The sequence below is a fragment of the Rhipicephalus microplus genome, chromosome 6, assembly GCF_043290135.1.
Source record: "Rhipicephalus microplus isolate Deutch F79 chromosome 6, USDA_Rmic, whole genome shotgun sequence".
NCBI lineage: Eukaryota > Metazoa > Arthropoda > Arachnida > Ixodida > Ixodidae > Rhipicephalus > Rhipicephalus microplus.
The window spans coordinates 146,346,498-146,455,691 of record NC_134705.1 but is presented as its reverse complement, the minus strand read 5'-3'; the positions used below and the strand labels follow the sequence as shown (position 1 = coordinate 146,455,691).

General features: G+C 45.4%; 1 protein-coding gene across 1 annotated transcript; it reads left to right on the top strand.

The window, feature by feature from the left end:
* Nucleotides 1-65,342: 65,342 nt before the first annotated feature.
* LOC142764984 (chymotrypsin-C-like) lies at nt 65,343-108,913 on the top strand. The gene is made up of 8 exons (XM_075865528.1): nt 65,343-65,549; nt 84,133-84,160; nt 84,253-84,326; nt 88,944-89,047; nt 95,605-95,728; nt 99,817-99,934; nt 100,652-100,800; nt 108,460-108,913. The coding sequence occupies exons 1-8, from the start codon at nt 65,475-65,477 to the stop codon at nt 108,643-108,645; spliced, it is 858 nt and encodes a 285-aa protein (XP_075721643.1). The 5' UTR covers nt 65,343-65,474; the 3' UTR covers nt 108,646-108,913.
* Nucleotides 108,914-109,194: the final 281 nt, after the last annotated feature.

The window sequence follows — 109,194 nt, the reverse complement described above, 5'->3', positions numbered from 1 at the left end:
TCTGCACTTGCAAGGAATTTTGTGCCATTTTTTTATGCAGTGGCTGACGACGATGAGGAATTATGGCTGAAGTGTGTGTTTGCCACAGTTAATAGGAAAACAAGAACAAGCTTTTGTAAAGGATTGTAGCATTGGACAGTCCACTTGTTACGCTATTCGCAATGTGCGACGACTGGCTGTTTTATCGCTGTTTTAAAACGCTTTATAAGTCGTATTAACGCGATTGCTTTCCCGACATCAAGCCTGCCTATGGCAAGTTTGCCAACAAGTAACAAGCACCGGCATAGCTCAATGGTAGAATACTGGGCTGGCACCCAGCAGGCCCAGGTTCGAGCGTACCTGTGTCATTGGTGCTAGACTGTTTTCTAATTTCGTGCGATGTGGTTATGTACAACAGCGGTGACAGTGACAGCGGACAACTGCACGTGACCCGAGTTATGATCTCATAACAGCTTCAGCTGTAAGACGATACAGCTATTGCGGCTGTGATCTGTCCCCCTCGCTCGTTGCAGCGGCCATCTGTGACCATTACCAGTAAAAATGCTGCCTTCAGCTCTGCATTATGTACGTCATTGAACAACACTAAACAATGAAACTGAGCAACGTTGTACACACATTGGAGTGTGTGCAACACTGTTGTACAACACTAAACGAGGTTCAAAACCAAGAAGCCTGGTGTCTTTCTGTTTCAGAGTGGGGTGCGCCGATAACGCAGTAGCCAGTGGGCCAGGCGCCTTTCTTGTATTCTATGCACGTTTTGGCGTTAGGTGTTTCATAACAAAGGAGTTTTCAAAATATGACATTTCTGGGCAAAGTGCAGGCGTGCTGTACTAAATCATTGCATAAAATTACTGTCACGAAAAGAAAAAAAAACGAACGTCTTTAAGAAAGGCTGGTCTCATGCACCTATTTCTTTCTCTTTGTTTCTGGCTTAGAGCACTCGCAACAGATAGGTCTGAAATATATCCTCGTAGTCACAATCATGTCGAACATTCTTTGCACAACCCATTACGTATACGAGTTGCGTGTGAAACGACCACGTGAAAGTTGGTCAAAATATCATCTTTAGGCGAACGCTATGTTATATAAAAAAACCTTTCCTTTCTACGTAAGGTTTTCATGAGTATAGTTCCCGAATGATAGAAGAACACGCTATGTGGCCTAACAATCTCGGGAACACAGCCTAACAATCTCGGGAACACAGCATCATCGATTACTTTTTGTTGTACGCAATGCATTCTACATGGCCAACTAATTCGCCGTTACATAAGTACGAGGATTGACTGAATCGATCGCAACTTTGTAAATGATACTAAGCTCAATATAAGTGCCATAGAAACAAGGCTCTACACGCTGACATGAACACCACCGTCTTCAGCTCTCTCAGGCAGGAACGAAGCGCGGTGCATACGTCCTGTAAATTACTAGCAGTCTAACATGTGGTAAGGTGTCATGGGACGATGCGAGTAAATACAAAATTACGTTTCAACAAGGTCCAGATTACCACTCCGTATGCAAAGTGATCGTGTTGGATGTCTCTGCTACGGCGAGGCGAGCTTATGTTTGGTTGGTTGTCACTGTTATCCATAAATAAGTAAAAAAATAACAAAACATCTTTAAGTAGGAGATGGAGAGAGAAGAAGCAACTAATTATATGTCTCGAAGCGGGTTATTTGATGAAGGTTTAGTGTTCTTTTTTTTTAATTTCAAAAGCTTCTGAAATTTGAGCTGCAGGGAATTCGTTACAACGCGTCATCACACAGAAACTTGGAGAAAGCCATCATTCAGTTAGTGAACAGTATTTTTTTTCTAAATAGAGAAATGAGAACAGGAGCCGGAACATGCAGAGATGTGATAGAAGCCTTCTTCGTGCGACTGCCTTGTATCATGTTGATCTCCTTCACAGGGTTGTTGCGGCATTTCGTGAGAGAATCACGAGGATGTCGAAACACCGGCCACGATATAGCGAGAGTGACGAAACAATGCACCAAGCCAAGACGACGAAGCAGACTTTGTTGTCCCCATCGAGCAAAAAAAAAAAGACTTCCAAGTTCAGTAAGGCCGCCTGCTCCTTGGTAGTGGCTCGATTGTTGTGGTACGCCCGGGTGACCCGCTTTGTCGGCTGCCTATTCGTGAGCAACTTGAGCAGCAAGACGCTCAAGAACGCCGTCGCCACTTGGAAGAGTCCGTACACCGCGTACACGGCGCTTTGGTTTTCCATATTTATGGGAGACCAGGCCATTGCATTGAAGTTTAGGTCAATTGACATTGGCAAGACGTTTCCCCGGTACCTGACGTTGCTCAGTTGCTGTGGCTTCGGTGTGCGTCAACTACTTGTCCTTTTGCCTCGGTTTCGAAAGCTTGCTCGAGTTCATGAGGGGCGCGACGGCGTTCGAGATGTCCACCACCTTTTCGTCCACGGTTAAAACAAGGCGCGACCGTGGTCTACGCCTGTTTGACGCCATCGTCCGGGCCATGCTCTTCACGCCTTTCGTCAGCACGTTCACCATCGCCGTCGCATCGGGTTTGAGAAAGCTCCCGCCGACGTCCTCTTTTTGGCAAGGTGTGGTTGGAACAGCGGTTCTTTGCAGCGAAATGGCCTTCCTCTTGTGCGACTCTACGTTACACGTCATCACGATGAGTAGCACGTAAGTTCTGCTTCGATACCTAGAGCCCGACCCTCTGACGCTTGAAGCCACGTCGAACCAGATGTCGGTTACTCACTACGCCCAGCTCAACTCGGCTTCGATGATCGCCGCGGTTCGCGCGAACGTGGGCAAGATCAAGGCCCTCAAGGCGAACCTGGACAAGATTTGTGGTTCGGCAATCACGGTGGCCTCTTCCAGTATGTTAGCATTACTGTGCTTCAGTGTGTGCAGATCTTTTACTCTGGACGTGACTGAATTAGAGCCTTGGTTGCCCATCATGTACACGCTCTACCCTGGCCTCTGCTTGGTCGAAATGGCTTTCGTGAGCGAAGACCTTTCGAAACAAGTAATATAGGCCGGTATCATAGTGATGTGTCATTTCATCCGCGTTTGTACTAGTTCATATAATAAGCTTGAGAGTGGTTGTAAGGTTGTAAAAACAGGAAAGTGAAAAGAAAAGCCTGACGTGGCTTTCGTGAGCGAACACCTCTTGGAACAAATAATATTGGTGGGTAACATAGCAATGCATCATGCCATGCGCGTTTGTATTAGGTAATGTAATAAAAATCGGAGTGGCCATAAGGAAATGAAAATGGAAGAGAAAGGCGTGACGGTGTAACCGTCGCTGTCATGGAGGTCACTTCAACGCTGTCCCGCGCATGGTGGGGGAGTGACAGAAAAAGAAACAGGAATGCAAGAGAGGAGAGAGAAAATGCCCTCAACGCTGCTCTGAATGCGCGGGGGCACTTGCTGCGTCACAAGGAAAGCCACCAATCAAGCCGGCAGGGAGATGGGAATGTAAACACCTGTAATAAGGTTTAGTGCACTGAACTGCGGGCATGATAAGGACTCACTCGCTGGATTTCGTGCCGACCGGTTGTGCCCCAGAGATCTCCGACGACAGCACAACTCTGGCCGACTGGCTCACTCTCCACCGTCTCCTGACGCCGTGAAGCTCTCGCTGAGTGGTGCCCCGTCCTCGGACTCCTGCGACCATGTCCATCTTTTCTATATTCTCCTTGTTTCTGTATGTGGGTCTCTCTGTCCCTGCTTTATTCCTATTCCTTTTAATCCCTCTTTACCCCCATCCCTCGTGAACCACTGTTGAGGTGTCGCACCATGATGCAGACAGTTACGGAGCTCACTTTTATTTTATTTTCTCTCTTTTAAGAATCACTTACTTACGGGCATGATAAGCGTTAAAGACATCCCAGACATATGCGCCTACCTTCGGCATCATTGTGATTAGGAAATCTATGTTCTTCAGTGCTCTCAAAATAGCGCCCAACAACGCATAGCCACCGGAAGCACGTAGGTGTTCGCCACCATGATTTCCCAAAGAAAAAAATATCCGAGGCCAATATTATTTATTGTAAAGAGCTAACTAACCCTGCAGTGGTATTGCCTACACTAATAGCACCATTGTTGGACATAGTCTATAGTTAAACGTTTTGTCATGCACAGTACGTCTTCCCACAACACATTGTTAGCTACGCTGAGCACACATTTTTTGAATTGCGCTTGTTCTGCTGACTTGTTAAAAGCATCAAAATGTGAATAACTAAACAAAGAGATAAATATGCCAACACGAATTCAAGTACTGCTCTATGACAACTGGAGCGATGTTGGGAAAACGAGTGATCCGGAATATTGCGCGCGGGAACGGGGCAGTGGTTGCGAAGTTAAAATACTTGACATCAAAGACACTCTTTTCTGTCTTTCGTTCTCTCTTCCCTGCTATTTCATCACACCGCAAGACGTGAAATCAACTAACCGAGCAACTTGCCCTTTTGAGGACTATTGTCACGTGCTTGCTCAAGGAAGACGATGGCAGTTGTGCATCTGCCACGAAGGACTAGAAGTGGACGAAAAAGAAGAACTCGCTTGCGCGTTCTAAATAAAAAGATCAACCTGCGTCTGGTGTCTCAATCTCTGCGGCAAGACCTCTGTTTTGACGTCGTGACACTGGTGGAGGTGCTGGAGCCTACAACCGGATGCAGGACAGTCTTGCTCGGACCCGTTCACCTAGCCCAGAGACCAAGCCCCTCGTCACGACTCCGGTGCACCGATTCAGTTGGCGCCTACTAGGCCTAAGTCCGGAATCCGAACTTGTTCCGCCTCTAACCAGCATGGCAGCTCCTACCACATCCACGGCTAGCCTTTCATCGCAAACCACTCTTCCCTCCCAGGTGACTCTTGAACATCCTCGCGTTCCTGAAGTTTTCCATGGGGGAGAGTACGAGGATGTCGAGGACTGGCTCGAACAGTTCAAACGGGTCGCTGTATCTAACCACTGGAACAAACAGCACAAACTTGGCCATGCATATTTCGCACTAGAAGATAGTGCTCGCACGTGGTACGAGAACCACGAGGCTACTTTCCAATCTTGGGAAGATTTCCGTCGAAAGCTCCTCGCCACATTTTCGAACACGGACCGATGGGATCGCGCACAGCAACTGATTGAGGCTCGCGTTCAAAAACTTAACGAAACAGCCGCCATGTACGCAGAGGGTGTGATCCGTCTGTTTCGACGAGCTGACCCTGACATGCCCGAGGCGAAGAAGGTGCGTCACCTTATGCAGGCTGTCAAAGAACCAGTGTTTGCGGGCCTCGTACTAAATGCACCTACAACACTAGATGAATTCATAAGAGAGGTGACTGTCATCGAGCGCGCACTGCGACAACGATACCGACACTTTGACCGCCTGCCGAACTACACGGCAGTAAGTGCTGCAGCTGAGAACACTACCATATGTGAAAGTTCCCTGCGACAAATGATTAGGGAAATACTGCGTGAGGAACTTCAGGCTTTCTTCGTCCCTCCTAACCAACCGCCCGTCGCATCTGTTGCCGAAATCGTCTGCCAGGAGTTGAGGCAAGCCATTACACCACCCGCGCCAAATCCTGAACCACATCCAGGGAGCTACGCTGATGCGGTCCGTCGTCCTCCACCGTCATTTGTGGCGACACCCTTCCAGCCACGACCCACTGCCGTACCTTAGTGGCAACGGGATTCCATGAGACGACCACCAGTCGCCGAACTGACTTGTGGCGCCTGGCCGACCGTCGACCAATTTGCTTCCGGTGCGGAGAACCAGGTCACATTGCCCGCTATTGCCGTCATAGCGATTCCGGGTTTGGGAGTTTTTCTCGTCCCGCTTCTTTCCGCTCTGAAGACCGTCGTGCCCACGATGCCGATCAACTGTCGACTGGCCAAACAACCGCACCGCGTCGCTGGCGATCTCCATCTCCTGCGCGTCACCGTGACTTCCCTCAGAGCTACGCTGACGTCACCAGATGCCGTTCGCCTAGCCCGCGCCGGGAAAACTAACTGTTGCGACCTCCGGTGGCAAGGTTGCCAATCGTCGATACACAGCAAAGTTCCCCCTATCATCGCAAGAACATATGACGACAACCACGATAAATACGACGACGAATACTAATGCCGGTGAAGTTGTACGTGCTGATCTTGGCGTTTTCATTGACGGACATCACGCTACAGCACTGGTCGACACTGGCGCCGACTTCTCAATCATGCGACAAGAACTCGCCGACCGCCTTAGAAAGGTCAAGACACCATGGACAGGGCCGCATATAAGGAGTGCTTGTGGTCAGCTGATGACTTCCGCGGGTAAATGCACCACTCGACTTCGCATTGGGGATTCTAGCTTCGTGGCCATTTTCGTCCTGTTGCCAGACTGCTGTAAAGAGCTAATTTTGGGCATGAATTTTCTTCGAGATCATGGCGCTGTTATTAACATCCTTCAATGTATGATGACGTTTTGCACACATCCGTATGTCGACGACAGCAGCGACGAACTACGCGGCCGTTTGCGAATAGCCGGCAATGCGACGCTCCCCCCGAGATCCTGCTACCTTGCGTGTGTGTCCAGTGGGTGGCCTTCCTATAAAGATGTGATAGTGGAGCGCATAGTCGCTCTTTTGCTCACGAAAGGCATATCCATCGCGAGAGGCATCCTAACGCTTACTGGTGGACAGGCAGAAGTGCTCCTCACAAACTTCAGCAACGAGCACCGTCAAATCCAGAAGGGTACCACAATTGCCTACTTGGACGATATAGACCAAGCCGGGGATTGCTGTTCTTTGCAACCAGACGACGCGACAGTCCCTGCCTCGACAACTGTGTCGGTGTACATCTGCTCCACGCTACCGCCCTCGGATAGGAAGCGCCTGCTTGGACTTATACACCAATTTGAAGACTGCTTTTCACGTACGTCAAAGGTCCAGCGGACACCATTGGCCAAGCACCGCATTATTACTGAAGACAACACGCGACCAATTCGGCAGAACCCCTACCGTGTGGCCCCGAAAGAACGCGAGGAGATTGAGAAGCAAGTGCAGAAGATGCTCGTGGATGACGTCATGCAACCTTCGAAAAGTCCTTTGGCGTCCCCCGTGATTTTGGTCAAGGAAAAAGACGGCATCTTGCGTTTCTGTATTGACTATCGCAAGTTGAACCAAGTCACGAAGAAAGACGTCTATTCACTGTCTCGCATAGACGATTCACTCGATCGGCTGCGTCATGCGCGCTATTTCTCTTCAATGAACCTCCGAAGCGGCTACTGGCAGATAGAAGTCGACGAGAAAGGTCGTGAAAAAACGGCCTTTTTGACGCCTGATGGTCTTTACGAATTTAAGGTGCTTCCTTTTGGGTTGTACTCGGCGCCAGCCACTTTTCAGCGTCTCATGGACACCGTACTATTGGGCCTGAAGTGGCAAACATGCTGGGTCTATCTGGACGATGCTGTTGTATTCTCAGCATCATTCGAGGAACATCTCAGCCGTTTATTCACCGTACTCCAAGCCATACACTCGGCCGGCCTAACTTTAAAACCAGAAATATGTCATTTTGGTTTCAACAAACTCAGCTTCCTAGGCCACGTCGTCAGTCAGGAGGGTGTTCGACCTGACCCGGCCAAAATAGACACCTTAGCGCAATTTCCTGCACCCCGTGACAAAAAGGCTCTGAGACGCTTCTTAGGGTTGTGCGCCTATTACCGGCGATTTATCGAGGACTTTTCGTCTATTGTGGCACCATTTACACAACTCACACGTGAGGACGTCTCCTTCTTTTGGGGTGAACAGGAGCAAATGGGATTCAATTACCTAGGACAACGCCTGCAAACACCTCCAGTCCTGGCGCACTTCGACCAGGACGCCCCTACAGTACTTCACACTGACGCCAGCAATGTAGGTATAGGTGCCGTTCTGGTGCAGTGGCAAGACAGCTGTGAAAGAGTAATAGCCTACGCCAGCAGAACTCTCTCTCGCACGGAGGAGAACTACTCGACCGCCGAGAAGGAGTGTCTCGCCGTGGTGTGGGCAGTGATCAAATATCGTCCGAATTTGTACGGCCGCTCCTACAAGGTTGTTAGCGACCATCACTCTTTGTGCTGGCTCACCAACCTTAAAGATCCATCTGGTCGTTTGGCGCGCTGGAGCCTAAGGCTTCAAGAGTTTGACATGACTGTCGTCTATAAATATGAGAAGAGGCACACCGACGCCGACTATCTCTCACGGTCGCCAGTGGAAACTGTCGCTCCTGATGACGAAAACATCGACGCGGCATTCTTGGGAGTTGTCAACACAGCCACTATTGCACGAGAGCAGCGCAGTGACCCTGAGCTGTTACCACTCATTGAATATTTAGAAGGACGACGCAAACACGTGTCGCGGTTATTTGCTAGAGGACTGCCATCTTTTTGCTTACGAAATGATGTTCTCTATAAGAAAAACTTCTCACCAACCGGTAACCCGCACTTGCTCGTCGTGCCTGCCTCTCTTCGAAAAAAAATTATGGAAGCGTGCCATGATAAAGCAACTTCTGGTCATCTAGGCTACACCCGAACATTGTGCCGACTACGATGCAAGTACTACTGGCCAAAGTTAACCGCTGTTGTTAATCATCACGTGCGAACTTGCACCGACTTCCAAAGACGCAAAGCAAGCCAGCTGATCTTTTATATCCAGTCGAAGCACCAGAAAAGCCGTTCACTCAGATTGGAATGGATTTCCTGAGTCCCTTTCCAACTTCCACAACAGGGAACAGATGGATTATTGTGGTCACTGATTACCTGTCCCGTTATGCTGAGACTAAAGCTATGCAGTGCGGCACAGCAGCAGAAGCCGCTCAGTTCTTCACCGAAAACATCGTCCTTTGGCATGGTGCTCCGACAACAGTGATCACAGACAGAGGACCTGCCTTCACCGCAGAGCTTTTGGAGTCGGTTCTCAGACTAAGCGGTACAGCTCACCGGAGAACAACTGCATACCATCCGCCGACAAACGGACTGACGGAGTGCCTCAATAGGACCCTCACAGACATGATCAGCATGTACGTTTACACGGAACATAAAAACTGGGATCAGATATTGCCGTACGTGACCTTTGCTTATAACGCCGCTCGATAAGAAACCACTGGAATGTCACCGTTCAGTCTGATCTATGGTCGCGAAGTCACGACAACATTGGACGCCATGTTGCCGCATGAGTGTGACGACATTCATGTAGACGCCGAAGAATTCACTCGCATGCCGAAGAAGCCAGACAGCTCGCGCGCGTACGCATCTGTCATCAACAGCATCAAGATGCACAACGCTACGACACCCGACACCAGTTTATTAGCTACACACCAGCCGACATGAACGTCGACGTGGACTGTCTGAGAAACTGCTAAGACGGTACTTTGGTCCATACAGCGTCACGCGACGCTTGAACGACGTGAACTACGAAGTTGTTTCCCACACTGATTGTAGTTCTAAGCGCCAAAAGCATTTGACCGAAGTCGTGCACGTCGTGCGTATGAAACCGTATTTATCAAGGTAATGAGCTCCCGGTTGCCGTTTTCGTACGACCACTTCATACGCCTGGTAGAGCACCCAAGTTGCGCATCAGAACGATGCTTGCTTGCTTGCTTGTTCCTTTCTTTTGTGGCTCTCACCTACTAGGAGGGATCGGCCAAGAAGCCGGTGGTTAATGCAAGTCAATACCTTTAGGTTTTCGAGACTAGGGGAATATGATTACTGTGTTTTGACTGTGAAATTATTTTGGCGCAATGTAAAAAAAAGGAAAAAAAGGGGGGAGAAAAATAATAAAATTTGTTGAATCTCTGAGGTTTAATCGTTATATGAAATTCTCCTGAAAGTTGAATCATTGCAGTGTATCAGCTAAATAATAAGTGGTATTGTGATTAGTGAAATTCGAGAGCTGATCGCTGACTCAGCAAAATAATCTTCTTGTTTTATATATGAATTCGCAGAGAGCCCCGCAAATGTTCCTGTCGCTGTGTCCCAATGAAGTGGCCCCAAAAGACAAAATATTGGGAGTATTAAGTGATAATGCTAGTTTTCTGAATGAAATTTTGAAGCAGTTTTTTCTTTGATTTTTGAAACGGTGACATGTGATAAGAAAATGGTTGATATGTTCAGGTTCGTTACAGCTTGAGCACAGAGGGGATAGCACCAGACCAGACCTGTTTAAGTAGAAATTAATACGTGTTAAACGGCAACGTAATTTTGTTGTCAATACTTCCAATTTACGCGTGGGACACCATTCATTATTCCATGTGAAGTGCAGGTGCGAGAAATCTAGATTCGGAGTCATAATTTTTTATGAGTCTTCAAGAAGGGAAAGTTTTCTAAATCTCGCTGCTGTTACATAAGCTGTAGGAGGCATTATTGGCACAATCGGAAGATCAAGAGATGTTCGCACAAGTGTGCCAGTCATCTCGTTTGTATATATACTACGATGGCCTGGCACGCATATCATTCGCACTAGACGAATGTTTGCTGGGATTAATGATTTAAACGTTTCTAGTACTGCTGATGTCGTCGACGATGATAAAAATGAACACACGGAATACAAGTCAGACACTATCACAGCTGTCGAATGAGTCGCAGGAAGTTTACGAATAGCTAGTATAACGGCCATTAATTCCGCTTGAAATATTGGTGTATAATCGGGCAGGCGTAATGAAAATGACCAGAATAATGAGAGACAAAAAATACCCACACCTGCCTTCTCGCCACTCATAGATGCATCCGTTGCAATTACTATCATTATCATCATCATCATCATCATCATCATCATCATCATCATCATCATCATCATCATCAGCCTGACTACGTTCACTGCAGGACAAAGGCCTCTCCCATGTTCCGCCAGTTAACCCGGTCCTGTGCTTGCTGCTGCCAATTTATACCCGCAAACTTCTTGGTCTCATCTGCCCACCTAACCTTCTGTCTCCCCCTAACCCGCTTCCCTTCTCTGGGAATCCAGTTAGTTACCCTTAATGACCAGCGGTTATCCTGTCTACACGCTACATGCCCGGCCCATGTCCATTTGCTCTTCTTTATTTCAACTATGATATCCTTAACCCGCGTTTGTCCCCTAATCCACTCTGCTCTCTTCTTGTCTCTTAAGGTTACACCTACCATTTTTCTTTCCATTGCTCGCTGCGTCGTCCTCAATTTAAGCTGAACCCTCTTTGTAAGTCTCCAGGTTTCTGCTCCGTAGCTAAGTACCGGCAAGATACAGGTGTTATATACCTTTCTCTTGAGGGATAGTGGCAATCTACCTGTCATAATTTGAGAGTGCTTGCCGAATGTGCTCCACCCCATTCTTATTCTTCTTGTTACTTCAATCTCGTGGTTAGGCTCTGCGGTTATTACCTGCCCTAAGTAGATATAGTCTTTTACAACTTCAAGTGCACTATTACCTATCTCGAAGCGCTGCTCCTTTCCGAGGTTGTTGTACATTACATTCGTTTTCTGCAGATTAATTTTAAGACCCACCTTTCTGCTCTCCTTGTCAAACTCCGTAATCATGAGTTGCAATTCGTCCCCTGAGTTACTCAGCAATGCAATGTCATCGGCGAAGCGCAAGTTACTAAGGTATTCTCCATTAACTCTTATCCCTAACTGTTTCCATTCTAGGCTTCTGAAAACCTCCTGTAAGCACGCGGTAAATAGCATTGGGGAGATTGTGTCCCCCTGCCTTACACCCTTCTTGATTGGTATTCTGTTGCTTTCTTTATGAAGCACTATGGTAGCAGTTGATCCCCTGTAGATTTCTTCCAGAATGTTTATATATACTTCATCTACGCCCTGATTCCGCAGTGTCTGCACGACGGCTGATATTTCTACTGAATCAAACGCCTTATCGTAATCTATGAAGGCTATGTATAGTGGTTGGTTATACTCTGAGCATTTCTCTATTACCTGATTGATAGTATGAATGTGGTCAATTGTTGAGTAGCCTGTTCAAAATCCTGCTTGTTTTTTTGGTTGATTGAATTCTAATGTTTTCTCTACTCTGTTAGCAATTACCTTTGTAAATAGCTTGTATACTACAGAGAGCAAGCTGATCGGCCTGTAGTTCTTCAAGTTCTATACTATATTACTATGCAATTACTATATTAGTACCTAATTGAGACAGGTGTTGTTCTAATAAACCAATGAAATATTTAGAGGGCAAGTGTTTAGCGTTCATGGGGAAGATATCGTCAAATTTTATTTGCACTTGGCCGATTGGTTAGACAGATGGTGTGATCTCTAATATATTAACATTTAAAGCATCTAGAAGTGTTTGAACAAACAGCACTTGGGGTTTATATACACGCGACCAATGCTCATTGAAAAAGACACCAGGCTCGACAAAGAATACAAACTGTCGCCTTCTTAAAGGGGATTCAGAAAATTTTAAATAGGTTTTTACTGTTAAAATACGAGATCTGCAATCAAGGGTGGGTATCCGAGCTTCTTGATACAAAACATTGTTAGCTGTGAATTTTGGCACACCTAAGCAACTACGTAGAGCTTCCCGCTAAGAGAATCAGGGGGTTTATTTTGTATGCTGGTCCACCAGAGAATTGTACACATCCGAATTCAAGAATCAGACGAACGTACATGCGATAAATCATGATCAGCGTATCTCTGCGAAGACCGGAACGGAGGCGGCGAAGCCTACCTATCATTCCAACAGTGCATGTAGCCTTAATTTTAATATATTCAATGTGGTCACGCCAGCTCAGTTTTTGATCGTACAGTACACCCCGATATTTATTACAGTTAACCTGGGGAATTATTTCTTGATGGTACTGAAGCGAAATAGTAACTGGTGCGTCCAATGGAAAAACTATTATAGCACTTTTAGTTACGTTCAGGTTCATATGAATTTTCTGAAACCAGGTTTCCAATGTTGCCAAATAACACTGTAAAGTCTAATGTAGTGAATAAATATCGCTGTCAGATGCAAAGAACGCGATATCATCTGCATATACATATACTTGTACCTTATCACTTAGTGGTATTGAACTTAACAAAATGTTAAATAGCACAGGGGATAGAACAGAGCCTTGAGGAACACCTCTTGTTTGGCTATACTTCGGTGTGGAAACACCTCGTTGGGAGCAATAAAACTTTCTGTCTTTTAAAATTCGTATATCCAATTTGGTATGTATACTGCGGGAACGTAAGCTCTTTTAGGGCATTGATAAGAATAGGATGTTCAACACTGTCATATGCCTTGGCTAAATCAAGGGTTACTAGGGCCGCATATTGTCGTCTGTACCGAGCAAGCTTTATACGAGCCTCTAAATCAACATGCACCCACCATATAGAGTAACCTGGTCTAAATCCAATCTGGCACGCACTGAGTATCGCATTATCTGTTATGCGTAACTCTAATGTAAAGTATTCTTTCTAATAACTTAACTACGTGTGATGTTAAAGCGATTGGCCTAATGTTATCTGTCTGCATTCCTAGTCCCTGTTTTTTAAGAAGCGGTAATATTTTTTGCAAGTCTCCAGTCAGGAGGTATCCAACTATATTCAAGTGAATAGTTGACAACGGTAAGGAGGTCTTCAGGAGAGATGTCGAATATTATTTTTAACATTTCTGAAGTGACGCCATCTGGTCCAGGACCTGTGTTTGGGAGAATACGAACGACGTGCGCAAGTTCATCCCTACTTACTTCAATAAAATCATTTCCGAATGACGGTTTTGCACATTTTATTTTGATTTGTGATGTAAATCTCTTCTCCAATCCTAAAGCAATTTCAGGTAATGTATCTTTCAACTCAGTTGGAGAAAAAATAACCGAGTCAATATTTACGTGTGCTGTAATAGCTTTACGATTACGGAGAAATCTGAATAGAGCTTTCTTGTTGCCGCTCTTGGATAGATAGCTGTACCGTTTTTCTTCATAATCGTCTTTCGCTAATGACACTGTTCTCTTAAAGGTAGCTTTAGCAAATAAATAATTTCTCCAATTAGTCGGACATTGGTTGGTAAGGAGTTTTTTTCATGCAGCGTTGCGGCGTCTATATTCTCTGGCACAATCCACACTCCACCAGGCAGATATGAATTTTCCCTTTGTTGAAGATATAGTGAACTGTGATTTTTTAATTGTACACTTTAGGGTTGAACAAAGGCTCATAGCTTTCATATTTGCTTCCATATTGGGCAAGGAAGACAGCGTTGACTGTAAATTTTTTTTAAATTTAGAGTAGTTTACAAAACTTTGCACCTGGCGATCTACCGTCACTAAAGGAATGCTGACTTCAAATACCAGGGGGCAGTGATCACTACTTGTAGCGGTATACAGAACAGTCAAAGACGATACTGTCCCACTTGAGCGAGCAAATGTCAAATCTAAGACGGACCTCGAATTACATCGAACGAATGTCGGAACTCTGGAGTTCCAACAAATAAGGTCATTCCGAATAGTCCAGTCCCACAACCGTTTTCCTGATGAATCTGTGCGGAATCCCCATGACACGTGATGGGAATTGAAGTCTCTCGCAAATAGTATACTGTTTCTGCAAAAACTCAGAGTCACGTCAAGGGCTCTTTCATCTTGTATTCCAGCCGGAAAGTAGTTATTGACTATAGATAGTGGCGCGCATCCGGGAAAGTGAATTTCCAGAACCAATACTTCATAATCGTGTGACATTTGTTGGTAAACTAAGTGTGCTTTATGACAAATTTTGGATGAAATGAAAAACATTAATCCTCCACCACGTGAGTCTCGGTCCAGTCGAAAGCACTGATAGTTTTTTAAATAGAAGTTTTGATCAGCAGACAGCCAAGTTTCTTGTAAAATTATGACGTCAGGAGATTGTTGAGAAATTAGGTATAATAAGTCTGTAGTTGCAGAGAGAATTGAACGGCAGTTCCACTGAAGTACGCTAAAGCACGCTATGATGATAAGCAAGCAGTAGCAACTGCTTGATCTAAGATAGTGTCCCTTAAGAAGTCCGCTTTAGTCCTAGGTTCCTTCACGCTCTTTTTTGTTTTTGGATCAGAAGAAATATTAAGTTTGCTAGTGGGTGATCTGGTGCGCTTCAAAAGGCGACCATCCATATTTACATACCGATTACTTATTGATTCTGAATTAGATATACCTTCCTGCTCAGTTGTGTTAAATCTGGAAGGCATTGCCTCATTATCGATAGAGACATCTGACTGATGTTCGGCAGGTTTATTAATTGAGGCACTCGGAGGTTGGATACGCTTAGTTAGTCGATCAGATGCACCCGACATCTGTGAATCCATAATATTATTAAGTGAGTCGGACAGATTGAGTAAAAATTTTCCTAATACTTTTTCTACGGCCTTTTCTACCATAGCAGAAATGGACTGAGAAAGTGATGCATCCATAGAAACAGGTGAACGAGCTGCTATGCCGGCATAACCCTGATTCCTGCCTTGAATTTCTGCAATTGCTTCTCTACGAGAGCATCGTCTCCTTTCAATGATTTCAATCACCTGAAGTTTCTTTGATCTTGCAGGGCAGTTAGGATCGTCTGCAGCGTGATTTGCCTTGCACAAACAGCATGTCTTATTGTCTGATTGACACTCAGCAGTACTATGACCAGCCCCGTATATGGCCCCGCATATGCGGCATCGAGTCTCTGATCCACAACCTTTAGTACTGTGCCCAAAGCGCCAACATTTAGCAAATTGCAGCGGACGGGGAACCAAAGCTTCAACCTTACAGATAAGCGGCCATGCCTGGATCTCCGAAAGGCGATCTGTTCCAGCGAATGTGGCAATTACAATTTCAGTGGGAACTTTCTACTTGTTTTCCTGTTTTGTACAGCGGTAAACAGAAATACCACCTGCTGGGGAAAAGATGTCCAAGACTTCTGCTGGGCTTAGACTTGCGTCTACCCGCCCGAACCAATACTTTGCAGCAAGCTAGATGAGGTGGAATAAAAGAGCTCACCGGATGTGACGCAAAAGTAGTGCACTTCAGAAGGTCTTGGATGCAAGCCTTGTCTGGTGAGCAGCATAGTATCCCCCCGCGTCCAAACTGACGAACCTCTGTTATCAGTAGAGAGTGCGAAGTGATCACACGAAGTTCCGTTTGAATTGTCTTGGGGTTTTTCATGCGGATGAACCCACCGGTGGTCGGCACCAAAGCGACAGGAACGCTACGGGTTCCATTGTGGAGAAACAACTCCAGGGGAAGATCTTGAGGGGGAACAGAGGCTGACCAGAAGGTAGGCCTTTGGCCCGGAGAAGAAACAGACATTAAATAAGAAGTTACACTTATCAATGCACTAAAACAGTTGCGGAACAAGAGGTAGATCTAATAAAATGAAATAAAAGTAACCGCCGGCTACTTGACCACAACCCTGAGGATGGAACAAGGAACGTTGGGACCACTGACCAGCTTCTTTCAGCTCGTGAGCACCCGAAGAGGACAGAACGAAGAGGACAGAACGATGCTTCTTTCGGAGAGAGGCAAATGTCAAGTGCTTGCTCAAGAAAGACGATGGCAGTTGTGCATGTGCCACGAAGGACTACGAAATGGACAAAAAAGAAGAACTCGCTTGCACGTTCTAATTAAAAAGATCGACCTCCTTCTGGTGTCTCAATCTCTGCGGCAAGACCTCTGTTGTGACGTCGTGATAATATGAGTGCTTTTGAAAGGTGCGTAATGATATCGAAGCCACTGAACTACATACTTAAATATTTGCAGAGTCACAGTTTTGTTGCCATTATATTCTCATCGCAGTGTTATTGTGCGCAATCTTAAGGGCGCAAAATTACACTTTTCGGGCCAGGAATTGAAAAAAAAAACACCATGAAGCCCATGACCAAGATTCAGTCACCGAAAGAGTATCTGGAACAAATGATCCACGAACTCTAATGAAGCATAATATTTTGGTATTTAGTGCAGGGAACTCTCACTTGCAAAAACGTCGGTTTAATATATAGTTCCCAATGAAAAGCTTCAAGGACATCCCTGGTGGTTTTATTAGAATTTCATGCAAAAATATTTGAACAAGACAAACATCTGAATAATAAATACTTTAGTTCAACAAACTTGATCTCCAGACCCAGGCTTATTTTCGAGACTGCATCATTGAAGTATTGTACTTTACAGCATTGGCGTAGCCGATGCGCGTCGTCCCACCATCACCATCATCAACCTGACTACGCCCATTGTAGAGCAAAGGTCTCTCCCACCATCCGACAATCAATCTGGTCTTGTGATTTCTGCTGTCACGTTAAACCTGCGAGCTTATTATTATTATCATAGGCCCATCTAACTTTCTGTCTCCCCCTCGTGCGTTTGCCTTCACTGAGAATACAGTAGGTTACAATTAATGACTAGCGGTTACGGTGCCTACTTGCCACGTGCCCAGCCCATGTCCACTTCTTGATTTCAACTGTGTCCTTAATCCCGGTTCATTCTCTTACCCACTGTGCTCTCTTATTGTCTCTTAAGGTTACACCTACCATTTTCCTTTCCATCGCCTTCTTCGTCGTCCTCAATTTAAAGGGGCTTTGCCACACTTTTTGAGCATGGTCAGAAAACGCTGTCGATCGGTAGTAGAGGCTCCCGACAACACGCGAGCCAAATATTATAGCGCAGCACGGGGCCTGGAAGTCACAACAAATTATCAAAGTCAGCTGAAAATAGCTTTCTCTTCTCTCGACAAATCACGGGAAATAAGCGCAGTAAGCCCATCTATTAGCCACTGGCTGATCTGAACTAGGCGTGCTCGGTTATTACAGAGGTCACCGCGAGAGGCCGTCACTTGTCCACGCGCGCGCGTGCGATCGCTCTCAAAAAGCAGCGTATTGAAAGAAAAAAATACTCAAGGTCACGAGGCACGAGTGACGTTTTTGTTTGCCACTCCCACGTGGCCACTCCTATTCCTCCCTGCTCAGCTTCTAGCACTTTCGCCGGGACGAGTGAAGAGAGAATGTGATTGCTGCGTGTGACAAATCTTCGTGACTCCACTCGTACTGGATGGATTCTTAAAAGTTTTGCGGCATTCAATTTGTGAGATAATATGCTTTTCCAGTAAACTTATTCCATAGTTACTCAAAAAAGCGTTTCAGGGCCTCTTTAAGCTGAACCCTTTTTTTTTAAAGCCTCCAGGTTTTTTTTTGTAGATAAGTACCGGCAAGATACAGCTGTTATGTACCTCCCTCTTGAGGGATAGTGGCAATCTACCAGTCACGATTTGAAAATGCTTGCCTAATGTGATCCACCTTATCCTTATTTTTCTAGTTATTTAACTCTCATGGTTCAGCTCCGGCGTTAGCTCCTGTCCTATGTAGACATAATATTTTGTAACTTCCAGCGTCTCTCCATCCATCTCAAAACGCTGTTTTCTGCCGATACTGTTGCACAATGCTCAAGCTTTGTGCGTAAAAATTTTCAGACCAACTTTTCCGCTTTCCGTATCTAGTTCAGTAACAGGAGCTATATTTCGTTACCTGAATTACTCATCAAGGCAATGTCATCAGCGAATCGCAGGTTACTTAGAGACTCTCCATTAACTCTTATCTATAACTCTTCCCAACCTAGAGCCTTAAAAATCTCCTGTAAACTCGCAGTGAACAGTTATACAGACATCGTGTCTCCCTGTCCTACATTATTTATTGGGATTCTGCCGCTTTCTTTAGGGAGAACAATGGTGGCTGTGGTTCCGCTGTTAATTTTGTCCAGTATGTTTATGTGATGTTCACTGATGCCCTGATTCCGTAGTGCCTTCATCACTGCTAACGTTTCGACTGAGTCGAACGCCTTCTAGTATGCTGTGAAGGCTATGTATAAGGGTGGTTATATTCTGCGCATTTATTTATCACTTGATTGATAGTATGAATATGGTCTATTTTGCAGTAGTTCGTACAAAATCCTGCTTGGTTTTTCAACTGTTTGAACTCTGCTGTCACTATAATTCTTTTAGTTATTATTTTTGTATATAGTTTGCAGAGAATGGACAGTCAGCTGATTGGTCTGTAATTTTTCAAGTCCTTGAGGTCTTCTTCCTCATGGAATAAGATGGCGTTGGCGCTCTTCTAAGAATATGGTACCTTTCCCGACAGGATACACTCAGTATAAAAGGTGGCCAGTTTTTCTAACACAATTTCTCCTCCATTTTCAGCAGGTTCGTCACCTTATCCTCACCAGCGGCTTTGCTTCATTGCATTCCTTCTAGGGTTTTCATTGCTTCACGTGTCGTTACTGGTAGGATGTAGAATTCTTCTGGGCTATTACTGATTCTTACGATATCATCCTGGTTGTATCGGCTCCTGTACAGCTCTATCTGCACTAGTTTGCCTTCAAAGCTTTTAGAATTCTGCGGCTTTTTACAGCATGGTCGATTCTCTTCATGTTGTACTTTCTGACATCGGCTACCTTATTACTATTGGTTAACTTCGAAAGATCTACTAGCTCTATTTGGTCGGTTGCATTTGAGGATTTCAAAGTTTGCCATCTATTAATGAGATTTTTCGTCTCCTGGGATAGTTTGCCAGTGGCCTGTCTAGCCACCGTACTTCCGACTTGCATTTCACACTCTTTGACGATTTTAGAAAGAGTATCGCATAATGTGTCAAGGCTGATGTCGGTTACCACGTTTATATTTGCCAGTCTATTCTGAAGGGGAACTCTGAATTCCTCCATTTTCCCTCTAACCACCAGGTCATTATTTGGCTTTTTAGGTATCCAGTGCCAGTTTCTTTCGCCCAGTGCCAGTTTCTTAACCAGTGCCAGCTTCTTTCGCCTTGACCGGGGACTTCTTCTTACAGTAAGAAAAATCGCACGCAAAAAAAGCCGCGTGTAGCAAGCACTATGGACGCAAGGCAAAAGAAGGGATAGCAGAACTGATCGGTTCCAAGCTGATCCTAGCCACACGAAGTGATGGCAAGTTATCTGGAGCTATGCTAACTGGCGCTAAAATGTATGCAGTAACATGAAGTAATGGAAGCTTCAGCCCTGTTCAGGACAGTCGCCTGTTACCGTTTCTGCCGTACTACGTCGGGAAATGTTTTCAACTATAGTAAAGTCTAATAGTCTCGCCTGGCAGCGTGCCACGATTATGTTCAACGGCTTCCTCATCGGGCGTGCCAAGCTTCTCCATCCGGCGCCGCCGCCATTCACTGGCATAAAGAACAAAGGAGCGTATGCGAAGTTGGCCGAGTGTATTGATTACTGGTAGATAGGTGGTGATGTTTATGAGAGATCTGGCAATGAATGTACCTTAGTTGTTACCTAGTTAAAAAAACAACAGGAAAGCAATCCTGGTTAGTAACGGCAAAAGTTTCAAGCTCTACTAAAGGCTGTCTATAGTAAAGAGATGCCGCGAAGATAGTAAAATACGCTTGAAAGCAAGTAAATATATGCATTGCCAACTGTTTACTAACTTTTATTTTTTTACCATTGTGCTGATCATGGTGATGTCATAGGTAGCGTAGAACTGCCCCTTGGGAACTAGTATAGCGTGGTTGTACTGCATGAAATAAGTCACCCAGCTACTATCCCTCAACCGTGCTAACCGGTTTAGCGTAGTTTTTATGCATCTGCTAACAACAGCTTTATGTTGTTACAACGCCTCCTGGCTTCATAAAGTTATCAGATATGCCTTGTCTACGCTAAGGAATTGTAGGAATGAAATTGACCTGCCTGATCCTTCCCGGATTAGGAATGGGCTAACTTTTTTCATTCCGAGGAATGAATTGAATTGCGGCAAGTTGCAGTTACCCAGAATGGAATTAAAGTGGAATAGAGAATCCCATCCTGCAACACTGATCTGCGTATCTATCTAGCCGCCTACGTCTCGGTGCTTTCGTGATAACACCCTTAACTTGAAGTAAACTAAAATATGGGAGGGCAAGATGAATTCGAGGAATACAATTCGCCGGTCGTAACATTAATAACGTGACAATCTCGTCATGTATGTCCTCAAACCTTTCCGCCGGTCAGGCGTGGCACATACCCACATTACCCCGAGTGGGCACATACCCACCTACACTAAGTTTGTATGAGCCACAGGTGTTTGACAGCTTAAATCTACCCAGGGGCGGTGAGAGCGAACGTTGGCAACATTAATGCGAGAGCATCGGAAAAAAGCTGACGTCGGCAGCGTTAACCCGAGAACTGCAAAGAATAATTGTGAAGGTCCCAGCATGAATCAAATCGCTTCATTCTGCGTGGCAATCAAGTATTCTACAAAAAAGCCAGGCCAAGTCTCGAAACTGCATTTCAAATAGACCACGATGCTCGTGAAACGTCAATGTGATTGCAGTGCTGGCTGTAAAATTTTATAAACACTACGTATGTACTCCTAGAATACAGCCGTCTTCCCGGGTTGATGTCAGCTGTAAGTAAGCGCCATTCACTGAAGTTGACTGATGTAGAAGTGCCCAGAGCTACCATCCTCGCGAGCACAAGCGCTACACAATAGCTTACCGCTTCTCGTGGTGCCAACACCCATGTGGATTTTGGCATCGTTATGCGACTGTAAACAACGGGTTATACAAAATGTACGCGGCTCTTCAACAAATGTCGACGCGTACATGATCTGTACAAATATTTAGCGTCATTTCGTATCGTTTTCAATTTAAAACAAACTCGTCTAAAAACACAATTATAGGACAATACTACTGAAGAAATGGCTGTTTGCCAATGTTGCGAGTCGTTGTGCACTGATTGTCCAGATTGGGCTGTGCCACCGTAGCCACGAATACTGAATAGTTAATAGTTCAGTAGGGTCCGATGAATTTGATTGAATAAGGCACTCAGCGAGTCTGTTTTCGCATTTATTGAAATATTCACATTGGATGAAAACTCGACGCGCACAGTCTATTGTAAGATCATTTTTGTTAATGGGTCAATCCACGTCACCTATCCCGACCGGGGCGCTCGCCAGATATCGATTTTTATAAAAAAACAATAAGTTTGTATGCGAGGCTTTAATTGTATACTATTTTCTCGAAATATCTTGAGCAAGAAAATTTTTTTTGCACACGCGACCACCATTTCGAATTCCCAGAATGGCGAAAAACAAAGTACAAAAAAGTTAAACAAAAATCGACCATTTCGCGCATGCTTTCCACACTTGAATTTTGCGTTCTGCGATAATTAGGAGAGTTCCTTGCAGCGATATTTTGATTAATTGATATGTGGGTTTAACGTCCCAAATCCACTATATGATTATGAGAGACGCCGTAGTGGAGGGCTCTGGAAATTCGGACCACCTGGGGTTCTTTAACGTGCACCCAAATCTGAGCACACGGGCCTACAACATTTCCGCCTCCATCGAAAATGCAGCCGCTGCAGCCGGGATTTGAACCCGCGACCTGCGGGTCAGCAACCGAGTACCTTAGCCACTAGACCACCACGGCGGGGCAACAGCAGCGATGTTTTGCCTTATACGTTTCACTCGTTAGCGTTTCAGTAAATTAGTAGCTGTTATTTCGCGAAACCGAGCAGAACCGCGCTTCTCGCAATTCCTGCGACATTGCGAATGAGGGCTCGGACACAGATATGCCACCTGCGCGCACCTCGCCTGTCACGATCGATGTTTCAAGCGCGTGCTCTGGTTTCAAGAAGACTTCAAGTTGTCCGCGGCAGCTGCTTGCTCGCGATGAGTTCAGCGCCTAAGTAGCCGCCGAAAAAAAAAAGAGCCTCGTCGCGAATGGCTGACGAGCCACGCCACCGTGAATAGTCACCTCTTTAACTGTTATAGTTTTTCAATCAATGCCTTCGTATGCTCAATAAGTAAGAGAAATCACGCTCTAGCGTAGTTCGCCGGGACAGGCGTCGAGTTATTTCCTAATTTTTTTTCTTTCGGCTGTTCGTACCCAGGTAAAGCGAATGGCAGGCATTGTTTCTCAGAATGCGTGCCAACCAGAGCGCACAACGGTTGAGTCGAACGACATTCGCGCACGCGATTTTAAGCGACACGTGTCGCCGAAGGTGTCCCATAAAGGTGTTTTGGCGCCATCATCTTGGTAAGGTTGCTAGCAAGTGAACGTACATAATCAAAGTCATCATCACACGTTGGAACAAAAAATGTTTCCTGAGCCCACGCGTCAGCCAACTTGAACGCAGGTACCGAGTTCAAAAAACTTTTTTCCGTATGTAATATTGACCATGATTTGTCCATCATCAGAATTCTCTGAACATTTGCCAGAGACACAATATTAGCAACGAAAGGTTTTGTTTGCAGATGTCCTGATAAGCGGTGGTTTACTTCACCAGCACATCATCACGACCATCAGCCTGACAACGCCCTATGCAGGACAAAGGGCTCTCTCATGATCCGCCAATCAACCCAGTCTTCTATTTTACGTTGCCACGTTATACCTGCGAACTTTTTAATCTCACCGACCGCTTGCCTCCTCTGCGAATACAGTCAGTTACCCTTAATGACCAGCGGTTATCCGGCCTACGTGCTACGTGTCCCGCCCATGTCCGTTTCTTCGCCTCGATTTGAAGTATGATATCCTTGACTCCGGTTTGATCCAGGACCCACTCTGCTTTCTTCTTGTCTCTTAGGGAAGCACCTATTTTCCTTCCCATTGCTCACTGCGTCATCTTCAACTTAAGCCAAGCTCTGTTTGTAAGCCTACATTCTCCTCCGCAGGTAAGCACTGGCAAGATGCAGCTGTTATATACTTTTCTCTTGAGAGTTAGTGCCAAATTACCATTCACGATTTCAGAATATTTGCCGAATGTGATCCACCCAATTCCTATTCTTATTCTTATTTCACTGTCATGGCTCGGCTCCTCAGTTACTACCTGTCCCAAGTAGACATATTCCTTTTCAACTTACAGCGTCTCGCCCCCTAACTGAAGTCGCTGTTTTCTGCCGAGGCATTTGAACTTTAATTGCATAATATTTTCAGACCTACCTTGCTGCTTTCCGTGTCCAGTTCTGTAATCATAAGCTGTAGTTCATCCCTTGTGTTACTCATTGAATCAAGGCAACGTCATCAGCAAATCACAGGTTACTGATGATACTCTCCATTAATTCTTGTCCCTAACTCTTCCAAATCTAGAGTCCTGAAAACCTCTTGTAAATTCGCGGTGAATAAAATTGAATAAATTGTGTTCCTTTGCCTTACACCCTTATTTATGGGGATTCTGTCGCTTTCTTCGTGGAGAACTATGGTGGCTGTAGATCCACTGTGGATTTCTTCTAGTATGCTTATGTACGGTTCTTCAGTGCCCTGATTTCACAGTGCCTGCATTAGTGCAGATGTCTTGACTGAGTCAAACGACTTCTCATAATTTATGAAGACTATATAGAAGGGTTGGTTTTATTCCGCGAATTTTATTGCGATAGCAATTATATGAACCCTCTCGGCTGAATTTTGCCGCCGGAATCGGTGGCACTTACCGTGAATGTATACGTATCTATACATATTTAAACGCAAAAAAAATAATCCAGAAAAAGACTCCACGGCACGGAATCGAAGTTGGGACCTCTGCTTCGTGAGTGCGAGGCGTTAACCACCGAGCCCACGAGGATTAGCTCCTTCAACGTTCAAACGGCAAGCTATTTATACCTACAACACACCGCTGGTGACGGGCATCTCGGCAGGAAACACTATCGTGTTTTTAGCATTACCAGCGAGATGGCGGAATGAGCGCGCTTTGCCAGATTGTCACGACGCGGCGGCGCACGCTCTCATCTCCCACGTCTACTTAGCCCCGCGGAGGGGGGACGCTCTCGCAAGCACTCACTCATCTCACAGTGGGGACAATCGTATGCTTAGAGCTTTCACTGGAACGATTCTGTTGTAGCTACTGGACGCACAATAGTCACTGCACTAGAAGCACAGTCTCCGTTTGCGAAAAAGGCGCGCATTTCAGACACAGAAATGTAACAACTGAGACGCTTATTCGTGTTCATCTGTACCTGTGAGCACATTTCACGCGTCCTTTATGCGTGAGAAACGCGGGGCACGTTTCGATTTGCTTGCCATTTTTCGCGTGACCTTCCAATTTGTTGCTATCGCGTTCATTGCTTCGCCTTTGCAGCAATGCTACGACTTTTATTTATATTACCTGATTGATAGTATGAACTTGGTCTATCGTGGCCTGCATTGTGGCCTGTATGAAATATTGCTCGGTAATTTGCTTGATTGAACTATAATGTCACCTTAAGTCTATAGGCTGTTATTTTTGTAAATAGTTTGTAGAAAACGGACAGTAAGCTGACCGGCCTGTAATTTTTCAGGTCCTTGACGCCTTCTTTTTTATGAAATGAGGTGATGACACTAGCAGCAGGAGGTCATCGAATCAATCTTCTCTAATTTATGGCATGGGTGGGGGAGCTTGTGAGCAAGATTAACAGTGAAGTCGGCGGCAGTTGTAATGGGTGACAGCGGGGGAGGAGGTGTTGCTCTACCATATTTCCGAGTGACCAAAAAGTGCAGCCACAGAGTTAGGCAACGAAACTGTCGGCAACTAAACTCGACGGGACTAGTTTGCTGTGTAGACCAACATGCGGAGTATTTCAGCAGAGGCTTAACATATAGATCACGAGGACGTGTGTTCGGTCCACGCTCCGCCCTTTTAACCCCTCTCAATGCGAAGCGACTGTTTTTAAACCTTCTCTTCTGCAATCCGCAGCAACTTGTTTTTCTAAGCGTGAATGTGTTGTTAGTGGATAGGCTAGTGGGGAGGAATATTCGATATGTAGTACCAGTTGTAGACAGAGCTTCTGATGGCTGACCTCTAGGACTAACGAGGGCTACTTCTTACCAATAGAGCGTGACAACTTCTGCACGTCCTGTAGAGTTGCAGGAGATGTACCCGCAACTCCTGTGCAACTCCTGTGGAGTTCGAAACTCGAGGAGATTTACGTGCGTGCATGGACCGCGCGGCGACGCACCAACTTATACCAGGAGGTTAGTAAGCAAATATAAGGATCCGACCAGTTATATATTTGCACGTTACGCTTTCGCCTGTGTGCTTCCACCTTCTCATCATGTTCAGTACGAAAACGCATGGACGGTTTTCTGAGACAACGCCACTTTGCCTGGCACATTCAATCTGGCACATCCAATAACGGAATGGCCTTCCCTACCACCTTTCCTCAATCAGCGTGCATTCAACGCGATGCCATCGTCATGTATTCAAAAGTAGCCGGCTCAGTGCCCCAGAGGTAAAGTGATCATGCACCAGCACAGAAAAAAACTTCAAAATCATTGCTTTGTTGAAGCTGCTCGCAATAAAAAAAAAAGGCGTGCCAGTTGCCAGACCGCGATTTTATCCGTTAAAGTTGCGCCTTTCATCCGCCCGCTTCAGAACATGAAAAAACTTTGTGGAATAACCGGTCCCCCAGACGCGCGGACGTGGTGGATCGCTGATTTGAGGTTGCAAATAAGTAAACTTTGTCCCTGCATTCAATCCTTCATCAGGATTCATTGAACATGACATTACGCCCGCAGACTGTTATCGGTAATGGTGCCTGTTCGTGCGCATCGCAGGTAACATCTGGCGTCCCCCAAGGGTCAGTACTGGGACCACTTTTATTTCTGATTTACGTCAACGACATAACTGAGGGCGTAGAATCCCACATATGGTTTTTCGCAGACGACTAGGTATTGTATAGGGAAATTACGGATTCGCGGGACAAAGCGTTCATTTACAGAGACTTGGCCAAAATCAGGGATTGGTGTACACGATGGCACAAGCAGTTGAACTTGAATAAGACAGTTTATATGAAGTTTACTCGTAAGAAATTACAGTTTCAGACATCGTACACAATTAACAATGTCATTATAAGTAAGGTAATTGAATACAAATACTTAGGAGTGTACTTATCGTCTAACTTAAATTGGCAGCGACATGTTGACTATGTAACAAGGAAGGCCGGGAAAGCGCTTGGGTTCCGTCACCGTAACGCGAAGAACTTTAATATGTCGACTAAGAAATTACTTTATAAAACATATGTGTGTCCCGTTCTTGACTATGCGCGTGTCGTTTGGGACACCTCAACAGTATGTGACACAGAAAAAAATTGGCAGCATATCCACGGAGTGAATGATGGCGAGTGGGGCGAAACATTCGTCCGTTCACTCGTTCTTGCTTCCGTCCGTCCATGCGTCCGTCTGTGTGACCGTCCATGCGTCCATCCACCTGTCCGTGCGTGCGTCTGTTCATGCGTCGTCCCTGCGTTGAGCCATGCATCCGCCCCTGCATCCGTCCATGCATCTGTCTGTGTGTTTGTTCGTTTATCTACTCAACACTCCAAGTACCACCATCTCGCATCTTTTCATCATATATTCCCCATATAGAAGCACCGCCATCTAGCAGACATTACAAGGACTAAACGAGAGATGGCACACGCATACTTTCTTACGGATTGCGCTTCGGGTCTACTTCCCACCTTTAACCACCTCGAGTTCCTGGTATATACTAGTTCACTGTATTAATGACACTGCGGCTCAACGCTCACTAAACATTTCTAAAACTAAGGAAATTACACCCAGCGAGTATAACGCAGCAATCCTTTCTTGTCAGATAGTGCTCAATGTACATGCCAATGGCTGCTAATGGGGATCGCAGTGTGCGCGTTAACTAAAAGCCGAATGCTCCTGTCTCTCATTCCCCATTAGCAACTATTGGCATGTACATTCAGCACTATTTTTTATTGCACAACAACGCACAGAAGAATTCTCCCATCGGCACCATCTTGGAGGGCAAAATGTAACAATTGTCACATACTACGATGGCTGCGACGGACGAACGAGTGCCGCTATAAGGAGCTTCACCCGTAAAACTTGAAAGGGTACAGAACTTGGCCACTCGACTTGTTTGGGGACGTTACAACAGAAAGCTAAGTCCTACGCTCGCGAAAAAATTATTGCAATGGGATACACTAGATTGTCGAAGACGCAAACTTCGCTTGAAGTTTTTTCACATCTTTCATTCAAAAGTTGGCATTGATAGGCATCTTTACATAAAGGCACTTAAGTACTATTCCCATAGGGTTGACCATGAGAATAAGGTTATAAAATTTCCCTTCAAAACGCATTCCTTTAGCAAGTCTTCTTTTCCTAAAACAATACGGGACTGAAATCAGTTAGACAAATCTGTCGCAACTATATCTTCCAGTGACATATTTTTTGCACTGCTAAAGTAATTCTTCTTGTATTAGAGTTGCTGCTCACTCATGTTACTGCTAGTGACGACTGCCATATGCTTGTACTTGTATTTTCCTTTATTGTGCATTATTGTTCATGTAATTATGCTTTTATCACTATAATACACTTCATTGTTAAATTATATAATGTATTCTTGTTTACTTGCAATCTTGTTTTTTTATTTTCTTTGCACAATTATTCACTATGGTGCACATTAGCGTACACTCAAGATCTTCTTGTATATGTATTTGTTTGTTTTCCTGATGCTGCTAGTAATTGTTACCAACTGTATGCTTTGAATTTTTCTTTCCTGTTCCCCCCCCCCACTTTAATGCCATGTGGTGCGGTGGGTATGGCATAAATAAATAAATAAATAAATAAATAAATAAATAAATAAAGAACTTATCAATTTCAAGTTGGTTGTTAGAGGCATCGCTTCGAGCTGTGGTCTGTGACAGCTCTCATTGTCCAATAAAATTTCCGTTTTTGGTGTTAGGCGCAACAAATTGATTGATCTATTTCTGAAGCGGGCGCCATTGATCTTTGAAAGCTTATGACTCGATTCTTTCTTGCGCAAACAATGAGTAGGCTCCAAGTGGTAAGTTCCTAATACTAACGTAATATACAGCAGCTTCCTGATTTCATTCATAGAGCATTCAGCCAAGTGAGACAAGTAGGTCATAACCGCCCCCCCCCCCCACAAAGAAAAAGAAAAAAAATTCAGATACCACGTAAAGTGGGAATCGATGATATGCGAAACACGAGTGAGGAAGGTTGATATGTCACTTTAAAGCCAGCACAACGTTACGAGGCGGAGGTAAATTGTGATGTACATGACTTCATGACATGACATTGTGGTGTACATGACATGTGATGTACATGTGAAATTGTGATGTACATGATTATAATATTTGGACGTGTCATTTACCTTCGTCATCAACTGACATGACCTCATACTAAATTTGGTATACGGGGAGCTAGTGAAAGGGCCGTGAGCGGGCTATGAGCGTAGCATGTAGTCAAGTTTTACATGACACGTATGAGATCATTATTATATTTGGACGTTTCATTTACCTTCTTCGTCTATTCACGTCACGTAACACCAACACTGGTATATGTTGAGCTGGCAAAACGGCCGCGAGCGCGCTATGATCATAGCATGTACTCTTGTTTTACATGACACGCATATTTTTCTTATCATGTTTGCACCTGTAATTTACATTCGTCATTCATTGATGTCACGTAATAGCAAGTTTGGTATATGTGGAGCTATTGTAACGGCCGTGAGCACGTGCGCCTTGAGCGTAGCATGCAGTTATGCTTTGAATGGCACGCATATCATGAGTATCATGTTTGGACGTGTCCTTTACCTTCGTCGTCTATTACCATCACGTGATACCAAAGGTGGTATAAGTGGAGGTGGCGAAACGGCCGCAAACGCATCATGAGCGTGGTATACGTTCATATTCTTACATGACATGCGTTTTAATATTATGATGCTTGCACCAGTCATATACCTTCGTCATCCATTGACGTCACGCAACACGGAATTTCGTATATGTGAATCTAGCGAAACGGCGGTGAGCGCATCATAAGTGTCGCATGTAGTCATGTTGTTACATGCCACGCATGTCATGATTTTTATATTAGGGTCTATCGCTTGTGTTCGCCATGCAATCTCGTATACCATACGAGTTTTGCAACACGTCATGTGAACAAACCACCACAAGGCCAGCAAGACCTTGAAATGTAAATCATGACATTCATGGCATACATGCCAAAGTTTTCTTGTTATGACTATCTACTTATGTGAGTCATACATTCATGTTATACCATACGAAGTTTGGTATCAATACATTTATTTAAACGACTAGGAGAGCTAAATGTCAAAAGCGTCTAGTTAGATGGATAGATAGATAGATAGATAGATAGATAGATAGATAGATAGATAGATAGATAGATAGATAGATAGATAGATAGATAGATAGATAGATAGATAGATAGATACGCTCAAAGTCGCCAAAGTTCGCAAAGGAATTCTTCGCATTTAATATGGCGTTGCTATTCTTTGGTTCAGTGTCACGAGCAAACGATAGTGTCGTCACGACCTCTCCAGAGAAAGCGCACTGACATGACTGTAAAATCTCTGAGGGCCTCTATATTTGTTTAACACTAGCTCCCAGAGGCGCGTGCCCACGGCACGTGCGTTCTCAAATATGCAAGCGTCTCCATTTGTTTTATGCCGCTCCGGAATGCCCGTTAAACAGCGCTCCCCATTTACAATTTGAAAGGAGAATCTTAGAACAATATGAATTCTAAGTGCCGCGGAGTGTTTCACGTTAGCCTACAAAGACGGCGTGAGGAGATGCAGCTGGGTCGCATGGCAATAACAGCGAGCTTGTTTGAATAGAGGTGGGCTTGAGGCGTTCGAGGGCAATCCAATTTGATTGAAACTGACGTTACTAACAAAAGTAGTCGGAAGGTCCTAAAGGATGAAATATGGTTCTGATGTTTCTATCGAACGTTAAGGACCGAAGCGTGTCGAGCATAAGAAAGCTTCGGAGCTCGAGAACACAATTAGCAGTGGGCGACATTTGTGTTGTGGCGATGCGGCTGAGTAATCTCACATAAGGCTCAACTGAGTGGCGTGGACAACCTCAGAAGGTAAGACACTGGTTGTTCTGGCGTGCGACTCTGATTTCAAGTAAGAATAGTGGTAACTAGAGTAAGTTCGGAGAATAATGCTCCATAGTAGAGGACTAGAAATGTCGGTGAAGGCGTTAGACCAGTTCGTTTGACGGCCATTTAGTGCTCGTACTAGGAAGGTATACGTCGTTCCGAGAAGCCTGATAAGTTTGCTGAAGAGTGCTGACTCAAATAATTATATTTTGTGGACGTGCAGCCTGAATGAAGAGTGCACGTAAGCATGCACTGAATCGGTTGTAACTGTGTATGCTGACATAGAAACCACTGTGAGGGCGGAACTGAACACAACAGTTAATTTTCTCCACCTCGACTAGCTTCTACACTAGCTAAGGAGGGAAGCTGTTTGAGGTTTGGAATGGATTGATTGATTGATTGATATGTGGGGTTTAACGTCCCAAAACCACAATATGATTATGAGAGACGCCGTAGTGGAGGGCTCCGGAAATTTAGACCACCTGGGGTTCTTTAACGTGCACCCAAATCTGAGCACACGGGCCTACAACATTTCCGCCTCCATCGAAAATGCAGCCGCCGCAGCCGGGATTCGAACCCGCGCCCTGCGGGTCAGCAGCCGAGTACCTTAGCCACTAGACCACCGCGGCGGGGTGTTCGGAATGGGTCCCCTCGATGACTCAAGTGCACGGTGGCAGCGCGAAGGAAGAGCCGTTGTCCGGTGAAAAGACGCTTTATTGCAACCTCAGGCGCCTGGCCTAGTCCAAGCCCGAACCTCCGCTCGTGAACCGTGTGAACGAAGGAGTCTCCTTTATTTCCCGCGCGCAGGTTTCCCGCGTTCGCATTCGTAAAACCGATAAGCTTGGTCAGTGGACGGGTCGGGAACTGGCTCCGTGCTCTGCATCAGCCGCATTAATTGCACTACACACAACACGCCGCTAAATGTTAGCTTATACTAACTCCCCCCCTTCAAGAGTGTTACTGGATCCTTGATGTCCAGTAACGCGATACAAAAAAAAAAAAAACTAAAAATTCGCTTAAAATAAACTCACTCTCGGTGCGCGCGCATGCGTGAACCAATTTTCACTTCAATCTCAACACGAGAACTTTCGCGTCCTTCTGCGAAATAGACACAGTGACACATATACACAAGGCTCAAATGGTCCTCCGAAAGAAAACTTTCTCGTAATGCACAACAATGAAGAACGTGCTCAGATCGCACATCGCCAGCGCATTAGCTTGAAACAGGGCATACGCACCATGCATAGTCCTGCGGCTATATTGCAGAGCGAAGAGCCAGTTCCCGACCCGAAATTGTGCGCGGCAGTTCCCAAAGTTGTGCGCGGCAACGTATAGCCGATTGAGAGGTGGTGCCGGAATGAATAGCCAATGTCCACCGGTAGAAGAGTCCCAAGCGGTCGCTCTACCATGTATGCAGTCGAGATGATATTGTCACGAACAAAACAAGACCTGCAGCCAGGAGTTCACTTGAACCAGAGAAACGAAGATGTTCTCTTCTTCTTCACGCCCAAAATCGCGTATGAGCCACAGTGGCTCGTTCATCAATGGTGGCATTACCCCCTCTTCCAAGAAGCATCGTCTCGATGCTGTACATGAAGGCAAAAAAAAGAAAAGAAAATTAGATGAAAAGTAGCATGCGAGCAAAATGAATCGCGTAAGGCGGAATAACGTAGTTGGTTGTGGGGACAAAAGTTAAATGAGAAATAAGAAAAATAGGAAAAATGTAAGGAAAAGACGAAACAAAAAGAAAGACGCGAAGTTATCAATGAAGTCAGTCACTCACTGGTGATTCACAGCGCGAAAAGTATGGTTTGAGACGTGAAACGTGAATGACTTCAGTTTGCGGGGTGAAACGGGAACGTCTCGAATTGTCTTGTGAGAGAACCTCGTAAGTGACGTCGCTGAGACGTCGCACAACCTTGTAAGGGCCGAAGTAGCGGCGAAGAAGCTTTTCTGAACGTCCACGCTGTCGGATAGGAGTCCACACCCAGACTTCATCATCTGGCTTAAAAATAACATCACGGTGGCGAAGATTGTATCGGCGCGCGTCTGCGGTTTGGTGACGTTGAATACGGTGACGAGCAAGTTGACGGGCCTCTTCTGCGCACTGCGCGAATTTGGCGGCATCCGTGTGGTATATTCCTAAGTTGTTGGGCAGGAGGATGGCGTCGAACATCGTCGTGACGTCGCGACCGTGGACTAAGCGAAAAGGTGTGAAACCGGTACTTTCTTGAACAGCAGTGTTATACGCAAAAGTTACGTAGGGAAGTATGGTGTCCCAGTTCTTGTGATTGATGTCCACATACAATGACAGCATGTCTGCAATTGTCTTATTGAGTCGTTCAGTCAGCCCATTTGCTTGCGGGTGGTAAGCCGTTGTTTTACGATGTTCCGTGCCACTTAATCGCAAGACTTCCTGCAGCATCTCTGCGGTGAAAGCTGTCCCACGATCAGTTATGGCGACATCTGGAGCACCGTGACGTAAGACGATGCTGTTAACAAAAAAATGGGCGAAATCTGCTGCGGTGGCTTTTGGAAGTGCCTTGGTTTCACAGTAGCGTGTTAAGTAGTCTGTAGCGACGACAATCCACCGGTTTCCAGACGAAGACATGGGGAATGACCCCAGCAAATCCATACCAATCTGATGAAAGGGCGCCTTTGGTGGGCTAATTGGGTGCAGTAGTCCCGCTGGTCGTAAAGGTGGAATCTTACGTCGCTGACAGTCGCGACATGTGCGAACGTAGTGCTTAACAGTCTTCGCAAGACGTGGCCAGTAGTAGGAGCGTTGAATCCGTTTCAGCGTGCGCGTATAGCCGAGGTGTTCGGATGATGGCTCATCATGGCACGCACGTAAAATATCACCACGAAGCGTAGTTGGCACAACAAGCAGATACATAGCTTGTGTAGGATGAAAGTTCTTTTTATAAAGCACTCTATCACGAAAACAAAAGGAAGATAGTGAGCGTGCAAAGCTTCGAGGAAGGTGGGAATTGCGTCCTTCCAGGTAGTCAATGAGCGGGATGAGCTCCGAGTCGTGACGCTGTTGCTCAGCTAAGCTGGTTGCTGATACGGCAGAAAGAAAATTGTCGTCGTCTTCAAGGTCAGTGTTGGCATTTTCGACCGGTGCACGTGAGAGACAGTCGGCGTCGTTGTGTTTCCGCCCAGATTTGTGGACGATGGTGACATCGAAATCTTGTAGCCGAAGGCTCCATCGTGCTAGACGACCTGAGGGATCTTTGAGATTCGCGAGCCAACAAAGGGAATGGTGGTCGCTAACTACCCTGAATGGGCGGCCATACAAGTATGGGCGGAACTTTGTTATAGCCCAGACAACAGCGAGGCATTCCTTTCCGGTTGCAGAATAGTTTTTCTCCGCTGGGGATAACGTTCTGCTCGCAAAAGCGATCACTCGCTTTACGCCATTTTGACATTGAACTAATACCGCTCCTAGTCCAACGTTGCTGGCGTCAGTGTGTAATTCCGTGTCAGCGCTTTCGTCAAAATGACCTAGTACAGGCGGAGCCTGGAGGAGGTTTCGGAGGGTGTCGAACGCATGGCACTGATCGGGACCCCAAACAAACGAGACACCGTTTTTTGTAAGCTTGTTGAGGGGTTCAGCGATCTTCGAGAAGTTTTTGACAAAGCGCCTGTAATACGCACAGAGCCCCAGAAATCGGCGTAGGTCGCGCTTATTTGTGGGCACGGGAAAGGCGGCAACGGCGCGGGTTTTCTCGGGATCTGGGCGGATGCCGGCATGGCTCACAACGTGACCAAGGAACTTCAGTTCTTCATATCCGAAATGACATTTGTCGGGTTTGAGAGACAACCCCGCTGTTCTGATTGCCTGAAGAACTGCATGAAGGCGTTGGACGTGCTGTTAAAACGTGTCTGCAAAGACCACGACGTCATCAAGGTAAACAAGACATGATTGCCATTTGAGCCCCGTGAGAACCGTATCCATCATTCTTTGGAAAGTAGCTGGCGCTGAGCATAGACCGAAAGGCAACACTTTAAACTCGTACAGACCGTCGGGAGTAATAAACGCCGTCTTTTCGCGGTCGCGCTCATTCACTGCGATTTGCCAGTAGCCGCTACGTAAATCCATGGAAGAAAAATATTTAGCGTTGCGTATACGGTCTAACGAGTCATCTATCCGGGGTAGAGGATAAACGTGCTTTTTGGTGACCTTGTTCAGTTTACGGTAATCAACGCAAAAGCGCAACGTACCGTCTTTCTTCTTTACTAACACAACTGGCGAAGCCCAGGGACTGGTCGATGGCTGAATGACGTCGTCCTGAAGCATCTGCTGGACTTGGTCACGTATAGCATCTTGCTCTTTTTGCGACAACCTATAGGCATGTTGTCGGATGGGTCTCTCAGTGGGTTCCGTGATGATACGATGTTGAGCAAGTGGCGTCTGTTTAACCTTTGACGTAGTGGCAAAGCAGTCTTGAAATGAGCCGAGTATACGCAAAAGGCTTTCTCGTTGAGCCGAAGGTAGTCTCTCGTTTACGTCGAGAGTGCTCACGAAGGCCTCGTCAGGGTGGCCATTCGATGAAAATGAAGCTAACGTTGACGGACCATCGGCATCGGCAAGTTCTTCACAATATGCAATGGCAGTGTGTCTCGTTAGGTGGCGATATTCGTCGCTGAAGTTCGTGACCAGCAGGTGAGCATGCCTATTGCTAGGCTGAATGATTCCTCGGGCAACACAGATTTGTCTTGAAATAAGGAGAGACAAATTGGCCTCTGCAATTACCGCGTCAGACACGTCCTGTCCCAATTCCACTTTGACAAAGAGGCTGCTTCGAGGTGGGAGAGTCAGAGAATCGTCGGTAACACGGAGCGCTCTTTTCCGGAATTGCGTACTGTCAGTTGCAGCGCAAAAAGGATCCTCGAACGACACAATAATTCACGGAGGTCGATGACGGCGCCGTATTCACGAAGGAAGTCCATTCCTAGAATGACTGGCCGAGAGCACACGCGCAATACGAGGAAAGAGCCCGCAAATGTCGACGTACGTATTCGAATGCGTGCCGTGCACAAACCAGTAGGCGTCACCAGATGGCCACCTGCCGTGCGCAACTGAGGTCCTTGCCATGGCGTGGTAACCTTCCTCAGTTCAGATGCCAGTGTGGCGCTCATTACGGAATAGTCGGCACCGGTGTCGACGAGGGCGTTAACAGCATGATTGTCGACGAAGACGGCAATTTCGGCAGAAACAATCTTTTTGCTGTCGGAGAACACTGGAAAACCGGAATCACCCTCGTCCGGTCGTTGCGTCGAAGGAGGGTCTTTTACAGTTCGCCGGGCCGCGACTTCACCCCCAAAAGTCGCCGTTCCTAGTTTCCCCTGCGGGGACTTGGTGACCGGCTCCTGAAAGGAGCGGAAGACGACGAGGGCAAACTGGGTGACGTAGACCGGCGAGGCGATGGTGATCTCGACTGGTGGTGCCGAATAGTCGAAGGAGTACGTCGGCCCGTGAGATAGGCTTCAATTTCGCGGGGGCGCTCACCGTAGCGCGGGAATCGAGCATCAGGGTGGAAGCCGCGGAGACCTAGTTGCCGGTATTGACAGTTGCGGTATACGTGACCCGCTTCGCCACAGTGATAGCAGAGCGGACGGTTATCCGAGGTGCGCCACGTGCTTGCCTTGCTACCGCTTTGTCTTGAGATAGACGGCGGATAGGTGGGTGGGCTCGAAAACCTTGAGCCGAGAGGTGGGCTCGAAGCAGTGTCGTGGAATGGCTGCATAGCCTGGTACCTTGGCCGCATAGCAGTGTCTGTAGCCGGTGGCGCAGTGGATCGCAATGCCGCTGCGTATGTCAGGACTGGGGCCTCGGAAATCGGCGGTGTGAGTGGGGCCAGGGGTGTGACGGCCTGCCGGACTTCTTGTCTGATTACATCCGCGAGGGCTGACACAGGTGGATGGGATCCCACTGCCTGAAGCTGTCGCAATTCGTCCCGAATGATACTTCGAATGAAGTCTGCGAGGGTCTGTCTCTCGCTGTCAGAGCCGACAGAGCACGTGGTGGCCGGGATCTGGCGTTCGTATTGTGACGACCGCTGCTGCAGCGTACGTTCCATCGTAGTTGCCTTACTGATGAACTGGGCGACTGTCGTCGGTGGATTGCGCACGAGCCCAGCGAAAAGCTGTTCTTTTACTCCGCGCATCAAATGCCGCACCTTCTTTTCCTCAGGCATGGCAGAGTCCACACGCTTGAAGAGCCGAAACATGTCCTCGACAAACATAGATACACGTTTGTTCGGCCATTGGTTTCTGCAGGATATGGCTTGTTCAGCCCTCTCCTTCCTCTCGGAGTTGCGATAGGCGTCACGGAGCTGTCGGCTAAACTCTTGCCATGTTGCAAAGGAGCCCTCGTGGTTCTCGTACCACGTCTTCGCAGAATCCTCCAAGTAGAAGTAAACTCGGCGCAGCTTGCGAACATCGTCCATTCGTTGATACTGGCCACCCGATCAAAGTGGTCTAGCCAGTCATCAACATCCTCGAAGATGTCTCCATGGAACGGCTTTGGTGTCTGCGGTACGTGAAAAACATGGGCGAGATGAGAATCATGGGCATCGCTGGTTTGGACCGCCTGGCTTGTCATCGCAGTTGCCATCTTTCTGGGTGTCGATGCCAAGGGACCAAATTCAGAGGGTAAACCACGCAGGCGGCGGCTGATTCTTGCTCTGGGAGATGTAGCTGTCTCCACGATGGCCGACACAGCCGAAGTACACGTACCCAGCACCTCCACCAGTAATGTCACGAACAAAACAAGACCTGCAGCCAGGAGTTCACTTGAACCAGAGGAACGAAGATGTTCTCTTCTTCTTCACGCCCAAAATCGCGTATGAGCCACAGTGGCTCGTTCATCAATGGTGGCAATATGCTGCGAGTGCAGGCAAATTGACAAAATCAGGAAGGTACAAAATACGGTGTCTTCATGCTCTTACCTGCGGAGAACGCCAAAAATAACGACAAAAAGAGAGTACTATTCTTGACCAAACATTTGTGGCACCAATATTAGTACTAAGAAATGCAAAAGCTAGGATCGGGCGGCGTATACTGTCTCCTCTTGCATATTTTTGTCAATATCAGTTGCGCCACAAATATTTCATTAGGGTATACATCGATTCGCTAAACGATACTCTTTTCCGTGATAGTCTCGTGAAAACTGCATGAAAACGCTAAACGAAATCGGCCCTAACGTTCTAGTGTCATTAGCCAATATAATGAAATGTTGACGCAACCTTAAAGATGAAGCAACAAGTCATTTTTCTTGCAGCGAGCTGCTGGAAATCGAATACCTCACTGCGTGCACAAGGCACTGGCGGTGCACAAAGACAGTACGTCAGCGCGCTTCAACTAAATGACGAAAATTTTGCACAGTCAGCAAGTATTTCGCAACCGCCAACACTCCAGCGGGATTGGGTAGGTTTCACTTGCACTGAAATATATATATATATATATATATATATATATATATATATATATATATATATATATATATATATATATATATATATTTATATATATATATATATATAAATATGAAAGTAGATGCGCTTTCACATAACAACTGCTTATTGTGCCGACGTTTCGACAGGAACCCTGTCTTTTTCAAGGCATAATACCGGGCATAAAAAGACAGGGTTCCTGTCGAAACGTCGGCACAATAAACAGTTGTTATGTGAAAGCGCATCTACTTTCATATTTATAACCTTGCGGCAACCGAAGTTATTCTTCTGCATATAAGCCTTATATATATATATATATATATAAACATATATATATATATATATATATATATATATATATATATATATATATATATATATATGCGGCAGTGGTCTAATGCCAACAGCGTCAGCTGCATGTCCGACGGAATTTGCTCTTGGTGGCGTTGACAGTGGCAATGACCAGGCCAGAAAAAAAAGTTTGAGACAAAATTTTCAAGTGCGAAAAAGCATGCGAGTAGGAAGTTGTTAATACAACTCAAAACAAAAGACATGACTTGTTTTGTGGAACCGAATAAGCACTGAAACCATTCAGCAGTGCTCTGAAAGCCGGTAGACTTGGGAAAGAATACAAAAAAAGTCGAATGCTATGGTGATTGCTGTCTTGAAATTGTCATCCTCATTGACCAGTATAACTGATGATGGACGCGAAAGAGATCAATGTTGAAAATCTTCGTCACTTAGTCTTGTATCTTGCCAGCACAATTTTTTCTTGGATCATTGTGCTACAAACTGATGAATAGTAATTTTCTTTTACATAAGAATCTACACTGATTGGCGATTGTCTTGCAACAAAGTTTTGCAGCTGGTACGATTGATTTACTGGTCTTGAAGTAGCACACTGTTCATATACCTCCATTATTGACGCTGTGCTACAGACGAAGGTAAAAAAAAAACACGGAACGCACAGCACGAGCGCTTCTAGATTCTAACTAGCCTAACCATCCGTTCCACTTTTCGTGTACGTCGCCCCACGGAGATTTTACGACATCATGAAAAACTGCCGATTTATGCAGGAATGACTAGACGCACAACGTCAACGGCTGCAATATGTGTCGTCTCCATGGCTTTCTCTGCGTTTGCAGTATGCCCAGGTAAATCTACGTTACTCCAGATAGTGTGAATGGTGGCCCCTCATTGGGGTTGGTGATCATCCATTAGGATGATGGTCTGCATTCGACGGTTTCTAATCGCATCGAGCCTCCTCCCTCCCTCCCCCTCCCTCCCTCCCTTTCTTCAATCTTTGTTTTGTTCGATTGCTGCTAGTGGGGCGATTGGAGTTCGCAATAATAGCCCAATCGAATTGCGCCTAAATTCAGCATATACAAATACGTTATATTCTTACGTTCTTATGACACTGACAAATGCGGTTAATGCACAAGTGATAGCGTCAGTAAAACATAATTTGTGTAATAGGAAGGTCCCATTAAGAGAAAAGGAAAAAAGAGAAAATCAATAGCATAACGTGGCTTTGGAATTATTAATGCCACAGCACTGCTGGGGTAAACGTTTCGGGAAGTTGAAAGAGTTTTTCAAAGCACATAAAACAAGATTTGTATTGGAAACGTGTGCTCTCATACATGTGAGTTTTGATTTTGTCGCCGCGAACTCGTCAACGGAAACTTCAGCGTACAAAGCTCTGGATTTCTCTAATAAAACAATTCACCTTTTTGTATCTAAGGCCTCGTAAGTTCCTCCTCTAGGTTCGTATACACAGCATCAAAAAAAAAACGCATTTCTTGGCAATTTTTGTTTAAAGAAGCTCATTCTAGGCAATCGTGCTGAAGGAATAAGGCTATTATCGTAGACAAATCGCAAAGCCTGCCAACAAGCCAAAACGTTGACGACTTGTGCTCCTACTTTGCTTTGCCACCAGTTTCACCTCCCGTGAGCGCCCGTGTCATCCTAAGATTGCTGGAAACGGCACAGAAGCAGAGTGCTTATCGCATACTTCTGCCTGGAGTCACTGGCAAAGTGCACGGCTACGAATACGCTGTTGCGACGGCAAGGAACTTCAACGTGACCCACCGCGGCCGCAACATGAAGTTCCGGCGCTACTGCCGCCGCGGACGGAAGGACACCATCGAGGTACATTACAAGATTTCCGCCATTTTGTCGACCATGTGGTGGAAAACCTCCGGTCGCAGTGACAACGAAGGCGAAGGTAAGAATGCTGGCTTTGTGTTTCATGGACGAGGCGAGTTTTCCATGTACGCGGTAATCACGTGCGTTCACAGTGCTTCAACGTGCGACTACACCTTTCGGTCGCATTTCGGTGGCGCGGAAACGTTGAAGGCCTCTGTACTGTGTGATGTCGGTGCACGTTAAAGAACACCAGGTGTTCGTCACATCCGGTGCATACACGAGGAAAGCACGAAGTATGGGGTTGTGACACGGTCAGGTTGGTGTGTAATCCGAACCGTCTGCTCTGTGGTTGCTCTTTGCAGTTCATGATGGTCGGGCTCGATCAGAATTTAGGCGATCGCAATCACCGTATCATGATTCCGCCATTCATCGAGATTGTGCATGTGCGCGTGCGCATGTTTGTGTGAGTGGGGGTATCAAAACGGTTCAATGAAGGCAACGTCGTCATACATGACACCTCAAATGTTTCGTTCGATAGAGCATACAATGCACTTAATTTAGAGTACTATATCCTATATCCAAGTTTGGCAAGGACTGATGGATTTTATAGGCATCCTCGTTATGACTGAGTGGTGTTGTGAAAACCACAAGATGAAGCTCGGTCGCTTGCCTTGCGTAACGAAATGCGAAAATAAAATTCCTAACCAAAGCGTGAACGTTTTTCATTCATAGCTGGAATTTCTGGGCAATACATTATCGTAACCTTCGTTTTCGTGTCATTGCCTTTGCATGCTATCGGCTTCCTTTACCGTCAACAATTTTCCGTCGGACCTCTCCCGCCAGGATGCAACTTTACTCTGTGCCGCCGGTGGTTAGGACAAGCTTCAACGAAGACGTGCTATTTTCGCATGAGAATGGCAGATACCTCCAGGTGTGATTCGTGCGATAGTGACGAGACAACGGAACATCTACACTTTTCCTGTGATTGTTTTGCTAGGGAACGCAACGCGTGGCGCGAACCATTAAACCAAACTAGATAATAGACCTTTTACCAAGGAGAAGATCTTTGGTTCATGGTTCTATGCATCGCGGGCCAGCAAGGCGACGTGGGCAATGCCATGTTTTTAAAGTCTACCGGACAAAGTGACCGCTTATGAGCGTGCAATAGACAGGTGCACATGCACGCACATGGTGTTCTTCGCATCTACTTTCTTTATTCCCTGTTCATACCCTCACACCTTCTACCAATGCAGGGTAGCAAACCTGGCGTGCGTCCGGTTGACCTCCCGGCTTTTTGTTTCTTCCTTTACTCATTCTCCTCCAACTACTATTTACCGATTTGTATCACATATATGTTCACAGTGCCAATGCGGTCCCTGAAATCCGGGCCTATACGTTAGATGTTACCTGGACAAACAATGGTATCGATATTGTCACGTAGCCAAAAAGTTGTAGGGTTCCTTCGGTGAACAAGGTTAATTGTTGCGCAACTGTCCTCCACAATGCAATAAATAAAAGTATAAGTGGCGAAGAAGTAGTCAATAGAGCGACATGCCCAGAAGAGCGTGGTGGAAGACGAATGAAGTGGCGTGTTTCCCGCAAAATTTATACGTCAACGTTAGTCTCTTTGTTAACATACGTTCTATTTCTCGAGAAATGTAAGCATCGCCGTCATATTTATGCAGACGCCCTTGTAGTTTTCTGAAAAGTACTTGTGTCGGCGTTAGTGCCACTCCAAACACTCTGTTTCCTTTGCCAAAATTCGAGGATCGGCGTTATTCTTCTGGCAGGAATTATTTATGTTTCCCAAGAAATTTAAAGGCGGGCATTGCTCTTTGTGCTAACGTTTGTTCTGTTTCGAAACTGACACAACGGCAACGGTATTTTTCTGAATGATGTTTCTATTATGCGCCAAATTTACCTATAGACGTTATTCTTTCTGGAAATATTTTTTTGTATTTCCTAAAAAACAAAAAAAAGTCAGTGTTATTTTTCTTCGAACATCATATACCGGCGTTATTCTTCCTGAAAATATTTTCTATGTTTCCATAGACATTTAGCCATCAGTGCTATTGGTTGTGCAAGCATTCTTTTTCTTTCCCGAAGGAAACTGCTAAACTTGAAATAAAGTGCACTCATTCATTAATAATTCCCGAGAAGTTCAAAAATCGGTGTTGCGCTTTCTGCGAATATTGCTTTGATTTTGACGAAATGTATACATCGGCGTTGCTCTTCTGCAAGCACACTTTCTATTTGTAAAAAATTTATGCATTGGCGTTATTATTACTGCAAAAGTACTCATTCACTAGGGCCAATTGTTGCCGTCGTTAACATGATCTGTGAAACGAGCTTTGTTAAAGAGCTTGGAAAAGAACTTTGTTAAAGAGCTCGCTTCACAGACATTCAGGTGTCGGTGTCGGCGTCGTCAGTTGTGAGCGTAAATCCATCTTGAACCTGACCGAAAAACAAAGAAATATGCTAATAAAATAAATAATGAAAATTTCCGGGTGCTACTCAGGATTGAAGCCAGGCCGTATGCGTGGCAAGCAGGTGTCTTACCACACAGTCATGCGTTCGCTTGGAAGCACCGCTAAAACATTATGCAACATCCACGTTGGAATGATAATGAAAGCGCTTGATCCAGAGATCAAATCTGACAAAGCGTGAATCATCCGTGCATCCTCTCGATTATCATGCAAAGGCGTTACGCGTGAAGTGCGGTGTGATTGTGTGCACGTACTGTGGACACAATGTTTTGTTATTTACATGCTGATGCAGTATGTACACAATTTACACATTGATGTAATTATTTACATATAACATTGTTACGTAAAAGGAGATGGGACGTGACTATTCGGCAGTGTATTTACACCGATAAAATCGAAGCGCAGCACACAGAGCGAGCAAACCGGTTCTCTTCGTCGTCTTCTGATTACAGAATGGTTGACCCTTCATGCGATAGCTACGTAGCATTACCCCCGGTTGTAAAAGCACCGACTCGGTGCACTTTATACGTGTTCTTCAGAAGGAGGGCGGTATGGTTTCAACCTACTGACGTGGACTACGTCACTGGGTGTGTTTGCAGACAGGTTAGTCCCGGAGACTGGAATGACCTCATAGGTAACGTCCGTTACCCGTCGTATGATACGGTAAGGTCCCTTGTACGGAGATAGCGACTTCTCTGATAATCCAACACGGCGAACTGGGTACCAGAGAAGAACTAGAGAACCAGGTGAGAAGTCAACGTCGACATGCTTGCTGCCATGGAGAGCCTTCTGGGTTGCTTGTGAAGCCAACAGCCTAGAGCGGGCAATCTGACGTGCGTGGTCGGCACGAACGATAGCATCACGTGCGTATTCGCTCGGCTGAGGTGTAGTAGTCGGTAGTAGGGTGTCCAGTGCTAAGGTCGGCTTACGGCCATAGAGCATATAAAAAGGTAAATAACCTGCTGTGTCATGACGAGATGAATTATAGGCGAACGTCACGTGAGGTAGCGCTAGATCCCAGTCATGGTGGTCAGATGAGACATACATCGAGAGAATGTTCGTGAGGGTGCGATTTAGGCGTTCGGTAAGGCCATTTGTTGTAGGATGGTAGGAAGTGGTCAGTTTGTGTTGCGTTGAAAAAGAGCGCAAAAGGTCGTCGAGTATGCGTGACAAAAATGCGCGTCCACGATCGGTGAGCAATTGTCGAGGAGCGCCATGATGTAGAATTACATCGTGGGGCAAAAACTCGGCAACATCAGGAGCAGTGCTGGTGGGGAGCGCTCTGGTGATGGAAAACCTGGTCGCATGGTCTATAGCAACAGCGACCCACTTGTTTCCAGAGTTTGATTCAGGAAACGGTCCGAGGAGGTCTACACCAACAGGGAAGAAAGGTTCGGTAGGGATGGAGATTGGGTGAAGGAGTCCAGCAGGGGGTGCGGCAGGTCGTTTTCGACGTTGGCATTTATCGCAGGAGGCCACGTAGCGTCGAACCGACCGCGCGAGACCATGCCAAAAGAAGCGGTGCCGGACGCGGTCGTACGTGCGAGATACTCCCAAGTGGCCGGCAATTGGTTCGTCGTGAAGCTCATGCAGGACCGCTGAACGGAGATGGCTAGGCACGACTAGAAGTGGCTCAGGGCCATCTCGCTGGACGCTACGACGGTACAGCGTGCAATTTAGGAGAACGAACATGCGGAGTGACACGTCGTTAGGGTCAGATTCCAGACGGGCAATGAATGACCGCAAGGAAGGATCGCGGCGCTGTTCGTCACCAATCTGACGAAACCTAGACATGGACATGACGCTCGGGCCAAGCTCGCCGACCAATTCATCTGGTTGGTCAACAGGGTAGCGGGACAAGCAATCGGCGTCCAGGAGGAAGCGTCCAGACTTGTAAGCAACTGAGTAGGAGTACTCCTGAAGACGCAACGGCCAACGACCAAGTAGTCCACAAGAGTCCTTCCGTGAAGAAAGCCAACAGAGGGCGTGATGATCTGTGACGACAAGGAAGGGGCGGCCATACAAGTAAGGGCGAAATTTCGAAACTGCCCAGACAAGGGCAAGGCATTCTCGTTCTGTTATGAAGTAGCTACGCTCCGACTTTGAAAGGAGACGACTTTCGTATGCAATTACACGATCAGTGCCCCGCTCAGTTTGGGACAAAACTGCGCCGATGCCGTGACCACTAGCGTCTGTCCGTACTTCTGTAGGAGCATTTGGGTCGAAATGTGCAAGTATCGGTGGTGTCTTTAGAGCGGTGATTAGTCGATAGAAAGCATTAGCTTGAAGAGGACCCCCCCCCCCAAAAAAAACGGGGCGTCGTGTTTAAGAAGGTCTGTGAGTGGGCGTGCGAGTGCCGCATTGTCTTTTACGAACCGGCGAAAGTAAGAGCATATGCCCACGAAACTGTGAACATCACGGATATAGCGCGAAACGGGAAAGTTCGTTACTGCGCGTACTTTAGCCGGGTCTGGTCACACACCGGTAGTGTCAACAAGGTGGCCTAACACAGTAATTTGACGAAGACCAAAGCGGAACTTCGAGGAATTGAGCTGGAGGCCGGAATGTCAGAATGTTGATAGAATGGTCGAAAGGCATTCAAGGTGTGTGGCGAAGGTGGGTGAGAAGATAATCACGTCATCTAAGTAACACAAGCACGTCGCCCATTTAAATCTTTCAAGCAGCGTGTCCATCATTCTCTCAAAGGTTGCTGGGGCGTTGCAGAAACCACACGGCATGAACTTGAATTGGTAAAGGCCGTCGGGGTTAACGAATGCAGTTTTCTCACGATCCATTTCGTCTACAGCAATTTGCCAGTAGCCAGATTGGAGGTCGAGAGATGAAAAAAAAGTGGCGCCATGAAGACAGTCAAGTGCGTCGTCAATACGTGGAAGAGGATACACGTCTTCCTTGTTTATTTTGTTGAGGTGCCAATAATCAATACAGCAACGCCAGGAGCCGTCTTTCTTCTTTACCAAGACTACTGGGGAGGCCCAAGGGCTTGACGATGCTTCGATGATGTCTTTCGATAGCATGTTGTCTACTTCCTTCTGAATCACTGATCGTTCTGATGCGGATACGCGGTAAGGCCGACGGTGGATGGGCGCAGAGTCACCAGTGTTGATTCGGTGCTAGACAATTTTAGTCTGGCCCAAGAGACGATCACATATATATAAAAATGTCACCATAGGAGAACAAAATACAGCAGAGAGCCTCGGACTGATCAGGCGAAATGTCTGGTCCAATCATATTTCGAAAGATGGCCTCGGCAGAACCGGGTAACCATGAGACTTGGGCTTGGTCTCGAACAGTTACAGCTACAACGTTTATGTCATCGTCTCTTAGGGCAGCGAGGGGAGCAACTGACATCTGGTAGGGCAACACTTGAGGAATGAGGCCGAAATTAAGGAGGGGAAGAAACACACAGTTGTTCACTATGGTGGCGATGGTGTGCGGCACTTGGGTGGTTGGCGAGCACCTTCACACGATGAAGTTGCGGCCGTGTTGGGCAGTCATGTGAATCTCTGCGTGATACGGCGGCTCTTGGCGTGTTTAAAAAGCCTGCACTCTTTGATAATTTCATCGATGGTGGTGACGTTAGTGTATACAAGCAGGTTGAAGGCATCGTCGGCGATGCCTTTAAGCACATTCGATACCTTCTCAGGCTCGGGCATGTGTTCGTCAACCTGGCGGCAAAGGGCGATGACGTCGTGAATATACGCGACGTAGGATTTGGAAAACGTCTGTGCCCGAGTAGCCAACTGATTTCGCGCAGTTATCTGTCCTGCAGCAGTGTTCCCATAAGGTCACGGATCTTCTCTTTGAAAGTGTCCCAGCTGGTAATGTCGGTTTCTTTCGTCTCGAACCACACCTGAGGAGTGCCATCAAGGTAAAAAAGCACGTTGGCAAGCATGAGTGTTGGGTCTCACCTATAGCTGGTGCTGATCCATTCATACACTTTGAGCCACTTGTCAACGTCAGGGCCATCCTGTCCGGAAAATACGCCACGATCACGAGCAGGCGGTAGGACAACGTAAGTAGGACTCACAGCTGTGAGGCCGGTGGTGAAGACGATGTACATTGAACCTGTGACATGGTAGGAACCGTGATAATGCGGCCGCTGCAGAGCTTCGTGATGGATACAGGGAAGGACCAGCACGTTCACCACAAATATGTTACGTAAAATGAGACGGGACGCGACTATTTGGCAGTGTATTTACACCCATAAAATCGCAGCGCAGCACACAGAGCGAGCAAACCAGTCCTCTTCGTCGTCTTCCGATCACAGAATGCTTCACCCTTCATGCGATAGATACGTAGCAATGTTACAGACCACGAGGGTTGCACTGATCGTTCGTATGTATATGACCTGAAGCTCTGGGGAACGTGTCCTTCAGAGTATAACGGCCTCGTGGTTTGTGAAGAACAAAGCTGAAGGATCTTCAATTATTGATTGTAGTGGAAAAGTGGAGACCGGGATCTCTACACAAGTTTCCAGATAATAATAATAATAATAATAATAATAATAATAATAGGTCCCTTATTTTCAAGTATAGCATTGTAGTGGGACGCTTGTACTCGTATGAACTGCAATAAAGATCACAACTCGACATCATGTGTTAGAGTAGCCAGTCGTCGGGTGCCAACAGCGCGCGCTATATATAGGCGTGGTCCTCTAGTGGTATCCTATCAAACAAGAGCACGCACCGAAAGTGAACCGTCTCCTGAGCTGTGGCGCGCCATCTAGTGAGCGCCCCTGCAATCGACGGTGGGCACAGCTGCGCTTCTAGCGGCAGCATTAAAAACTAGCGACTACGGCACTGGACAAGCCACGAGCATAAGCAGCAAGCTTCTGATAACTTATTCTACTTGGAAATACAGTAAAAATAACGTTTGTGTTATAACACATGCACCCTGTATACAGCCTTAACAATACAACGAGTGACGTCACAGTAATATTGCGTGGAACAAGCGCACATTTCTATCCGCAGTCAGAACATTATTATAATAACGACTGCATGGTCTAAAGCCAACCACAATGACACACACTTACTATGCGTAATTTCCTTAAGAACGCGTAGCGAGTTCATAACAAGTTCGAAAAGGTTTCATGTGCATAATGATTTCTACATGGGATTAACCGGGTGGCGTGGGGTCTCTCCTGCGTCCTCCCTGGACCAAAAACAAAATTTTAATCATAATCATCATCATCATCATCATCATCATCATCATCATCATCATCATCATCATCATCATCATCATCATCATCATTATCATCATCATCATCATCATCATCATCATCATAATGATTCGTGGGCCAAAGCATGCTATTCAATACGCCGAATGCAGCCATATCCAAAACCTTTACGGACACAAGCCAGTTTTTTCTTTATTCCTTACATTATAAAATCCACAATTCAGACTTGTCTCTAGTAACAACAGACAATAAAAAAAAGGTACGCACTAGATGGTTGAAGCACGCCGAAGTGATAGAACTTCCCTATCACGTTCAACTCTTATGGGTGAAGCTTTAGGATCCCTCGATTTTCTTATGGTACCAATGATGATTAGTTGGATTGAACCAATCTTTCTGGCACACACCCGTCTCCGAGGCGCACCTGCGTTAGCGCGGATCTCGGCATGAAAACATCAGCTAAAACAGCTGTACGTACCCAGCTCAGAATCGCAGACTGGATTCCAAGAGAAGGCAAGCGGGTGAAGGGGTGACAGAAAGTTATGTCTTTGGAATTCGCAACGAGATTAGGAACTTTGCGGGTATGAAGTAGCAACAGCAAGCACATGATACAGTTGACTGGCGGAACATGAAAAAGACCTTTGTCCTGCAGTGGGTGTAGTCAGGCTGCTGATGATGATGACGCACACAGCGTGGTTTTGAACTGGCTCGGAAATCGGAGGCACTGAAAGTCTTCTGCACCATAGGCATTTTACAGAGCCTCAGGTTTCCGCCAGCCTTTGACCAGGTAAATTAAATACAAAGACTTGGTCACGTGACGTCGTTTTATGCGACATCACTGTGACCATTGACGGTAGAAATTCTAGTGACTTTCAAATGATCAGGTGTTATATACAAGAGCGCATGCAACGTTTCGTAATTAATGGTTGCCTACCTGAATATGTTGCTATTTCTTCGGGAGTTTAGGAGGTATCTCTATTGCTACCTTTGCTGTTTCTAGTCTATATCAACATTATTGCTCAGGATGTCTCATGCAAAGTACATCTGTATGCGGATGATTGTGTGGTTTACAATTGTATTAGATCCACCCCTGACCTTCAGTACTTTCAACGCGATTTAGGCAGTATTATGTGCTAGTGTGATAGGTGGCGTATGTCTCTGAACTCTAGGAAGTGTCAGTGCGTCACCTTCAGTGCTAAGCGCGGCCCACATCTGTTTTAATATACATTAGATACTACCCAGCTAACACGAGTAACTGAGTTTGACTACCTCGGTGTTTACTGTTCATCAAATCTTATCAGGACTAAACACGTTGAATATGCCACAGCAGGATCCTGCAGGATGTGAAACTTTGTTACGGAACTTCTGATTAGCTCCTCCCAAAATAAGAGAACGACTCTACTTTTCGAATGTCTGACCTACCATAGAGTACGCCTGTGTGGCCTGTGACCTACTAACAAAAACCTTGTCTAATATGCCCAAGATTATACAAAACCGCGCAGCTCGTTTTGTGACTAGCAACTGCGACTTCAGTGCCCGTGTCACTGCGCTTAAGGATAGCTTAGAGTGGGATTTGTTACTTTCACGTAGGAATAACTTGAGATGTGAAATGCTATTAAAACATTTTATGGGTTGATCAAAACAGATAAAGAATATTACCTTTCACCTCCCCGTTTTTTTTTTCATCTAAGAGAACTGACCACCCTCTAAAATTAGGAGAAAGTTTTTGCTGAACAAACATTTACCACTACTCCTTTTTCCCGCTCAGAATCTCCCACTGCAATTGGCTTCCAGAGGAGATTGCAGACTGCCGCACCGAAGCATTTTTCAGGAACCTATTGCTACACTCATAGCTACATTTTTGCTATGATCTGTATTTGTGTTCATCTTGTTTTTGAATAGATCGTTTTATGTAAGCTTATGTCCCGCTGTGTATTCTCTCCTGCACTAATGCTCTCGGAAGTTGCAGGTATTTTAAATAAATAAATAAATAAATGAATACATAGTAAATAAATAAATAATTTATTACACCAATAAACGTCCCGATGACGTAATAAAGTGGAGTAAGCACGTTATGATGATTGTCCACATTGCTCGTTCTACGCCTACGCACACTTTTCGCGTTTTTTGAGACACCGGAGAGTTCGGATACCTTTCGTGGTGTTCTATCTCATACACAAGTGGCTGCCGTCGACACAGATCAAAGCTAGGCTTTTACTACATGGTGTCACTGAGTAAACAAACTAGAATGTGGATTTACACTGACTGGCATTTGCACTTCGGCATAGTTTCGAGCTGTGCAAGCCCTTAACCTTAATGTTGCGTAATACGAAAGGTTTATTAGCCCGGTGCACAAGAAGCTGCTGCATGAAAATGTACATGCTGTGTGAGAACAAGAAAGTACTTGTATGGACATCGACATTAGTTAACATAAATTTAAAGCACACCGTGGAAGTTTAAATTCATATGTGTTTCCAACTTTGTCTCAAAACTACATAATTTTGTGGCAGCTGTAGCCTTATGCGAGAGGTGGAAAGCTGTACCACAAACAGTAGGCTAACTGGAGGTCCACTGCCTCTCAGGCAGTCTCACTGCTTTGTCGTCACTGTTTCACTAAGTCACTGAATCGTCACTGCTTTGTCAGTCAGATCGAATAAAGTAGGAATTCCGGCGATTTGTAAAGGTGCTGCCACAATTTGCCATTGCAAAAAGTAGGACAATTTTGCATTTCGTTCTTCCGACAGATCGGAGCGGTACCTTTGAAGCCACTGTGGAAGACGTGGATGTATCCGTGCTATTCGTTCTGCGCCGACACCACCGAAAAGGCAGTGTTCAGATGTGTGCCGAAAAGGTTGATATGGACAACATCGTAGTCCCCACTGTGGAAGCAAATACCTTTGTTGGAGACGTCGACGCCTCCCTTCGTCATGCAGCGCATGCGTTTTTCTCCAGAGAAGTGGATAGGCTCACCGATGGGCTGCGAAAGATTCTAAAAAACAACGTCTTCAGCTGTACTGGGCCCACGCCTTACTCGAAGAAGAAAGAGAACAAGAAAAAAGGAAGGACTGTGCAGTTCGCCAGTTTTGAGACCGGCTGGCTACCGTGTGCTGGGAAAAGGGATAAGAATAGAAGATGATAGCAGAGAGAAGTTCTAAAAGATAGGAAGAGAAAAAACTGTAGAAAAATACGTGTGACGACACTGCTTAAAGTGTGGCTTTCAGACTAGTTGCCTGTAAAAAACGCTACGACGCTGTTACAGCAGTTCTTGCGAAGGATGGTTTTGGCCAGTGGGCTAAGACCTTTTTATCTGACAATGGGTGATTGTCAGTTCTGTCGAACACTTTTGACAATTCTTTTCTTGCTGCATTGAAGCTAGGGCACGCACGCACGCACTCACGCACACGTGCACACGTGCACACACACACACACACACACACACACACAGACACACACACACACACACACACACACACACACACACACACACACACACACACACACACACACACACACACACACACACACACTACAATTATCAACTACAATTATCAACCACAATTATCACACGACAGGCTACTGGCCATTCCGATGCAAAACCAATGAGATTCGTGAAGACCACCCAGAGCTATGTACAAGTGGCACGAGAGTGTCTTCTGAGTTCTAGTTATTTATGACGAAAAACACATCCGTAGATTTGGGTATAATATGCGAAGACGTGCGTTGGTAAAATCCATCGAGTTCAACTGTGCGAGGGCCAATTCACGTACAAGTGAACGAAGCCTTGTAATGGCGTCCGTTCTTGATAACGGCATAGCTGCGCGATGGAGAACATCAAGGGCAGACCACACGGCTTTTTCTGCACGGCCGTTTCCGTAAAAAAACAATGGCTAGGTATCTACTGGTAGACAGTTGTGGAGCTTCTCTACAGCGTGGTGATGAAAAAGTGGAAGAGTCTAAGCAAAGAAGGACACTGTAACCAAACTGCTTGCCTGTTAGTCTTTCACGAAAGTATATCTTCACTTGGTTGAGTTGGTACGTAATTGGACGAATGAAGTGCAATTTAGGCAGCAGACATATCGACACAAATACGGTGCTCGTACGTGTGCATCTATGGCTTCTGTCTTCGTCGAAATCACCCTGTATTTATATGAGTAGCTTTTACAACTGCTTGAAGGTGTGAACATAATGATTAAATTGCAGTCGATTGTTGAGAATCATTACACATTATGCTAAGTGGCAAGTTCATGAAGTGTAGTATAATTTAAAGCTGCTCTTGTAAGTATCACCCTAGGGATGGAAGTTGAAGCATGACGTACCTTTTGGGCAAGTGAGCATCCAACCTCTCAATGTGGGACACCAGTATGCATTCGCCTGTGCCTTGACAATTTTTTTCTCTGTCAGTTTTTAATTATCAGTGCGACGACATTATTCGTGATTGCCATATGACGCTAGCTTTCGGAGCCCTGTCTCGGTGCTTCGTCGTCACTCCGAACGACACGCCCGATTCACCTAAAAGGCTAAAATCGATGTTGGATAACGCAGGCTCACTGAACAAGCGTAACGTTATTGTCCCATTCATATAAGTACGCCCCACGCATTTCCCAACGTAGCCCTTTTCTTGTGGGAGGCATAGAATTGTCATGACAGCCATAAAAATAGATTGTGCGCAGAATAAGCGTGCCGGTGATGTGATAGTGCTCGTAAATTGCAACCGTGAATTGCTGCCAAGAGTGAAAATTGGTGTCCCTTTGTGACGTCACCCCTTCGCTACCGCAGCACTCGCCTGCCGGTCACACGTGACCAGCCTGCACGGATAGCACGTATCAGTAGCATACGTCTCTAAACATCTTGAATTGAAACATCAACGGGTGTCTTATTTTTCGTGCGTACCGCCAAACTTTTATTTCCAAGACTGATGCGCACTTTATCGACGCATCGAACTGTTTTGACCTTTCTGTGAGCTTTGACTATGTGAGATATAAATACGTGCAAATCAGCACACCTACGACGATGAAAACATGTTTGAATGCGTGTGGCCGATGCTACCTTGTTGGGCTACTTGTATTGCTTGCAAGAGTAAATTCACAGATACATCCTAATCTTGTTACTGTTACGCCAAGTCTTGTGATGTCTGAAGTTCTTTCTTGAATAAAAATGAATGGTCTGTCGATGTGGCCTACGCTCTTGTACGCTGTTACTGTGCCTCAGGAAGGTGGCACAGGGAGAATGAATACAAACTTTCACATGTGACAACCGTACGTACCCTCTTTTTTCACTGCTTTTTGTAAAGCAATGGAGGAACGTTATCGAAGACTTCTACAAACGCACTACAGGACAAGCAAAAGGTCGACACTAAGTCAGTGCGAATAACGTTAGGAGAGTGGCATCAGTTTACCTGTTGCCTGGCCGGAAAGCCACCGCCATGTACAGACTCAGTCCATCTCGGTGTGCAAGACGATAAAGCTTTTCGTAGGTTACGAAGATTAGAATTTTGGAAGCGTCAAAGTTTTCTCAGGTACCTGCATGTCGCGTCTTGGCGCGCTCTCACTAATGCTGTTCCCGACGTTGATTGACACATCTAAATGCATCATCGCAAACGTAGTATTTTTTTTATGTCCTACTGCATCTCGTACCAGAATCATAGCGAGACGCGGTTGTGGTGGCTCCTTTGGCAAGACGTAGGCGCTATGAACATTTATTCAGGTGAAATTTTTAGTATGTTCCGTTAGGCGATACAAATACATAGCCTCAAAGGGAATTCGTGGGGATCACGACACGGTACAAGCAATAGCGTGAACCAGGAAATTTAGTGGTTAAAGGCTCGCAATCCGTGTGTTCACGTCATGGCGTCTTTGCAGCGTTGGCGTGGCTGAAAATCTGCACTGCTTGAACACGGTCAAGAAGTTGGTCTAGCAGTAGCTCGTTTTCGTTCGACTCAAAGAAACAACGCTGTTACACGTTTTTATTCCGTGTCTGTCATTAGGGTGAATAAAGAAATATGCTTCCGGTTAATCTGCAGTTTACTCAGAACACTTCACCCAATGTCAATTTTCGGAGATTAGGCACTTTGGATGGCATGACAAGCTTATTGGAAAAGTTGTAATTATTATTCGCAATGCCGTCCCCTGCTGCATTAAGTGCTTTTATTTCACCTTAAGTAAATTATTTTAAAATCTTGAATATTGAATGTTGAAGCCTCTGCTTTTGTGAAAATTGTCCGAAGTACTTTTTCTACTTTGATATTCTAGGGTTTTTTGTTTTCTTGAAGTGAACAAGTATTGCAAATACAATCTGTTGGCAGCAGACATGCGTTGTCAAAACCCTTGTACTTGCGCATTAATAGTTTAGCTTCAAGAACGGTCACTCAATTTTCCTTTGTGTGACAGCCATGAAAGGCGAAAAAATGGCAGCATATCCACGGAGTGAATGATGGGGAGTAGGGCAAAGCATTCGTCCGTCCATTCGTTCTTGCTTCCGTCCGTTCCTGCCTACGTCTGTGTAACCGTCCATGCGTCCATCCACCCGTCCATGCGTGCGTCTGTTCGTGCGTCCGTCCCTGCGGTTGTCCATGCATCCGCGCCTGCGTCCGTTCATGCGTCCATCCATGCATCTGTCTGTGTGTCCGTTCGTCCATCTATTCAGCATTCCAAGTACCACCATCTCGCATCTTTTCATCATATATTCTTCATATAAAAGAACCACCATCCAGCGGACATTTCAAGGACTAAACGGGAGGTGGCACATGCACACTTTCTTACGGCTTGCGCTTAGGGTTTACTTCCCGCCTTTAACCACCTCGAGTTCATGGTATATACTAGTTCACTGTATTCATGACTATGCGGCCCAACGCTCGCTAAACCTTTCTAAAAGCAAGGAGGTTACACCCAGCGAGTATAACGTAGCAACCCTTTCTTGTCAGATCGTGCTCAATGTACATGCCAATAACTGCTAAGGGGGATCGCAGCGTGCGCGTTAGCTAAAGGCCGAATGCTCCTGTCTCTTATTCCACCTTAGCAGCTATTAACATGTGCATTGAGCCCTATCTTTTATTGTTCAACAACGCACAGAAGAAATCCCTCACCGGAACCACCTTGGATGTTGAAATCGTAAGGACCGCTACTTCGAGTATGTGCTACTGGTGGTTACGTACTACGATGGACGCACAAGCCACGCCATAAGGAGCTTCGCCCCTAAAAAAGTTATCGGGAATGATGTAGCGGGGCGCAAATGTTACATGCGCGATTTTCTGACATGCGATACCATATGCGATCATAAGGTATCAGAATTACGAAGGTCATTTACTGTTTAGGTCAAAAGTGTTCACGAAACGAACTAATCGCTGAGAGGGGCGAAATATCATTAGTATACGTGGCACGTACGACGACTAAAATAATGCCGATATTGGCATCTTCGTATCTCATTGCATGTATTTTTGTTTGCTTGTCCCGAGGTAGCTGTGGCAGGTGAGGATATATCAATTATTCCCCTACACAGTGCATAAGGGTAACAAGGGAAAGGTAGTCGTTGGTACCACGAGCTGGTGAGTCATACTCTGCCTCGGCGCGAATTCTCGGTGCCTATCGCACCATTCCTTCCATAAATCTTTCTACACACTGTGGTCACTATCCACCATGGCATCCAGCATCTCGTACCGCTAAGCTCAGGGACACAGGTTGGTTTCGGAGCTATGGCAGCCGAATCAGAGGGGAGCGAAGTGCAAAGTCATCAGCTTTTCGCTATAATTCCAGAGCTTTCAATCACACCGTGCCTCAGAATCACATGCGTCTTTTTGCCCGCAAGAAAAGAGGAAACGACTTAATTTGACCCATTTTTCTACATCTCTATATTGAGAATCAGACGGGGTATAACCTTTGATGTTGCTTCGTGACGAATTCGATCCTGCAGTCTGCGGCCGAACTTCCACTGTGGAGAGATGAATGATCGCGCGTGTTCGCAAATAGCTTTCTTCGTCGAACAACCGGAGGTTGTCGAAGCAAATGCACAGTCCTTAAATACGGCATTACTTGTCATTGAATTGCGGTTTCGATGGGCAAGACCATTGATATCCATATAAAGAAACTGAAACGAACATTCGGCATGTCACTCAAGCATCGCTTTTTTCTAGGAATCCAAACTTATATGACCTTACATTTATATGATTCACTGTTCACCATTCCCAGCAGTTTCTGTAAGTGGCTCTTCGTGTGCTTTAGTTACATTTCTAGTTCATTCGTCCTGCAATTTCTTACGCTTGGGCTGCTTGAGTTATGCACGTACGTACATCACTTTGGCAGATGAATGGGTCGTTGGCACCTGCTGCATTCATGGAAAACGCAATCGCTGACACGTGTTGTCGCAAGCTACACGGCACGTGAATCTAATATCAGACTCGACCTAGGCACCGCAACCCGCGCCCTCATCGCAGCCCTGGTGCTAGCTTTGTAGTGAAAAGAGAGCCGCCAGGAAGGGAGTGCGCACAGGCCACAATAGAACCCGTGGTTTTGTGAAAATCAAGCACTTGGAAAGTTTCTTCTGCTAATCCACGCACCAGAAAAGTAGGAAGCTCATCAAAGCACACTGCTGGTTCATTAAAGCGAAGAGAATCGCTATAGTAACCATGAAGGCGAGTGTGGAACGTGCTGCATGACGCCAGCAGGCAAAGAGTGTCCCACTGTAGCTGTCACGTCTACTAGCGGTGCTGATTAATACTCACACGTTTAAATGCACATATATAAATAATCCTTAAAGTCGACAGAGGATTAATCACTGTGTGTAGCTCAAATTATACAGCGTCGGAATCGTTCCACTTTCGCAGGTTCAGGCCCTGCTAGCAGCATGTCACATTTTTGTCCTCAATCCTCACATACACGTAATATTTACTACAAATAAAATTTGTTATACTTTTCGTGAATTTCTTGTCTGTTGGTCCTTATTATTGTTTTGTGTAACGATAAAAATGACCCTTTATTGTTCTCCATCTTTCGTTTCTTAGTAACTGTAATTTGTCATTGTCTTCATGCCTTCAGCCATGCTTTGTCAAGATCGGCTAGACGCCTTTAAGATACATCAAAATCATCGGGAAGTTTTATACCTACAGTAGCCCAAGTTTTTTACAGTAGCCCAGGTATACCTGGGCTACCTACAGTAGGCCATGCATACCAGCCGAAGTTTTTGGAATGGTATACATCATACATTATAGTACACGTTCCCGTATTTCGGGAGGTGATGCTTTTCTACTAGGTCGTTACTTATACCTAAGTCTCGCTCCATAAAAAAAAACTTAACCTATCTTAACACCGAAGTGAAACTTGTCTTTACAGAGGTAACTGAGCATTTATTGCGCATTGTTTCAGCAGCAGCAACAGATTGCAAAGTCTTGTTAGGAGCGGCAAGCAGCTGGAAACTTGGAGCGCACACCTCAAGAAGAAAGTACGTACGAAACTACCATACACAGCTACGAGCGAGGACTAACAAGTGTAGGTAGGTCGCGGGATCGAATTCCGGATGCGGCGGCTGCATTTCCATTGGAGGTGGAAGTGTTGTAGGCCCGTGTGCTCAAATTGGGGGCACGTTAAAGAACCCCAGGTGGTCGAAATTTTTGAAGCCCTCCACTACGGCGTCTCTCATAATCATATGGTGGTTTTGGGACGTTAAATCCCACAAATCAATCAATCATCGACTAACAAGTGTTACAGCTCGACACTTAAAGAGCATCGTTCAAACAGAAAGACGCAGGAAACGAGTGCACAAGTAGACAAACGACAAGCGTGGAAAACTGTCACTATTCCGGCCACTTTCTCATTCAAAGTGTTGCGACGAGAGAGGATGTAGTGGTTGAAAAAGTACGAGGGAAAGTCTATATCAGAAAATGTTCATTAGTGTGAAACTCATTGGTAAACTAGAACCAAGCGAACCTTGACCTGTGCCTTTCTGACCTACTAGCTTTCTTTCTTTTCTCTCTGTTTCTTTCTTTCCCCTTTTTTCTTTTTTTTTCATTCTTGGGCCAATTTTATCAAGCGTGGTGGCAAAAGTAAATTTTTATAGAAAGATCTGATAAAATTTACCAATATAATCATCAAATCTACATCGTTTTTCAAAATTATTTTAAGCGGCAAAACTTTTCAGCACACGTGACCACCTCTTATATGATAGACCACTGTGGAAAACCTGGTACGAAAAGAAAATTTCCTGTAAATTGACCACCTCGCACATTCTTTCAACACTCGCTCTCTCGTGTTTTTCGAGCATTCTGCTTTAATTATAGGCCAGTTCCTTACGGAGAAATTATATCTTTCACTACGTAGCGCGCAGGCAGAATTCAGTAAATTGTTGCGTTTGCGGGAGGTTTCCCAACTAAACACGATTATTGATGGACTATAACTTACAGCTACCAAAATCAGCATAACACGTACTATTTCTTAATGTTTTGTTTGCCTCTGCGAGACACATAGGCTCTAAAATGAAAAACTAAACATGGAGTCGACACCCCTTCGGCTTATGTTGAGACATATGTAGCACACTCAGGTGGCTTAAGAAAAATTAGCGGAAAATCGCACACGAATGAGAATCGTAGAAGCATTTTTGAAAGAACTTCCTGATAGGAATTCTAACAAAATACTATACCAATACCTCCAAAATGATTAAAATCTGGACACCGATCTATGAACGCAGAGTTTTATTTCGAGGCAATGTATCCCGAAATGGTGACTGTGGGGGGTATCTGATCACAAAAAGAAAAAAAAGTGCTTTAGATCTGCCATGCCTGTGCATTTCATGAACGTATTCATGAAGCAAATTAAAAAGAAAGATTGGAAAAAGAAAGTCATTCGCAGGTGGGAGCTATTTTTTATTCTCGCCAGGCAGTCGAAATGTAGCCAGCACAAAACTTAGATTTGAAAAGTGGCAATTTTCGAGTTGGATAGTGACAAAGCGTCGAAACTTCGAGAGTGGAAGTTTTGTGGCAAACACAATAAGACTACGGTGGACACCATAGCTTAGGACAACGCCATCATTTTTTGTTCCATTAACTTCTTTAAGCTCCACCTAAATGTTAACAGAAGGTTTTATTGCAGTGTCCACCAAGGCTTCACTCATAGAATTTCCGTCACGGAAGTGACGTTGGTGAAATGCACACAAGCTGGTAAAAAAAAACTATAAAACGCGTCATTGAAGCGGATGACGTGGAAGTCAAACTCACGACATCTCGTTTTATGGCAATAGGTGCCGACGTTCTATGCACTCCGCTAACGACACAGATACACGATGTTTGCAAACACAGAATACACCTCTCAAACCTTCATTGCGAGACAAACGCCTCACCCTTAATCTCTCCTCCCAACCCCCAATTTTCTATTCCACCGATGCTGGCCCTTACTGTAGAAGGCCATTTTATGGGAAGCTCACCCTGGGTACGTAGGTTAAGGAGCTGAGAACGTCGCTCAGAAACATTTATTGCCAAAAATTTCTTTTTCTGCCCTAATATTTACTTTTTGCTGGTAAAAGAGAACTTCGGCAACAGTACTTTACAACAATAACGGAGAAACCTCAAATTATAGTCCTTCAAGCGACTTTATCTTCTGCAGCGTCCCTTGGTGGTTACCGGCGGCCAGCTGTCCCTGGCCAGTCAGGAGGCTGAGGTGTCTGCACACTAATCAGTAAAAAGCTAGCACATGTCACCCACAGTTTGATGCTGGCCAGATGCCATATCGAACATGTAATGATTGAGATCCTGCTTGACACACCATGGCTCAATGAGCGGGAAAATAGTGTTTTTGTTTTGAATGTCTACAGTAACCCCAGGCAAAGGCGCCAGCAGCTCAAGATGTTGCTCCAGAGGGCAGTATAATTAGCTGGTTCTCGGCCCCTCGTCATAGTCGGTGACTTCAACGCTATACATGTTTTATGAGGATACGTGAATGAGACGAGAAATGGTCGAGACCTCTTACAGGATGCCACCGAACTATACTTTACCTTAATCACTGATTTGGCTTTCTCTACGTGAATAGGCGATTCGGCCACCAGAGACACGACGCCAGACCTCACCTTCATCAAGAATGTCGAAAAACTACATGCACCAACACCGCCGTGGATTTTGGCAGCGACCACTACGTTCTGCAAACTTCTATATTGGGGGACCATACGAGAGTCTGAGAGTTCACGATGGTTGGCTGGGATCTTTTTCACGGCATTCGCGGTACAAGGGCCAGTGTACCTGAAAATTTTGAGGAATGGTGCGTGGGCATCCGCATAGATACCACTGCTGCCACCAATAAGTTAGTCATATTTAAATATAGAGAATATGGACAGTAGGCTTGCCCACCTGCTCGAAGCCAAGGCAGCTCTGTTTTCTCGATAGAAGGAGCAGAGGCACAACCGTACGCTGCGGCAAAGAATATGAAAGTTGAACAAATAAATTGAACAACGTTGCGACACACTGTGCAAACAGCTGTGGGACAAGCTCTGTGAGTCAGTCGACGGTCAACTCAAAAATGGCAAGTCCTGGCACCTTCTGAAGTACCTCCTGGACGAGCACAACATTAAAGTCAACCAGAGTTCAGCCCCCCTTCACGAGGCCACCAAAGAACAGGGGATTGACAAACTCGTTACCCGATTAGTTTCTAAGTACCTGCCGGTCGAACGCGAGGAAGAAGACGGCGTGTTCGCAGAGTATAGCGGCCTCTCTCTACCAAAACTAGACGAAGACTTTTCAGAGGCTGAAATCAGGAGAGTGATGCAAATGCTCAATCGCAAGTCGGCACCATGGCCAGACGGGATCAGGAACAGAGCCCTCAGAAACCTCGATGACGCATTCATAGAACGCCAAACTGTTTTCATCAGCGAAGCATGGAAAACGAGCAGGGTCCCTGAGGAATGGAAGTTAGCCGACACCGTACTGATTCCCAAGCCAGAAAAGTATCCTTGCGTTGAGAATCTTCGCTCCATCTTCCTCACGTCGTGCGTGAGTAAGGTGGCAGAGTACGCGATTCTCAACAGACTTAACGACTACCTGAAGGGAAATGATATTTATACGCACAATATGATCATGCTTCATACCGGCCTATGATAGTTACTTGGTAGTTTGATAGTTACACCAAGTATTTGATAGTTACTCTAGAGATATAAAAACTCTTTTTGGCCCAGACGTAGAGAGGCCTTTGACAACATAAAGCATAAATTAATCTTGGAGGCTGCGGCGAAACTCGAGCTTGGGACCAGACTGTACAACTACAGCAGGTCCTTGTTGTCTGGAAGAGAAGCGAGGCTGCGCATCGGTAACTTCTTCTCTGAAGACGTACCACTCGGACATAAAGGCACGTGTCAGGGGTCTGCGATTTATCCGGTGCTGTTCCATCTCTGCATGATCGGACTGTCGAAAAGACTGGCTAGCGTGGACGGCATCAAGCATACCATCTACGCCGACGACATCACAGTCTGGTGCGTTAGTGGCAACGAAGGCCGCGTGCAAGATGCCCTCCAGGAATCAGTCGCCGAGGTGGAATCGTACCTACGCCCAATGGCACTCATATGCTCACCCGCTAAGTCGGAGCTCCTGATCTGTAGAAAAGAACCTTGTGGCCGACCTAAGGAATGAAAACCCATCGAAGAAAGCGATATACAGATTTACACGAGTGACGGGGAGGAAATATCGAAGGTAGGTACCAGCAGGATCCTCGAAATGTTTATTTAAGCAAAGGCTGGCAACGGCACCGCTCTGCGGAAGATAGTTTCAAAGACTGACAACGCATTTGGACTCATCAAAAGGATCTCCGGGGGTCAAAGAGGCCTTAAGGAAGACAATTGCTCAAGGCTCATCAATGCGTTTGTGCTCTGCCACTTTACCTACACCGTTGCCATACACAATTGGCTTAGGTCAGACTGCGACAAGCTCAACGTTATTATCAGAAAGATCGTCAAAAAAACACTGAGGCTTCCCGTATACATACACACCGAGAACTTGCTTGCGCACGGTGTGGACAACTGTGCTGCCGACGGATAGTGGAAGTGCAGCAACGCTCGCAGCTGGCTCGGTTGTCCACTACGACGGCTGGTTGGTGCTTACTTGGTGAGCTGAGTTTTTAACCCTGTGGGGCTGTAAACAAATAGCGTGCGTATATCAAAACATATACAGGAAAACGTTATTGTTGCACCAATACCCCGCAACACCCACTCTGTACGCAATGAGGGACGTCGTCGGGCGAGGGCGATGGCTCTACTGAAGCAACTGGGAAAGGGTGGCGTAAACGCAAGTTTTGTTGACGTTGTAGCATATCAAGACGGCATGGAGTTCGCAGCGGCGGTCGCGGATCAGGCGGGCTCGACAACAAACTGCGCCACGATACCCACAACGAACACCCAGGTGGCCGAACAAGTGGCTATTGCACTCACTCTGCTAAACGGTCGAGGCGAAGAGGTGTACAGCGACTCCAAATCCACAGTCAGAGTCTTTAAAAAGAGCCGCATATCAATACATGCCGCCAGGATCTTGAACAGCTCTACCAGCGATGAAATTGTCCCTCGCACCATACCCTGCGCATGTAGGCTTCGTAAACGGCGTTGCACTGAACCCGAACGAGTCGGCCTAAACAGCAGCGCACGCGCTCACCGACCGCGCTGCTCTCGAGCTGCGCGACGGCTCCAGTGCCGACGACTCGGGACACAAAGACAAACCTGCCACACACAACCGGATGACCAAGTATTACTACATGGCGAGGGAGGCATTCCCAATGCCGCATTCAAAACTCGATAGAGCATGGCCGTCTCGTTGCGCTTATGGCAAATTCTGCTGGTAGATCCGGAGTGGTTGCTTAAATTTTGGAGCGAGCACTCGTGGTGTTCCAACCGAGATATGCGAGTGGAACACGTGAATGCCCCGTGTGAGGTCTCTCCGGAAGTTTTTTACGCATACTTCACTAAACCGGAACCGAAACGATTTTCTTTTCTGCTCTCGACGTTTCAGTGACGACAGTGTCACCACTTAAAACCACGCCTTTCTACCACGCAGTCTCGCCAAAAACAGGGCTACCGCTTTCTAATTTTAAGAATATCAACAATAGCGCAGGGTTACTAGACGACCTCAAAAAACGCTGAGGGCAACCCAGTTGCCCGACTGTACCGGAAATGACGGCAACGCATTCTGAGTTCTGGCAAAATTCGTCTCTGCAAGACGGAGTACGTGGAACGTTTCGTCGTGTAGGGGATTGCTCCGAATCTACCAATGGAAAAATGAGAACTTGCCCCGAATCTACCAGTGAAACGCGGATTGTCAGCTTTAAGCAAAAAAACTTGCTCTTGGTCGACGTGTGCAATTCGCCATTACTTCAAACCCATTCGTACCCGTCGTTAGCATACCTAAATGCAATTTATCCTCACAAATTCCCCGACGCCACCTGCGCCGCTTACGGGCAGACCACTACGTTAGCACACATTCTCTGGGAGTGCGGGGTGCTTGGGCCAAATTAGAGCAAACCCGAGTGGGATCTGCTTCTGGACAACCCAGAACTTCAGGACCGAATCCTGGCCGTCCAGAGTGCCCACGTCCGGGCCGTCAGGCTTAACCTGCCGGTCCCCACGTGGGAGTAGCCGGGCGGCACATGGAAAGCACAGCGTCTGCACTGGACCAAAATTAAGTAGTTCTCACTCACTCACACGCGTGTTGTGGAAGCGAAGCGAAAAACAATGAGGAGAACACGTGTCAGCTCATGACGATGATAGTTTTTTATGAACCACCCACGGCAAACCGCTAACATAGCAAATCTGCGGTGAACAGGGCGTAAAACTAAGCGTTGTGTTTTCTGTCAATTCGCTTTCTCCCATTTCCACAGATCCACGGGGTATGCTTCAAGCTGCCGGAGAAGAAGTAAATATTTCCGTCCTGTTCATTCTACTACGAGGCTGAAGGAAAGACACTGCCCAGCCATGCACCGACGAGGTGGACATGAACCGCATTGTAGTTAACAGTGTTGAAGCGAAATCCTGCTCCAGAAAGGTCGAGGCATCCGTTGATCATGCTGTCGATAAAATGGCCTTCAGAGAAGCGGATGAACTTATCGATGGCCTACGAAACATTAAAAAGAGGACTGATTACAGCTCTGTTGGGCACGTGTCTAAAACAAGATAACCCCCTCCCACCACCCCCCCAAAAAAGTAAGGCTACTGTGACCGATCTGCTTGGCTCTCAATCTTTCACAAATGCCCGAAGGGGTAAAAATAACAGACCATATCATATTGCCACAGGAAATTACCATTGCTTCGCGTTGCTACATTCGTTACAATATGACTGTGAAACATCTTCCACATTTCATGTGGTAACTTTGTGGAGTGCAACGTAAGTTAGAGCTAGTTTTTCCTATTTTTGTTATTATGTTGCTTGCGATGAATGTTTGAAGATGACGCCCCTTTTGTGGTAAGCACGACGTCAGTATCTCTTTACCGGTACCATGAAGACATGCACTTTTTGATCGTCTGCGCCACTAGCATAACGCACGGCATATACACAGCTATGTAAAAGTCAAGCCATTAATTTATTAGGAAAACAAGAAAGTTTTCACCGGAATAATGAAATGACGCTGCACACCTAATTAGTGTCCCAGGTATGTGAATTGCCTCGGGCCTCACAGCAGCGTGTTAAAAGAAAGTCCTCTACCTATTGCTGTTCAGCGACGCTGCCTCATCTCTACAAAAGAACTCACTTGCTCTTGCTGCGTGACTGCCACGCAAGTATAGCCGTTGCATACGAATGTATATATGTACAATAGAAAAGTTGTACCGATAACCTATCCGCGGATGCCTACCATTGAAAACTTGCGTCCTGAATTCATTTATTGGCCGCTAACTGATGCATTTACTTCGTACCTTTTAGAGCTCTATGTGATACTTACCGCGTGTGACATTGGCACAATGACAGCGTAGAATACTCACTTCAATACGCGCAACCCACTTTACCTCGGAGGATAACTCATATTGCTTTTAAAACAGGTCATTCACAGATGCGTCCTATACTCGATACTACTACAGGGCATCGCGCGATGTTTGAAGTTCCTTTGAGGAGCAAAATAAACGACCACCCGATGTTACCCACCTTCTTGAATGGTGTAACTCTTCCTGATGAAAAAGAAGCAAGCTAAATGAAAATAGACTTTAGTGACACATGTCCGCACTCGCTCTTCTCGTTTCGGTTCGCTGTGCAATGAAGGAACGTTATCGTCGACTTCGATAAAAACACTAAACGACAAGCAAAAGAACGGACGTTAAGCCGGTACAAAGAGGGCGTTGGAAGCATGCACGCGAGCTTTTCGGTTGTCAAGCCAGGAAGTCGGTGCGCCATGTGTACGCTCACCTGATCGCAATGCGCAGGTTAATAGTGATTTTGTTACATTACGAAACTGACAATTTTTGTGGAGTTTAGATTTTATCGAATAACCGCATCCCCATAATGTCTAACACAAGCGCTGTCTCGGGAATTCTGACCCTGACGTTGATTCTCATATTGGCATGCTTCGTCGCACAGGTAAGAATTTTATTATATGTTGCTATTTCGTGGCAGTGTCATCCCTAGCCGCAGTTGCAGTGGCTACTTTGGCTAACACCACGCACATTCATTGTAGCGTATGCTTCAAAGTATCCGCTTTACCCGTAGAAAAATTTGAGGCGATCATGAAACGACACTAAGAAATAACACGATTCGGGGTTCGAGGTGAGCAAGCTGCGAGTTCACTTGGTTTTTGCGGCTTTCACGTGAAAAGAAAAAGCACCCTATTTAAAAGGCCATCCTATCAATATTTTCACAGTATGAGTTCCTACGATGCACCGCTGAATTTCACTCTCTTTATCAGAAGAACATTCGCATTTTTCTGAAGTATATATGACATTGTTATTTTTGCAAGAGGCGAAACGGGAAAAAGCACGTGATCCTACTAATGTTCACTTAACGTTTATATTTTGTGATGACCTAAGGAGTGTAGTCATTTTCTTGTTTTTCCGTATTTCTTTGTGTATATTTTAGTCATGATCGATTCCCTTTCAGGAGACAGACGAATGTAGGTAATTTTTCATTCAAGCTAAATGATCCATTTAAAAATTGGCGCTATTTGAATGATCATCTTTTTACTGTCTTTGTATACGTCCCTGTATTTTTCTCCAACGTAGAAGTTCTGACCAGCTGTCCTCTTTTACATTTTTTTTTAAATCAGCAAGAACTTTTTATCACCGAAGTTTAGTGCATTAAACCACGCAGCTGCATTTCCAACCGACCTGAGCTTCTCCTACTCTTTTTTCTGGAAGATGGTTGCAAGAACCGCTTTAGAAATATTACCTTCATGAAGATATACCGTAACGATTTCGCAGAGCGCAATACATGTGCAACAATCACACAGAATTTCGCACTGCTCCAACGAAGGCGCCTGCGTATCTACAAGGCAGCCTGGCTGACTGTGCAGTAGTAACTCACAGACTGCCACAGTTTGTCTCAGTTTTTGCTGCTTGGTGTGATAGATTTATAATAGATATTTAAAAGCCATAAAGGCCCTCCGTATACAAATTTCCTACAAAGTCATTTCTGACAATGTTCTAAACACGGTCTCCTGCCAAGTGAAGATGATAGCATTTCCTCTGAGGCAGCGTCTGACCTTCGTGCACCCAAAAATATGTAAATGCTTCATTTGCAGCAACACCAAGAAATTCCATTCCCAGGAATCACGAGATCGGGATGTGGCACCATCTTTCAGCAGCAGGAACAGCACCCAGCCATAACTGAATGGAAAATATATGACAAAAATTATATATCTTGATAAAATCTAGTTATCAAAACTGACTCCGCGTCACATGGTAATGTGAGTGTTCCAAGTGCCAATGCGCACACCACATATTGGATTCATTTTGTCAAAAACGGCTTAACGTTGAATATAGCCAGGGCACTAGAAGTGGAGACCTCCTCTTATTAAACCTCTCCTTGGTTAAAACATGTTAAAATGAAGAACGCTTTATGAGACTTACTCTGAAACAACTACGAATTAGGGACATGCACGTCGGACTGTATTTGCAATTAAAAACGCAACAACTAACATAAAAACTTTTATTAGAAGGTCTTGTTATTATTATTAGAAGCTTTGTCTTCATCAGCGACGACTTATTTTTCATTCGAGTAAGTTCGACCATAAGTGCTACTTTGAACTACAAATAATGCACTCCACATTGATGTCAATGAGATCGTGTTTTAGAAAGATGCTACCTTCCATAAATTTTCCTTTTATTTCCTGAGCAATTAACGTTTAGGAAAATTTAATTCCTCGTTTCCTTCTAGAAATATATAGACCAAACCATCTCCAAGTATTCTATGATTTACACGAAGCCCTTCACACGATAGTAGACGAAAATGAGGCAATGATTTCTCAGGCTGACGCGACCAGCTTATTAGACGAAAGCTATTCTCAAATAATATTTATTATGCCGTGTCGTAAGCTGACCTTACTACATTTTATCACGTTCAGTGAATGCTTCCCAGCTTCCTTAGACCAATGTGCCAGAAGATATGGCCTGGAATATGTCCCTTACATTGATGTTGAGCAGCCTTTTAGGGGCGGAGCGCCTGAAGAACGCACAGTGCCCCTCCGTCCATAAAGCGCCACCAGCCGTTCACAGCAGATGTAGAAATCGAAACATCAGTGAACAACAAAAGTGGTAACCCAAACTTGTGAAATAACAGGCTACAACACTGAAAAATCACTGACATATACCTACCATCAAACCAAAGCGTATGACAGAGCGAAAGATTAACAAGAACAAAATAAAAGGCTGTCGAGCAGAATAAAGTAGAAAGCCACGATTCACGATCTAATGCAGACTGTTTTACCCCACCATCAGCATTCACTCCGTGGATATGCGTGGATTTTATGAAGTGACCAAGCAAAGCGAGTACAAGCTGCTCAGAGCAAACAGACCTTAGACCTCTTTTACATGCACACTGCTGGTTAAGCAGAGGCCGGAATGTGCGGGCGCGGTGGTGGTGGGGTCCCACAGTCGCCATTTGTGGTACGTTTATTAAACGAAAAAAAAAAACCATTGCGGATGATATAGGTAGCTGGAAGTTTGACAGTAGAATAATTCAAATTGGTTACGAATTTAATACTATGAAATTACCAGTTCTGCAAGTCGTCAATTTGTTGCGCAATTATTCCCCACGAGTTGGCCAAGCGTTAAGAACAGCCAAAAATTACCAGTCTTCGTTGAGTCTACTATGACGAACAGGCAGCGAGATGAAATTTGTTCTCTAACTTCGTGCATTTGTAATCATTTTGACTAGAATTTCGTGAGAAACAGCATGTAATCTACTTTCCACGCGCACGTTACTCTTGCAGAAAACACTCGCTGAACATCCAAAATATATGGCTATAAGTACGGCATTTTCAAAATATGGATTGCTTGAATTGACTGCTGATGTGTCTATAAATTAAATCTGGAGTCCAGGGAAACTAAAGAGGACTTGCTCATTCTGTCTCCACATGAAGTAGCTGTCACAGCGCATTTACAACAAGAGAAGCTATTTGTGGGCTTCTGCAGTGAGCCAATGACCATCTCAAATGCACATAGGTAGCTGCTCAGTCTCTCTCTTTTTCAAGGTCACTATGCGCAAATACTTGGTTAATCTCTGATAGTTGGTACTTATCGTCTCGTCCACCAATTGATGCCCATCCGTGACAGGCTTCTTCCGGTCACGCAACTCAACAAGGCCTAGATCAATGCCCAACGTATCGATAGTGCAGGCTTACCATGCCATAATGCATCGACCATGACACCGAGATGTAGTCAGAAAATGACTTTCGGGTTGAAACACTTCAAACTGTTTATTGGCAGAAAACATGTAAGTGCCAAACGTTATCACGTATACGTAAAGCGTGTGAAGGCTCAAGATAAGGCCTGAAGTAATGCTTGTCAAGCATGGCGGACACGTCGCGCGGAACAGATCCTGCCTTGTACCTAAATACAAGTGTTATTCGAATTGGCACTTCATTTCACTTCCATGTGTTTACACTGTGGCCGTATGCCTGAGCATAAGGGGCTGACATACGAATTCCACCAAGAGTGCTCGTTACTGGCCACTCATCCCACGTCTTGGTGTCACAGTCGACAAGTGCGTCATTGCCGGTAGGCGTGCGGTCGCTCTCTTGCTTCTACATGGCGCGATTTGCCCAAACATAACGTTTGGACATCCAGTTGCACTTAAAGGGCCACTCACCAGGCCTCATACTGAATTTTAGTTAGACAGCAGAAGTTGTTGGGTGTTCTATGAGGAACGTTTTGCAACAAAAATTTTTCGAATCGGTTCATTAAAAGTGGAGAAAACAGGTTTTTTTGAAGCGAGGTGAAACGAGGGTGGGGAGAGGCGAGCTTGAAACCCTTGCCGGTGCTCCGCGTAGCCATCGCAAGCCAAATCTCTTCCCCACCCTCTCCAGCGTCCGACCATGAGGTGACGTGCGCATGACGAGGCCAAACAAGTCCAACCCCCGAGCACGCGAGCAGCGTTGCTTTGTTGACCAGCGATATTTTGTGGTCTTCTGCCTGTTTCTGCGGGATGGTTTACAGACGCTGGCTTAGACGCGGGGGAGTAGATGAGCACAATGAGTGCGCGAACGCGTAGGAGCGTTCCACGGCAGTCGTCTGCTCAATGCGCTGACCGTGGAGACATGAACGCATGTGAAACGCTGGCACATTAGCCCCGCATCTCGTAGCATTTCACGGTAAAAATATGAAAGAAAAACGCGCACATCTTTTATTGCGTCTCATTATTTATTTCGAGTTTTATTAATCTCTTAAAGCAACAAATACATAATCTACGCATGTTGTATTAAATAATTTTTGCCATGTCACGTGGTATGCTGTTGACAACGTTAGAGCAGACTCGTCTACGTAGAGGCCCAACGTCACTGCATTGCCGTGTACGTAGGGCCATTCCTACGCCTACGTTATGCCCTCATTCTCTACGCGTGCGGCGGCAGAGGGGAGGGGGAGCAGCTTTCATATTGAAATTTGACCCATTTCCGCGGCGCGTAGCGTTGCAAAATTTGGCAGACGTGATCACGAACGCCTCATCTACGCATTGCGCGTGTCAGCTCAAAATTGTCAAACCTGGTGAGTGTCCCTTTAAGCCCTCTGTGCTGTGTCATCTCTGTGTGAGGTGCTACTCTCTGTCACACGTAAACGACCATTCTCGCCGATCACTTTGCGTGTTATTGTTGGAATAATGTTTTGACGTTGCAGATCCTTATATGTCATGGTAACCGTGCTCGCACAACATATGCAGCCGGCATGAGCACGTAGTGCAACTCTTGAAGCTACCTTTCGGTTCGGGTGTTGATAGAACAGCTTAACTTCGCTCGTGTTGCGGGGTGGTCATTATCTATACGGCAATGGAATGGGACTGTCTTCTCTGTTTTTACTTCGCGTGCGCAGAGACTCCATTCATTTACGTACGTTATATACTTGGAGACAACTTTCTGTGGCGGCACGGCCTAAGCTACGTGGGCGGAGCTTATGCAGATGTGTAACTGCGCCAAGTAGTCCATTTGAGGGCGATTTAGGTTTCGGTTTCGTAAGTTCATTCAAGAGCACGAGCACCATAAATAAACGTTCATTTTTTGGAAGGTAATCAATAAAATGTTCATTTATGAAGGAAAGAAACAAGAGTTAGGCATTATTGAAGAGTTCAGATTTTTTTGAGAGAAAAAAAAAGGTATGACCGTGTAGGAACTGGGCGATGGGAACACCAACGCAAAGGCAAGAAACCGTTTCTTAAATTCCATAGCATACTGAGTCGGCATCGCTGTTTTTCTTTTTTGGAGATTGAAAATCTTTCTGGAGACGCTCATGTTATGTTTTCAGGGGACGCGAACAAATCTCTGCCACGACCGGTCATGATCAAGCGTCTCATGTTCGTAAATCCAAAGAGATGAAATGCTTTTTTTGCATAGTTAACAGTATAACACACACATAAACACGTATATTACCCAGCGAAACTTTGCGCTGGTAATTTAATCCTCGTAAGCCGCTGTGATCACAAAGGTCAAAGAACCACTCCCTCCGTACAGACGCCGACGGGCACGGTGTTACAGTACGCGAGCTTCAGCGTAATCGTATCAACAATATTAGGCAACCGAAATGCCGACCACGTATGGAACGCAATTTAGAAAAAGAGCCATAGCTTTTACGTACAGTTTCCAATGCCACGTTTCCTTTCAAGCAGCTGGTTCTGCTGAAGACTGGCAGGTCGTTGTTTCACTTTCGAGGTAGTTATAGCGATTAAAGTCCCCCTTTCAGTGATAATATCACTCACAGACGTCTTCTTTCTTGGTGATTGCGCATGCGGGAAACAAAATATTTTACGACACATCACTGTCTTTGTTTCTCCCTGCTCGATCAACACAGATCGCCTAGCGAACTTATGGTCGCTCACAAGCTTCGATGTGAACATGCTGCAACCGAGTGACGCCACCGTTGTTATCCGGGGCAGAAGAAAGGTGAAATGGCACGAAAAAAAAATCTAGCAAAAAACTAGAAACGGCAAAGAACGAAAATCCTTCACGGTGTACTATTTCTACTAACAATGCGAACATTATTTAACATAATATTAAAATCCTTTATTTTTATATTTTCCTTAACGCTACGCAGTATAGAAAGGTTAGCGTCCATGAACTACATTCAGAAGCGTAGTAAAAAAAACTCCCAAGCATTTCCCCGAGGGTGAACATGGTTAAGTGCGAATGCACGAGGTGATGCTATGAGGGGTATTTATTAATTCGCACTATTATATTTATTAATCACACTATGGTGCCTTTATGGTGTAATGGTTCCTGGGAATCGCAATTTGATCACACGGGGGAGTTTACGTTAACTCACTGGCGAATGCTAACGGATTTTAACTTTACCCCCCTCATAGCATCACCCCGTGCATTCGCACTTAACCATGTTCACTCTCGGGGAAATGCTTGGGAGTTTTATTACTGATGATGATGAATAAAGTGTAATTAATGAATTTAAGTGTTGTTTGTCATGAAGCATTTGTACACAGATACATTATATACGAAGTAATATTTATTTACAGTTCACGATTTTCGTACGATGCCTTAAATGCACACATCGCGAGCGCGTCACACACACACACACACAAAAACTACACTACAGATTAGCACCTATTCGTGTTATCGTTGTAGCTCATGGTTAGTACCAGCGCTTTGTGATCCGAGAAATGTACGGTGAGCGGATCCGGCAAGACGGAGCGGACCGTACAGTTCCTACTGAACGCCAAGTCTATGAAGCCACCGTTGATCGTGGTCGGAAACTCGAGAGACAGACACGTCATCGAGTAATTGTTCAGCATGTGGCCAACCAACCAGCCATTGTCCTTTCTAACGTCCACGTTAAAGTCACCCACCACCACAATCGGAACCGAGGGACGCGCGCGCACAGACTCACTCTCCATCGCCGCATCCATTTGGTCCAAGACGTCATCTCTCGAGAGGCCAGGTAAACGGTCACAACCAGGATGGCATTGCCGGAGTAGGCACTGGTGTAGACTGACCGTTGCCCCGCGTGAGCCGCCTGATGCTCATGAAGGGGAGTCGAGGCGAGATGAGGCGCTCTTCCACCGGGTTCAGATCGGGGAGGTCCGCGGGACGAGGCGGGTACGCGTAGCCGTGGCTCTTGCTCAACGGCTGAACCCACCCGGCCAGCAGGGACTCTCGGCAAGACGCACGCACCTGGAACGCACCGAAGGGAGCCAGCCGCGGGTCTTGCGCATCCATGTCGTCGCATCGGTGTTCGCCCGACCGTCTTCCGAACTCGTTCCGAAGAACCCGCAACGCGTTCAACCTGTTGGTCTCGTTCCGCACGTCGGAAATGCAGCTCAGGTTGTTATCGAACCTCAGCCGGTCACACACGGCGCAGCTGTGACCGAAACTGCGATCCACAAAGTCGCGTTTGAAACGCGCGTCCGGACGAGCAAAGTCCAGGGCTCGCACCCTCTCCCGCGCGGCACGTCCACTGGCTCGAACGGCTTCGGGAACGTCCCCTCGCCGTTGACGATTGCGAGCGGCGTCTTGACGCCGGCCTTCATCGCCCTTCTCCGCCTGACGCTTGCATTGTCGTTCCGCATCTTGGGCCGCGTTCACGGCTCGATGCTGACGCCTCATCTCGGCCTCGCGAGCGCGCAGTTCACCATCCGCTGCACGCTTCGCCCGCTTGTCCTCGGCCTCGCGAGCGCGAAGGTCGGCATCCTCTGCACGCTTCGCCCGCTTGTCCTCGGCCTCGCGAGCACACAGTTCGGCATCCGCTGCACGCTTCGCCCGCATACGTTCGGTCTCACGAGCCCTTCGCAGCGCCGCCTTGTCTTCAACGTCGGCGAAACCACCGCGGTACCGTCACCTCCAACGACGGGTGCAGTGCTGGCATTCGGTTGTACTGCATACGTTGTTGACGGTAGCGTTGCCTCCGGGACATCTATCGCACGACCCGCTCTCGACGGGAGACTGAGAGAGAAGGCGGGCACGCGAGAGAGAGGGGTGTGCGCGCAGCTGCAGCGAGCGAGGAGAGCGGAGGATCGAGCGAAGGGGGAGGGGGACGCGCGCAGCGGCGTTAAAGATATAAGGCGCGTTACTGACACCGATATCAGCGTCGCGTCCGTGGCTTATTCGGTAGAGCGTCGCGCTGCGGCCCGCCAAGTCCTCTTTCTTTTAAAGATAGAGAGAAGACTGCGGACGCCGCTGACGGCGGTGGATGGTTTGAGGTCGCTTATAAAGTGTATTCACACTTAAAAGGGCGTGCGTCGGCTTCGTAGCCTTGGCTGTGCTGTCACAGAAAGTTGTCGCCGAGTATAGTGAAATACTTCTGGCGTGCTCCGAGACGACGACGAAGTGTCTATTTTATAGAACGCTTGTACCCTTGTCTCAAATTTTCTAGTTGTTTTACCGCAAATTCTGGGAGCTGCTGCTCCCTTCTTGCGAAAATGGATGAAGAAGCCTCTCAGGATTTTCGAAGTGGACAACCGCTACGTCTGGCAGCGGCTAGGAAACGTGGGACCACCTCAAGTGGCACAGACAGCGAGGCAACGGAGCTTTATTCCGACGGTTTCGAGTCATCAGATGACGACTACACAGTCGTCATGAGCCGCAATGCAAAAAGAAGACTGCTACGAACATCGTCGACGACGAGTATATCCACCGTGCAGGCTACCGCGCAGCATTGGCCACACACTATACTCTTCATGGCAGTGGATTCTTCAGCCAACCTACGGCGGCTTAACAGGCAAGTCCTCTCTGCATACCTCGAAGGACTCGCTCCAAATGAAATTAAAGACGTCAGGGTCAACTCACGCAAGAATATTCTGGCAGTTGATGTTCTACACCGTAGTGCGCTGCAAAGCCTGCAGAACATCTCGGAAATCGACAGAGTGACAGTTAAATCAGTGATCCCCACTGACTGTAAGGGCAGTGTTGGCGTCATTTATGACGTGGACATTTCTATTCCCGCTGACGATTTCCCAATCTTGATAAAGCCAACTACAGACGACATCCTCATCAAGCACATCACAAGGCTTGGTCAGTCACGATGCCTGAAGATTGTTTTTGAGGGAGACAGTCTTCCCCCACGCGTCAAAGTTGGCCACGTTCGCCATCAGGTCCGTCCATACATACCGAAGCCCCTACAATGCTTCAGATGCTTCAAGATGGGACATGTCAAAGGAGTATGTACCAGCAATGTCGTGTGCCCGCGGTGTGCCGAACCTCATTCAGAAGACACCTGCCACGCAACTGCGTACAAATGCTCCAATTGCCACGACGCTCATAAAGCGTCGTCTAAAGATTGCCCACGAGTGAGAAATGAACGCGCGGTGTTGAAACGCATGGTGCGTGACAATTCAACGCACAGGGAAGCCGCCGCTACTGTCAGGCGACGTTGGCGTCACCACAGAAGATCATCACGCAACGTGGCATCTGCCGATAGAGACCCGTCATCTCAAGCAAGAAGAACTGGCCCCCCATCATCAAGCTCTGCGAAGACGGATACACCGAAAACAGAATCAGGGTCAAGACTCCCGCATCGTGAAGAGTGGCCATCACTTCCACGAACACAGCCTGTTTCAGAGGTGCATCGATCCCCGCCAACCTCGATGCCATCACGAACCACTGATGAAAAGACAACTGAGGATCGCCAGGTCATCAACATGTTGCAGACCCTTATGAGTGCAATGCGCATGCTCCTAATGGTGCATTCAGACGACGGACCGAATCCGGATTTGTCGCGGACGCGGACAGCTAATCCGCGGATGGTCCGCCTGCAGACGCATCCACACGACGGACGGTGTCCTAGGAATAAACAGCCGGATTACCCCCGACAGCAGATTCGGCGCTCACCTGCGCCCGCTGGCAGCAGACCGGTTTGAGAGTATTCAACATGGATGCCCGCAAGAAGCGAAGCTTGGCTGCGATGTCTGTCGTGTTGTGACAAATGAACGAGTAGTGTTATTCTTTCAGGAGAAAAGGGAGTTGCTAGCAGGATATTCTTTCAACTACATTATTCCCCGCTTGTAGAACTTCTAAACGTGTCTGCCGCCTTTTTTTAGAAGCGGCACGTCGCCGGTTGCAGAAGTTGGAATATTTCACCACCATGACGGCTAAGAATCTCGCGTGTTAAGCGACGGCGGCGACATTTCCCGAACCACCAAAAGTGATTTCTGCATATTTAATTACCTGAGAACAAAGTCTCCGGAAACTAAGTAAACAATGCTCAAGCGTAGATGATGCCGACCAGTCATGCAGCTGTCCGCGAGCCATGGAGGACATGCCGCGAGCAGACGAAAAGTGTACTGGTTGCCACCGACCCCAAGCTATTCCGCTGAAGTACCGGCTCTCCCCCGCCAGAATCCCGATGTGAGAAACAGGTTGGGTTCATCCGTCCGCGAGCCGCGCGGACGAGTCGCGGACGAGGGGAATCGCTGATGTGAGGTCACGTGACGCGCCGTCCGTCCCGCCACATCGGGATTCGATCCGTCGTCTGAATGCACCATAAGCAACATGAACACCCCATCAGCACAGAGCGCACTCCAAGTGCTGGACACTTTGAGTCCGGTGCTTGCAGCTCTAAGGTAAAACGATGGCCCGCAACATGTTATCTTTTCGCGAGGAGGTCAAGAACGCATCTGTCCTTCAGTGGAATGCCAGAGGACTTAGGGCGCGTATGTCCGAGTTCCGGCAATATGTATTCACAAACCAGTTCTCCATAATTGTGATATCTGAAGCGAACCTATCAGTCCAGATGAGACTGTCTGGATATGAGTGCTTTACGTCTTCTACCCATGGAGAACGCAGCAAGGTCGTTGTGTTCATACGGCGCGACTTAACTTACGTTCATCACCCTGTACCCCCTGACGAAGAAAACCAGTACGTTTGCCTAACAGTAAAAAACAAGAAGACCACATTCACCATCATCGGAGCCTACTTACATCCATCAAGTCGTCTAGACCGAGAGCGCTTGCGCGGAATTTTTGATTCAACTCTCCAGCCATGGGTGATAACTGGTGACTTCAATGCCCACCACTACTTATGGGGAAGCTCCAGGGTCAACACTAGAGGTAGACAGTTAGTGTCTTTCGCTTCTGAATGTGAACTTATCCTCGTGAATGATGGCAGCCCTACTTATCTGCGCGGATCGGCCTATAGCAGTTGCTTGGACCTCACTTTCGTCTCACGCTCGTTCACACGCAGAGTGCACTGGTTTTCGGATTTGGAAACAAGGGGTAGTGACCACATCCCAACATACCTGAAGATTGACGGCTTTCCAAGTCTCAAGTCCTCCAGAGCCGTCCAGTGCACCGATTGGCAAAAATACAAGTTAATCATGGAAGACTATGTTGGCACCTCACATTTCAACTTAGAGGACGCAATAAAGAGTGCCCTACAGTCAACGACGCGTTCACTTCCGGTGAGCTCATCTCGCACTGATATGGACATTGATCTCGAGAAACTCCGAGCGATTCGTCGTCGTGCAGAACGACGTTATAGACGCACGAGGTCACTTGATGATCTGAGAGTGGCCAGACGCACACAAAAGAAAATACAGCGTCACATGGACAAGTTAGCCAAGCAACGATGGGTATCTTTTTGCGAGTCGTTGGATCCCAGAAAGCCTCTGTCACTAATCTGGAGAACTGTCCGGGGTCTTCGTACAACCATTATTCAGCGCTACCCATTAAAATCTCTGGCACTTCACTTACGCTGCGAAGAGATTGATGTCGCAGATTCCTTCTGTCGAAGGATTGCCTGCGGCTCAAATTCAACTGTGACAAAGACGCCCCACTTTTCTGTATCCTCACGTGATCCCCGAATGGAGATTTCGTTTTCCATGGACGAACTAAAGGCTGCGCTTGCTTTGTGTAGACGTTCTTCAGCGCCAGGACCTGACGGCATTACTTACCGTGCTCTGTGTCACCTAGGAGATCAAGCTCGGCAGGCACTCTTGCAGCTGTACAACGACTCCTGGCAAACTGGCATGGTTCCACAGGAATGGAAGTCAAGTCGCCTGATTCCACTTCTCAAAGCCGGCAAGTCACCCTTGGACATTTCCTCTTACCGCCCGATTGCCCTCGCGAGCTGTGTGGGAAAAGTTATGGAAAGGATGATTTTAACGCGTCTGAAATGGTACTTAGAATTCTACGAAATATATCCAGATGCCATGTCCGGGTTCAGACGAGGCCGCTCGCCAATTGACAATGTAGTTGACTTGGTGACATATGTAGAACACCAGAAGGCCTGCAAGCGGTTATTTCTTGACGTTAAAGGGGCCTACGACAATGTCACCCACGAAGCCATTCTCAGCGCACTAGAAGGAATGGGACTCGGTGGCAGGATATATACGTGGGTTCAGAGCTACCTACAGAATAGATCATTTCACGTGCAGACAGAGAATGGCCCGACACCCGAGCATTACTGCAGCCGAGGAGTCCCACAAGGCGGAGTGCTAAGCCCGACGCTGTTCAACCTAACACTCATTGAACTAGTTGGCAAGCAACCAAGCAGTGTACGACTTTCCATTTATGCTGATGACATCTGTGTGTGGACATCAGGTGTGACTCGACTTTAACTTCACGCTCGACTTCAGAAGGCAGCATCAGTGACACCGTACCTTTTACGCAAACAAGGGCTCGAAATCGCAAGTGAGAAGTGTGCAGTCGTGGCTTTCACCAGAAAACAAATGTCCGGTTACGGCATATCAATTAACGGGCAGTTGGTGTCATGCAGCCGGAGTCACGGGTTCTTGGGAGTTGTAATCGACCGAAACCTGTATTGGACACCCCACGTAAACTACGGGAAAAAGCGGCTGACTGCCATCTGTCACTTATTCAGGTTTCTTGCTGGGAAAAGTTGGGGAATGTCGGTCGAGTGTATGTTACAGCTGTACAAGGTATTATTTACTGGATTCCTGCGGTATAGCCTACCTGTTGTATCTAACACGTGCAAAACTAACCTGTGCACATTACAAAATATTCAAGCCCAAGCGCTTAGGATATGCCTATGCCTTGGTTTACCCCGCTGCGCATCGACAGCTGAAACAATTGCCATTGCACAGGACTACTCGATCATGACACACATCACCATTGAAACGATGCGTACGTACCTCAGGCAACATGCTAGGAATCCTTCCCACCACTTGGCAACCCTCGCTACTGAGAGGCCCCGCACGAAATTTAGTGCAATTGTCTGCGCTCATTGTGCGTCGTTTACATCAGGTTTTACGCCTGCTGAGAAACTGGTGTATCCTCCGTGGTGCCTGACACTTCCGCAAGTACGTGTTTCAATTCCAGGAATACGGAAAAAATTAAATTTGCCTTCGTCAGCCCTAAAACAATTGAGCTTGAGCTATCTGCACGAAATGTACAACAACCACGTGCACATATACACCGATGGTTCAACCACAGCGTCTGGTTCTGGTGGTGCGGTGGTGACTCCAGCTAGAGGAATCACTCTGCGAATCAAACTGTCACATGCCACTACATCCACAGCGGCAGAACTTGCGGCTTTGCGTGGCGCCATAGAGTACATCAAACCCCAAAGACCTAGTAAATGGGCTGTGTTTTCCGACTCAAAACCAGCCCTACAGAGCATGCAGTCAGTCCTTCGACGAAGTTGCCATGAACAATTAACTTACGAAGTTGTCAAGCTCGTTCACCACGTCACAGAAACAGGCCACGAGTTCAAGTTTCAGTGGCTCCCTGGCCATTGTGGGATCAGTGGCAATGATTCCGCAGACAACGCGGCTCGTACATCGCACCAAGAAGAACACACCCTTCCGATTCCTTTGTCAAGGACTGACGCTGCAAATCAACTTCGTCACCTGGCACGTAGTCTGAGTCTGCAGGAGTGGAACACCCCAAGCATAAGACATACGAGACTATACCAAATAAACCCTCGACTCGAACTTCGACCTCCATCCGGACTTCGTCGACGTGAAGGTTCACTTTTTTGTCGCCTATGTTTGGGGGTTGCCTTCACAAAAGCATATAGAACCCTCATCGGATTGACCGACAATGCGGAATGCGACGTCTGCTGCACCAAAGAAGACATCGACCATCTGATATGCCATTGCCCTCGATTTGCTTCTGAAAGACAGAAGCTTTCGGATGCAATGCGACAATTGGACGATCGGCCACTCTCTGTGCAGATGCTACTGGAACACCGTCATCGCCTTTCGTCGGCTCAAAAAGCAGTCAAAGCTGTCTTGTGCTTTTTGAGGACTACAGGCCTCTGTGACCACCTTTAACTTTTGTGTAGTGCCACCGCTGCATACGCGCCAGCCGATTAACTGACAATCCTCCTTTTCTCTCTCACTCTCTTTCTCTTCTCTTTCCTCTCTCTCTCATCTTTATGTCCCTCTCCTATTCCCCCAGCGTAGGGTAGCAAACCGGGCATGTGCCTGGTTAACCTCCCTGCCTTTCCCTCTTGTTGTTTACCCCCCCCCCCCCCTCTGGCGTGCTCCACTTCCCTCCCTAGTGGGCCCCAGTCTCCCTCACACATTGTGGGTAGAGTTAACACCGCGAAAATAATACACGACCACTGGCAGGAAACAGACGCGACAAGTGCCGACTTCCAACTGAAACTTTGTTTATTCATTTATTTATTTATTTATTTATTTATTTATTTATTTATTTATTTATTTATTTATTTATTTATTTACATAATACTGCAGGCCCAGTGAAGGGCCCAAGCAGGAGGAACGTATTTACAAAGCTCGTAATAAGGACAACAGAAGATCAAGAAAATAAAAAGCGGGAAGAATAAGGACATAACTAAAACAATGAATAAGAAAGACATTTAACACTTTAACAATACAGGTCAAGATACAATATGTTCAATTGAGTCTATGCTATTTATGAATAATGCTGATAATTGATTCCATTCGGTTACAGTGCACGGGAAAAAGGAGAATTTGAAAATGTTAGTTCTAGAATTGAAGGGCGTTAGAGAGTCGGCATGCCGGTGTCTTGTTCTGCGAGCGGTGAGTGGTTGGATGTATTGTTCTGGTCTCATTGACAATTTGTTATTCTTGAGAAGATAAAGAAATTTTAATCTTTGGATTTTATGTCTTAGTTCTAAGGTTGGTATGTTATGGTCTCTCATGAGTTGGGTTGGGGAATCGCTCGAACGGTATTTAGAGTAAACGAACCGAACCGCTTTATGCTGAATCATCTCAAGTGCATGAATGTTAGTTTTTGTGTAAGGGTCCCAGATTATACATGCATACTCCAATTTAGGTCTTACAATAGATGTATAGGCTAGCATTCTAACACTTGCAGGAGCATGTTTGAGCTTATGTCTTCAAAGGCTCAGTTTACGAAAGGATGACGTACAAATGTCTGAAATGTGCTTGTTCCAACCTAAAGTGTTTGTTATGGTGAGACCCAGGTACTTATATTCTGTAACTTCGTTCAAAGGTTGTCCTGAAAGGTTGTAAGGGAAGGATAGAGAATGTTTCTTATTGGTTATTTTCATAAAAACTGATTTGTCGGCATTTAGGTGCATATTCCACTTAGTACACCAGTCATATTTATTACAATGATTGGAATTCAATACTGATTGGTCTTCTCGGCATGTTATTTCATTAAATAATACACAATCATCTGCAAACAGCCTTATTTGAACAGGGCCAGTAATCACATCCACAATATTGTTAACATATACGAGAAACAACAAAGGACCTAAGACACTTCCTTGCGGGACACCAGATGACACGGGGAGGGATTGTAAACAGTCAATATCAATGCGAACGAATTGCTTGCGGTTACTCAGGTATGAAGATATCCAGTTAACTATAAATGCAGGAAGACCAGTAGATTGTAATTTATTGATAAGGTGAACATGAGAAACAACATCAAAAGCTTTAGAGAAATCTAGAAAAATAGCATCTACTTGGCCCGATTTGTCTAGAATGGCGGCAAAACTGTGAACAACCGATGTTAATTGCGTTACTGTAGAGAAACCTTTTCTAAAACCGTGTTGAACAGAAGAAAGCAAATTACGGTCATGTAAAAATTTATGAATGTAGTTAGCTATGATATGCTCAAGAAGTTTGCAACACGATGATGTCATTGAAATTGGCCTGTAATTACAAGGGCATGCAGGGTCACCTTTTTTGAAGACGGGTACCAAGCGGGCTATTTTCCAGTCAGGAGGTACAATTGCGGTTGAAAAAGATGCGCGAAAAATTATAACCAGAAATTGAGCCAACATCTCGGCATAACGACGAAGAAAAATATTGGGCAATTTGTCCGGGCCTGGGGAAGCTTTTGTTTTAAGGTTAAGGAGCAATGAAACAACACCAGGTAAGGATATAAAGTCATCATCGGGGGCCGAAGGCACATGGATTGTAGGCTTGGGATCACTCGATTTAGAAAAAACACTTTGGAAATAAGCATTAAAATGTTCAGCAATATGGAGAGGTTCAACAAGGAGCACGCCACTGTGGTTAAGTTGTTTTATAGGCTTTTTTTTACTGGACAGGAAACGCCAAAACTTTTGTGGGGCATTTCTGATATAGTTTGGCAAAGTATTTTCATAGTACAGACGCTTTGAGTTTGCGACTGCGGAGTTCAGAACAATTTGGTTGGCACTAATAGTATTACCGTCAGCCGCTCCTCGTCTTAGCCTTTTGATTTTTCTTTTGATATGCAAAATTTCACGCGTTATCCATGAAGTTGTTTTTCGTACATGCCTTATTTTGTTTGGAGTGATGTTGTCGAGGCAATATAAGCAAATATTTTTTAATTGATCCCATAATTCGACGGCATCGGAACCACGAAACCAGCTGAGGGAAAGGTCGAGATGGTCTAACACATTTTCATCCTGGGCCATTGAAATATTTTTGACAAATACATATTTGGGCCGAGGCTCGGGGTAGCGTATATTTTGAAAAACACAGGAAAACTCAACAATTAAATGGTCAGAAATACCGCTACTAACATTCACGGTAACCTTTTCAATTATACGGCTCAGAAAAACTAGATCAAGCATCGAGCTGCTTGACCCTGAAACACGTGTTGGTTCCTGAAACCGTGTCCTGAAACACGTGTCATTACCTGCAGCCACTTACGCAGGTCCGAAAGCGCTAGCGCGTGCCAGCGCATTCTCAGTAGGATACGACGCGGTGGTTCATGGCGCGTCTGCAGAATCTCGTGTCACATGATTGCTGAAAGAGCGTAAGGGGGAGAGGCTACAGCGTCTCACCCAGCCCTTCGCACGGTCCGGAACACGCTTGCGCGTTAGCGCGTTCTGGCAGTAGAGAGTTTTAGTACTGCATACGTTGCGTACGTGGCGGCATTGCGTACGTAAGGACGCCACGTTCTGCGTAGTGCGCATGCGCAGACCGCAACGCGCACGTATCGCATTACGTACGCAGCCGCTACGTACGCATGCATGAGATGCGTGCATGCGTACGTATGAGGTGATCGCGCCGCTCTCGAACAAATTCGCGACAGCGCGAGACTTCGTTTTGCAAAATGGCGGCATCGAAGGCAAGCACCGACCGGCTCTGCCGCTTAAAATATGGCCATAATCTGGCTACAACACTTGGATTGGCTCACATTGGCTGTCAACAACACGTGCTTCTATTTTGATCTACCAGATGACGCAACACGCTTCACGCTCGTTACGTACGCGGGTACCACGGCGTACTAAAAGCCGATTAGTGGCAAACGGCGCCACGTAACGCAAGGCGCTTGCGTGATGCGTACGTAGCACCATTCCGCAGTACTAAAACTCTCTAGTGTTCCGGCCTGTTGTTGCGCTTGCGCAGTAAGGGGTGGGCACACACACTGGATTGAACTCCGCCCCAAGCAGCGTCGCGTCTAGAAACAGCGAAAGGATCTTGAGAATGATGCCAACATACAAGACTACCAAAAACGTCAATGATCACCGTGGCCTGCTGTGCCATAAAAAGTGTGAATAAAGTTTTATTCGAAAGTCAGCGCTTGTTACATCTGTGTTCTGTCCGTGGTCATGTGTTATTTTCACACTGTGAATTTTCAGTATGCACAAGCAACTGGCCGAGTGGCTACTTTATTGTCGGTAAAGAAGGCTAACCTACATTTGGGGTGTTAGAGCGTAACGACATGAGGCAGGTCTCGAGGCAGCTTGTACGGAAGTGTATATCTACACTGAGTTCCTGCGCCTGTGACTCCTTGGAAGGGCAGTCACTCGATGCAGTGGGGACGAGTGCACTGGCAATGGCCATTCAGATTCAGATCGACCCCGGAAAGCTTGTGGAATATAAAAATCGAAAGAACTTCACTCAAGCTTCAGCCGTTACAACTTGAAGTTTAGAATTGGCATTTCAGAAATGACAAATACAGTAACATAGCCACATGCTGGGGTGAACCCGAAAGACGTGTTTCTGACACGTTGTAACCTACATAACTAAGTGGAATGGTTAAAATGCGGTGATTATATTGAAGTAACGGCACCTAGCAATGCTATCATGTGTCACGTAACATATTTATCGACAATCCGCGTTCATGGATTACGACGAGTTTCTTAAATCACAGCAATTTTTTGCAGGCGTCTTACTACGGCATCAACAGACCTGGTAAGAGTCCAGTACAACCACCAGCGTTTTGCCACTGTATTTGTTCAGCAAGTCCCTACACAAAACTTCTCCTGTCGTACTGTTTGTTCCAGGATGCGGGCGCTCACAGGCACTAGGGAGAGTAGTCAACGGCAGCATTGCTTCGAAGCTGCAAGTACCTTGGGTGGTGAGAAAACACAATATGGTGCAATCTGCCTTCCAATTTTTTTTAGAAAAGTTTATTTCGCATGGTTCTCTAAAGGTGTTGAGGAGTGGTACTTGACGTGAAAGTTATTACGACGGCTCGAATATTTTATTTCACCTGAATCGCAACGCCGCGTCTTTATTCCTGAATTGACAAATCGACCCAGTCTGCACTCAAAAATGCATTTTCTCTGCAATAAACTTTTCAAAAGTAAGTCACCGTCATAGGTTTGGCGAAGAGCACTCACAAATGTAGAGTGCCTGCTCTATGAAGTGAACCTATACATGGAACTCATTACGTTGTTATGCGTCAATCAAAAGCTCCAGCCTGAGAAGCTGGGACTGTCTTCAAATCAACAGTTAGAGGTGGCACCAGAAATCGGTGTATGTGTAGAGCAGAGTGGCGAGCTTAAGGCCTACTTTAATAAGTATAGGACGCGGTCTTCAGGAAGCGAGAAAAAAAAGCTTGCGTAGGTGTGTAACCTCTTAAACACATCGACTTATTTTTTTGCGGTTCACATCGTTGATAAAGACAAAGGTCAACATATGCGGCTTGGAGTGGCCCCGATCCACTTTGTCAACGTCATCAGAAAATGCTTCCGATCGCTTGCCGAGCCTCCTCAGAACGCGCGAGCCAAGCCTGGAAACTGTACACGACCACTGGCTGGTTTGAGCATCGAGGGCTGCATAAGTACTGCACCCGCCGCGGCAGGCCGCCACTTGCCCGTGCTCACGATCACACTGAAGCTTTCCGTGCGTTGATAAGAAAAATATGCTCAAAGGGGGGGGGGGGAGGTCATGAGGCACGCGTTACTGGAGATGCGAAGTGCGGGAACAAAGGAGCGAATTCTGGAAAACACTGTTTTTTTCTGTTTCTTTCTGCGCAGTTAGAAAAATTGGGTGAAATTTCTGCGGGCTAAAACGTACTGGAATAAAGCTTAGGCAACACTCAGCGTTGAACGTGCAACCGAAACGTCGCACGTGGTACCACAACACTAAACGACACCTGACCATTCGTCATCGACATCATATAAACTCAACTCTAGCATCAATTTAGCTTGAGTCTATAGCGTAGCTTAGCCGCTGGGGTCCCGTCAATGATGGGGTGGTTTTCGATGCTTTGTTACACGTTGTTGTCCCCCTTTTGATTTTCCTTCGTACACTTCTGTAACCACTGACGGAAGTCCTGCTATAAAGTCGTGTGCAAGCAGATTCTGCAATGGTTGGACCGATTTTCAACGTGCGGATGTAGTCCAAGGTAGCAGATGCCATTGGAGGGAAATCGGCCCTCACTCACTGCCCGTAAGCACTGCAACAGCATATTTGCTTTTTCCAATGTCACATCTTAAAATGATGAAGGCTACAGATGAAGCCAGTTATACTGACTCTGAATTAGAGTTTGAACTTCTTTTTTTACTATCTTGATCAATGTTTACATAATCGAACCTACGAGGAAATAGACATTTCTAGGTTCTTTGTTTTAACCGCAGTATAAGAATTCTAGAAAGCGGCACCCATTCATATAGAGCTAAACGAGTACACAGTAATGCTACTGGCCTGCCTTTAATCTGTTGAATGCTGCATTCTTTTGCGAAAAGAGCGAGAGAATTTCAATTTTGTTGTTTACACAACGAAAGTTACTGCTTTTGACTATTGTCAATAAACCATTACTATATTGCAGTAAACTATTTTCATGTGCTAAAAAATTTTGTTCTTTCTCACTTTTCTACGTGTGGAATGGGAGTGCCATCTGCCAATAGAACGCTTATTTTGTAGCACTCCCTTTCCTCGTCGCGCGGGGTTTTGCGACCTCTACTTGTAGGTTTGTAGATTAGAAGTTCCGACTTGGTTGCCGAGCATTCGAGGCCCGTTCCTCGCAAGTACTCCTGAACTTCGTCTACACCTGCCTGGAGCGTACGCTCGACGTGACCATCACAACCTCCGCCGGGAACCCAAAGGGTGATGTCATCCGCGTAGATACTGTGATACAATCCTTGTATGCCTAATAATTTCTCGGGTAGCCCCAATAGAACTAAATTAAAGAGTAATGGCGAAATTACGGAGCCTTGTGGCGTGCCCCTCGAGCCCATCTCAAATTCTTGCAGTTCAACATCTCCAACGACGACACGTACGCGTCTGCCGGCAAGGAAGTCACGTATGTATTCTGGGGTTACACATGCAGGCAAACGGCCATAATGGTGAGACGGTGCGAAGACTACGTCGTTCGGTAGACGACACGATCCGACTCCTACGTCGTATCACGAACAGACGTACTGGTATGCGCGAACACTGCGCGATCCGTCTAGTGCAGGCGTACGCAATAAGCCGTATAACATACGTTGCCCCCTACCTCAAATTGCTAGGCTCAGAAAAAAACAAGATCGAATGTATAATACGAAAGGCTTTCAAGAGAGCAATTGGAGTTCCACTGAATGCGAGCACTGAAAAGTTACTAGAACTTGGACTGCACAACTCACTCGACGAGTTAATTGAGGCCCATGTCGTTTCGCAAAACGAACGCTTGTCGGGGTCTAAGACGGGTCGACACATCCTCGAGTCACTTGGCATCCGGTACCACACTCAGCAGGGAGAAAAAGCGGATGTTCCTGCCTCGATTCGTGACCGCCTAATTGTTCCGCCGCTTCCTAAGAATATGCACCCGACGCACCACGTCGGGCGCCGTAACCAGCGAGCTAGTGACCTTCAAAAGAAGTACGGCACTAGCGACGAAGTTGTGTACGTAGATGCCGCGAGATATGGGGACGGGAGACACGCACACGCCGCTGCGGTCGTTGACCGTGCGGGCAAATGCCTCGCGAGCGCCACGGTGACCACGGGACATACGGAGGCGGCCGAAGAAGCCGCGATAGCCCTAGCAATCGCCACGGTGCCGAACGCTACGATCGTAATCAGCGACTCGCAGGCAGCAATCCGCGGCTTTGCGCGCGGCCGCGTCTCGCGGGAAGCGGCCCGCATCCTTAAGATGTGCGGTGATGGTGACTCAGCGTCGCGATCGCCACAACAAAATTTAACAGTCTTCCTCCTTTGGACCCCGGCACACACCGATGTCCCGCTTCCGGGCAACGAGGCGGCCCACGCCGCGGCTCGAGGTCTCACTCGCCGTGCCGCGGCACATTCCGTGGCCGCCGCCTCCGCTCCCGAGAACGGGGCTTCTGATCTGCCGGATCGAGACACTTCGACAGACACGCAGCGACAACACAGACCACAATGGTCGTGGGGTGATCGTCTCATCACGTTCCGAGATATTACGCAACACTACAGACTGGAAAGGCGAAAGTTCCCGCCACCGCATGACAAATTAAACAGACACGATGCCGTAAGCTATCGCTTACTACAAACCCACTCTTACCCCAGCCCGGTCGTCTTACGCCACTGCTACCCGCACTTACACATTACCGATCTATGTAAAGCATGCGGGCGCAGAGCAACGCTGCGCCACATGCTCTGGGAATGCGCCGGTAACAATGGTCGAGAAACGGCCACCGTTCGCGATGCGCCTATGGCGGCTGCCAATACCAGGCAACAGGAAGCCTCGAGCTCACTCGTTCCCGCCGCCGTCCCGTCTGCGGGAGCCGCGGGGGACCTTCTCCGTCGGCGACGCCGCCGCTGGGAGGTGGTGCTCAGAAGCTCGGAGCTCAACGACCAGCTCTGGGCTGTCCGGCAGGCCGAAGATGCCGCCCGAGTTCAGGGACTCAGCGCCGCCATCTGAGGCCACCAAGACCAAGCTGCCGGCCAAGTTCTAATAAAGTTTCCTCTCTCTCTCTCTCTCTCTCTCTCTTTCTCACTTTTCCAAGATTTCGAAAAAAAGACGTCAAAAACTTTTTTCTTGTGATTGATCGAAATTTCTGAAAATTTTCCATCCCTCTCCATGACGCAGCTTTTTTCTCCCGTGTCGTCCCGGCCTTCTTGGATTTCATAGCAATCCTAGGGATGAGAACAGAAAGCAACTACCGCATGTCCCAAACCACTAACTCTGGTCTTACTCGATGAATTCTAAAAAAGTCTTGTGGCGGTTGATTTATGAGGCAATAAACTTCTTTAGTGAAGCCATTCGATGGCTATTAAAAAGTGTTGCAGGGCCTCTCAAATAAACCCCAAGAAAACTCTTGCGAGCACCTCGGCGGGAAAAAGCAAGGTCAAGCAACAACTCCATGCAACACGTTCTCAACGACACACGAGCTCTTTACAAGTGAACTTTCTCGCTGTACTACACCAGCACCATTTGCGAAACAGGAATGTATCATGTGGCGTTATCGCGTGATGGTTCAGATAAAGTTTGCTCGTGAAGCAAAAACCGTTGGCATTTTCGCGTGTTTGAGGAAAACTTAGCCATGCAGCTTCCGCTTTTCGCCGACCAAAATATAAGCATGAACACATGATATCCGCCGAGCAGTGCTAAGCGTCTAAGAGCTGGGTGTTCGGACAGGGAATTTTCAAAGATGTGTGAATTTTTAGCTCAGGTCCAGGACATGCTACGGTATATCGGGAATGGCGGCATAATGGAAATGTGTTGGTGAATGATAGGCAAGTGCCCGAGTGCTGTACAGTGAAGTGTGTATTCAGTTTACGTGATTTTTAGGTGAACGTAATTGGAGCCAAACCTCACGCATCCCGGGTGACTTGCGGTGGAAGCATTATTACAAGAGACGCTATCCTGACGGCTGCACACTGCGTTCGGTCAAGGTAGGAACTTTATTTATTTTCACATTCATTTTCATTCATTCATTCACTGTTTATTCAGACAAAAACAATGATTGCCTAGGTTGAAGGGACTAAAGGCAGATGACCTCTGCCGGACTAAGGTCCCTCCACCTATACATTTGCTCAGGTGAAGTGGAACAAAGGATACAAATTTCATTCTGCTTTTGAATGAGGGGACACAAAATTCAAATTCAACAAGTATAACAGATGCCGACACATACGTTTTAAAATAACACATTGCAGTCATCACCAATTTGTAGTACCAATATAAATAAAATATATATATATAGTTATATATATATATATATATATATATATATATATATATATATATATATATATATATATATATATATATATATATATATATATATATATATATATATATATATATATATATATATAATGCAACAAGGAGAAATTTCTGACAGACTTACCAAGTACCATAGAGAAATACATTTGAAAAGAAAGAAATTGAGCAATTTTCATCTAATATGCAAAAGCACGAACGACACAAAAGAAATATCTATAATAAGTAATACAATTGAGGCTCCTTACAAGAAACGAAGTACATCTCAACTTATTTTCACACAGTTTTTAGGGTTATGTTCTTTCAAAAGTTCACAGACATAGCTATTTTCATAGAGTAGATAAGGTATTTGATATGATAAAGTTTGCTTACCATATGTTGCTTAGAAAAAGGCAATCGAAAACGATCAAAGCGTAGTTCATAGGGAGTATCGCTTGAGTAGCAATGCTCCATATAAGTGCCAACGACGTTTCCTATTTCATTAATGACATATAGGCTGAGCTTAAGATTGTATAATTGGTAGACAGTAAGTATCTGAAGCTTGCCAAAAAATGGAGTATGTTCTCTAGGTTGCAGATTTTCTATGTCGCGTACAGACCTTTTTTTTGTAAAACTAACAGCCTGTCAAGATTGGTTTTTGAATGTGTACCCCAAATTAAAAGACAGTAATGTAGATGGGAATGAACCAAAGAATAATATAGCTGAAGCTTTAACCAGTTTGGAACTAGGGACTTAAGTTTATTTAAAACCGAAATTGATCGAGACATATTGGCATGTACTTTATTTAATTGAGATGTCCAATTCAGGTGCTCATTAGAAAGTACACCTAAAATTTTAAACAAAGAGACTCGTTGAATTTCATTATTTTTAAACCCGAGAGAAATACTGTAATCTTCACACTTGTTTTTGCTCCTAAATAAAATAAATTTAGTTTCACTAACATTCCACTGCAGTTGGTTTGAATCTAACCAGTAAAAGAGTGAGACCAGGCATTCATTCGCTTTCTTCTCAAGATCTCTTAGACAGCTGCCAGAGAAGAACAAACTTGTATCATCTGCATACATAACTGTAGAAGAAGCCACTGGCACATGAACGATATCATTTATATAAATAAAAAATAGAGGTCCCAGTATAGAACCCTGAGGCACACCTAGTGTTACTGGTTTTAACTGGGAATTATACCAGTGAACACATTTATATTGTAACCTGTCTGTTAAATAGCTACGTACTAACTCTGGAGCAATGCCTTGAATGCCATAATACGGTAATTTTTTGAACAGAATATCATGCTTAACCGAATCGAATACCTTTCGAAAGTCTAAAAATATTCCCAGGGTGAACTGCTTGCTGTCTATATTTTGAGCGATTTCTTCTTTAATTCCAAGAAATGCCATTTCTGTAGATTTCTTTGCTCGAAAGCCGAATTGCTTACAGGCAAGTAGTTGATGATCATCGAGATACTCATGACATAACAAGGAAACCATGATAGTACTTTTTTCTTCTAGAAAACTGCTGTGGTTCAAGAAAGTTTATGTCACTGATGGCTATGCACAAATGTAACTTTTTAAGAAATTCCAAGAAGTGTTTGCCTGCCATCGTTGCTCAAGTGCGCTAAGCGTAATTCTTGTGTAGGCAAGAGGCCGCACGTGTAGTTTTGCAGAAAAATGCAATCTATAAAGCGTGACATACGTTGGCGAAACGATGGATGCTTCTGGTGCTCTCATCTTTCTCTCCCTGTCCCTCCCCCTCCCTCCCTCTCTCTCTCTCTCCCTATATATATATATATATATATATATATATATATATATATATATATATATATATATATATATATATATATATATATATATATATATATATATATATATATATATGTATATATATATAGGCAGGCATGGTGGTCGAGTGGCCGTAGCTTGCATATAGTCCAGTAGATCCTCCGTGAGCGGTCACAACGTGGTTTATTTCGACGTTTCGGCCTAGAGTCTGGCCTTCATCAGGATTAAAGATACAGTTTGTTGGTGCTCAGCTTTATACAATCTCAAATCAGAGGGCAAGGAGAGAGGAAAAAAAACAGAAAAGAAAAAAAGAAAAAAAGGAAAAAAGAAAAAGAAAAGAAAAAGAAGAAAGAGGAGAAGAAGAAGAGAAAAATAATATACGGTGGACTCCCCTCGGGCGCCTGCATCCTTCCGCTCTTCCCTCCCTCTACCCCCTCCACTCTTCCCTCCACTTCCCCCTTCATCTCTCTCCCCCTTCTCCCCTTCATTTTTCTGATGTGAGCGGTCTGTGTATGTTTCCTTTCACTAACGCATTCCTCCCGATCAGACGGCACCTCCTGGCACTGGCGGTTCGGTGTGGGGCAAAAAAGAGCTTTTTTAGGAAGTCCTAAGCCTTTAACTACTCGGAGTCCCGTAAACAGTTCGTCGTAGAAGGAGGGGTGCCGCGTATTGTGGCAGAGGCTGGTAAGCGGGCAATTTAGAAAGTTCTAAGCCTTTAACTACTCCGCGCCCTGTCAACATTTCGTCGTAAAATGAGGGGTGCCCCGTATTGCGGTAGAGGCTGGCAAGCGGGTGCAATGCGAATTCCTTGCCCGCTTCTGGATTACGCGTGTAGTGGGGGCCTCCCGGCTGTGCGCAGGGTTGCTGTCCAACCTTATGGACAGGTTGCTGTCCAACCTTATGGACTCATGCAACCTTATGGACAGTGTATGACTCATGTTTTCATCGACGGCTTACGTCACCACAGCAAAATTATTGTGCTACGCATGTGCGTTCATGAACTGATCTTGGGCTGGGACTTCCTACATTCCGCCTCCGCTGTCATATCATGTAAAGAACACGTCATTCACATCGAGGATACATCGGAAGTATGTCTGTCAGATACGTCTTCATTGGTCTTCAACATGACTGTCGCTGAAGACTGTGTTTTGCGTCTCGGTCATGAACACGTGGTCGCTGTTGCATCTAGCCATGTAGCCGATGGTGACGTCCTAGTTGCCCCTGCTCCTCGCTGCACTTTTAGTTGAATTCTTGTCGCCTGAGCCCTCCACTACGGCGTCTCTCATAATCATATAGTGGTTTTGGGACGTTAAACCCTACATATCAATCAATCAATCAATTGTCGCCTCCTGTCTGCTTCGGTTGTCCCATGGCCACGCGCTTCGGCCCATTTGGAACAGAACTGAAAAATCAATGATGTTACCCAAGGGTATGACTGTAGCGACAATAGACGCCTCTCCACTGACTTCCATCGCAGCACTTTGACCGTCTGCATCCTCACTGCCCACGTCAGGTGTGAGTTCTTCCTTTTCCAGCGCAATCATTGGCTCCGATCTAGCACCTGCCCAAGCGCAGCGTGATAGGCTCTTTTAGCTAAGCATAACCCTTTCAGCCTTGACGGTGTCAATTGACACCACCGCACAACATTTCGCCTAGTATCTCGGAAACGTAACTAATACTACTCATTCTTGGCGGCATAGTTCTTCAATGATCCCCACTGCAACTGACACCCATATTGCGGCACGTTTGTGGAGGTAGCAGCCACAAAGAAGAGGCGCGACCGAGGTCTTCTGTAAAGCCGAGGCGCGTAAGTTTAGGTGGGTAAGCGCCATTTTCGGGACGACGTACAGAAGCTGTTTCAGTGAGTATTAGGCTGAAAAGTAAGACGTTGGTTTCCATTTTGTGTATACCATTGATTGGCAGAAAAAAAAAAAAAGAAGCCATTTTTTATTTTCCAATCACTGGGCCCTAATCACCTACTTTGATGTCACGTTAATTAACCCAAAAATGCTTGTACCAGTGGCTAAAGTTTTTGTTTGTGGTCTTCTGAGGCCCTAACTACGACAAAAATACGCACAAAAAAAGTGTATCCGACCAAAATAATTAATCCAGGGCTCAAAAGGTTCAGGCCTGCATCGATGGCTAAGCCATGACACTTAGCCAGACTTTCGTGGCTATACACCGCATTAAAACCGATGGTTCTGTTGTTATGCGCCATCGGCCTTATCGTGTCTCACAATCGGAAAGGAAATTCGTTGAAGAACAAATTGACTATATGCTATCACGCAATATAATGCGGCAATCTTCCAGTACCTGGGCTTCTCCGGTCGTCTTAGTGAAAAAAAAAGAAAAAAAACCAATGGCTCCATTCGTTTCTGCGTTGATTAAGCGTGTTGGGTATAAAGGTAGACGAAAACATAAGAATACATACATACATACATACATACATACATACATACATACATACATACATACATACATACATACATACATACATACATACATACATACATACATACATACATACATACATACATACATACATACATACATACATACATACATACGTACATACATGTGTAGGGGCGACAGCCCCACGCCATAAGGAGCTTCGCCACTCAAAAGCACGACAAGTTGGACGCCCAACTTGGGCTCAGGTCGCCTGCTCGCGGCATGTTGGAGTTATAGAATACCGCGGCGCCGACCCGAGGCGGCGCACTTCATGTCTTTCCTTTGGCCAGCTGGTGTATCGCGAGACGAGTAAAGTGCGAAACGTGGAGCATAAGCCAGATGATAAAAGCCGGCGGGCATTCCAGAGCAATGTTTTTGTATGAATAGGTGCTGTGAGCGATGCTGGCGGCTGGGGTAAAGTCACCCCCTGGGAGTCTGTTAAGGCGTTGACAAAGTTACACTTCACCCATTGTAAACACGCCGAATGGGACAGGCACTTAGAAACGATACGTTCAATTTCTTAATCGTGAATGACACGGTGATGATGCATTGCTACACTTTGCGGAGAACGCTAACAAAGGGCAGTGGCAAATGTAGGAGACGTATTTTTCAAGGACTGCAGAGCATGTTTTGTGGCTCAGGGTACAGCGTTCCGGGCATCTGCTGTCGTGAACCCAAAGGACATGATCTAGACTATCGTTGACGGAGTTTTCTTTTTTCGTATTCCGATAGTGCGTATATTTTTATGTCATTTTCGTGATGGAAATACATCCCTAAAGTCTTGGTGGACCACGGCACAAAGCACATCCGTGTTAAAAGTGCGCACAACGGTGTCGAAGAATATACCTTTACACTAAATAGCTCAGCTGCGAATATTTGCAACGGATAAAAGGCGGCTGCACGCAAGTATAGAGTGCACCAGCGGAAAAAAATGATGCCACAGTCCACGCGTGAACGGCCTCCTCCACCAGCAAGCCTCGCTATTTTCATGAACATTGGTGTTTCCTAAACATTCGTGTTGTTTCACGCTACATTGGTGTTGCCTTCAGGCAACACCAATGTAGCGTGAAAAGACTTGAGTTATGCGCATCTGAGCAATGAGAAATGGGAGCATGGTATCCATGGCACGCTGTCTGTGAGTGCTAGTGTGCTTGAACACTTCTTTTGTGACATTGGGGGCCTATTCTGTTTTCTACCCTACGTAACTGATTAGGGCGCATAGCACTCAAGCATGTAGAGTGATAAGGGTTCGTACCTGTCTGTGTGGACTCCTGATCATAGCGCAAAGAGACACTTAACGCTAACCTAGCTGTCACAGGTACGAACCTGTCTGGCAAATAGGCCAGACAGGTTCGTACCTGTCAAAAATCCAGCCGTGATCAGCACGCACATGCTGATCACGGCTGGATTTTTCAGTCAACGCGGTCCGTTTGCAGGCGGCTAGTTGTCGAGCATTCCGCATAATCTTGTGTTTTTTTACAGTAAACATTTTGGGGTCATGTTCATCTCCTTCCTATTTCCTCAAGTATGTATTCAGTCTTACCGAGTACGAGCCCATACATGAGTTCTGAAGACGAGTATATATGCCTCGCTAGCACGCTATGCACCTGCCGCTCGTTGTAAAGCTCACAAGCGACGTCATCAAGATGCGCAATGTACGGATGTGCTGAAAGAGACAGACGGCAATACTGTATGCTTATCCACCCGGTATTACGTTCTACGAAGTAGGTTTGCTACGCGTCACCGCTTGTCGGCGCAACATTAGACTTTCTCCGAGATTGGCCTATGGTCACTTTAGGTGTGAGGGAGCCTTCTTTGGTTAAGCCGTGGGACTTAATATCGTACAGTGTAAAGAGTATCGGTTCACATCATCTTTGTCAAGAGGAAACGCCACCTTTAGATCGATGTGGGGAATAATGGTACGCTTTAATACGCTGCCTCCTGACGTTCTTTCCGAAAGTACGCAGTGAAGTTAGCGTTGGCCCCTTTTTCACCAACAGGAGAGTCACGGTATACTACAACACAACCGTTGTTCAGAAGGGCCCAAGGATTAAAGCGAAGGCCGTAGTCATTCACAGGAAATTCATAAAAGTATTCTTGGGTTACGACATCGCTTTGGTCCGGGTGAGTATGCAGCGATGACCACCTGTACTAGAGGAGTAAGTCTCTGATTTCACGATCTTTCTCACGTCACAGGGTCCTTACAATGTCAGTGGTTTTGTGTGGGCAACTTGGTGCGACGTTTGCAAAACTACACGCACGAAAGACGGCACGGAAGACACTGTACATGCCATGGGTCCAGTGACAGTTGGAGAGAATTATCCAATGAACACTGAGCCTGTAGTGTTTCGTCCCGTCTTTCGATCATACTGATTAACTAGTCGCCATACATATTCAGTTGATAAGCACGAGTCTAGGGCAAAAATGATCAATTGGTGCCAAATTTCACAATTATGCAAGCAGCGCAGTTAGCGACGAACTAGACATTTCGCAAACAACTTGTTCGCCCATTGAGGGGCGCGGGATACAGCGGCTGCACGGGGATTGACAAGCGAAGCAGCAAAAAAAGTAAAGAAAGAAAAAGAGTTCCTCAAGCCAACATAAAAGATTTCCATGCCTCCACCAGCTGGACATGTATCCAGCATTTAGAAACGCTAGCTGAGGCAAATGAAATATATTTGCTATGGCAAGGACACTTCCATGATCAGTTCATGCTAAAGGATAATTCACTTACCGTTTGCATGCCCAATAATGAAATCATATTCAAGTTGTTGAGCGGCAACTTTCCCTGCACGATATCCTTTACAACTTCGACAGATTCAAGTAGTTTTAATGTGTTCTAAATCGGCTACGTTGAGATGTGTTCAATCACGCCTTAAGAGTTGGGTTGTGTGTTTTTGAAGATTACTTTTGTTGATATTCAAAAGGCACTTTTCGAAGTTTACTTTTTTCTGGGAAAATCCGCCGTTTAAAGAGGTTTATTTTTCGCAAATTTCCAATTCACCGAAATTCGTTGTTTGATTTTGCTTGTAAGTTGTTTCATTATGCCGTTTTTAACCTTATTTAAATAAAAACGGGTTGAATTCTTGCTTACGGTCTTTCTTATTTAACTTAGATTTTTGTTTTTTATTTATTATGCTAAAAAGACTTCGATGTGCACTTTTCAAAACTCGCCACAGCGAACGTCTCCGGGCAGTAGCTGGTCAAACTGCTTGTCAGCTTTTATTGCGATAGCAACTATATAGACACCATCGGCTAATTTTGCCGTCGCCATCATGTTCCGGATATGTATACTTACTTCTGAATGAAAAAAAGAAAGTCAAGCGCGACATATCGGCGATCCGAAGCAGCGATCTCTCACTCCTGAGCCCGATGCGCTAGCCAGCACAGCCACGCGCCATGCTGGTGACGTAAAGGCGAGCAATTCATACTGCCACGGGGTCGTGACGCCAATGATGGTATCAAGTCTTGTCCAAATGAAACAGTTTATTAGGCCGACCTTGTTTGCTAGTACACCAAAAGTAATTACTGGCACTGATAGCGGCGAACAGAGCGTCGCCGTCAATCAACTGACAAGTGGCGAAACACGTCCGTATTTATACATGTGCCGTCGAATATTCCAGCGTTATCGCTAGCGGCCACATAGGTTCCAGAAGAATCTGTAATGTTCACGTAGTGCATGTAATCCTAACAAAATGATCTACTTTATTTCTGAAGCTTCTCGAACACTCCAGGCGTGGTTTGCACTGAGATTTACAATGTAACGGAGCGATAACAGAACTTGAGGAAGAAATGTGGCAATATGCATTTCTTTCGGCCACTCGCGTTACGCAGACATCCGAACAGCTTGAGCGTATTTGCGGTTGTTCCATCGTGACAAAGTTTAAAATAGAGAAAAGTCTAACAGTGTCGGCTTCTGTATTGTTCACATTATCAGCGCGTTGCTTAAACTCAAGCACGTAACAGCTGCAACAGTTGTTAGTTCGCGGTTGTCGTGTGTAAACCTGCGTTCTTTTCTAGCGTCCTTTGTCGTACTGTAGTGGCGTACTGAAAGTACCGAGCTGATTGTCGTGTATCGTGTGATAATCTAATTTCTTGCAGCCACGTGCATTCTACCGCTTTAGTGGCGAAACTACTTTTTTCTCGCATCTTCGCAGATATTTTTGGTTTGAAGAAGAACAGGGGGTCAAAACTTCAGGAGCCCTCCACTACGGCGTCTCTCATAATCATAAGGCAGTTTCGAGATGTTAAACCCCAGTAATCTATCTATCTCATTTTCTTGGTAGAAACTAAGCATTCTGTTACTATACAATACTTGCACATCTTAGGTGCAATTATACCTGAACATAGAAACATGTCAACAAAGTGTGTTCACTTTACTTGTCTCAAAGGTATGCACATATGGGCATCTTAAGACATGCACACAAGTACAAATACATAAATATAAAACGCCAAGGTTTGTGCTCATTAGAATGTTAAAGCTTGTTGACACAGACTCAAATATTTTTTTTATGTGGCTGCCGCTGATGTAGCTCTCTCCGTTCGAATGGTGAATCTCAGCTTTGAAAAAATTTTTTTTTACTGTGTAAGACACTCATTTCAAATCAGTTTATTGAATCACGTTGAATCGTGAAAAAGTTTGCCAGCGCTGTTTATTGGATTTTTTTGGATTCATTTGATGAACTCCGATTTTCAACGAGCATTCTCAACGTGCAAAGAGGCTATTTAGTGAACAGAACGTACATCAGTGGCAGAAACCTCGTAAAGTGTGCTTTTGATAATAAAACAAGCCTAATTGTTTTAACACTAACAAACATATATCTTTTGCGATAGTGCTAATGCTTGACAGAAGATTATAGGAGCTAAGAGGCGATAATGCTACAGAAAGTATAGGGTGTGGTATTAAATGTAATTGTAGTGTAAAAGAGAACATAACTGTTACTTCTCATAACATCCCACATACTTTCGCTAGCATTATTTTGTGTTAGTCCTGGCTAAACTGCAATTAGTGTGTTCACATGTTCTCTTGTAAAGATATGATTTCATCTAAGACTTCACGGTACTGAGAATAATAATAATTATAACTCCTTTATTTTTCATCAAGAAGAAGACAGAGGACAAGTAGCTATGCCGTATTTGGCCCCTCTCCCAAACCTTACGAATAAAAAGAAATACACTTAGTATGTTCATAGCAGTTCAGTGCAACGAACGAGCGAAGTGCAGCCTTATTCACCGGATAAGTTAAGAGTAAGTGATGAAAAACTGAAAGGTAAAAAGACAGCATTGTCAGCAAGAATTAGAGGGACATTATTTGAAAATAAATTAATAGGAGCACATTGTACAACTTATAATAGAACACTAAACACCCATCAAAATTTTTAGTATTGCTTATTTATGATGAATAAATGGCGATAAACTCCGAAATTCCTCCTACAAAAGTGACTTCGAGAAACATACTCTAAATTAAAAAAAAGTTGGGGAACCATTAAGCTTTGTCTCTAAGAGTTGAAGGCGACCGCAATATTTGGTCCCTAATGCGTACCTCAACCACTTAGTGCTTTTACTCGAGACGTTTAAGTCATCGATCACTACAATGGAATCGATAAGGTTGAAAGTGGCTTGTTTCAGCGAGTCTTTTGAATGTGGCTTTATTCTGTGATAGCGGGCTCCAAAGCACGAGCAATAATGCTCGTCAAATGTTTTCGAACTTGCTATGCACCCCTTACTAAGCATGGCGAGTAGCTTTGTTCGCCGGATAAGTGGCCTGTGGAGCGAGAGGTTGCTGTTTAGAACCCCCGGTAAGTTGCTATAAAATGTTTTTCTTCTGGTGTAATTTTATGCCTTTTTTACATGCACGCGTGTAAGCACAAGTCCTCATACATATCTAGGAATCGACGGCAATGGCGAAAATGAGCAGAGTGTATCCCCGTATAATTGCTATTGCAATAAAACATTTCCTATTATCGCATCTAGGCGCTTGTTTTCAATAATATTTCCATTTATTCTGTCGACTATTGAGTAAATCACATGTTATTCTGGTCTTCCTTTCCCTACGTTACTTGTGATTACTCTGCTTACGATTGCTCTATTCTTGTTTTTCCTGGATAAAATATTTGTATAGTTTGTTCTACCAATGCTGCTTTACAAACTCATAGACTTGACTGCGTAAGTATTGATGATGTTTTTTTTTTCTTTTGCATTGTCTTTTGCAGCTAGCTAAACCCATTCCCAGGTTTGACAGTTTCGTAAGACCAGTGTGCTTGCCCAAACAAGGCGAGAAGACAAGGAGAGGACCCATGGTTATGGCTGGTTATGGTCGCCCCTGCCGCAGTATGCGCTTCAAATATGATTCTGTCACCTCATTGTCACTGCCCTTTAGTAACGTTTCCAAATACCATTATGTTACATTCACTCAATCTATCTGCTTTCTGCATCCAAGCAATAACGTGCCCTGGTTTTGATGCGTTTGTGGTATATTGTGTATCCTAAACGCTTCTTAGAAATCATCATGTAGCCCATAAAAAAGAACTGTGATCTTCCATCTTCCAAAGGCTGCCTTCTGCAAAGCGCTATATAACGCATGGATGTCTGTATTCTAAACTGGAAAGACATGTGGCAGCGCAGGTTTATATTTATTGTACATGAGAGAAGCGATCATTATGATCTGCATGATGCCAGGGAGGAACTATTAAAGTGGCTTTACGTCGGCAGCTTGGCAAGCCACTCTTTCATTGCTCCTAACGGCGCAACCACTGGCGCTTCAAAAAGGACATTTCACTGTGGTCATATTCAACACTGAATTCAACACAATTAGCCCACGGTTGCTTGAGACTCCTTAAACATTCATTTTGAGATTTCCAGAAGCGTTTGATTCCTTCGAAAGCTGTTTATTTTAAAAGATATCTTCAAACGGTAGTGTTCGCAGCGTAGACCAAGCGAACTCACATATACACAAACAAAAAAGTTTTACGCAGTTTCGAGAATATAACGCGGCACATGACCTCATATTCGTCTTCGCTCGTCCTCGTTCGTTTACCTTTCTTTCAGAGAAACCCGGGAGACGACTTCTGTACTACATCCCGACAGCGAGCTCAGATGCTACTTGTGATGTCGACCTTGAGGTTGAATGGTGGATGCACCCGATGAAGAGGAACCTACTCATTTGCACCAAACACCCTCGTGCGATGATGTATCACGTAAGTGCAAAGAAAACTCGGAACGCTGACAGAGTGCAAGCACGATTGCATACGATGCCAACCCCGCAATGTGCCTGCTTATAGCTGTATGAAAGATTGGTCCCTCGGATAGAAATGTTTCTTTCTGTAACAGGAGCTTTTTTTTTCTTGCGTTTCGCAAATGATACGAAATGATTAATCACACCCTGCATAATCTTGCCTCAACCTTGCGTTATCCTCGATGAACTGCAGCTAAGCAGCTTTAATCAGCTCACTTGGTTCATAAGGCAGCGAAGCAATTTTCCTCCGAATAACCGGGCCGAAAACGCCCGGTTTTTCGGAGCCATCCCTAAGCCATGCGAATATGTGCCTACTGATTAGCAATGAAGTTCAATGATTTATTTATTTGAGCACCATCAAATGCGATGAGGGGTAGCCTCGGCGCAGCGCTTTATAGTGGCTAAGATACTGGGATACTGACCCGCTGGTCACGGGATCGAATCCTGGCTGCGACGGCTCCATTTTCGATGGAGGCGAAAATGCTGTAAGCTCGCGTGCTCCTATTTCGGGCAGGTTGAAGAACACCAGAATGTCGGAATTTTCGGAGCCCTCCACTGCGGCGTCTCTCATAATCATATGGTGGTTTCGGGGCGTTAACCTTCACATATCAATGAAAAAGATCAGTGAAGGAGTAAACGCAATAGAAGTGGGTTTGTACATCAAATACAGCCATTCAGAACTAAAAAAAAAAAGAGTGCACAAAATGAATAAGCTACATAAAAACTCAGTATGCAAAGAAAAGCATGAAGAATGCTGAATCAACAAGGTGTAAAATGCATCATTAGATACTTCATTAACTATGACAGCAGAAAACCTATTTCACTCCCATATTGTTTTCGAAAAAAATGACATTCTAAAAAATTTGTCTACCGGAGAACATTTCACGCACTTTATGTGAATGATCCGCCCGTGTGGACACATAACGAGGTTCAAGTAGATACTGTTGCCAATCAATACCAATTTCGAAGAGAAAATTAATATGAAAGAGTTTTAGACGAAGTTCGTCCAGTAATTTTTTAATGTCTCCCACAATTTCAAATTCGCCTTTGCTTGACTAGTACTAAAATTGAATGTGTAATTTTGAGTCACAAACCTTGCAGATAAATCCTGTACTTTTTTAAGCGTTCCTTATCACCCACCATTGGCGGGTCTTGCCCTTCGCATGCATATTTTAAAATTGATCTAGCAAAGGTCTCGTAGAGCAGTTGTTTGGTAGTGATACCAAAACATTTTGCATTGTGTCTCAAAAACCCTAATGACTTGGCTCTACTTGCGACTTCAAGCTCAAACTAGTGATGTCATTTTAAGTCACGTTTTTAACATACACCTAGATATTTAGATTTATAACCTTCAAACAATGGAACACTTTCTAAAGTATGCTGTATTGAATGTACATTCTTCTTCGTAAATCATATAAAGATGGTTTTATCCTGAATAAATGCCATTTTTACTTGTGACACCACTGTATGATGAGTTTCGGATCATTTAGCAAAACGCGACAATCGTCGTCACTAGTGATAGGCCTATATAAGGTCATCAGTGTAGAATTTTATACGCCATACAACTCCTTCATCAATGTCATATATGAATGAAACATAGGTGCGCTCCAAAGAGAACTTCGAAGCCCATTAGAAGTGATGTCCTTTCTCTATGACTGAAAACCGTTTATGACTACATATTGTTTGTGCATTTTTCAGGTATTTCACAATTCAGGCTATAACTTTCCTATTACTGTTGCAGGAATGCAATCGTTCAATTAGCATTAAATGAGACACGGTGTCAAATGAATTTCTGAAATTGAGGGAGATGCAATGTAAAGATAGTCGCTGGTCAAGAGCACTGCTGACGTCATGAGTGAATTCAATTACCTGTGTTGTACAAGCAAATTTTCTTCTAAAACCACGTTGATTAGGATTAAATAGGAAATACACATTCACATGTTCTACAATATTTGAATATTTTATGTTCTGTAACAGGTTTTCCCCACACTAATTAAATAAAGGGGACGGCAATTACCCACGTAATTTCACACACAAGTTTTATGAATGTGAACAACTGCCCCAATCTTCCAATCAGCAGGCAGGAAAATTTCCACCAAGAATTTCTCAAAAATAGTTTCGAAAAGCAAGCGAGAGGTCAAAAACAAATATTCAATAAATAAGTTGTGAGAGCATTAGGTCCTCCACCTTTACCAACATTTAGTTTTAATAGCAACAGTCCTACTCCATGTGTACTGATAACAATGACATCTGTATTACCTATCCGGGGTATCTGATTTTCCGGAGTACTATGTTCGTTTTGGGTTTTTGGCTTCTCACTAGAAAGACAGTAACATAGTACTGATTGAAACATTTCACCTTATCTTTGAACTAAAAAGTTACACCCTCTTTTGATATGATTAACGAAGTAGCTGTTGTTTTTTACCATCCTTTTTTAACGTGTTTTCAGAATTGCTTGGTGTCATCCTAAATTCTCAACAGAATAATTCCACTGAAAGCATTCTTGGCTGCACGATTTTCTTCAATTTCAATGGTGACCTTTTTTTAGTTCTTCGGGATTATCCCTTGATAGTACACGTAAAAAGTTTTGGTAAAGATTCTGACTTTTCAGCGTAAGGCTCCGTGATGCTTTGGAAAACCAAGGCTTACTTCTTCTTTCTCTTTCATTTAGTTATCTTGATGGTAACAAACAGTGACGCAGGTCTAGCAGCTCGGTTTTAAAAGAATCCCGTAGTTCATGTGTACATTTTATACTCCACCTCCGTTTGCAAACATAATACCTGTTCAGCTCTTCGTGTAGTGCATCTAATTGAGCTTTCGAATAGTCATATACACGTCTCGGCAAACTGATTGCCCATTTGTCATGCTAAGGTTCCATTTCAGATATAGCAACACTGTGGTCAGAAATTCCTGGAACTACTACGGTAGAAGTCACTAAATGAGGCTGCTTTATCAACAGCAGATCTAGCTCATGATCTCCCGCTTTCGGTTTCGACACTATTTGAGCAGCGCAAATAAATCCAGTATATTCATCATGTTCTGGCACAAGCGCCCACCATATGAAATTAGCGTACTATGAGCATCACATACGGCATTTGGGAGATCCAAGTCACTGCCTATCACCAGGACATCTGCCTGTACTGTTTCAAGTGAAGACCTGAACTGACGTAACGTATCAGCCGATGAATCAGGTGACCTATAAAAACTAGATACAGCCAAAGTCCGTTGGTTAGACAGCGTTATTTGACAAAATATAGCCTTACATTCTCTGAACTTAACAGGAAGCTGAATAGACGAGAGGCTCTTTTCTACTAGTATGAAAACTGCACCGTCTCTAAAATTTCGTAGCAAAACAGCGATTTGGGCTAGTTGGTGGCGGTTTGTTATGAAAGATAGAAGTGGGTTGCGGTACGTGACACAGAGTGGAGGAGAGAACAACAACACAAGCGCACAGTCTTAACTGATTAGGTGCATGCGCCATGATGGTACTTGAATGAATTTTTCCGGAATGGCGATGGTTTTTTTGTTTTTTTATTTTTAGGCAGAGGAACTGTATTGTGTGACAATTTTTGTAAGCTATATATGTGTTGCACCTTCAGTAAACTTTCAGTGGCGAGTGTGCACTTGTGTTGTTGTTCTCTCCTCCAGTTCGTGTCACGTACCACGCCCCACTTCTATCTTCTAGAATTCAGATCTTTTCTGTAGCATGTGTAAATACCATGAAACGTCTTATTATCTCCTATGTCATCCCTTCACCTTGACTCAGTTTCTAAGATTATTGTTGGTTTAGTTAAGTCAATTATTGTGCCAAATTTGGGAACTTTGTTGTTTATGCTTCAACAATTTATCACGAGATGCGTAAAATTGCCATTGTCACTGTTAAGAAGTCACTTGAAGGAAACAACCTGGTTTAACCCTTCATAAACATACTTTGTGCCATTGAACAACAAAAAGTATCGTACACTGACTTTGTTGCCATTCTTCTTACCAAATTTTGCAAAATTCGACAGCTGCTTTTTTTAAACGTATACGTCGGAAAAGTCTTTAGATATTGCAACCTGACTGTTCTTTAACTTTTTAGCGTTTTCTCATACCATTTGTTTTTTTAAAAAAAGAAACATTTGCAATTAAGGGACGATTTTATTTCCCGCTTGAAACTTCCCAAGACGATCTGCTCGTTTAATTGACAAGTTGTGTAAACCTAACATAGAATCACACAGTTCAAGTACTTTACGCTCAAAATATCTGCTTTTTTTCAGTGTGATCAGTTTATGTTACGCCATAGAGCACAAAATTGCAGCGATGGCTTCTGTTTTCAAGATTGTCTAATTTTCACGTCAGTGACTAGATAAGACGGTGCCGGTCGTCAAATGCATTTTTACACTCTCCGAGAAATGCACGAAGTTTGATAAAAGTTAAATAACTTCGATTCCATTGATGTAATGCGTCTACAGAGGTCATCACTGGCATTTTGGTTTTCTGCCTGGGCTAGCTCAATGGCTGAAAGTTTTACCTTAATATCTGCTTGTCCGTGAAGAAGTAGTTTTGACTTTTCCTGGCCAGAAGGACTCGGAATAATTTCTACGTCTCCGCAAAATAAAATCAAAAGAAAGTAGAAAACGTAGCATTCTAAAAGGCGGAAATGACGCTTAAGCTGACGTCCAAGTCCGCAGTATCATATTTTGTTAGAAACTGTTAAGGGTGGAAAGGGCATAACATAAACAACTGTTAAATATGATGGTTTAGGTTCACTAACCTGAAAAAACAGTAGAAAAAGTGTGACCGACATCGTCGCTGCGGTGCCGCTTCCATGTTCCAACGATTCATTGCAGGCGCCTATATAGCTTAGTCATAAGCTCACAGCACATCTAGTGCAAGGCATATGTAAACTGGTAGCGTAACTTTTATAGAAGCCTATAGATCCAGTAGTCGGCGGCTTGTTGCCACCTTCGCCATCTAGGCGAAGAGAGAACAACTAACCGCAAACAAAAAAAAAATGAAAAACAAAATACGACGCCACAACCGGAAGATCTAGCGACGTAACGTATTTGCTCTATATGGCGCGAAATAATAAAAAAAATCTTAACTGCTGACATTTTACAAGCCGTTATTACAACACAATTTTATTGCGCCTTGTGCCTCGCTAATTGCATGCGGGAGAGAAAACAAACGAAAAAAAACAAAGATTGTGGAAGCAAGGTTGTTTTATTAGCGAAATGACGTACTTGTAGTATACACAAGAAACTTCGCAAGGGCGATTCTGAGACAGCTGTTTGCGAGCACAATAGCATAATAGCTGGAAAACTCACGTTGCTCGATCGTCGAAAACCACTGCAGCGAGACAGCAGCTTTGAAAATACAGTGTTGGCAGCCGTAGAGTACAGCGTCTTGATCCTTAGCGGGTCACGTTCACCGTTACCAGAGGCGAGGGCACCAGCCGTGTGCCAGCGAAAGCTGTTGCCAGTCGCAGGAGCGACTATAAACACATCCTGTGAGCTATTTGTACTCTGCAATGTCAAACCAGTAAGCGTGTAAAAAATAAGTAAACTAAAAAGGAACGCATGAAACCCCAACCGAAAAGTGAGCGATGCCCCGTTGACTTGGCAATACGCCGAACCAAAAAACACACTGAGCCCCAAACTCTGATAGCAAGACGGTAAGTTGGGCCCGTTGGTCAGGATTCATCGTGAACTTACTTACAGCGCAACACCAGAAAAAATACAGGATAAGGAAGGAGTAGAACAGAAAGAAAAGACGGCGCTTTCTGTTCTACTCATTCCTTATCCTGTATTTTTTTCTGGTGTTGCGCTGTAAGTAAGTTCACGATGGATCCTAACCAACTGGCCCAACTTACCGTCTTACTACAATATATTTCTAGTACCCAGGGCTCTTTTCTATGTGTTAACTCGAACAGCGCCGTTTTTTCTTTCTGTTCTACTCGTTCCCTATCCTGTATTTTTTCTGGTATTGCGCTGTAAGTAAGTTCACGATGGATCTGATAGCAAGTTTCCTGGATACGCCCCCTCCTTGTTTATGGCACTCGACAAAAAATTTAGGCAATCAACCATTTAACCAGGGGGAAGATGCACCGTAAAGTAAGTTTGCGGTTTACTTTGACATGCTTACTTCAAACATTCGTGTCATTCGCGCTTTGGTAAACGGAGCAGCGTGAACTCTTCGAAGGAGAATTGCTGGGTTCGCGTGCGACGCACTAGCTCAAGTATCGCAGGCGTGGAGCTTCCGTATGTTTTTGTTTTTATGTGTTCATTAAGGCCCACTTGTTGTCATGAAGGTCTTCGGTGTATCTTAAAAACGTATACCCACAGATTCAAAAGGTTCTTTTTCTGGCAAGAACAATAAATACGTGCCTCAGAATTATGACCTGGCAAATAGCCAGTGCCGCATAACTTCGACACTACAAGAAATTACGCAAACTTCAAACTGTGATAATGCGACACTGCTTAACACACTTTCGATGTTGTTCAAAGTCAGATTGCATAAGATGGCCGCAAATCGATAGAGGCCACTAAATCGGCAGACGGTACAAAGGCTGTGCCAGCTCCTATTCTTCGATTGATTGATTCATTGTTATGTGGGGTTTTGTGCCGAATACCACCATATGATTATAACAGACGCCGTAGCGGAGGGCTCCGGAAATTTCGACCACCTGGGGTTCTTTAACGTGCACCCAAATAGGAGCACACGGGCCTACAGCATTTTCGCCTTCATTGAAAATGCAGCCACAACAGCCGAGATTCAATCCCGATACCTGCGGGTCAGCAGCCGAGTAAACTCCATAATCTTCAATCTCCCAGAATTAGCAGAAAATTGTGGGTGTAATAAACATGCCCTAAGTGCTTCACGTAATTTACGACTTGGCAGAAGAAAGTAAGCCATCAAATACTGCCTTAGCTGTGGTTTTTCTCTGTGCGTAGCATATGAACACATGGTGATTACGTGCGTGAAATGCAACTGCAATCCACACGCTAACCTTATTCTAAGGTCTCACAATAGTGCCATTCAGACGTCTCCTTGAGCTGCTGCTTCTCACTTTCGCTGACATTTTCATGATTTGTATATAAACTTCGTGCTTAAATTATTATTGCTTGAAATTAGGCCTATAATCTTTCTGATTCACTGTCATTAGGTTTGGTTGATACCCCTCTTCCTCTATCATCGTTGAAGACGCTAAAACGTGGTTTACTAGCAATGTTGTAAATGCACGGTTGTGACGGCCCAATTTTTACTGTCACGGGAACTGATATCACCGAAGGTAGAGGCAGCGAGTTCAATTTGAAGTCAACAAATGTCTGGGAAGTGTTATTTGTTGTAATTCTAATAAAACTTTCAAGACTCTGAAGTACACAAAAAATCACATGGACGCCGGCAGGCACTGCATCTGCCACGTTCCAACACCGTATCTGGTGCTCTGCCTATTAATATACAGTGATTGATTGATATGTGAGGTTTAACGTCCCAAAACCATTTTAATCTACAGCGGGGGTGGTGGATGGCAGGATGATCGTCACCATAGCCTAATACAATGAATGACATGGCACGAAGTTTCTCGCACTGATTAACAACGTACGTGTATTGCTTTCTTTTTTTTTCTGTCATGCAGGGAGACTCTGGGAGCCCCTTAACAGCTTATTCTCGTTATGGACGGTGGACGCAGTATGGTATTGCGTCTTTCATTAGGTCAAGCAATGCAGGTTATGCCCCAACTGTGAGCACTCGCGTCTCAATGTTCATCGATTGGATAAAATGGGCACTCCGGGTCACAGGCAGAAGAAAAAATCACTGTTAGAAAGGGGAAATTTCTCCTTTTCCCCCACCCCAAGTGTAGGGTAGCCAACCGAGCCAAGCTTGGTTAACCTCCCTGCCTTTCCTCTCTATTTATCTCTCTCTCTCTCTCTCTCACTGTTAGAAAGCCCACCAGAAGAGAAGAGGACAGCGGACACAAAGTGTAATAATTATTAGGAATAGAATAAAGGGTGCTGAATAGTGCTTTTTGAATTACTGCGTGATTAAGGTATATTTTTCAATAAATAAAGAGCTCATGTAATTATTCCAGGAATTGTGTCCGAGCACCTTATCATTTTTCGGCCATTAGGAGCTTGAGCTCTTGCAACGAGAGCTGCCGAATAAACGGTGATTGCTAAAGACAGAGAAAGTTTTATTGCAAAACCCTCTGCGTCTGCTTATCAAACGCTGCCGCTTATCAGCAGCACTCACAGACAGACAGTTTGCGAAGGTGGCGCACCGCATTTACCCGTAACTGGAGAAGGTCGAAAGGCCTTTCTGGGCCTTTCAGATCAACTAACGTAACTTGTGAGGGGTGAATGAAAGATGCCGC

Coding starts and splice junctions, on each gene's coding strand:
- LOC142764984 (XM_075865528.1), top strand. CDS start 65,475: ATGTCTAACACAAGCGCTGTCTCGGGAATTCTGACCCTGACGTTGATT. Junction 89,048..95,604: donor GCACACTGCGTTCGGTCAAG/GTAGGAACTTTA, acceptor TTTCACCAACAG/GAGAGTCACGGTATACTACA. Junction 100,801..108,459: donor CTCGTGCGATGATGTATCAC/GTAAGTGCAAAG, acceptor TCTGTCATGCAG/GGAGACTCTGGGAGCCCCTT.